We start from the raw sequence: 121896 nt of genomic DNA, 5'->3' as shown, positions 1-121896 counted from the left end.
GCATGTCTTTTCGTGATGGGGAGAGTCCTGCCAATCGACTGCCATCGGAAAAAGGGGCTTCCATTTCCTCACGATTTTCGCAAAAAATCATGATGGTTACATCATTAAAATTGCCAAAAATCGGCCTCATTTTCGACGTCGAGATTCTGATGCAGTTTGATTCTCTGGATCCCCACGATCCTGGGAGAGTTGGTCCTGCAGCGATGTGGCCCTATTTGTCTGAAATATAGCCTTCCGAAGTATTGTATTCGTGAGAATACTGGATTTCTGCACGCTATATCTCTGCTATCCGGCAGCCGATCGGAGCGTGGCAAGTCTTTTCGTGATGGGGAGAGTCCTGCCAATCGACTGCCATCGGAAAAAGGGACTTCCATTTCCTCACGATTTTCGCAAAAAATCATGATGGTTACATCATTAAAATTGCCAAAAATCGGCCTCATTTTCGACGTCGAGATTCTGATGCAGTTTGATTCTCTGGATCCCCACGATCCTGGGAGAGTTGGTCCTGCAGCGATGTGGCCCTATTTGTCTGAAATATAGCCTTCCGAAGTATTGTATTCGTGAGAATACTGGATTTCTGCACGCTATATCTCTGCTATCCGGCAGCCGATCGGAGCGTGGCAAGTCTTTTCGTGATGGGGAGAGTCCTGCCAATCGACTGCCATCGGAAAAAGGGACTTCCATTTCCTCACGATTTTCGCAAAAAATCATGATGGTTACATCATTAAAATTGCCAAAAATCGGCCTCATTTTCGACGTCGAGATTCTGATGCAGTTTGATTCTCTGGATCCCCACGATCCTGGGAGAGTTGGTCCTGCAGCGATGTGGCCCTATTTGTCTGAAATATAGCCATCCGAAGTATTGTATTCGTGAGAATACTGGGTTTTCTGCACGCTATATCTCTGCTATCCGGCAGCCGATCGGAGCGCGGCATGTCTTTTCGTGATGGGGAGAGTCCTGCCAATCGACTGCCATCGGAAAAAGGGACTTCCATTTCCTCACGATTTTCGCAAAAAATCATGATGGTTACATCATTAAAATTGCCAAAAATCGGCCTCATTTTCGACGTCGAGATTCTGATGCAGTTTGATTCTCTGGATCCCCACGATCCTGGGAGAGTTGGTCCTGCAGCTATGTGGCCCTATTTGTCTGAAATATAGCCATCCGAAGTATTGTATTCGTGAGAATACTGGGTTTTCTGCACGCTATATCTCTGCTATCCGGCAGCCGATCGGAGCGTGGCAAGTCTTTTCGTGATGGGGAGAGTCCTGCCAATCGACTGCCATCGGAAAAAGGGACTTCCATTTCCTCACGATTTTCGCAAAAAATCATGATGGTTACGTCATTAAAATTGCCAAAAATCGGCCTCATTTCCGACGTCGAGATTCTGATGCAGTTTGATTCTCTGGATCCCCACGATCCTGGGAGAGTTGGTCCTGCAGCGATGTGGCCCTATTTGTCTGAAATATAGCCTTCCGAAGTATTGTATTCGTGAGAATACTGGATTTCTGCACGCTATATCTCTGCTATCCGGCAGCCGATCGGAGCGTGGCAAGTCTTTTCGTGATGGGGAGAGTCCTGCCAATCGACTGCCATCGGAAAAAGGGACTTCCATTTCCTCACGATTTTCGCAAAAAATCATGATGGTTACATCATTAAAATTGCCAAAAATCGGCCTCATTTTCGACGTCGAGATTCTGATGCAGTTTGATTCTCTGGATCCCCACGATCCTGGGAGAGTTGGTCCTGCAGCGATGTGGCCCTATTTGTCTGAAATATAGCCTTCCGAAGTATTGTATTCGTGAGAATACTGGATTTCTGCACGCTATATCTCTGCTATCCGGCAGCCGATCGGAGCGTGGCAAGTCTTTTCGTGATGGGGAGAGTCCTGCCAATCGACTGCCATCGGAAAAAGGGACTTCCATTTCCTCACGATTTTCGCAAAAAATCATGATGGTTACATCATTAAAATTGCCAAAAATCGGCCTCATTTTCGACGTCGAGATTCTGATGCAGTTTGATTCTCTGGATCCCCACGATCCTGGGAGAGTTGGTCCTGCAGCGATGTGGCCCTATTTGTCTGAAATATAGCCATCCGAAGTATTGTATTCGTGAGAATACTGGGTTTTCTGCACGCTATATCTCTGCTATCCGGCAGCCGATCGGAGCGCGGCATGTCTTTTCGTGATGGGGAGAGTCCTGCCAATCGACTGCCATCGGAAAAAGGGACTTCCATTTCCTCACGATTTTCGCAAAAAATCATGATGGTTACATCATTAAAATTGCCAAAAATCGGCCTCATTTTCGACGTCGAGATTCTGATGCAGTTTGATTCTCTGGATCCCCACGATCCTGGGAGAGTTGGTCCTGCAGCGATGTGGCCCTATTTGTCTGAAATATAGCCATCCGAAGTATTGTATTCGTGAGAATACTGGGTTTTCTGCACGCTATATCTCTGCTATCCGGCAGCCGATCGGAGCGCGGCATGTCTTTTCGTGATGGGGAGAGTCCTGCCAATCGACTGCCATCGGAAAAAGGGACTTCCATTTCCTCACGATTTTCGCAAAAAATCATGATGGTTACATCATTAAAATTGCCAAAAATCGGCCTCATTTCCGACGTCGAGATTTTAATGCAGTTCGACAGTCTGGATCCCCACGATCCTGGGAGAGTTGGTCCTGCAGCGATGTGGCCCTATTTGTCTGAAATATAGCCATCCGAAGTATTGTATTCGTGAGAATACTGGGTTTTCTGCACGCTATATCTCTGCTATCCGGCATCCGATCGGAGCGTGGCAAGTCTTTTCGTGATGGGGAGAGTCCTGCCAATCGACTGCCATCGGAAAAAGGGACTTCCATTTCCTCACGATTTTCGCAAAAAATCATGATGGTTACATCATTAAAATTGCCAAAAATCGGCCTCATTTTCGACGTCGAGATTCTGATGCAGTTTGATTCTCTGGATCCCCACGATCCTGGGAGAGTTGGTCCTGCAGCTATGTGGCCCTATTTGTCTGAAATATAGCCATCCGAAGTATTGTATTCGTGAGAATACTGGGTTTTCTGCACGCTATATCTCTGCTATCCGGCAGCCGATCGGAGCGTGGCAAGTCTTTTCGTGATGGGGAGAGTCCTGCCAATCGACTGCCATCGGAAAAAGGGACTTCCATTTCCTCACGATTTTCGCAAAAAATCATGATGGTTACGTCATTAAAATTGCCAAAAATCGGCCTCATTTCCGACGTCGAGATTTTAATGCAGTTCGACAGTCTGGATCCCCACGATCCTGGGAGAGTTGGTCCTGCAGCGATGTGGCCCTATTTGTCTGAAATATAGCCATCCGAAGTATTGTATTCGTGAGAATACTGGGTTTCTGCACGCTATATCTCTGCTATCCGGCAGCCGATCGGAGCGTGGCAAGTCTTTTCGTGATGGGGAGAGTCCTGCCAATCGACTGCCATCGGAAAAAGGGACTTCCATTTCCTCACGATTTTCGCAAAAAATCATGATGGTTACATCATTAAAATTGCCAAAAATCGGCCTCATTTTCGACGTCGAGATTCTGATGCAGTTTGATTCTCTGGATCCCCACGATCCTGGGAGAGTTGGTCCTGCAGCGATGTGGCCCTATTTGTCTGAAATATAGCCTTCCGAAGTATTGTATTCGTGAGAATACTGGATTTCTGCACGCTATATCTCTGCTATCCGGCAGCCGATCGGAGCGTGGCAAGTCTTTTCGTGATGGGGAGAGTCCTGCCAATCGACTGCCATCGGAAAAAGGGACTTCCATTTCCTCACGATTTTCGCAAAAAATCATGATGGTTACATCATTAAAATTGCCAAAAATCGGCCTCATTTTCGACGTCGAGATTCTGATGCAGTTTGATTCTCTGGATCCCCACGATCCTGGGAGAGTTGGTCCTGCAGCGATGTGGCCCTATTTGTCTGAAATATAGCCTTCCGAAGTATTGTATTCGTGAGAATACTGGATTTCTGCACGCTATATCTCTGCTATCCGGCAGCCGATCGGAGCGTGGCAAGTCTTTTCGTGATGGGGAGAGTCCTGCCAATCGACTGCCATCGGAAAAAGGGACTTCCATTTCCTCACGATTTTCGCAAAAAATCATGATGGTTACATCATTAAAATTGCCAAAAATCGGCCTCATTTTCGACGTCGAGATTCTGATGCAGTTTGATTCTCTGGATCCCCACGATCCTGGGAGAGTTGGTCCTGCAGCGATGTGGCCCTATTTGTCTGAAATATAGCCATCCGAAGTATTGTATTCGTGAGAATACTGGGTTTTCTGCACGCTATATCTCTGCTATCCGGCAGCCGATCGGAGCGCGGCATGTCTTTTCGTGATGGGGAGAGTCCTGCCAATCGACTGCCATCGGAAAAAGGGACTTCCATTTCCTCACGATTTTCGCAAAAAATCATGATGGTTACATCATTAAAATTGCCAAAAATCGGCCTCATTTCCGACGTCGAGATTCTGATGCAGTTTGATTCTCTGGATCCCCACGATCCTGGGAGAGTTGGTCCTGCAGCGATGTGGCCCTATTTGTCTGAAATATAGCCATCCGAAGTATTGTATTCGTGAGAATACTGGGTTTTCTGCACGCTATATCTCTGCTATCCGGCATCCGATCGGAGCGTGGCAAGTCTTTTCGTGATGGGGAGAGTCCTGCCAATCGACTGCCATCGGAAAAAGGGACTTCCATTTCCTCACGATTTTCGCAAAAAATCATGATGGTTACATCATTAAAATTGCCAAAAATCGGCCTCATTTTCGACGTCGAGATTCTGATGCAGTTTGATTCTCTGGATCCCCACGATCCTGGGAGAGTTGGTCCTGCAGCGATGTGGCCCTATTTGTCTGAAATATAGCCATCCGAAGTATTGTATTCGTGAGAATACTGGGTTTTCTGCACGCTATATCTCTGCTATCCGGCATCCGATCGGAGCGTGGCAAGTCTTTTCGTGATGGGGAGAGTCCTGCCAATCGACTGCCATCGGAAAAAGGGACTTCCATTTCCTCACGATTTTCGCAAAAAATCATGATGGTTACATCATTAAAATTGCCAAAAATCGGCCTCATTTCCGACGTCGAGATTTTAATGCAGTTCGACAGTCTGGATCCCCACGATCCTGGGAGAGTTGGTCCTGCAGCGATATGGCCCTATTTGTCTGAAATATAGCCATCCGAAGTATTGTATTCGTGAGAATACTGGGTTTTCTGCACGCTATATCTCTGCTATCCGGCATCCGATCGGAGCGTGGCAAGTCTTTTCGTGATGGGGAGAGTCCTGCCAATCGACTGCCATCGGAAAAAGGGACTTCCATTTCCTCACGATTTTCGCAAAAAATCATGATGGTTACATCATTAAAATTGCCAAAAATCGGCCTCATTTTCGACGTCGAGATTTTAATGCAGTTCGACAGTCTGGATCCCCACGATCCTGGGAGAGTTGGTCCTGCAGCGATGTGGCCCTATTTGTCTGAAATATAGCCATCCGAAGTATTGTATTCGTGAGAATACTGGGTTTTCTGCACGCTATATCTCTGCTATCCGGCAGCCGATCGGAGCGCGGCATGTCTTTTCGTGATGGGGAGAGTCCTGCCAATCGACTGCCATCGGAAAAAGGGACTTCCATTTCCTCACGATTTTCGCAAAAAATCATGATGGTTACATCATTAAAATTGCCAAAAATCGGCCTCATTTTCGACGTCGAGATTCTGATGCAGTTTGATTCTCTGGATCCCCACGATCCTGGGAGAGTTGGTCCTGCAGCGATGTGGCCCTATTTGTCTGAAATATAGCCATCCGAAGTATTGTATTCGTGAGAATACTGGGTTTTCTGCACGCTATATCTCTGCTATCCGGCAGCCGATCGGAGCGCGGCATGTCTTTTCGTGATGGGGAGAGTCCTGCCAATCGACTGCCATCGGAAAAAGGGACTTCCATTTCCTCACGATTTTCGCAAAAAATCATGATGGTTACATCACTAAAATTGCCAAAAATCGGCCTCATTTTCGACGTCGAGATTTTAATGCAGTTCGACAGTCTGGATCCCCACGATCCTGGGAGAGTTGGTCCTGCAGCGATATGGCCCTATTTGTCTGAAATATAGCCATCCGAAGTATTGTATTCGTGAGAATACTGGGTTTTCTGCACGCTATATCTCTGCTATCCGGCAGCCGATCGGAGCGCGGCATGTCTTTTCGTGATGGGGAGAGTCCTGCCAATCGACTGCCATCGGAAAAAGGGACTTCCATTTCCTCACGATTTTCGCAAAAAATCATGATGGTTGTTACATCATTAAAATTGCCAAAAATCGGCCTCATTTTCGACGTCGAGATTCTGATGCAGTTTGATTCTCTGGATCCCCACGATCCTGGGAGAGTTGGTCCTGCAGCGATGTGGCCCTATTTGTCTGAAATATAGCCATCCGAAGTATTGTATTCGTGAGAATACTGGGTTTTCTGCACGCTATATCTCTGCTATCCGGCAGCCGATCGGAGCGTGGCAAGTCTTTTCGTGATGGGGAGAGTCCTGCCAATCGACTGCCATCGGAAAAAGGGACTTCCATTTCCTCACGATTTTCGCAAAAAATCATGATGGTTACATCATTAAAATTGCCAAAAATCGGCCTCATTTCCGACGTCGAGATTTTAATGCAGTTCGACAGTCTGGATCCCCACGATCCTGGGAGAGTTGGTCCTGCAGCGATATGGCCCTATTTGTCTGAAATATAGCCATCCGAAGTATTGTATTCGTGAGAATACTGGGTTTTCTGCACGCTATATCTCTGCTATCCGGCAGCCGATCGGAGCGCGGCATGTCTTTTCGTGATGGGGAGAGTCCTGCCAATCGACTGCCATCGGAAAAAGGGACTTCCATTTCCTCACGATTTTCGCAAAAAATCATGATGGTTGTTACATCATTAAAATTGCCAAAAATCGGCCTCATTTTCGACGTCGAGATTCTGATGCAGTTTGATTCTCTGGATCCCCACGATCCTGGGAGAGTTGGTCCTGCAGCGATGTGGCCCTATTTGTCTGAAATATAGCCTTCCGAAGTATTGTATTCGTGAGAATACTGGATTTCTGCACGCTATATCTCTGCTATCCGGCAGCCGATCGGAGCGTGGCAAGTCTTTTCGTGATGGGGAGAGTCCTGCCAATCGACTGCCATCGGAAAAAGGGACTTCCATTTCCTCACGATTTTCGCAAAAAATCATGATGGTTGTTACATCATTAAAATTGCCAAAAATCGGCCTCATTTTCGACGTCGAGATTCTGATGCAGTTTGATTCTCTGGATCCCCACGATCCTGGGAGAGTTGGTCCTGCAGCGATGTGGCCCTATTTGTCTGAAATATAGCCATCCGAAGTATTGTATTCGTGAGAATACTGGGTTTTCTGCACGCTATATCTCTGCTATCCGGCAGCCGATCGGAGCGCGGCATGTCTTTTCGTGATGGGGAGAGTCCTGCCAATCGACTGCCATCGGAAAAAGGGACTTTCATTTCCTCACGATTTTCGCAAAAAATCATGATGGTTACATCATTAAAATTGCCAAAAATCGGCCTCATTTCCGACGTCGAGATTCTGATGCAGTTTGATTCTCTGGATCCCCACGATCCTGGGAGAGTTGGTCCTGCAGCGATGTGGCCCTATTTGTCTGAAATATAGCCATCCGAAGTATTGTATTCGTGAGAATACTGGGTTTTCTGCACGCTATATCTCTGCTATCCGGCAGCCGATCGGAGCGCGGCATGTCTTTTCGTGATGGGGAGAGTCCTGCCAATCGACTGCCATCGGAAAAAGGGACTTCCATTTCCTCACGATTTTCGCAAAAAATCATGATGGTTACATCATTAAAATTGCCAAAAATCGGCCTCATTTTCGACGTCGAGATTCTGATGCAGTTTGATTCTCTGGATCCCCACGATCCTGGGAGAGTTGGTCCTGCAGCGATGTGGCCCTATTTGTCTGAAATATAGCCTTCCGAAGTATTGTATTCGTGAGAATACTGGGTTTTCTGCACGCTATATCTCTGCTATCCGGCAGCCGATCGGAGCGCGGCATGTCTTTTCGTGATGGGGAGAGTCCTGCCAATCGACTGCCATCGGAAAAAGGGACTTTCATTTCCTCACGATTTTCGCAAAAAATCATGATGGTTACATCATTAAAATTGCCAAAAATCGGCCTCATTTTCGACGTCGAGATAATGCAGTTCGACAGTCAGGATTCTCACGATCCTGGGAGACTTGGTCCTGCATCGATCTGCCCTTATTTGTCTGAAATATAGCCTTCCGAAGATTTGCATATCATTAAAATACTGTTACTTTATTTAACCCTTCCTTTCATTTTAGCAGATCGCGCACTCCGGTGGATAGGAATACCTTTCGCGTTCCCGTGGTCACCGATTTGCCCACCATTGTTTACCAGGGGCATCACCCTTTTAGTCTTCCGGTCTTAAGAGCGAGTGTGCGCTCGATGACGGCTATCCACTCCTGGCGCCTCACCGGCTGACATCGTGAACATCCGCTGGCTCCTGCGTACGGGGACAAGATTGCTGTCCCCCATTCCCGAGGCGTACTCGAGTCAGACAGAATCGTATCCCAGCAGGACAGAAACGCTCCTCTGCAAGATCCGAACCCAACAAGCCATCGTCATCCTTCAACCTGGCCATCGACAACAAGGACTTTGACTATGGCAATCAAGGGAAGGCTACGCGGGCTACTAGACTCTGGATAAATATCGTTGTTGTTATGTTTAAGGATATATACGTCCATTCATTTAGATAGTAGATACAAATTTGTTGCACTTGTATATTTATTTATACTAAGCTAAGTTATGATGAATAAAACTATTGAAAAATCATCCTTGTTGTATTCTGTTTTGGGAAAAATATAGCGGGGAATATTGGGAAAAAATAGCAGAGAAAATGTAATATTTTTGATTCTCTAAAATGTCCTTGATCCTTGATAAGGACTCTATCAAATCAGGGACATTTTTTGGATCATAAGAAGCTATCGCACGTCCCGATCGGTCCAAAAACAACGGAGAAAACAATAAAAGTTGGTGCTGACGATTGTTGTACAACAACAACCCTCAACTTGCGACCGCTCAAATGGCCGAAAACGAGAATTTCAGATCTGGGATACCAGGCGAACAGAAATCAGCAGAAGGTCGCTGGTTTTTTAAATTTTTTACAAATTTTTTTGTTCTTCCGTTTTTAAACTCCCCAAAAGTATGCAACACATTTTTGTAAAGAAAAAACCAGCGACCTTCTGCTGATTTCTGTTCGCCTGGTATCCCAGATCTGAAATTCTCGTTCTTGGGAATTTGAGCGGTCGCAACTTGAGAGTTGTTGTTGTAAAACAAACTTTTGTTGACAACAACAAGTTTTGTTTTTTCTCCGTTATTTGAGGCCAGATTGGGACGTGCGACAGCTTCCTGGGTTCGGAATTACATCCTTGATCTGTAGGAAAACTTATCATGGACCAAGGATCAAGGATATTTTCTCCAGATCTATATATCTTCTTTTATGCCTTATGTGTGGCGCTATCGAGGCGAGCCATGACCCCACGTGATCGGAAAAATGTCCTTGATCCTTCGGTAAGGAATCCAACAACCCCACCATACATATTTAGTTTTCGCGATAATTTGTGGGCCGATCTGGGCGTGCGAAAGCTTCCTATGATCAAAAAAATGTCCCTGATTTGATAGAGTCCTTATCCAGGATCAAGGACATTTTAGAGAATCAAAAATATTAAATTTTCTCTGCTATTTTTTCCCTAAATTCCCCGCTTTATTTGCCCCAAATCAGGATACAGCAAGGATGATTTTTCAATAGTTTTATTCATCATAACTTAGCTTAGTATAAATAAATATACAAGTGCAACAAATTTGTATCTACTATCTAAATGAATGGACGTATATATCCTTAAACATAACAACAACGATATTTATCTAGAGTCTAGTAGCCCGCGTAGCCTTCCCTTGATTGCCATAGTCAAAGTCCTTGTTGTCGATGGCCAGGTTGAAGGATGACGATGGCTTGTTGGGTTCGGATCTTGCAGAGGAGCGTTTCTGTCCTGCTGGGATACGATTCTGTCTGACTCGAGTACGCCTCGGGAATGGGGGACAGCAATCTTGTCCCCGTACGCAGGAGCCAGCGGATGTTCACGATGTCAGCCGGTGAGGCGCCAGGAGTGGATAGCCGTCATCGAGCGCACACTCGCTCTTAAGACCGGAAGACTAAAAGGGTGATGCCCCTGGTAAACAATGGTGGGCAAATCGGTGACCACGGGAACGCGAAAGGTATTCCTATCCACCGGAGGGCGCGATCTGCTAAAATGAAAGGAAGGGTTAAATAAAGTAACAGTATTTTAATGATATGCAAATCTTCGGAAGGCTATATTTCAGACAAATAAGGGCAGATCGATGCAGGACCAAGTCTCCCAGGATCGTGAGAATCCTGACTGTCGAACTGCATTAAAATCTCGACGTCGAAAATGAGGCCGATTTTTGGCAATTTTAATGATGTAACCATCATGATTTTTTGCGAAAATCGTGAGGAAATGGAAGTCCCTTTTTCCGACGGCAGTCGATTGGCAGGACTCTCCCCATCACGAAAAGACATGCCGCGCTCCGATCGGCTGCCGGATAGCAGAGATATAGCGTGCAGAAAACCCAGTATTCTCACGAATACAATACTTCGGATGGCTATATTTCAGACAAATAGGGCCACATCGCTGCAGGACCAACTCTCCCAGGATCGTGGGGATCCAGAGAATCAAACTGCATCAGAATCTCGACGTCGAAAATGAGGCCGATTTTTGGCAATGTTAATGATGTAACCATCATGATTTTTTGCGAAAATCGTGAGGAAATGGAAGTCCCTTTTTCCGATGGCAGTCGATTGGCAGGACTCTCCCCATCACGAAAAGACATGCCGCGCTCCGATCGGCTGCCGGATAGCAGAGATATAGCGTGCAGAAAACCCAGTATTCTCACGAATACAATACTTCGGATGGCTATATTTCAGACAAATAGGGCCACATCGCTGCAGGACCAACTCTCCCAGGATCGTGGGGATCCAGAGAATCAAACTGCATCAGAATCTCGACGTCGAAAATGAGGCCGATTTTTGGCAATTTTAATGATGTAACCATCATGATTTTTTGCGAAAATCGTGAGGAAATGGAAGTCCCTTTTTCCGACGGCAGTCGATTGGCAGGACTCTCCCGATCACGAAAAGACATGCCGCGCTCCGATCGGCTGCCGGATAGCAGAGATATAGCGTGCAGAAAACCCAGTATTCTCACGAATACAATACTTCGGATGGCTATATTTCAGACAAATAGGGCCACATCGCTGCAGGACCAACTCTCCCAGGATCGTGGGGATCCAGAGAATCAAACTGCATCAGAATCTCGACGTCGAAAATGAGGCCGATTTTTGGCAATTTTAATGATGTAACCATCATGATTTTTTGCGAAAATCGTGAGGAAATGGAAGTCCCTTTTTCCGATGGCAGTCGATTGGCAGGACTCTCCCCATCACGAAAAGACATGCCGCGCTCCGATCGGCTGCCGGATAGCAGAGATATAGCGTGCAGAAAACCCAGTATTCTCACGAATACAATACTTCGGATGGCTATATTTCAGACAAATAGGGCCACATCGCTGCAGGACCAACTCTCCCAGGATCGTGGGGATCCAGAGAATCAAACTGCATCAGAATCTCGACGTCGAAAATGAGGCCGATTTTTGGCAATTTTAATGATGTAACCATCATGATTTTTTGCGAAAATCGTGAGGAAATGAAAGTCCCTTTTTCCGATGGCAGTCGATTGGCAGGACTCTCCCCATCACGAAAAGACATGCCGCGCTCCGATCGGCTGCCGGATAGCAGAGATATAGCGTGCAGAAAACCCAGTATTCTCACGAATACAATACTTCGGATGGCTATATTTCAGACAAATAGGGCCACATCGATGCAGGACCAACTCTCCCAGGATCGTGGGGATCCAGACTGTCGTGAGGAAATGGAAAGCCCCATTTTCCGATGGCAGTCGATTGGCAGGACTCTCCCCATCACGAAAAGACATGCCGCGCTCCGATCGGCTGCCGGATAGCAGAGATATAGCGTGCAGAAAACCCAGTATTCTCACGAATACAATACTTCGGATGGCTATATTTCAGACAAATAGGGCCACATCGCTGCAGGACCAACTCTCCCAGGATCGTGGGGATCCAGAGAATCAAACTGCATCAGAATCTCGACGTCGAAAATGAGGCCGATTTTTGGCAATTTTAATGATGTAACCATCATGATTTTTTGCGAAAATCGTGAGGAAATGAAAGTCCCTTTTTCCGATGGCAGTCGATTGGCAGGACTCTCCCCATCACGAAAAGACATGCCGCGCTCCGATCGGCTGCCGGATAGCAGAGATATAGCGTGCAGAAAACCCAGTATTCTCACGAATACAATACTTCGGATGGCTATATTTCAGACAAATAGGGCCACATCGATGCAGGACCAACTCTCCCAGGATCGTGGGGATCCAGACTGTCGTGAGGAAATGGAAAGCCCCATTTTCCGATGGCAGTCGATTGGCAGGACTCTCCCCATCACGAAAAGACATGCCGCGCTCCGATCGGCTGCCGGATAGCAGAGATATAGCGTGCAGAAAACCCAGTATTCTCACGAATACAATACTTCGGATGGCTATATTTCAGACAAATAGGGCCACATCGCTGCAGGACCAACTCTCCCAGGATCGTGGGGATCCAGAGAATCAAACTGCATCAGAATCTCGACGTCGAAAATGAGGCCGATTTTTGGCAATTTTAATGATGTAACCATCATGATTTTTTGCGAAAATCGTGAGGAAATGGAAGTCCCTTTTTCCGATGGCAGTCGATTGGCAGGACTCTCCCCATCACGAAAAGACATGCCGCGCTCCGATCGGCTGCCGGATAGCAGAGATATAGCGTGCAGAATACCCAGTATTCTCACGAATACAATACTTCGGATGGCTATATTTCAGACAAATAAGGGCAGATCGATGCAGGACCAAGTCTCCCAGGATCGTGAGAATCCTGACTGTCGAACTGCATTAAAATCTCGACGTCGAAAATGAGGCCGATTTTTGGCAATTTTAATGATGTAACCATCATGATTTTTTGCGAAAATCGTGAGGAAATGAAAGTCCCTTTTTCCGATGGCAGTCGATTGGCAGGACTCTCCCCATCACGAAAAGACATGCCGCGCTCCGATCGGCTGCCGGATAGCAGAGATATAGCGTGCAGAAAACCCAGTATTCTCACGAATACAATACTTCGGATGGCTATATTTCAGACAAATAGGGCCACATCGATGCAGGACCAACTCTCCCAGGATCGTGGGGATCCAGACTGTCGTGAGGAAATGGAAAGCCCCATTTTCCGATGGCAGTCGATTGGCAGGACTCTCCCCATCACGAAAAGACATGCCGCGCTCCGATCGGCTGCCGGATAGCAGAGATATAGCGTGCAGAAAACCCAGTATTCTCACGAATACAATACTTCGGATGGCTATATTTCAGACAAATAGGGCCACATCGCTGCAGGACCAACTCTCCCAGGATCGTGGGGATCCAGAGAATCAAACTGCATCAGAATCTCGACGTCGAAAATGAGGCCGATTTTTGGCAATTTTAATGATGTAACCATCATGATTTTTTGCGAAAATCGTGAGGAAATGGAAGTCCCTTTTTCCGATGGCAGTCGATTGGCAGGACTCTCCCCATCACGAAAAGACATGCCGCGCTCCGATCGGCTGCCGGATAGCAGAGATATAGCGTGCAGAATACCCAGTATTCTCACGAATACAATACTTCGGATGGCTATATTTCAGACAAATAGGGCCACATCGCTGCAGGACCAACTCTCCCAGGATCGTGGGGATCCAGAGAATCAAACTGCATCAGAATCTCGACGTCGAAAATGAGGCCGATTTTTGGCAATTTTAATGATGTAACCATCATGATTTTTTGCGAAAATCGTGAGGAAATGAAAGTCCCTTTTTCCGATGGCAGTCGATTGGCAGGACTCTCCCCATCACGAAAAGACATGCCGCGCTCCGATCGGCTGCCGGATAGCAGAGATATAGCGTGCAGAATACCCAGTATTCTCACGAATACAATACTTCGGATGGCTATATTTCAGACAAATAGGGCCACATCGCTGCAGGACCAACTCTCCCAGGATCGTGGGGATCCAGAGAATCAAACTGCATCAGAATCTCGACGTCGAAAATGAGGCCGATTTTTGGCAATTTTAATGATGTAACCATCATGATTTTTTGCGAAAATCGTGAGGAAATGGAAGCCCCTTTTTCCGATGGCAGTCGATTGGCAGGACTCTCCCGATCACGAAAAGACATGCCGCGCTCCGATCGGCTGCCGGATAGCAGAGATATAGCGTGCAGAAATCCAGTATTCTCACGAATACAATACTTCGGAAGGCTATATTTCAGACAAATAGGGCCACATCGCTGCAGGACCAACTCTCCCAGGATCGTGGGGATCCAGAGAATCAAACTGCATCAGAATCTCGACGTCGAAAATGAGGCCGATTTTTGGCAATTTTAATGATGTAACCATCATGATTTTTTGCGAAAATCGTGAGGAAATGGAAGTCCCTTTTTCCGACGGCAGTCGATTGGCAGGACTCTCCCGATCACGAAAAGACATGCCGCGCTCCGATCGGCTGCCGGATAGCAGAGATATAGCGTGCAGAAAAACCAGTATTCTTGGGCCAGATCGCTGCAGGACCAAGTCTCCCAGAGAATCAAACGGCATCAAAATGTCGACTTTGAAAATGAGGCCCTAAACTACGGAAAAATCTATGATTGAAAAATCAAATCTCTACACTGGGATATTCTCAATAGCGGAACTTCCTTGCATAGCTTTATTTTATTAAATAAATTAGATACTCAGGGTTTTATCTTATCATTTCACTGGTTTATTTTTAAGGCTTCTTTAAAGGCGACAGCCCGACAGAATTTATGTTAACCATATGCTTGTTCTTGATCTGCAGGCTGTAGCTTGGATCCCTTATGACCAGTGTCTTGGAGCAGTGTTCAGATTCGGACATATGAAACTTTTAGGTGGTCACCGTCCTGATGATCAGATTGGATGAATGGGAAAATGGAATTCCAGATAATTCTGTGTTTCTGTGGACACTTACCTGCCGGATAGGTTGCAGGAGACCACGGTGAGAGTGAGAATGGCATGAGAACGGGACAAGGTCTCGCTCATTGCAGTGGCAGGCACTGGTCGACCGGCAGAGCCACACGTTGGATGATCGGCAACCTCACGAGCTGAATTGACCTCTAATTCGATGAGGCCGAGCATCACAATGTGCTTCAGTGTCTCGCGTATATCCTCTGGGGCCTTGTCGCGCTTGTTCGGCGGGAAAAGATCAGAAAACTGTTCCTGGGGCAGCTCCACAATGGAGCAGGTCCCGATGAACTTGCACTCCTCCTCCAGTTCGGCAGAACATCATTGACGGTCGTCCGAACCCTTGGTGTGCTTTTCCGAGCACAGTCTGGTCATTCGCCAGGAGGGTCATCTAATAGCCATCGGAGAGCACCTTGTGTTTTCCCAGGACACAGATTTGCTTCAAAGAGATTTTGTTGGGTGGCGTTTCGGTTAATGGAAATGGGCAAGGGGGCAACCGCGTTATACCTACGATACCAACACCCCAACAAAAGTGCAACTAGAAAATGCCTCTTTCCGGCGAAGAGCTGACAAACTTTCACAATTAAATTTGGTTTGATAAACTTGTTGGAAAATTTTAAAATAAAACAAACGATGTTATCCGGATGAAGTGCCAAAAAGTTATGAGACCTGCTGCCCAAATCCTGCATATAACTAAGCTAAAATAAAACTGAAAGCAAGCCTACTAAGATTCTAAAGTTTCCGTTTTTCTGTTGCATGAAATTGCGTCACAATTTCTAGAGCCACTGACTATGTCTTTAGCCTTTTTAAGCTGTGGCACCTTTGATGATTTGATGATAAGGAAAGTCCCAGATAGCCGATAGCAGAGATATAGCGTGCAGAAAAACCAGTATTCTAACGAAATGCTAAATCCAAATTTTCGGAAGGCTATATCTCTGACAAATAGCAATCCCGAGCAATCAGCCAAGAGAACATTACGAAAACCGTTAAACATTTGAAGACAGACGGTAGAATCATCCAAGGTCGGTGAGCTGAACATCAAGTAGGATGAGATTAGGGAATTCAATCTGATTTCGGCCATGGAGAAAATCAGCTTCCTGCCAGTCGAGAACTTCACTGATATCAACAGTAAAATAAACAAAACAATTTCTGAACAACTGTTTTAAAATTTGCTTAAAAAGCTAGTTACTGTTGGGAATTAACTTATTTCAACATATTTTCATAATATTTAATGACACTTTTAGTGGAACTTATGGAAATCGAATGAATGGACCGGTAAGATAATGAAAAATGTTTTTTCGCTTAAGATAACAAATGTATGCCGCACTTGGAGCGCACGATGCAATGGGGCACATTTATGTGGCAATGGGGGTGGGAGTGGCCTCTGGCTCGGCTGGCGGTGCCTTCTCTCCGTTGCCGTTCTTGGCAGCTGGCAGATCTTTGACTCCTGTTGAGCCGAAACCGGCCTCCCCACGTTCGGTGTCTTCCAGCTTGTCGACCATTACCAGTTCTGGGTAGAAGATGCGCTCGCAAATGAACTGAGCAATGCGATCTCCAACCTTCACCTCGAAGTCCGTATCAGAGTGGTTGAAGAGAACGACACCCAGGTTGCCGCGGTAGTCTTCGTCCACCACGCCGGCGCCCACATCAATGAAATTCTTCACGGCCAGGCCAGAGCGAGGAGCGACGCGACCATAGGAGCCCTCCGGAACTTGAACCTGCAGGTCGGTCTTAACAATGGCCTTACCACGGGCCGGAACTACCACATCGTAAGCACTGCGAAGATCAACGCCGGCTGCCTTTGCAGAGCCGCGGACCGGCTCCAAGGCGTGCTCCGTCAGTTTGGCGAATCGCAGGACACATTTGTCGATCTTCATCTTCTTAGCAGCTGGAGTGTCGTCGGTTATGGGTGAAGACATCTACAGTGGTTACAGTTTAATTAGAAATACACAGTTTTCTGCACAAATTGAGGTTGCAAAATTTTGGCGGCGAATAAGCGTCTACTGTGTGACCGCGCAGCCATTGATAAAATATACCGGCTGACAATTAGAAATGTACCAAAATATACCGTAAATATACTGACGAATTTTCGGTATTTTTGGTATTTTAAAAAATCAAGGATATAAAACCATCGATATGAAACCATCGGTATTAAGCGAGCAGCTGTCGCGACTTATCGAAGCATTGTCATCTCAATTGGATTTGTGGGAGATTTTCCCGTGGACGTTTCCAGTTGTGGCCCACTATTCCGCGCTGCTTCAGCCCCCAGACCACCCCGGAGCAACAATCCGACCACAGAGAAGACCCACACTGGCTACCGGCAACACCATCTTTCTAAAGCCAGCTGAGCAGTCAATGTGGCCGGCGCTTCCCTGGCCAAATTTAAAGTTAAAATATTGATTAATAACAATAAATACATTTGATAGATAAACGTAGGCATAGCTATGGACTTCACCGGATTTGAAGTGCGCAAGGTAAGGCAAATATTGATAATCCCCGCTACATCGTGGTTTAACTCTCAATCTGGTGCAGTGCCCACCGACAGCCATGTACATTCCCAATTTCATTACTTCGGAGGAGGAGCAGAGGATTCTCAGCCATATTGAGCGGACGCCAAAGCCGCGCTGGACGCAGCTGCTTAATCGGCGCCTGGTCAACTATGGCGGTGTTCCGCATCCAAATGGAATGATTGCCGAGGAGATACCCGAATGGCTGCAGAGCTATGTGGACAAGGTGAATAATCTTGGTGTGTTCGAGTCGCAGAATGCCAATCACGTGCTGGTCAACGAGTATTTGCCCGGGCAGGGCATCCTTCCTCACACAGATGGACCACTCTTCTATCCCATCATATCCACAATTTCCTGCGGCGCCCACACCGTTCTGGAGTTCGCCAAGCGTGAGGGGACGACAGCAGAGGAAGGTGATGCCTCTGTCGGTGACGGTGACGGTGATAGTGGTCAGGCGGGTCGGGTAGTTCTCTTCAAGCTATTGCTGGAGCCGCGAAGTCTTCTCATTTTGAAGGACACTCTGTACAGTGATTACTTGCACTCCATTGCGGAGACCAAAGAGGATGTACTCTGTGATCGCATTTGCAACTATGATTTGTGTGAGACCACCTACAAGATGGGGGACCATTTGGTGCGACGCGCCCCCCGCATCTCTCTAACCATACGCAACGTGCCCAAGACCAGCAAAATGAAGCTGAAGTTCTGCTAGACTGACCCGAAGCACTCGAACCACGCACTCGTAAACGTAAATGTTGTTGCTGTTGATTAAATGTTAACTAAATGCACGAAGAAACCAGCCCACTGATGTCAGCCACCAAATAAGCCAACCCAACAGCAATACACCCGGGATATATGGCGACTATGATAATCTGCAAAAAGAATCTTCCGCTAGTTGTTTAAGCACCCACACGCGCACCTGAGCAATCAATGTTTGCCCACACAAAAGTGCTTTATTTTATCATTAATATTATGTATAGATGATATATATATATAAATGTTTGTATTATGTGTTTGTGGAGCAATAAGTTCAGCCGTACTGAGAGACAGGTTCCAGACCCAAGTTCCTTAACCCTGCTGGATGTTCAGCCTGTCTGCATCTGGCCTTATAGATTTAGTTTCGCGAGCAATTTTTAAGAGCAATCCACGGCTGAGAGCTATGAATTGTGTATTGTTAAATGGAGAACGATGCGCTCTGTACTGTGCTCTGTATGCGCATCGGTGTACTCCATACAAATCCTGTGTGTATTTTTGTAACCGTTTTTCACCATGCACCGAAAAATGATATGGATCAATTCCAAAAAGTGTTGCAAATAAAAGTTATTGTCGATTGTTACCACACGCGTGTGTCCTTCTACCGCTTTTCACTAACGCCCTGTTAGGCGTCAGCCTCCTGCCACTCCAGACGAAACTCCCGCTCGAATACCAGGCGGTCGTATAGACGCACTTCGCTGATCCTTGCCGAGATGTCCAGCCGCAGCTCGCTCACCGCCAGATGAAAGTTCTGACGCACGGTCCGTTGCTTGTCCGGCGTCAGCTGATTGAGGGGCTTCCTAAAGATGCTGATAATGCGCTGGAGGTGATACTCCACGCTGGCGCAGCGCCCAATGCAGACCCAGAGGTTCTCCGGGTCATGTATGTTGCCCGGGAAGCGGGTGCGTTGATCAAACGGAGCCTTGCCCGACAGCAGAGCCCTCACCTCGGCCACAATCTCCTGGTGTGTCTTCAGGTCTCTTGTGCTCAGGCTCGTGAACTCGTATTTGTCGCAAAAGTACATAAGTTCAGAGATGGCCACCCAGGGCTGCGAGGAGAGCGTTGTATGGTGGTTCGACCAGTTGGAGTACCCTGCTGGCGTCGGGGATTTGGTGGCAGTGGCCGCAGCGGCTGCAGTGCCCGTGGCAGGGGGAGGGGTCTTCGTTGGGCTTTCCAGTTTGGGTGGCATGGCTTTGGCCGCGTCCAGGCCATTTGTGGTTTTCTTTTGTATGCTCTGCAGCTGCTCCATTTCCTTCTCGTGCTCGCGGGCCCTGAGGTAGGCCTCCTTCTTCATTTGCAGCTCCTGCAGTTTGGTTAGCTTCGGCGGCGAAGAAGATCTTGTGAATATGCTGGCCGGCGATTTGGTTGCCGGTGCCGGAACACCACCTATACTCAAAGCGGACTCATTCTCTGTGTAGATCACATGCCCGTTTGTGTCCAGCGATGCACTGCGCCCATACTTGGCCCGATACCGCTCCAGGGTGTCCAGTGAGAAACTGAGCTCCTTCTTAATGGCTTTCTGCATAGTTTTTCCTCCCGATTCGGCTTTATGTAATCACCTTGAAACGTTCAATGCGTTCAATTGCACGCGTTCCTCTCGAAAATTTACAAGCGAATGCAAGCGAAATCGGGGAAAATTCTTTGCTCTTCTTCGGCTCTCTTTATTTTTATCTTTTATCAATAGGCGGCAGGCAGCCATGTGTACTTTATTTTGGTCTCTGCCAATACATTTTATTTTGATTCGCATACACATACATACATATGGATCAGGAGCACAAATCTTGAATAGAATACACACACACACACAAATGCCCTACTAATAACTAATTAATCACTTAAAGTTCTAGAACCTCCTTCTTTTTTGATACCTTTTTGTAGCTTCAGGCGACGTGTTTTAATCTGCAACCGCTTGACTGGAAAGCGAGGATCGAGTGTCCACAATTCTTGTTCCTCTTTCTCGAAGCTGGGACGACAAGCAGGGACCGGAGTCATCTCCGGCGAAAGATCTAGCTCGGACTTGGTATTTGTGTAGTCCGCATGGAACTGTGAGTAGGTTACAATGTATAGTTTTGAAACTTTAAACAATTTGTATGCTTTTCTCTTACCCACGCCTCACTTTCGAATCTAGAAATTATTCAAGAGGTCCAGGCGGCTACATGAGAGCGTTTTCAGTACAAGGTATACAGATTTGATTTCTTTTTATTATACTCGTATTGTAATGGCACACATTGTTTTTTGTGGATTTCGTATTAAGTACAAACTTATTGAATTCGTTGAATACATATTTATTTATTTATTAATTTTATCATTATATAGTTTCTTTTTTTTGTAGAGTGCCTGATCATCTTTTAAAAAAAATGCGTAAAGTACTTTTAATACTTTTAATTTGTTGTCTGCCAGCTCAACAGGCAGGTCGACCGATCTCTCACATTGATTGTGGTAAATAAATATCTCCTTAAAACATACGTAATAGAAAAATGTACAAAATTACATGCATCTTCAAAACAAAGACGGATACACGACGGATACACGACGAATGACTAACTAGAAAACGTTTTTACAACTACAATTGGGGGTTAGCAGAAGGCACAAGTTATACACAGAGTGATGAGGGTTAGTGGAAAAGGTCTTTAGGAGGAGGCTTTAAGTAGATTAAGATTAGGTGTGTTGCAAATGTACAATAAGGATGGAGTCATCTCTCTCGCTTTCCATTCAGACGCAGTACGATGAGGGAACCTCGAAGATGATACTGCCAGCGGAATGACGGAAATTTGGGTTCTCCACATGGGCCACTCCCTCGACTACAATGTTGCGTGGCTTGTCGCCCAGGCGGCAGGCAATATTACTGCTGACATTCACGCGGAGTTCCGTGCCAGTTAAGCTGTAATAAATTTGCACATTTAGATATAAATGATGGGCACTCTGTGATGGAATACATACTCATGATACTTCTTGCAAACTATGCCCACCAGCTCACCAATACGGTCTTCCTTCAGAGTTGAAGTCTCGCCCTGGAGGGAAAAGACCAAATCGTTGTTCTTTGGTGAGTGGAAGACGATGAGCTGGTCCCGTCCTGGCGTAACACTGATCGACGTCAACTGTTCAGACACAAGTTCAGAAGTTCAAATTGGATAACGATAAACTTTGGATGGCCAATACTCACTTCACGGATAGCAATGGAGCGTTGGAGATCACGGAACTTCTTTTTAATGCCATCCAGCTTGTAAATGTTGGAGTCCGTGACGATGAAGGCACGGTCCGCCTGCTTGTTGTGTCGGTTGAACTTCTTCACAAAGCCGGAGAAGAGCACCTGGCGGAAGGAGTCGCCTCCGCCGTGGTTCTTCATGTTGCGCACATTGGTGGTGTACGAATCGTAGCCGCTGTTGTCCTGCGAGTTGGACAGATAGTCGCCCAGCCATCTCCGTTGCTGGCCCCAGTAGGGTCGTCTGCCCGCCAAGGCGGTGGCGGCGACGATCTGTAGCCGCAGCTGGGGCCATTCACTGCGGGGATACTTGCGTAGGATCATGTAAGCACGCCAAAAATCGAAGATACGATGCAGTTTTGATTCCGCCTTGCGGCCGGCTAACGGCGGATGGGGCCATTGAACGCTCTTGCCATAGTCCCGCATCTGCTTGGCGTTGCGGAAGCGATTGGCCAGCTCCTGGACGTAGCTGCGCAGCTTGTAGGTCTTGTAGGCCCTCATTATGGCCATGGCTGCCTTCATCTTCTTGTAGTTCCGCCTGGCAATCCAGCCACGCACCTGCTTCTGCAGCAGCGTCACAATGTGCGGTATCATATCGTTCCTCTGCTGTTCCAGGGCAAACAGCGTCTTGGGCGAGCGTATGAAGATCTTGGTGTGGCCGTATTTGACGTCCTGGGCGAAGCCCTTCTCCTCGATCAGAACTCGAACGCCATCACGGTCGCTACCGGCCCTGAAATTGGGCCACGTGTACTGGGAGATCATCTTATAGCGCAGCAGGAACTTATCGTAGCGCTGGCGATGCACAAAGCCGGCGCGACGCACGCGAACGTTCTCGAGGAGACCCAAGTAGCGCACTTGATGCTGGATTCGCTCCTCGTCGAAGACTGTCGAGCTCTTAATGTCATTGGGCTTGACGCAGCGGACATAGAAGGGTTCCTTCTTTAGCAATGTAACCACCAGATCGGCCATGGACCGCTGGAAGAGTGTTCCCGCGGTGAGGGGGCGCTTTGTGGTCTTCTTGATGTCCTGCGCTCCCTCGGGCCACATCTCGCTGAGGTTCGAGTCCTTGGAGTTGTGCAGCAGACGCTTGAAGTCCTGGTACAGTGTGTCCTTGTTCTTTTCGATGAATCCATTGATGTTGTAGATCACATCACCCGCGTAATGGGTGATGCGGAAGTCCTCGCGATGCTTCAGCTCCTTGTCCGTGGGCTTCAGCTGTCGGCTGGTGTAGTGCGGATGCTTGCTCAGGTTCTTGTCCATGGCCCCTAGCAGGGTGTCGTCGGTCACATTGCCCACGCTCAGACAGGCCTCGTCCATGATGGCGATAATGCCCTTGTGCGGTTGCTCGACCAGATCGCAAATGATCTGAAAAGTAATGGATATCTCTTTAGTTTAAGGGTTTCTTTGAGGTTTACCGGGCGTACCTTGTTGTTGAAGTAGTCAATATTTGTCCACTCGATGCCCTCGCGCTGGTACTCCTCCTGCTCCTGCTTCAGCACCAGTTCTGAAAGAGAATACATGGTTTAATCAGCATGAATCAAGGATAGAAAGCTTTCCACACTCACCAATGAACAGCTGCTGCAGCTTCTCGTTGCAGTAGTTAATGCAGAACTGCTCGAAACTGTTCGAGTCGAAGATCTCAAAGCCATAGATATCCAGGACGCCAATGACAGAGTTGTGCCGCGCCTGGGTCTTGCTGCCGCGGAAGAGAATCGCCCGATTGATGCGCGAAATGATCCAAGTGAAGAGGCGATCATAGATGGCCTTGGCCAAAGCATCCTTTCCGTACTCTGCCTGTGTGGCATTGTGATCCTTCTGCATGACATTGCCACCGGCGGCAATGACGCGCTTGGTCAACGCAGTCGACAGCTCCGATTCGGTGACCTGGAGCAGCTTGGCCGTGGACTGCAGATGCTGCTTGTTGCTGATCACCAGCTCATCCTCAATGGCTGTGGAAGTACCGAGAAAAGTCAATGCAAATTCATCCAACTACAACTCTCTTTGAACTCACTTTGGAACTCCACATTTCCCAAGTGAAGAACTGCGGCCACTGTGCGCCAGATGGTGTGCACCTCATCCGCTGAGAAGCCCAGGGTCTTGAAGGCATTGCAGGTGCCCTTGTAGTCGGACTTCTCCGTCAGTATATCCATGCTGCCTTGGTTCAAATAGTGATATTTGCCCGTCTCCTTCTGCAGCTCGTATTGACGCAGCTCATTGTCGTTGGCTCCACGCAAAAGCTGTAATGGAAACCAAACCAAATTGGGGGCATTAGTTCAGCCAGTCCACTATGCGTAGAGCACAAATTATTCAGTTCCATGCCTGTGACCATATCTATATCGCAAGTATTTAGCACAGCTGACAATTAGTAGACGTGCTATCCATTATTAAATTTCCGTTTGCCAATTTATGTTGTGGTATCCCAAAGAATATCTGTGCTCAGATAGTACTTTACAAAACTTGACTCACTTAAACATAACTTTGGCACTCGTTACTCGTCGCCATCTCAGTGTCTCACGGATAACTGGGAAACTCCAGGAACTATCTTTAGCTCTTCAGTCATAAATATCTCCAGCCGAAAACACACACAGTTTATGATCGATGCAGACTAAGTGCTACATTTAATACAGTATTTACTTTGTTGACTCAGATTGATTAAGAATTAGCACTTGATTGTGGTGTTAATTGAGCAATTGATCAATTTGCAATTAAATAATCTAGCTGGATACTGGCAATCGCATAGCTCTATCAATCAACACCTCTACAGATTAAATGGATCTGAACAATGGGAGTGCATTATACTCGTAAATCCGTTTATTGGAGGTGCGTCTGTTTTTCTTGCTTTGTGGATAAGTCTGGGGGTATGACTATGTTATCATTTCGATGATATCATCAATCCGCGTATGCCAAGCCAAAGACCAGGGACAGTTGGGCAATTGAACTAAATTACCAGCTGTCAGTATGTGTAATTGAATTAATAGTCTGCTCTTTAATCTTGTTCGTAAGAGAGATAATTAGTCGAGGAATATGTTTTTCGCATAGAACAGCGCTCAAAATTTACTTCAGCGGGCATTCCACAAGTTTGATACACATGCATATATTTTTTCATGGCCATGGGGGCTTATCAAGGGCGAAATTACCCCGAAATATATATGACAAAATGTTTTGTTTTTTTATAATTGTGATATCAGTTTCAGTGTCTGTATCACAACTTACTCATCAAACGGAAATGAGTTTGAAAAATAGAGAATGTATATATGTGGGCTAGAGAATGGTATGGATTTTCCATAAAGCTGTCTCAAATTGCTTTCGCATTCAAGTTAAATGTCCATAAATGTCTAACACACCCTAGCACACATCAACTGCCTGCCCATCCGAGGAGAATAGAATACAATGTTCCAACAACCTGACAGCACCCACCCCGAGCACAGCAATTGACGCCCCATCGCCCTGCCTTTCGTCACCTTGCGGCAGGCGGCACTCGGCACGCGTCACGCTGACTCACTTGAGTAAATATTGCCCACCCACATCGCCCTGACCACCAGCTCTCCTCTCGGGAGGGAGAGGTGGAGTGTGGAGTGTGGAGAGTGGATACTACTCACCTGATAGAAACTGTGGAAGTTCCGCTCGCCGGGCTGTTGCTGCACCACACGCGACTTCTCCAGCAGGTAGTTGGTGATGATGCCACCCACCGGATCCGCCTTGTAGTCGAACTCAATGTCCATGTATTTGCCAAATCGACTCGAGTTGTCGTTGCGGTTCGTCTTCGCATTGCCGAAGGTCTCCAATATCGAATTGCTCTGGATGAGCACGTTCTTGACCCTGCAACGGAATGGGGAATGTGGAAGGAGCATATTAAAAAATGGCATGGAATCATTAAAAACGCCATTAAATCGTAGGAGAATGCTCTTTTAAATGCCTCTTAAAACGATTCTTTCGTTCCCAGTCCCGCCCGAGTAGTAATTTGGTAATGGCACTCGCCCTAATCCCCTCTAAATGTCGTTTTAAATTTCACTTGTGCCACTAAAAATTGGCAATTTCGTTGGTTATTACTATTATGTTGGGCTTGGCTGGCCCGTTGCGGTGGTCTTTTGTCTTTGGGCTTTATGGAGCACCTTAAACAACACCCAAGTGATAAAAGTCGCTCAGACAGAGTGGTTGACTGGTTCGGGCAATTAGTGGTGCAATTAATTCGGTAACTTAAGCTTAAGTCTGTCAATGATGTCATCGGAGGGTCCCGGGTCCCGGGTCACGCGATGACTCTCTTCAATCACGTGTGTGTGCTGTTTATCTGGGGAATGTTGCCAATACCGCCCGGGCTTTGCTTAATTAGAAATTGCCCGGCCTTCATGCACTCCCCAATGAAAATTCCACTTGCAATTTGCATGCAATACAATGGAGAAATAGAGATAGTGTTCCTTTTGAGTTTGTATTCAGATAGGTGGTCTACGTCCATGGGTTCCCACTGTCTCTAGTTCGCAGTATTGTGATGGCTCTGAGGGCGCATTCTCACAGCAAGTCTGAGGTTCGAGTGGAGTAAATTGAAAGACTGCTACAATTTATGGTGTACTCTTTGAAAACTCTCCTTGGGAATTCATGAACTAGTTCTTGAATATGAAAATACGAGTATTTTAGATATAATACCTCTTTACGGTAAGATCAAATGGTGTTCTCTCTCTACTCATCTATTTTGTGGTGATCTCCAATAGAGTATTCCTTGTTGGATCTCTCAGTTCCTTACTCACCTTTCGATTTCATTCTGTCCCTGGGTATTGGTCACCGCCGCTATGTACTTCATGATGATCTTCGAGGCCTCCGTCTTGCCCGCACCCGACTCGCCGGAGATCAGTATGCAGGTGTCCTGGTGGCGCTGCTTGAGCACCCTGTAGGCGGCGTCCGCGATGGCGAACACATGGGGAGCATTCTCGAACAGCTCGCGGCCCTTGTACTTGCGAATGGTCTCCGGCCCGTAGATGTTCATCTGTCTGTAGGGATTCATCGAAACGCACACCTCCCCGATGTATGTGTAGATGGAACCAACCTGGAATCTGAAGAGAGACAGAGAGATCGATAGGTTGCTCATTAGTTAATGCAATGTTTGGAAATACATTTCATTTATGAAATAGACTTGGTATTAGCTTAAATAAATGGCTAGACAGTGGATGTGGGAGCTGCCACCCGTGGTTGGCGCCTGTGGATTCCGATTCGAATACGGTTCTCCCAACAGCCGTGGAGATTTGGGTCTCTCCGGTAATCTCATGGGGTGCGCCGGATAATCAAATTGATTGCAGTCGATGATGTGGATGTGGATCAAATTTTGATCATTTCTTTTCGCCTTTTGATTGACTGAAATGGGCGCACGGCTGTGTGGGTGGGTGTGGGTGCATTTATTTTGTATGCAGTTTGTAAGGCGCCAAAAGATTGAGTCTACAGCTCTGTTGTGTTGATCAGATGATGAACTGAATGCTCGCTAAGTGGGTCAATTTGGAGGGGATGGGGTTGGATGGGAGAGTTTGGAGAATGGGCATAGAGTGCCCGTTCGATCTGTCGAAATGTTTCGGAATGCACTAGTTCTGTTTTTAGAATAGTATTGTCATGGAAAACCAATATAAGCCGCAAAATACAAAGAATAAAGAAATAGTAATGTATAGAAATTTCCTAAAGGGAATCGAGGCAGTATTCAAAGGCCTTTCAAATCTATAGGAATGGGAATAAACCAAGAGAAATTCGAATGAAATCTTAATGAGCTGTGGAAAAGTCATCGTTAGCTGTATAAACCTGAACATAATCTACTCAGGCACTTTATATTCAGAAACTAACCTTATCTTTTAAAAAGGTTTTTCAGAAATCCTGATCAAAGCTAAGCAAACCAATTGAACTAAGATAGTGCCCTCATATTCATGTAGTTACTAACTCACAAGTACTACAATCCTACTACATAATCCAACCAATTATCAGAAAACACTGTAAAGATAGTGCTGAAGTCTAGGGAAAATGTAGTACTCAGTCCTACAGATCAATAACTATTGTAATCTTATCAAAACACTAGGAATTGTACGGAAGATAGGCAACTTTCAAATGAACTTAAACATTAATCTTGAAGGAGAGCCTGTTCAAACAACGCAAAGCAAATATTTCCATTGAAGTCGAAGAATTCACAGCTGATAATCAAAAGTGGGGCAGGAAAGAAATAACTTAGCATAGATTAGATATTGCTTTAATGTGAACCAAGACAGGGGCAACACAGTACCATTATTCAATCAGTGAAAATGTTGCCTCAGTAAAACATGTAATTAGCAATTAGGAAACCCCTGGAGCCCTGCAGTTAGATGCAAATTGTGTGCCAAAACTACACCCCGAGGCAAGGCAACTGCCCAGTGGGGTCTTGGCTAATACTGGCCCAAAAATAATGGTTTCTCTATGGCGATTACCCCAGAAGAGCCGCATAACCGTTGGTCTGTGCAACAGGTATTACAAAACCACAAAGCCCCGCCCCGCTCCACCAAGCCCACAAAAAGAAGCAGACAAAGAAACGGAGAAATTGATAAAAAAAACAAAACCAAGCCAGCAAAACAGCCAACAGTTTTGTTAGCCCAAAAGAAAACTAGAAAAATTATTAAGACAATACACACTTAATACGCGGCGCATTTGTTTGTATTTATGTTTTTGTTTCTGTTTTTGTTTTTGCTTTTGCTTTTGCTTTTCGGATGTGTTTGGCCCGCTGGATGGGCCCAGAAGTCGGGCAACACATGTTTTTACTTAAGTTTTCACTGTTTATTTATAGACGGGGGCTGGCTTTTCAGCTTTCTGTTTCGTTTTCTATATCTGTGTCTGTCTGTCTGTTGGTCTGTCCGCTGTCTGTCGGCCGCTCTTTCTGTTACTGTTGCCACCTCGCCACGAACATTTGGGTCAGAAATGTGACAGGCGACAAACGGCAAAATGCCCTGCGGGCGGGATACCGATAATAATAGCGCTGAACTAGTGAACTCCAGGCAGCAGGCCCGAGAAAGCGTTTAGTGCGCTTGTTAACTTTTGAGAACACCCCAAGGGGGTCACCCCCATCATCATCATCAACGCCAGCATTACATACGAGTGGGTCTCAGGTCTCAGCAGGGAAAAGGGCAAGCAGCAAGCCTCTTAGCTTACAAAAAATACTCTCCATTGGCAGTCGTGTGTGATTTCTATGATTTCCCATTGACTCTTTTGGTGGCGAGTACAAGTATGTTCTGTCTCACATTGACACCTTGTCTGTCAGGTGTGTGTGTGTGTGATGGGGGAGTGATGGGGCAATGTGTGGGTGTGGGTGTGAGGAACGCCCACGTGGCACATGATTGACATACAGTCAAAAATTTTTAGGTGGCCTGCATGACTTTCCACTTGCCTTCTGCGTAGGCGGGCCCCAGCCCAATGAGGCATTAGAAATTATTTCGAGAGTAATTGTTACGAGTATGAGCTGGACTCTGTACAGTCACTGTTGACCAGGTTGGTTTGAAACATTGAGAGATTTAATGAGATCATTGTACAGGTAGTTGAGCGCTGGACAAGGTTTTGGAATTCCTTAAGGAATGATTGAAGGAAAGTGTTAGGGAGCGGCAGCGGACTGTCCTATGCTCATAAGATAGGGGTCCTGCCGAGGCCTTTATTATAAGGCCTCACCATAAGCAACGTTTAAGCATCCCTTAGTTCATCAACATTCAAATAAATTTGTATAATTTAAAATCTAGGAACAGTAATCGTTTGTCATAATACCGACTAATAAGCACTTTTATCGGCTGCTTATGTGGATGGATCTTTATAACAAAAACTACATTGATTCTGGAATCAAATGTATATAAATTGCTTCCATTTAGGGCTGATCAGTATAAGGAATTACAGCTAAATAGACCCCCCTTTTAGTGGGATAAAGTCTGACTCATGGCATAAGTTCCCCCAAAACGCGAGCCTCATAGCAATTCTCCTTTAATGCTGCTCTTAATCGGCTTAGCTCTTTCGTTTTATCCATATGGCAGAAGTTGCTTTCCAGAAATATTCCTATGCATAATACATATACATTATTTCTGTTCTTCTTGGGGCTTTCCCCCCCTGCTGCTGCTGCTGCTTCTGCTTTGAGCCCAAACATAATCATACATAAAATACTCGTACATTGTTTTATAATTCCCGTCCCTTCGCATATTTTCATTCTTCCACGCACTTCATAAACTTGAAAACCCGACTTGACTGGGTGTTTATTCATTATAACGATTGTCGCTGGGCTTTCAGTCGAGGCGGTCGTTCATTCTTTGGCCAACAAATGACGTAATCAAGATAAAAGACCGCGAAAATACACACAAACAACGGAATCAACAGAATTCCCAGATGCCCCACAACAAAATGTAACACATTCAGCAACAATTTGTTATTCCAATATGTCTTTATTTCCCCCCTCCGTGTGTTCACACCCTCTTTTCACACTATTACGCGTATCCAGTATTATTAGCGATTTGTGAGTCATCTTTCCTGATGTTGGGAGACCTTCAATATCGCTTGAATTATTTACATTTATCAATGAACAATTTGCTGGCTTCGAATACCCAGTACTAACACGTTTAAGGCGAGTGAGTGAGTCAGCCCCGTCTCTAGTCTATTAGTCGTACGGGTTTCTCAAATGCATTTTGCATGTTGTCATTAAATATTTGCAACGCATTTTCTATAGTACTCCTCCAGCCGTGAATCATCGAGTTCTGATCTGCCAAAGAAATACTAGCTACGGACCAGGCCAGAAATCCCAGAAGGCCACATACCGTTGAAAATCGATAAGTTAACATTGCACTTTTCGCATTCGTGGGGAAAAGTTTTCTGCTTTTGGGCTGACGTCATGGGTTTGGTCAACAAACTTGGCCATTAGTGGGTCAATGTTTTTATTTCGCTTTTATTTAGGGGTGGTCTTCTGTTATCCTATCTAATTGAATTTGAGCGATTTATTGATGATTTTGATGGCAGAATGAAATGCAAGAGACCTCGATTGGAGTATATAAATGTTTGATAGGAAGGTGATTGGATATTGGAGAACACTGAAGGGTAGGTAGCAGCCATTGCTATGAGGGTGTTCTCTGAGTAAGTTAAGAGATTCGTGGTGGGAGAGTGTAAGTTCCATTGAGAAAATATTGAAGGGTAAACAGCTGGGAACCATCTTGATGAATATTTTGGGGAAATACAAATTTTTCATCACACTTTTATATCCCATTTGATAGAATGTACAATTTATGTACAAAATTGTGTCCTACTCTAACAGAAAGCTTTAAAGGGGGAAAAAAATATACAAAAATTAAGTCATATAAGTAGACGGAAAGAAAGTTCATCCATGTGTAGATAGGTCAAAACCCCACGCTAATTTCTTGATCGGCTGCCAATAATCGCATTTATGGGAAACAGACGTGGGCCAGAAAGCTGTTCTATCTCAGGCTTCTAGCCATCGCATCCGTCAGAAGACGGAAGACACATCTGTACATCTGCGTAGCATCTCAGGGAGAACAAAGGCGGGAATAGAATTTTCAACAGAGATTTTCCCGCAAGACTTTCCATTTTCATATATGTACGTCATGTTCTGGCTTCTGGCTTCTGGCTCTTCGTTTGTGTTTTTCTCCTCAATTTGCGCAATGTACAATTGCAGCTTGCGATGCTTTCAAATTAACTTCAATTTACACCCGAAAGGAAAACGCAGACGCAAATCAATTAACAGGAGCGGAACGAACGGACGGGGTCTAGGCAGAGGAGTCGGGCCATGGGCGCTAGAACTTGATAAAGAATTGTGTAAACGAAATGCAGATGCTTCTGTAAGGGTCGCTCCTCTCCATCTTCTATCCTCCATCCTCCGAACGATCCCAGTAAAAGTTATTGCAATGCGAATGACAAACATTGCCTGGGCTCTGGATAAACAAACACAGCGATAGAGAGGCGTCGTCTAGACGGGTTCTCAGGTCGTTCCGTGCGTGTCTGCCACAGCCTCCGCCTCTGCTTTTCCTCTGCTTTCCCTGCCCAGATCTACAGTTTATGCGGTTTTTCTCTCCCATTAACGATTTGCACATTACGGAATAGAGATCTACGTGGCAATCAAATCGAACCGGTGCCGGTCGGTGCCGTTATGTAAATGATTTGATTTCCGTTTCGGTATCAGAACTGCTTATCACACCAGCAATTGACTCGTTTGATAGCCGCTTATCAGTGCAGTCCGAGAGGGAGCTAGGCGGCGGCAACGTGCGGGGAGGGGGGATCTAGATTCTGGAAATGTTTACCGCGAGGCAGATGAAAGACTCCACTACACTGCACTCCACTCCACTCCATTCCCTTTGAACTGCCTTCAACTGCACAGACAATGCCGTTGAAGTTTCCCCCACTTTGATTTCACTTCCACTGCTGTACAAATAAACAGAGAATCGAGAGAATCGAGGGAATCGCTGATTGCAATCGGAAATCGGAAAAGCCGTCTTGAAGTATTGAATAGCTTTCTGCTCCAAGAAAAACTATAATACTGCCAGTACAAATAAGCAGTGCCAATTGTTTACCTTTACGTAGAAATGGAATTTATAATAAATTCCCATCAAAAAGTGAACAAATAAACATTTTTTATATCCAATTTTGGGGTATTGACTGTGTGTGTGTGTTTTGAGGGGGAAACACAATCCCCTAGAAGGTCTTCAAGTTACCAGCAATTGCATAACCGAAAGCTGGCCGCTTATCACCTTGGCGATAAGCCCCACACTGCCCATGTCCAATCCCGAACGTGGGCCAGTCAATAATAGCCAAGAGACCAGCCAAGGTTTCATTTTCTACGACTATTTCTGGCGCTTCGAACAGAGTACGAGTACGAGTACGAGTACTAATATGCATGCAATCTTATCGGCTAACAAATAAATAAATAAATATACTAAACGGTGCCTCTAAGGAATGCTATGCCACACCAAGGTGTACCACCATATGTACCCACATAGGAGTATTATAAAAACAAATTGGGATTTTTTCTTCTGTGATAAATACTATCAATTCTGGCTGAGCGATAAGATTCGCCCAAGCCCTGCCAGAGAGCTCTCAAGAGCTGCCTTTTGAACACTTTATTCCAGTAGAGTGACACCAACATTTGAGCGCCATAAAAGACTCATAAATTAGTGTTTTATTTCTTTGGGGTCTCGGAGTCTCTGTTTGCCCACAAAACCCCTCTCCGATTGGCACTCAAACAACACAAGATTTTTGTTTTCAGTGCACTTTTATTGTCGTCTGGGGAATACTAAAATCGAAGCCTTGACAAGTCCAAAAATTAAGTAGAATAAAATAAAATAATTGAAAACATATAGGAGGCGCGACGAAAAAAGCATTCAAAATGAAATTGAAATGCAGTTTGCTGTTTGCATTGAGAGTCGGGGACGGGGACGTCACTTTAATGATTCATTCGATGCCTGGCCTGAATCTGTATCTGTATCTCTATCTGTAAATGTACATGTTTCCTCACTTGATAAGACAATGGGCAGACAATCTATGAAGTGTGTAAATAGTGTAGGGCTCTCGGTGCAGAAGCACTTGAAGATCACAAGAACTGAGGATGGAGAACTAGAATTGATTTGTGGGTGGAAATAAATCTATTTCAGGAGTGCTTTTTATGGACCTAGCTCTTTCGTTGTCAACAAGTTAAAAGACCAGAAATCTCTGGTAAATTTATAAACTAAAAGATCGGGAGAGGAACGAACCCGAACCCCTTCTCAAGTCAATGCATTATCGTCATCGGGATTTATAAAGTTCAGGAACCCCCCTTTAATTGAGTGTTCCTAAGAGATCTGCCTGGCCTGCCCACATATTTGTATTTTTGGCTCGTTAAAAATGTACACTGATCACCTCGTAAATAGCATTTTCCTCGTTGTCATGCAAATCATTTAATAAAACCCCGAAATAATATCATAGATTCATAGCCGTAATAAATGTTTTTCTTTTTCCCAGGAACGAAAAGTTCAACGGCAGTTCATGGGAAATCCATGAGCGAGCACAAGCCGTAAACAGAAGCCCCGAAAATGATCTACAGGTCCATAGACGGAGAATATAGGCCAAATAAATGCGTAAACAAAACAAAACCAGACAATGAAAACTAAACTTATCAGCCGAGGTACTTGTACTTGAGTGTACTTACGAATGAGAGCAGCTGAGGGGTCAAAGGGCAATCAATCAGGGATTTTATGGGACTCTTTTAGGGCCTCCCGTGAGGAGGACACTTGACTGAATGGCAGTCATAAAAGAACTCCTTGGGCCGCGACTCCGAACTCGGCTATGAACTTGGCCAGATCAAACAATCCCCTCAGTTCGGAAAAGAGGAAGCTTTTTCTTAGGTTTTCTGGTAACTCAAACAAGTTTTCTTCAGAGCACACATTCTTTGTTGCTTTTTTTGTGGGTGAGTCTTGGCCAAACTGACGCCATCAACCGGTTTGTATTTTTGGCTACGCCATGGCATTTTTTTCCTGCCTTTTTCTGTTATTTGTTGACTCCGCGACTCGAGAGTATCTGCAAGATACACAGAGAGCGAGTGACTCAGAGCCAGAGCTACGATCCAAAGCAAAAGCGAGAGCCTTTTAATAAAAATATTTTTTATTTTGAAAATAAAATATGCTGCTATCGGGGATGTTTTTGGGGTGCCAAAAGAAATAAAGCAGAAAAGAGAAGAGTCCGTCTCTGTGCCAAGTCCCCAAGCCAACACATGATGTCATTGCCAACAAACTACTACAGAAAACCCAAGAAAAAAATGCACGAAAGAAACAATTCGACGAGTCGAAGTTTGAATACTCTATGCAGTTCGAAGAGCATTGAAGTGGATCAATTTTTGGCTGATGTCTAGGTTGATTCGCCTAGTTCATTGGTTCATAGATACTGATGCTCTCTTCTGTGGATACCAAACGTTTGCACAAGTCTATAACATCCTCTGCTCGCGCAAAGAGTATCTTCATCCAAAAGTAAACCAAATAAAATGCAGTTATTTCCCATTCGGCCAACGGAATGAAAGTGAGTTTTGTTTTACTGAATTTAATTGCATTTTCTTCACGTTTTCGCTATTTTTTTCAATTACTTGTTTCGATTTTCTTTATGGAGCTTTTGGCTCGTTTTTGACCCTCAATTTGGTTGGGGTTTTCCTCGACTTCGGACTCTGCTCCACGGGTATCGCATTGTATCACTTCTTCCGGGTTTCCTGATAAATATTTATTAATGCACAGCAAATTGATGCGTGTTGTGTTATGTCTTTCGATTATGATACCATGTTATGAGAGAAGAAAATCGTGATTATGCAATTAATCCAATTTCGAGCAAAACAATTTCTGTTGTTGTTTGCGATGCTTCGATAAGCGGTCTTATGATCCACATAATTGGGTTAACATCTTTCGGAGAGTAATCTGCTGTTAATTATAGTTTTCATTTCGGTTGTGCAATCGAAACAGTTCCAGTGAGCCATCCATCCATCCATCAATCATTTGGGAATGATCTCAGTGATTCAATATCATCCAGTCATCGTTTCATTCAATAACAGTCAGTGCTGCCACAGCTGCCTATGCAATTAATTTCCTTTTTCTATGCCGATTCCATCTGACAGCTCCTCCACTCAAGGCGAGCATTTGGCTTTTTTGGCTTATCAATTTCGGCGATTCGTAATTGTGATATATCGTCGTCTGAGTGTGTGCTTAGTAATTAAATATATATGTATACTCTATAGTACGATGGATGAATCACTGCCCAAATACTGGGATTTCGGATGGAAGCCCAGCCATTCGTAATGGAGTGATGAAGAACTCATTATCATATGAGTTAATGTAGAAGTCAAAGCGAAACAACATAAATATTTCCACAATTTTGTAGACCCATTGCTAATCAGAAAGATAAATATGTGGACTCGACAATGTAGCGAGAACTTCCACGATAGTGATCGTTTTTACATGAAACTTAGCGAGGCATGCAATGCAACGACCCGTGGCAGTCCGGGGAGACGCGAAGAGACACCCCACACACACACACACACAGAGACAGACAGACACTTTTCAAAGGAGGCACATGCAACAAGTTGTTGACACACGCCGCATGAAATGACATACTAGTCCGTGTACTGCTGTGTGTACTGCTGTGTGTGGGCTGTGGAGGTAAAGGAACTACACATAATGGGCCCTGCACTGACAGTAACTACCAAAACATACTAACTGGAACCAACCACAGTGCTGGCCACACAAATATTGACACTCGGAATGGCAGGCCGCAGGTGGGATGGGGCTGGGGTAGGGATTGGTGGATAGCAGATACACATGTATCTATAAAACGTGATTGTTTCTATGTGCATAGTTTATTGGATTACAATTTTATTGAATCTAATTGTAGTTTATTGTTTCATTTGTTTGATTTGTTGTAATTTTATAGATTGTCGACAACGAAGTCAACTTTGGTTGCACTTAGATCCGTAGTTACTTCCATTCTGGTGCGATTGTTTCGAAAAGAGTATTGGATGAGTTTCGGTGTGTGTTTCTTAAGCATAACTTGATTTTGCTTGGATTTTTGTACTATAAAATCTTTATAGATGCTCACGGAATGCGATTTCAATCATTTGACATCTACTATGCATATTATATCGTTTCGTTTCCACCTTGACAGCGTGAGTAAGCCCAAAAACAGGTAAAATTTAAATAGAATTTAGATAGTATAAGGAAGTGCTCTTTTATTTATATCGAAATGAAATGATTCCCCTTCCAAGATGTTCCTCATCTACCAAGTATCTTCCACCATTTCCATTTCCGTCTTAAATTGTATAAATGGCCCGCTAATGAATGTGTAAAAACGAAAGTCATTCCGTCAACACTCCAGTCACTCACTCACAAAAAAAGAGTAAAGTTAAACACTCTAAATGAGCATGCAAATGGGTCCATTGAGCGCGCTCTCAAGTAGAACCAAGCCGACACATTGGGCCACAAGCCTGAGCCCAAGCCACGCACGGGGATCAGACCGAGCCGGCAGCAGGCAGCCGGCAGAGTTTAATTGAAAAGCCGATAAAAGAAATCAAGTTTAATCGAGTTGGAAAAGCCAAGAACCGCAACCGGTTGGGAGCCCGCCCGTGCCCCCGCCAGTGGCAGTGGCAGTGGCAATGGAGCAAAACAGAAGCCTTGAACTAGACCAAGAGAACAAACCAAGTGGAAGCGGGGAGGGCGAGGAGTGGAATATAAATGGAATAAATATGGGTTTGCTGACTTACCGCTTACGCAAGTTGTCCATGAACTTCTCCATGGACACATGATCCAGTAGGACAAAGTCCTGTACGCCCACTTCTCGTTGCATTGCCATATTTGCTTCTCCTTCTACTTCTTACTCTTCCTTTTCCTTTTCCTTGTTTTGTTTTCTTTTGCCCGGTGAGAGCGGGAGAGCGAGTTACGTTACCAATTGCCTGCCGGCTGCAAGGGCACAGACTCAGGTAAATATACAGTAAGAGTCAGATGGGATGGTTGCTCGCAGAAGAAGATCAAGAAAATTGAATATTTCGGGGTAAGAATCAGCGTTCACTTCTTCTTTTGTTTTGCTTGATGGTTCGTCTCTCTCCCTTCTCCCTTCTCTCTCTCTCTCTCTTTTCTCTCGCCTCGTGTGTTGCCTTGTGTTTCGCGTCTCGTTCTGAATTTTAATTATACAAAATATATATATTTTTTCGTTTTATGTTTTATGGGACTTCGTTTCTGTTTCTGGTTCTGCTGATTCCGTCGTTTAAGTTTTGCTGTGACAACACTCAATTAATAAAGAATATTTTTGGCTCGATCCAGCACTACCAATTGGAATGGAATGGATCAGTTACGGATTGACATCTGATTTAACACACTAAAATGCCGCAAATTTCGCGTCGCTGTCCGGAATAAACATTTATAATAACGATGATGTTGGCTCGGCGCGGGAGACCTCTTTGGCGGCGATATTGCAGAACCCGCGAGCTAATAAATAAATATATATATGTATGTGTATTTGCCAGCTGGTTTCGGTTTTAGCGCTGGCGAAAAGCACGACACGGCACAGACGACAGACGACTGACGACGAAAGACGAACAGCACAACAAATGGGAAACAAGCGCGCCAATCAACCTGCCTCGGCGAGAATTTAAAATGTGGGCTGTTTGATAGGTAATATCAATATGGGATTTGTTTGTCGATATATCAACGGAACTAATTTTCTGAAGTTAGACTCCACATTACTTCGTTGTTTACTTGTCCGCGGGCCCGATGAAACTGTAAAATGGGGAAGCAAGCCCGTGGCTTTCAAATGTCCGATACAATTCGGGCTCGATACAATCTATCGCACTTTTATATCGATACACTAAAAATTTATGTCGCATATTCGAACTTGGTGCCGTGTGTTAGAAGAGTACAACTAGTGAAGGCTTGAGTTTTGATTTGGCGCGTTGCTTTCGAATCCCGTGCCTATTATAAGACTTTTTTAAGAATTTAAGAATTTAACCAAAGAAATAAGCGTGGCAATGAGGCTTAGTCGTGACGTAATCATTTTTATTGTTTTGTTGCCTTAATTATGATGTTCATGCCTCTTCTACTTGATGTTCCCCTTCTTAACGGCTTTCCTTTTGTGCTGCAGTCCACTCCAATCGTTTGATCCGCACACAACATTTACGAACAGTAGGTTTGGATTGTTGTTCTGCTTTAGCTTTCTCCTGTGCCGCCTTACTTCTTGTCATCATCACTATGGTAGATGGTGTCTCACTTTTACTACCTTTAGGTTTTACCTTTGGCTTATCCTCCGTTGATATTTTACGCTTCCTAGATCCTGCCACACTAGTAGTCTTTTCCTTCCCTACAGCGATTTCTTTTTCAGTTGCATCTTTCGGATCCTTTTCGATTGTTTTTGAGTATGTTAATTGTGCGCGTGGTTCATTTGGAACGTACTGATCCTCTGTTTCGAGTTCGATGTCCTGTTTCTTTCTTGTCGATGTCCTGTCCTGTTTCTTTCTATGTCCGGCTGGCTGGACTCTGGGGGACTCGTCTGAAAAGCGTCGTGGATATGTTCCTCTTGTAGTACTTGGAGGTGACAGCGATCCGGAGTTGCGGCTACGCAAGACTTCGGGTAATTTCGGCAAACGCCAGGATTTGTTGCTGTGTGGAAAGACGGATTCTATTCGGGAAACCTTAGCATTATGGTATTCGTCCATAATAATGCAAGGTTCAACGAACTTAATTTGAGGCTTGTTTGGATCATCGGGCGGTTGTGGAGGGCCTTTAGCCATTTCACTCAGCATCTCCATGATATCATATTTAAGAGTATCCAGAGCTGTTATTAAATAGGGAATGAATCAAATTTTTCTGATCTTAACTGTGCAAAGATCTTCTTATCTCACCTTCTGCGTCTTTGGAAGGGGAAGCTTTGGGTTCTGTATCATTATTTTCAACTGTAATGTTCTCTTCATTTTCTTGAGTGTTCTTTGCTTGCTTGCTCCTCGGGGGTAATCCCTGCGTGGCTGTCATATCTGGATTGCCTTCATTGTTGCTGAGATCTTCAGTACATTCAGCAGTGTACAACCACTTTTGATTCGGTGAAGGAAATGGCTGAGTGGCTATGAAATCCTGAGGGCTCTTACTAGAACTGGGCTGTTCAGAAGAGTTGAGTTCAATTGGAAACAACTGAGTGGCAATGAAATTCTGATTATCGTCCTCCTCTTCGAGGTGAGTTGCTGTTGGCGTTTCCATGTGGTCCATAAACTGCGTTAAATCGTTGCTTTCCATGTCGGTTGCACCGATATCTAAGTGGATAAATCTAAATGACAATACATATATGAATAGGTTCTACATACCCAGTACATCTCCAACATCTAAAATCATAGATAAATCAAAGTCGTCTAATTCATTCTCATCGAAATAATTGAGTTGCATTTCAGAGACGAAGTCGCTGTCAATTGTTGTGTCTACGGATGTGTCCATGCCGGATTCGTCGATTCCGCTGCTATCATGGTGCTGAATAGGTTCCATCACTTGCACTTCGGCCTCCACATTACCGAAGCGCAACTTCACCTTTCCATCGATAGCATCCTTTTGGCTGATATCCGCGTTGCTCTTCTCCAAGCCATTCACGAATACTTTTCCCTGCAGAGCACTCACGCGAAGGACGCCCGCTAGATAGACTGTTGCCACAGCATGATACAGCTCCATGGACTGGGGCACACAAGTTTAAAGCAACGAAACGTTTGCATATTTGGGGTAGAGCTATACATTTGGCTGTACTTACTTCATCGTCAACACAGAACTCATATGACTTCTTGCGCCCAATGCGGTAGACATTACCGAGCTTCAGCAGGACGGCCGGCTCCCCGTTGAAGCTTATACTCACAGTTGCCATCCCGAATTTGCAAATTTCTCACAATTTTTTAAAAATTTTCTTTGATTGTTTCGAATCAGACCTGAGTCTATACTTTAATTAAAGTCAGAACGTACTGAAGTACAACTATTGTGCCCAGCAGAAGAAAACTACTCTGACAGTATGGTCGTAGGCCACTAGACTTAGTATTTTATTTACTATTTAGTGTGCCCAAGTATGTACTCGCCGAAAACCAAATTTTCTTTACTTTAGGTTAGGTTCAGGCGGTAGCCTGGGGGAGTGATGAAACCCTCCCAAGCTCACTTGGACCTGTAGAAGGTCCGTTGTGGTGCCGCATGGGCGTGTGCCCCTTCCCAGTGCCTAAAAACCGTGGAGAAACAGGCTGTTGCACATTAAGGGCAGTCCCATCCGGAGGCTTGGATGAATCTGGACAAGGTCCCCGGTTTGATTTCGGCCAGGTCCGAAATGTCTGGGAGGAAAGCAGCCCCGAGAAAACGAAGACGACGATTTCCAAGGGCCGGGCAGTGGCAGAAGAAGTGGGGGACCGATTCCTCCTCTTCCTCGTCGCGACAACTCCTGCAGAAGTCGTTATGAGGGATTGACACTCTAGAGGCATGAGTGCCAATCTGCCAGTGTCCCGTAATGGCTCGAGTAACTGCAGAGCACTGTGCTCTGCTGAGCCTATACAGCTCGGCTTTCTTTACTTTAAAAAGACTTTTTTTTTTCAAATATTCTTAATAGAATAATGCTGAAGCTATATGTAAATATTCAAAAGCATTTAATAACGCATTTTATTGCAAAATGCATCAGACTTTAAACCATTCTGACACTCCAAGGAATAGAAAAAGGTTAAGAACGAGAGTTCAGTGGGGCTCCATCTTTACCAGATGCCTGCTTTGATTGTGGATCAGGATATATAGCTTTAGCAACATTTTGTCCGCCTCCTCAATGGACATGGCATACACATAGACCCTCCCATGGTCATGCAACTGTGCCACCACGCCCGGTAAATCGCTGCTCACATAATACACGTACTCCGATCCGACATTATCGCGACTCGTCTGGGCGGACAGCACAAAACATTCGGCGAACAGCTTCAGTTTGATTTGAAAGCCAAAATGAGCGCTGGAACGCATGCGCAGGTACAGCAGATTGTGGGCTGGCTCCGCCTTGAAGTGGGAGACATGCAGTAGGGGAGACAGGAGTTTATTCTGGACTTCTATCAGATCTTTCTTGTCGTCGCGACAGCCGTTTATGATGGTCACAGTGCCATTCGGCCAGAGCCACGATATCCGACTGTGCTCCGAGTTTCGGTTGTGGTTCTCGAACTTTTGCAGGACATTTATGGCATTGTCGTACTCGACTCTTGAGAGTTTCTTGGCCGCCGACTTGAGATGGATCGGCTGGTTCAAGTGCAACGTACAGAACGTTTTCGAATACTTCAACTCGATCCGCAGGGTCAGCGTTTCCAAATTCTTGATATTTTTTTTGGCCATTATCTTCACTTTGAGCAACGGCCGGGAGCGGACTGTCGGCAGTTTTGTGTCCAGCTTGCGGCACAGATTTGGACTCGAGCTCTTACCAAATCTCTGGACCCATTTGCTGCGCAATCTTTTGGCCTGCGGGTCGCGATACTCGCACGCGGTCTCCTCACAAATATCCTCGAAAACGTCCAGCATCGAGCGGTAGCTCCGTTGCCAGGCGTTTTCTTGCAAGGTCGATGGATGACCGATGCCAGGCAGGCGCTGATTCTGCTGATCCTTTTCGATTTCATCCTCGAAATCAATATCAACAGGTTTTCGGTCTTTCCAGAGAAGGGACTTGTACTGGGAGGTAAGGATTTGGCTAGTCTGAAGGATCCATTGTTGGCACTCGGCCTTATCCTGTGGCTTGGGCTGCACATTGCCAATGCATATGGGTTCCCGCTCCTCTGCCACGCGCAAGTACTCCTTATTGGGAACTGGAACCGGAACTGACTCTTCTTGCTGTAGGTGCGGAAGGTCCTCAGGCATAGCCACTTCTATGCATAGGTCTGAAATCAATGGCTGCGATTTTTGTGGGATCTCATCCTGCAGGGCAATGGATGTTCTTGGAATGTCATTTAGCAGGGCCAGTGATGTCGATTTCCCAGGCATGTAATCCTGCAGGGAAATGTCTTGTTCCACTTCAAGCGGCACGTCTATATCGGACGCCGCGATGTGGTATTCCATATCTTCTGAAATTTCTGGATCCTGGTCAGCGGGCGCTGTGTCATTGTGCTGCAAAGTGTCATTCACAGGACGAGGATTTTCCGTTGGAGTGAACATGTTAAGGATCTCGTCGATCTCCGTAGTGTCGTTAATTTTCTGGCTTTTGAATCTGAGCGACTTAAGAAGTTTTATCGAACGCAAGCCGCGGGATACCTTAGGGATGATCCGATGTAGCAAAGGACTCTGACTCTCACTCTGGCTCGGTTTCATGGCTCGTTTTTGCTCCTCTTGGAAGAGAAAGTTGACAGCCAGAGCATTTTCATGTGCGCATGGCTCCAGTCTGGACCTTTTCGATGTCCTCGGTGTGGGTGGTGGTGTGGGTGGATTATCATAGCGCCATTTTGGGCAAGGGGATGTGGGACAGGGCATTCTGCAGTTGAAGGGCCAAGTGTTTGGATCCAGCAGACCAGCCTCAAAGTCCTTTTCCATCTGACTGAGTTCCTCAGACGTTGGGATACGACAAAACAGAGATCCGGGCGGCTCTTGTGGATCTGCTGCTGGGATCTCTGGGACAGCTGCTGGTTCTTCTTGGTTTCCGGCGACTGCTTCTGGGATCTCTGGGTTTCCTGTAGCTGCTTCAGGCATTTGAGGGGCCTCTGAGATAGGGCTTACACATGGTAAAGGACAATATTCATCCAACAGCATCTGCAGATATTCCAGCTCTGGCTCCAGCATGGGTGCGATGACCTTCGGTTTCGGGATGTACCTTCGAAAGCCGGCAGGCAACTTGAGCGAAGATTGAAAGCCTCTTTTCTTGAGCTCTCTGCCCCAAGCAAATGAGTCAAAGATCTCAGCGACCCTGACGACCCCGGCCTTCTTGTTGGCCACAAACTTGGCCATGAAATTGACTTCGGGCGTGGAGATGGTGGGTGGCATGGGACCATGGCGTCTGTTCCAGATCGGAGTGGTGATTATTGGATAAGGGCTTGACGAATCCTCTATACGAGGTTTCTCTTTGGCCTGAAATGTGCTGGGAAAAAAGGAAGAAAGCAGCTTTGAGATTTTTCCAAATACAAGTTTTTCAAACGGTCTAGTATGCCTTCGCACGAAACGTCAAATATCTAATGTAACAAATGTTTCTTTTGTTAGACAAATTATCTTTCACTGCATGTCGGATGCAAAAAATTAGTTCTAGGTAATTTGTGAATCAAAGAGGTTTTTAAAGGAGCGGTTTTTAAATCTAATCGATGGCCACTATAGATCATAGAATTCTGTTACCTGGCCAGCTTTTCCTCTGCATCATTTTCTTGGTTCTTCTGCAGACTTGTATTCTGTTTGTTGACGTAGTTAAAGTAGAAATGGTCCTGAGATTCGTTAAAGCGTTCCTCCCTGAAGTCTCTAAAACAATGCACTCTTGATTTGGCCGAAAAGCACGTTATATTTATGTCCATTACCTTTCTGAGGCCCATTCTGTGTGCGTGTTCTGGTCGCAATTATTGAACATTTTTCTGTTAATTTTTGTTCAGGGCTTTGATTTGCCAAACATTTATTTTTTCCAATTGTTTTTTTTTTGACGCAATGCCCGATTAAAGTGTTGTACAACTCCTCGAATTTGGTATTTTGAAATTAACAATGTTGTGCAACATCGAAAAACCTTGAGGCAACAAGCACTATTTGCTGCAGTAGAGAATGAAATTAATACTTGTACTCCACAGATGCCACAGTCCAGGCTGTCCTTAAAGATCCTTGTAGGTGCGACAGTTGCAGTATCCGCTCCTGACTTATGCAGTCCTAAAGCTTTTCTTAAAGTCGTTGTGGGGCCTAAATCCGGAACTTTCCTTATCATCAAAAGCATAGGCAGTGGCTCTGGAAATCGTGACGCAATTTCAAGCAACAGAAAAACGGAAACTCTAGAATCTTAGTAGGCTTGCTTTCAGTTGTATTTTAGCTTAGTTATATGCATGATTTGGGCAGTCAGGTCTCATAACTCTTTGGCACCTTATCCGGATAACATCGTTTGTTTTATTTAAAAATTTTCCAACAAAATTATCAAACCAAATTTAATTGTGAAAGTTTGTCAGCTCTTCGCCGGAAAGAGGCATTTTATAGTTGCACTTTTGTTCGGGTATTGGTATCGTAGGTATAACGCGGTTGCCGCCTTGCCCATTTCCATTAACCGAAACGCCACCCAACAAAATCTCTTTGAAGCAAATCTGTGTCCTGGGAAAACACAAGGTGCTCTTCGATGGCTATTAGATGACCCTCCTGGCGAATGACCAGACTGTGCTCGGAAAAACACCAAGGGTTCGGACGACCGTCAATGATGTTCTGCCGAACTGGAGGAGGAGTGCAAGTTCATCGGGACCTGCTCCATTGTGGAGCTGCCCCAGGAGCAGTTTTCTGATCTTTTCCCGCCGAACAAGTGCGACAAGGCCCCAGAGGATATACGCGAGACACTGAAGCACATTGTGATGCTCGGCCTCATCGAATTAGAGGTCAATTCAGCTCGTGAGGTTGCCGATCATCCAACGTGTGGCTCTGCCGGTCGACCAGTGCCTGCCACTGCAATGAGCGAGACCTTGTCCCGTTCTGATGCCATTCTCACTTTCACCGTGGTCTCCAGCAACCTAATCGGCAGGTAAGTGTCCACAGAAACACCGAATTATCTGGAATTCCATCATCCCATTCATCCAATCTGATCCTCATGAAGGCGGTGACCACCTAAAAGTTTCAAATGTCCGAATCTGAACACTGCTCCAAGACACTGGTCATAAGGGATCCAAGCTAAAGCCTGCAGATCAAGAACAAGCCTATGGTTAACATAAATTCTGTCGGGCTGTCGCCTTTAAAGAAGCCTTAAAAATAAACCAGTGAAATGATAAGATAAAACCCTGAGTATCTAATTTATTTAATAAAATAAAGCTATGCAAGGAAGTTCCGCTATTGAGAATATCCCAGTGTAGAGATTTGATTTTTCAATCATAGATTTTTCCGTAGTTTAGGGCCTCATTTTCAAAGTCGACATTTTGATGCCGTTTGATTCTCTGGGAGACTTGGTCCTGCACGATCTGGCCCTATTTGTCTGAGATATAGCCTTCTGAAGATTTGGATTTAGCATTTCGTTAGAATACTGGGTTTTCTGCACGCTATATCTCTGCTATCCGGCAGCCGATCGGAGCGCGGCATGTCTTTTCGTGATCGGGAGAGTCCTGCCAATCGACTGCCATCGGAAAAAGGGACTTCCATTTCCTCACGATTTTCGCAAAAAATCATGATGGTTACATCATTAAAATTGCCAAAAATCGGCCTCATTTTCACAGTCGAGATTTTAATGCAGTTCGACAGTCTGGATTCTCACGATCCTGGGATAGTTGGTCCTTCACCGATCTGGTCCCTTCTATCTGAGATATAGCCTTTCCAAGATTTACATATCATTAAAATACTGTTACTTTATTTAACCCTTCCTTTCATTTTAGCAGATCGCGCCCTCCGGTGGATAGGAATACCTTTCGCGTTCCCGTGGTCACCGATTTGCCCACCATTGTTTACCATGCCATCATCCTTTAAGTCTTTCGGTTCATACGAGCGAGTGTGCGTTCGATGACATCTATCTTTTCCAGCCGCCTCACCGGCTGACATCGTGAACTCCCGCAGGCTCCTGCACACGGGGACATTATTCATGTCCCCTCGGACTTTGACTATGGCAATCAAGGGTAGGCTACGCGGACTACTAGACTATAGATAGATATCGTTGTTGTTATGTTTAAGGATATACGCGTCCATATATCGAGATAGTAGACACAAATTTGTTGCACTTGTATATTTATTTATACTAAGCCAAGTTATGATGAATAAAACTATTGAATCATCATCCTTGCTGTATCCTGTTTTGGGGAAAATATAGCGGGGAATGTAGGGTCTGATCACTTGGGGCTGGAGAGAAAAGGAGTTATTCTGCCTTTACAGTAATATTGAAATAGAAACGAAGGTCAAATGTCTGCACCATAACCCATATTCCCACGAAAAACATTCCGATTTAACACTGGCATATTATAAATTTAGTTTGAATCTGTGAAAAAACGATTCGTGTCGATAGAAAAAAGAAAATACATGTAAAAGTGCAACTGATGTTTGTGGACTTATCCCCAGCCGGAGGTCTTCTTGGACAGCACCACCTTCTGCATGTGCTCGTCGGCGGTGTGGGTGGTGTGGGTGCCTCCGGCATGACGCGGCACACACTTGACCATGGGGGCTCCGGCAGTGCCCTTGTTCCAGGCACTGGCACAGTGGGGGAACTCGTCCTTGCGGTAATAGCCCATGATGCCTGATTTGCGGATCTGGCCCAGCTCGTACGTGACCAGCGGTCCCAGGCCAGTGGAGCCCTTTGCCGCCGGCAAGGAGGGAATCTTGGAGCGCTCAACGGAGCGCATCACACAGGGGGTGTCGCAGGAGATGCACGACAGGTTCTGCAGGACCTTCACCCGCCCGGCAGCGGCGGCGCAGTCGTCGTTGGTCATCTCCATGTACTTCTGCAGGGCCTCGGCGATCATGGCCACCCGCTTCTCGATCAGCTCGCGGAAGTCCTTGAGGCCCAGCTCGAGGGCATCGATGCCCAGGGTCATGCGCAGATTGTCGATGATCTGCAGGACGTTCTTCTCGTTCAGGCTGATGATGTGGCGCACCTCGCAGAACTGCTTCTCCAGCCGCGCCTTGTACTCCTCCAGCTGTTCCAGCGACACCTTCGTGGCCAACTGATCGAAGTCCACCTTCTCGGCTAGAAGGAGCTCCACCTCAGTCTTGTCGATCTTCACTTCGTCCAAGTGCGTGACGGACTTCTTAAGCAGCGCGATCTGGGTCATGTTTGCGTTGATCTGGATTTGCATGTTCTGGGTGGCCTCCCGGTTGGTGGCCATGTACAGCTTGATCTCCCGCACTGTTTCCTGCAGCTCCTGCATGGAGCTCATCAGTTGCTGGGCATCCTGCTTAAGCAGAGCGGCGGCCAGCTCGTTAGTCTTGTTGGTGAGGGCGCAGAACTGCGATTTGAGCTCCAACAGCTCGCTGAGCATGCGATCGGGGGAGTAGCAGAGGTGCTGCTGTAGATCCAGGGTCTCTTCCTCCTCGGGCTTCTCCACCTCCGTGGGCGCAGAGGAGGATCCCTCCTCTTCATCCTCCATCTCCTCCTCCATGGCCTCCATCTCTTCGATCACAGCCTCGCCGCTCGACCAGCTGATGGACACCTCGTCGTCGGCGGCGCGCATCAGGACCCTCAGCTGTCGGGCAATGTGACGGAGCAGCTTGAACCGGTCCGGATTCGGCTTGCGGTCGATCAGCAGATGGGTCACATTGTTCAGCTGCTCCATGGTCAGCTTCATCTGCCCCGTCATTGCTTTCACGAATGTCTCCATCTCCATCACGGCCTGCTCCTTTTGCATCTCCACCTTGGACATGCGCTTCTCCAGGCGGGTCATGTTGCCCAACAGGGATCCTTCGAGGCGCTGCGAGCCGCGACCCCGTTGGGAGGTGCGCGACGATACGGTTGAGATAAGGGCGGGTTCCTCTTGCTCTGCATTCTTCGCCTCAGGCTCCTCTGCCTTTAAGGCTGGCTCTGGTTCTGGTTCCGCCTCGGGCTGTGGTTCTGGCTCGGCTTCAGCCTCGGGTACGGGTTCGGGTGCGGTCACTAGATCTTCTTCCGGTGCAGCAGGCTCTGGCTCTGGCTCTGGCTCTGGCTCGGCTTCTATCTCGGGAGCTGCTGGTTGTGGTTCCGGCTCCGGTTCTGGTTCTGGCTCTGGCTCGGGGGCTGCTGCTTCTTCTGCTGGAGCTGGAGCGGACGGTTCCTCCTCAGCTGGCGGTGGTGGAGCATCTTCGGCTGGGGCCTCCGCGGGGGCCTCCTCGGTATCGGCACCACCCACCAGCCGATACCTAGAGGCCGGCTTGCCCATAGTCACTAAAGGAAGACAAGACACAAGACAGTAGATTAGGATCCTTCTCTGGGAATCTGCAACTGATCGACAGGCGAATACTCACTCAAGCTGCTCTGCATGCGTATGTTGGAGGCCAAGTATTCGTCCTGCTCAACAATCTCATCCAGACAATCCAGTTTCTGGGCAAAATTCGACAGGAGCACGTGCAAGGCATAGAAGTTAACATGGCCCGATTCCGGCGTCCCGATGGCCACATCTATCAGATCCTTGTACGTAAATGGCATCTTAAAACGATATTTGGTCACAAGTCAATAAAATTTTTCCTGAAGTAATAAGAAACGAGTATTTGTCACTTTCCAAAAAATCTAGAAAAATATAGGAACTGAACTGAACGGGATCTACGAATATAATGAAATATTTACTTTCCCCAGCCACGATGTTTGGAGGCCAGGCAAAATGATCGAAAAATCAGAGCACTCTGGATATACTGATTCTCTGGATACTGATTTATAGAACAGTTGTGCCTGCATTTGGACTAGATTAGACTAAATTTCCATTATTGATATTTTGGAATTATTGTGGTTAAAGGACTTTCTTTCCATGAATATTGAGTTGATTAGGAACAGGGTTCGTCTTTATTCACACAATTTAGTACATTGTGTGTATATATGTATATAAATATGTACTACCATTAACCAGCTCCGACTAAGGTTATATGCAAATACATACATATGTATGATGAAAGGATTTGATCTTGGCAATCAATGCTTTTTGCTTCAGAAGAAATAGAAATAACATAGAACCAGATATAGATTCATTTCAACGTAATTTGGGTTGGCATTGAGAAATGTTGATCAAACGATTGAAACCTTTGCTGAAATTGAACTTTTCCCTCTAACAATTCCCTCCGCACCACACCAAACTATTTCTCCACGTATTTTCCTTCGTAGCTGGGGCCCACTGTACTCACGCCAAAGGCAAAACACACGCACACCAAAGGTACGGTACGGCACGGTACCGGTAGCTTTTAGTCACGCCGAAACATGCGTTTTGTAAAAGCTTTCGCCGCCCCCAGAGCTTTCGTGCAGCGCCCAAGACATTTGGCAGGCAGGTCGTAACGTTAACAATTGTTATCATTCCGGCTGAAACGCTTGTTGCTTCCACGTCTCTCTCTCACACTCTCTCTCCGCCTCCGTCTCGGTCGATACGCGTCGCGCCAGTTACCGCTAGAGCCGGACCGAATCGGCGCCATTATTCGACCAGTTTGTCCCGAAATTCAAAAGCAAATGGCGGGTCAAAAAGTTCAAGATTGAAATCAGAATTTGAATGGAAATGCCATTACATCAGTGACGTGAAGAAGCCAGAGATTTGCATTGAAATTGTGAAAGATGGTTGGCTGTGAAAGAGGAAGCGGAAATGAATTGAAAATCTAATTATGTTTGCATTGAATGAAATGCAGCCAAAAAAAGATGAAAGAAAATAGCAAAAGTAATTCCCCCAGCGAAGAGGAAACCCGCTGAAAGGAAAATACAGAATACAAATGTAAACAAAAGTGCATATAATACACGGAATTAACGAGTGGAGTGTCTCAATGAATGTGTAAACCGTCAAACGGAAATTTAAATAAATCGTAATTATTAGATAATAATTGCTTTGTACAGCGGAAACTACCAGTACGAATGCGAGTGCGAGTGCGAGTACTGAGTATTTCCCTCACTTTAAAAATAGCTTCAGTATTTGTGTGTGTTTGTGATTAATAAAAATTCGATGTGCGAATTGTTTACAATTGAAAAGAAACGAAACAAATAGCATATCCATACGTAAGTGTTGGATCAACGCAAACAAAACCTTGAAAGCTTTCAACCATCACCATCATCGGGAAAAGTCAACAATTAATAGTGGATTTCATAGAGCTAAGTGGGTCCATCATCCATCATCCATCGGCAGCAGAATGGAAAGCCAGATGGTAAGTCCAAAGATGAGCTACGGTCTGATCTGACAATCTTATAGCAGTAGTACGTACCGTACTACAACTGCCATGGCAGCCATGTGTCCCGTCCCTCCCAATATGCACTGCCTGATTAGATAGCAGACTCGAGTTGAAGAAATACTCTCGTGAGTAAGGTAAATGCTCTGGAATTTCTCGGAATTCCCAAATAATTTCTCATGTTCGGTGCATTATTTTTTATCGTTGAGTGAATTACTGCTCTGATTGATGATCGCTTCAATTGGAGCCACGCACTGCGCAATTGATATGCCCATTTGACACTGATCACTGATCAATCTAGATGGGCGACGATGGTAGATGCGACTGATTCAAGTTCAGGTTGCCCAGCCCAGCCCAGCCGTTCCCCAAGAACTGATGAGACATCGCCCTCATACATTCCCCTTTCACTTTCGTTTTTGGGCCTGGGAAATTTCAATTTTTTTATTAGATTGGGCTTTGATCGCTACAGTTACGGTTATGGTTATGGTTATATTTTTTGTTCACATTTTTTTCCTATTCGGCAGCGGTGATAAGCAATGTGTCGCCAGTTGTTCAATAGTATTGAGTGTTTGTTCGTGTGCGATTGTGTTCCTATATACTACACGCAAACACCCACCTCCCGCATATACATATATAGTACATAGCATTTTGTCAGTTTAGTTACTCCGCTAATTATCGAACTAAAAATTATCGCACTCTCTCGTCGTGTGCCCTCGCCCCCACCGACTCGCCTCTCCCACCTCTCGGGACACTTGGTTTTATTACAGCTCAAAAGCATGTTATTTATTGTTGAGAGCATGGTCAACAAAGGCAGCCAGAAATAAGAATAGCAATATATATGTTACTACTCGTATAGTCAGCACATGATTAAGTAGCAGCGTTTAATCAACTTAGAAACGCGCCACAATTGATATATAATTGCCTCCGAGCGACCCAAACAAATGGCCAGAAAACATGGACAGAATCGCAGCAACGCTCTCAAAGAACTGCCAAAAGTTCTGTTTTAATTATTTTTGCTTAATTACTTGCATACCCCAACATACTAGGACACTCATTGTCCCCCGAAAAGCGGGAGCTAGTCGTGCAATTAATTTTGATTTCTGTGTGGCTAAAAGTTGAGCACCCGCACAAAATCCTGTGGTTTGGGCAGACACAAAGTGGACGCTGTATTGTAAATGCACAACAGTATAAATATTGTCCTCGTTAGATTCATTAAATATTTGTGGAAAGAGAATGCAGTCCCCAAGTCCCTGAGTTTATACAAGTTCCTAACCGGTTACCAAAACACAAAAAGACTTTAAATTAGAATTTCGCACCAATCTACACATCGCTCTACAAATGAATTCCTCTGATTGATTTCATCTTTCTGTAGCTTCCACTTCGTTACCCCTTTACATTTTCCCGATGCTTCAATTCCATTCCCATTTTTGGCATCATTTTTTCCGTTTGTGGAACACTTCCCATGAAATGTCTGCCAAACCAAGCTCCAAATTCGCACAGATGTTTGCTAGACGTCATAGTTTGGGTTCTCTTTGTCTTTTTTCCGTTTATATTGCTTTCTTTTTATTGTAGTTTTTATTTACTATCTAACAAATACAGCTAAATGGTTCTATATACTGGCGCAAACTGCCAGTATGGTGGCAGAGGGGCGGCAGTAGTCGTGGTTCTCGTATCTCATCAATTATTTCACGAATAGTCACTGCTCGGCCGCGGGCGCGGACTCGGGCCACAGAAATTGGAAAAGCTTTAAAAGTCAACCGCATACGAGCAAATCAAAAAAAAAACTCAGGGACAATCACACACATGGATACGCGAACACCAAGAAAAAAAACCCCACTATTAACACATGGACATCGAAAATCAAACGGTTTAACGATTTGACGAGAATATTTTCCAGATTTTGCGTGCAATTGTTGACCAAAAAAGCGATGCCAAAAAAAATGTAAAAATAAATCTCATGCCTCTCGATAGCGGTATCAATTTCAGGCATTTAACAGATTTTATGGATAAATTATCCATGGCTGCCAGAAGGGTTAAATGATATTAAATCAACGTAAATGACATTCGATGTAAACTGCCGGCTGACATCAGAGTGCGGCAATCAACACAAATACTCGAAGTATTGGAGAAAAAAAATCTGAAAAATCCTTTCAATGCGGAAGAACTCTTAAACGGAAACACATTTGATCGAATTATTATCAAATACTTGCAGCTTTAATTAGCATTAAAAAGCCGTTATAAGTAGAGTATAAATATTTACTAAATTAATTGATTATTGGAGATTATTTGCCCCGCCCCACAAAGGATGAAAATCTGTTGCATCTACAATATTGCAGATTCGAGAAAACTAAAAACGCACAATCATAGAGAGTGACCATATCTATCCGGTTGCGGAATCTGGATCAGATCGCATAATTTCTATAGTCAAAAGCAGTGCAGTGGCTACGCAGCGTCCGACGTCAAGCAGACGGGGGAATCCCCTTAAAGCATTACAAATAATTTCAAGTTTTTCATCGCAGCAGCAGGCTGGAAAATTTTAATTTACTTATTCGACTTGGAATAGTTACTTTTTCTTTTTCATACTTGTTTTCAATATGTCGAAATTTAATCAAAATTTGCCAATAGAAATAAACGAAAAATTGCCAGAAAACATAGACAAAAATTTGCCAAAAACTATAGAAGAAACTTTACCAGAAACCTTAAACGAACCAAAGTCAATATTTGGATTAACTCAAATCGAATCTTTACATGAAATAACTACCAAAAGTACCACCGATAAGGAATTAAAAAATTTGGATCCACAAATCGAGAAACTTGTGATCCAAAGCTTAGAGGAACTTCAATCAATCACGCAATCCGATGCCACAAATCAGGATGAACTCAGGATGAGCTTCATTATTCCAAAGGTCATGTCACAGCTGCAGAGCACGAATATCCTCGCCGAGAGGCTACAGGCAATGAGAACCGAACTAGAGTCGTGTAAGCTGCATATGCACGACATGAGTAAGGATATAGGCGATGTATTTATGGATTTGCATACTATTTTCAAAACGCTGGAAAGTAAAGATAAAAAAAACATTTTGAGCAAGAAAGATCGGGATAGATTGGCGAAATGTGCCCACAAGGCGGAGACCCTGCAAGAGCTCAGCAAACACTTTCTTATCAATGATCCGCGAGAGTTGAGTGCCATGTTCAAGGCTCCCAAAGTAGAACCAAAGGTGAGACAATATATGCCATAATTTTCGACATAACTTAACCAACGTTTCGGCCATTAGTAGATCGATCAATGACTGAAAGGGAAAGTAGGCTGTGATGCGACAAATCATTCTCTCAATCTCTTAAAAAAAAGGAAACCGTAGAGACTATTGAAAGCAGTCCAGATCCAGAGGCAGAAAATGGAAAGTGGAGGGAATCGGCGGACGGCCTGCAGCAGCAGTATTCAACCTAACGAATAGTCTTTAATCTTCAGCAGTAAACTACATTTTTAGCTGTTTTTGTGCTGAACTTCGTTGCTGGTTTCTGGTAGCACCTAGTTCGAAGAACTTGCCCTTTTTGTACAGGGTACTCTGTGAAGTACAAGAATATATTGTTTTTGAATATAAAACGCCTCAAGAAGTGAAATTTTGAGGTATACGTTTTACGAGATACGAGGTATACGAGATCTAACAGAAGTGCGGATACCAAATATGGTCACTCTAGCCTTAATAGTCTCTGAGAATAGAGTTGCGGTGTCCGCAGCAACTCACAACGTTCCCCCTCGTTTTGTCTGTGAATGCAAGCCTTTTATTCAGAATAAACTTGGCACTGACCTGTACATTGAACACTCCAAAGTGTGTGCCCCCATAGGACTTTATTGGTATACTACTGCGATTCAGCGGAATTTACCCCAGATGTGTATTTTTGTATTTTTCGTCTATAGCTCATAGTACTCTGGGCGATTCATCGCTGGTGTAAAGTTCAGCTCGAGCACTTCGAGCTGTTTGGTTTATTGGTCAAGTCTCTTATCATCGAAAGTCTACACCGAAATAAAATACTAAACAATGGAGGGCCAGAAATAGTAATTTCTTTATATAACATCATACATATATATCTACCATCAATAAATGCTAAATTTATCACTTTCACATGATCGAAGCAGCATTTCACATTCACATTCGGGCCCCCACAGCCATAATGTTTTCCATTCGACGACCAGGAAAGGTTGGGTTGTGTGTTCGTTTTCACATTGAAACAGAAACAGCAAACCAAAACCCAAAACCAAAACAATTTGTTCAAGTTGGCGTAAAATGGAAAACAAATTGAACTTATCAATAAATCGAGTGCTGGCGCGATAACGATGTATTCCGATTAGAGAAGTGCTGAAAGTGACGCGGCCAAAAATCGTATCGAATCGGATCGAAAAAAAACCCCGACAAAAAGAAATAAAGTTCTATACAGACTCGTACTCGTACTCGTATTCGTATCAAATATCAAATAAGTTGGCGGCATTGAGTACTCATATGTATTGGGGCCCCTCACAGGACAGCCCGCGATAAGGGCTTAAAGTCGTTGCTCTTGGTAGCGGTATGTCTTTTTTTTTTGCTTTGATACCTGGTTAATATTTTAGACAAGGGTATGTTAGAATTAAACAAAGGCAGGATATCCATTTAACTTTATTTCAGCTTGGTCTAGATCTTATGATAATTGCCCTTTTTAAATAGAATAAAGGGTATTTCAGGGTCAGAACAGCACTGCTTCCAAAGTATTCTATTTATGATTATATTTGGTGATTTTACTTTTGTTTGCTGGCTGACAACCGCGTACCTGCAGGGCAAAACGTATGGAAAATTATCAATTGATTAAAACACAAGCATTTAATTTATGACTATCCATCGTCTTGGTCTGGGTCTGCGGTCCCCCGACACAGCTTAGGCTGTCAGCCCAGCCAGACATCGGCAATCCTCGGGCCACAGCACAGCACACAGCCGGCCCCCATTCGAAGCTATCAATAAGCTGTATTTAATGCGTATAATATCTGAAAAGTCTGTGCTCTCTCAACTTCCTCAGCAGTTTTATTGATTGCAATGTTCTTTGGACTTATCACACGACTTTTAAACGAACTTTATTCGGTTTTATGCTTCACCCCCACACCCCCACCCCCATACATTATCTGTGGTGGGGGCTGGGGAGGGGTGCGGCTTGTCACAGGCAGCTGATGAAGTGCGTCACCTTATTGGCAATGTGACAAGCGCAGTTAAAAAGCGGGTAACCGTCTGGATATCATGGAAAATAATTACTTTTAAACGACGTCATTGAAGGCTGTCAATTTTATGCACCCTAGTACATGATATATTCAATTATCTAGTGAAAAAATCGATTCTGCTGGACATAAGACAAGTCATTGCCGATTTTGTGTGGTTTTTTTAAGGGTGTTAAGTGGGGGCTGGCGATGGGGGCCCTATTGTTTGTGTGGAAGTTAACTTTGCAGTGGGTGTGTACACTGGCCCAGAGCTTGGGCTTCGAATGTGTCATTTGTGTAATAAATTATGTGCGCTAAGCCACCAGCCATTGGCTTTTTATCTATCGAAACGAAAGCTACTAGAAATGTTTCCTATCGCAAACTAAACTTAAAGACCACCCCCCATACGCCCCATGAGTGGCAAACAAATCGGGAGTAAGTAAACCTACTAAAAGCTCTTTTCAGTGTTTGTTTTTGTCACGTCACCCTGTGTCATAACAGTGTCACCCTAACCGTATGTGCTTGAAACTCATAACAGTGTTACTCTATTCCACTTGCCATGTGCCGCGTAGTTACTTTACTTTATAACTTTACCATACTGCGCAGATACTACTACTACTACTACTACTACTATTACTACTAGTACAAGTACAACATTCTAGTATAGATTGACCTAGGTCAGGGTGTGCTAGCAACAGAAACAGAGAGAGACTTTTGCCATGTATCAACGTCACAGTTGAAAGGCACCCACTCCACACACACGAAGTTTTCTCTAACAGCGTCAGTTCCGCTGTCAAATGATTCACGAACTTTAGATAGTAGCCCCAGGAACTTAACACACTCGTACTGGTGGAGTAGTGATATGTGCATATCATACAATAAAAGCCGAAACAGCTTTGTGGCACCGCCCACCCAGACAATCGCTTTTTGATGGAAGTGCTCACAAGCCAAGAAGCATCTACGTAAGACGTTGCTGTTTTAGATGAAATATTTCGTACTTGTAAATGTTTACCAACAGATTTAGATACCAGAAGAGATATAGCGGGCTGGCAGCGATACCCGTGCCAGAGGCTGTATAAATGGAGGGTCGGAAGCTATTTCACAAGTCATTTTGGAACTACCACCGAATCAAGACGCGACAGTATAGAGCATGGAAAAAGGATACCAGAGTTTAAGATTTTCCCGAAAGAGTTTCAAAAAGTAACTTAGCAGACGTCGGTCTGACGTAGTGTGGAAACCAAACTGTGATATCCCGAGACAACAAAGGACAACCTGTAGAATAGTTAGAAAAAATACTAGAAGCTAGGCTATACAACTATACAAAAATCTGTTGGAATCTCAAGAGGCAACAAAGATGTTTTTCAACATATTCCAAACGGGCATTTTCGAGAGGCAGTTTCGTCGCCAGCTGCTTGTCACATTGAGTGGTATGTGTGTGTTTTGCGATGAGTGATAAGAGGAAAGATTTACGGAAACACCTAAAGAATGGAAAGTTTTGTGAGAGTTCAGAGACCAGACCTGGATATGGAATGTTCAATTTCCCTAAACTTTGAGTAGAAGTGAAGGATTTAATGAAGCCTTTGCACAGCATGGAATCGTTTGCGGATAGCGTCGTCAACTCAAAGGGCTTCCCCCCACTGACGGCCCCCGAACAGGATATGAGTCGTACAAAGCCCCAACGCAACAAAGTTTGACGGGTCAAAATTCAATTTTGTGCCTATGCAAATGAGCTACTTGAGCTGTTGACTTAGGAATCCGCTCCCCCCCTCGAAGGGGGGTTGGGAGGGGCCTTTCACTCATATGGAGGAGAGCATTATCCGGATGATGTAATTTGTTGATCTACTTGTAGCCACGCTGATAACCTTCTGCCATGGCATTGCCCTGGGCTGGCTGTCACCAATGCTGCCACAGCTGCTCTCCGAGAAGGATACGCCCCTGGACTTCTTTATCGACGTGGGCCAGGCCTCATGGCTGGGAGCTGCCATCAGCCTGGGAGGCATTAGCGGGAACTTTTCCTTCTCGTACCTGATGAATCGCTTCGGGCGCAAGGTGTCGCTCTATGCTTTGGCCCTGCCCAACACGGTGCGTGTTTCCTTTTGGCGATTCGATAACCCTAACCCATTAAGAGACAACTTAAGGTGTCAATGTCATGTCTCTCCCTTGTCACAGTGCATATGGTTCTTGTTCTACTTCGCCCAGAGCATCGAGTGGCTGTATGTGGCGCGTGTGTGCGCGGGTCTAACCGGCGGTGGGATGTTCGTGGTGCTGCCCATATTCATTGGCGAAATAGCCGACAACAGGTGAGTCCCCGTCATCGGAGCCACACTTCGATGTAGAGCACAGAGAGGAGATGACAGACAAAGTATCTGTTCTGTCCAGGCTCCGTATCGATTCATCCATCAAGTGGAATTGTTGTTCATCGGTTCGTTCTGTTCCTCTGACAGCATTCGTGGGCGGCTCTGCTCGTTTTTCACCCTGACCATGAATACGGGCATTATGGTGGGCTTTATTGTCGCCTCCCACATCCCCTATCACGTCATTCCCTGTGCCGTTGTGGGCCTGCCCGTGCTCTATTTGTTCCTGGCCACTCGCTTCCCGGAGACACCGCAGCAGCTGCTCGTCTGGTCACGCGAGGAGGAGGCCCAACGCGCCCTGAAGTTCTACCGCCATTGCGATGGTCCGCAGGTGACGAAGCAACAGGAGCGCGATTACCAGAAGCAGTTTGACGAAATGCGCCTGGCCATCCAGCAGCGGAGCAAGGACGCCGGCTCCGTGGGCCTCACCGTGTCTGATTTCTGTAAGTTTAAACGTAAATAATTGTTTTTCCCCGGTGAGTGGCTGATTAATTTGGCTTCTCATCCCTCCTCGGTTCCTGCTCGCAGGCAATAAGCGCGCCTTGAAGGCCATTGCCACGGGCCTGATGCTGATGATAGCCCAGATCTTCTCGGGCACCTTCGCCTTCATCAACTACATGTCCAACATCTTCGATGCGGTGCACACCCAGCTGGACCCCAACACCAACACGATCATCATTGGCGCCGTGCAGATCGTGGGCACCCTGGCCAGCATGTATCTGGTGGATCGCTATGGTCGGAAGATACTCCTGGTGGTGTCCTGTGCGGGCAGTGGGCTGGGCGCCGCCGGCCTCGGTCTGTACGCCTTCTATGCGGAGGAGACGGAGGTCGATCTATCGGCCTACGCTTCCTGGCTGCCCGTCACCCTGATGGCTCTCATCATTTTCATCGCCAATGTGGGCGTCGTCTCGGTGACGATGGTGGTGCTGGTGGAGCTGCTGCCGCAGAAGATCCGGGCGGTGGCCACCAGCATTTGCCTGGGCTGCCTCAGCTTCTTTGCCTTCACCTCTCTGAAGACCTTCCCGCTGATGATGTTCCACTTTGGCCTGGCGGCCACCATGTGGTTCAGCGCCTCTGTCTCTGCTCTGTGTCTCTTCTATGTGGTGGTGTGTGTGGAGGAGACCAAGGGCAGGTCCATATATGATTAGGAATACATAAAGCTGGGGGGAAACCCTCTGACTAAGCTAGGCTAGTGCCTTCCTCGACCTTGGCGAATAATAAAGTTCATGGAGTTCTCTAGTTGCCAGGTTATTGTTTTTTCACTCTGTCAGTGGGGGCTGGGCTGGGCTGGGCGTTAAACCAAAACAAAGTACTCCCAGAGCTGGAGCTCGTAGTGTTCGTACAACCCATAAAAACGGGGCGCTGACATGGCTTGATTTATGACCCGGCTACCTCAGTGGCTTTCCCCTGGCACGGCGCCTGATACTGCCTGTGCCACTGCCACACTGCTGCTGCTAATGTCATGTCAACAATTAGCTCTGTTGGTATTATCATTTATAAGCGCGTACATTAATCCCACACCCACGTCGGCTGTGTACTCGGTAAGTGGCTGGCAACGCGTCAGACACGTGCAAAACGCTTTCAATCTAGAGGGGCGGGAATGGGCTTCTCTTCTTCTGTCTGGGAATATTTCAACTGAAAATGGCTGTGCAAGAGACGGTACTTTGAATTCTTAACATAAATTAAATAAAAGCCTTTACTGCTGAATCATACTGACTGTGATTGCAAATATGCGATTGTGATTGGGCATATTTGTACTTATTATTTATGGTTCCCATTTGCAGCCCATTGTGCGGCTTTTGACACATCATTATGTAAAGAAAGCTCCTGCTGCTGTTTCTGTTGCTTCTCTGCTACCATTAGTTGTATTATTTATTTATTTGTGGACATTAACGAATACAATCGATAAACAATACGAGAGTATGTGTGGCAGGTACCAGGTGTCCTGTAATCGAAGCCCTTTATCTGCGGGATTTTCTATACACTTTGTATAATCGCTTGGGCACCGAGATTTGACTTTCTTATCGATTTGTGGGTTTTCTGCAAATTGTTTACCTATTTTAATTAACTATAAATGTACACCAACTACGCTTGGCTACACGCCTAATCTGATGAACAACTGTTGTGAAAGCCAGAATGTAATATCCACTCTTTGGAAATTTGGCTTTGGTTCGATTTTCCGATTCCGGGGAGGCCAGCTGACGCAGTGACCACTGGACGGACACAGCCACCGCAAATAATAAAGTTTTGGTGAAACATTTTCCATTTTCAATGGAAATTCAGGGCGGTTGCAGTTCTCTGGTATCCATAGCAAACAGTATTATGCCACATTCGAATGCTTCATTTTCAAAATCAACATTATCTGCCCTCACTCAGAATAAAATAATTTGAAGAGGCGTCTCCACTCAGACTTGACCACTTTAAATTTAAAGCCCCACACTCAGAAGCACTCGCCTTCGCTTAGGCAAATTGCCAATGTACATGGGAGCGGGTCTTGTCAACACAATAGCGATGATGATGGGTGCCGTAATGATCAGGAAAATGATAATAATAATGGCGAATGATAAGAGGGAGCTGCTTGTGCCGCGAAAACACTTTAAAAGGAGCTAGAGATGGACGTGTGTGCTTCGTGATCATATATTTTCATAAACATTACAATATGTAAGTGAAAAGATTGGTATTGGTATCAATTTATAAATTGTAACTATTCACTTCATAGCACTTTTTTTCTTTGGGTGTGCCTTTGATGCCTTTGTGCCAAAATGCCCTATATGCCTGGCCCGTGGCCATCTCCAACAGAAATATGTATGCACTGGTTAATGTGCAATCAGCTGTAAAAAGTGTTTGCCTCCGCTGTTTTGTCAACAACTGTTGTAACTTCGAGTGCAGTCGAACTATCTAAGCTCTTATTTTGCAGCTCTTCTCTAATGAATTTGCTTAAAGTCCTACCACAAACAGAAATGTTTCTTATTTGAGTACGAGTTTGTGCATTTAATATGGAGTAGAATGGCTATTAGGCTAAAGGAATACTATTAATAAGTCCCTTGGAATTTCAATTAAAGGTAACATGAAATATGTATATGTACATATGTACATATGTGGTCAATGTGCTTGACCTCTCTCCCTCGACATAAAACCAAAGCGCTCATGTGGGAAAGGGACAAATGCCCCTCAATCGCTGTCATTCGATACCGCTGAAACCACGCGGCGGCGTATGCGGAATATTTGTAAAGCTCAAAACAGACCCGTCAAAGGAGAAGGCAATTTAACGCAAATGCCCACTAATTAATTGCCCAGAAATTTGATAATTAGTGTTTACATTCCAATCCCTCACTTAAACTCAATGGCCAGTGCCTTCCGCCGTGTGCTCTCGCTTTGAATTTGTTTGCATTCGTGTTTGATTACATATTTTGTGCGCACATTTAGGCATTACAATGTCGTAATTGGAACGTTAAGCGCTTCTACAGGGTGTTATACGTATGAGGGGGGCATGGCACGCAAACCCGCATATGGCAAATGCCATTTAAGCATTCCGCTTCGACTCAATGTGCCACGAAAGTCTAGTCTCCTTAGAATTTACTTCCGAGGAGCAAAGTTGTTTTCGCTACTTGTTTTGCGAACGATTCATAAAACGGCAGCTATATGATATATTGCTGAAAACAGGTCCGTCTATCTATCTTTTATGTGCCCAGATACTTAGCATCAATATGTACTGAGAGAATTCTTATCACAAATATTGAAGCTCCTTTGAACCATTAGGCCATGCAGGGAAAGGTTTTTATCGGATAATTTATCGGACAAATATTATTTGTTGCTGTGCGAATCTGACCAATTTTGTAATGCCCTCAAGAAGGACACCTTTACCTTTGCTCACTCACACGGCTTACAAAGGTCCTGACAATAGGATAAAATGAAGGACATTACAACAGGCATGAAAGCGTTAAAGATCAACAACCGGAGGATATAATATGTATGCATAATTGAGTGGATAATTAACATAAACATACCCGTTAAACTCACATCTTGCATCAACGGAAAATGGGCTTGAGGTTTGAGGGAACGCAGTCCCACAGGCAGCTAGTCGCCATCGCCCGGAACACGGCTGCCTGTTGTTGCAGCAATAACAGGTTTAATCACGTGGCAGAAACCTAGAGAAGTAATTCGGAGCAGGTGGCTTTACCGCGTGACAGACAGAACACACGGCCACCCGTCACATCCATCACATGCATGCCACAGACAGTCAGGAGTCGGGTTGCACTTTTGCGTTGCGCAAGGAATGCGGAATGCGTCTTCAGAACCCTACAACGTCTACGCGACACATTTTCGTCTCCTGTTCGTGCACATCTTCTACTTTCACTTCTGCCTCTGCACATGTAGAGCAATCGAAGTGTGTGCTAGAACTTCCAGAGTCTAAAATATTTACAATGCAATTCACAATGCAATGAGTTTGGGTTTCCGTTCATTGCTAAGTTTTACTGGTATACACGTACGTGTAACCAATTGAAAGTACCATACCGTACAATTTCAGGAAAAGGGTTTGGGGCGACTCACACGCTAATAGTTCTCCAGCAAAACATGCAGAAACTAGTTAAAGTTAATTAAAACGTATTAAAATCTAAACTATCTCTATTTTTCGGCAAGGGCCCGTCTCTTATGGAAGCCCCTAAGCAATTGCCCCGTCTACCCCCATGCAATCATCGAAAAATACATTCAATTCGACTGAAAATTGATGCCTGAACCGAATTCATATGGGATTCCTTTTATTGCTTTTGCTTTGCAGTGAACACAACAAACAACACCCACAACATAAACAGCTATGAGCAGACCAGATGCTCAAAATGCTGTTCACACACACAATTGGCATTAGCTTCATACTCCAGCAATGGCTGGTGCTGGTGCTGATATGTTGTGCAACTACCAGTGCCACGGACTTGGGGGTCAATTTTAGCACTACAACTGCCTCGAACATAGGGCGCAACAGTAGCACTGCCACTGCCACCGCAATGGCAACGACTTCGGGGATCCCAAGGCCAGATGCCAGCCAGAAAGCATCAGATGTGAGATCAGCAGAGCCAGGAACCAGGATACGCATCAACGTAAGTAAAACTCTATTATTTACCAGCCATAAGTTGCAATTTTTATATGTTTTTGCGTGCACTCTTCTTGTTTGATGAACAGCCAATGACCGATGGGGAAATCACGGAACTGAGTACCAACGTCACTTTGTACATGGAGAAGATACCGCGCATACAGGTGCGATGGCAGGACAACCTGCCCGAAGGTGAGTTAATCCCTTGATCCGGATGATATTCCAGCCCTGCAATTCCGCGCTGTCTTTTGCAGGCACTTCCTACAATGTCCTTGTCAGTGCCGTGAACAACACACGCTGTCCGGATGCCCCCTGCAGCGAGTACGGCATCAAGGAGAAGCCATCGAGCTATGTCTACCTGCCGCTCAACCCCAATCTTAATGTGGAGTCGGTCGACTGCAACTACATGTTCGGCTGTCAGTATAAGGTCACCGTGGAGACCTCTAATGCCCTGGTCCGGAGATCCACTCGCATCTTTATTCCACGTGCGTCTGACACACCAATTGATTTTAGTGAGGAGCTATGTAATTTTTGTTCTTTTATCCCGTAGAATGCGTGTCCGGAAAGTGCTCCTGTCAGCTGGCGCCAACGCCACCCAAGGTCCTGACTGCTGCCAAAATGCTGACCAACGACACCATTAGCATCAGTTTTTCAATCCAGGCCAGTGAGCAGTTGCGTAAGGAGCAGGCCAGTCACCTGCACGAGACGCTTCGTCTCTACAAAATGCAATTAAAGTGAGTAGCGGTGACTTGGCATGGCAACGGTTGTGTGTCCTTCGCCTGTTTATCAATTGCACGCTTAACAGGAACTGTTATGTTAATTAGTTTTCGCTCTATTGGATAGGAGAGAGACTATTAATTAGATTATGTTGAGCTACTGAGCTTTTCCAGACGCGGGGGGTCCGTTAAAGGTTTTGTCGGATTGAATATCTATTCTAAGAGCATATTCAAGAAGCGAGTGATAGGTCCGTGCTCTAATGAAAGCGAGAGCACGACAGATCGATTGCGGAAGTAAGAAAAATGATGTAAATATATAAAGGTGGTCCACTCGCTCTCTTTCGGGTCGTACTTTACGCTCAGCTTTAATGAGAGCTCTTTAACGCCATGTTCGATGAGAGAGAGAAAAGAACGAAGTTTGCTGTTGTGCTGAGCAAAATAAGACCCGAATAGAGAGCGCGTTGCGGGAGTGGACCACTTTTATATAGTTGCATCATGTGCTGCCTTAAGCTGCTTTGCCGTGGGGGAGCATATACATAGTATATGTAGATTACAAAGCAGGCATCTTTAAAATGGATAGTGTCTGGCTCTAGAATTAAATTCAAGAGCATACAAATAACTCTTATTCTAAAGAGAAAGTTAGGAGTCACTCGATATGGTAATTGTAAGAGTGCAACTAATTCTCGACTCTCAGCACGTCTGCATTCTCGTCCTGTCCCTCCAGCACCAGCATCACCAGTTAGTTCAAAAGTTCCTTCAATTTCCATGATTGCATGGGCACCCTGCAGCAGCTTGCTAATTTGGCCAAGAAAGCTGAGTTTACTCATCCAAGAGCTTTGCAAGTAGTTTGAAGAGCTTAACTACTGCAAATGATGTTACTATTCAAAGGCTAGTGGAGAGGAGGATACTCGTACCCTAAATATGCATGCATTTTTTCGTTGCAGAATAAACGAAGAAATGAATCCTTCATTGCCCTGGGGAGGAGTACTAAAAAATCTTCTGATTCGAGCCTATAATCTGAGCGAGCTGAACTTCAAGCCCACACCGAAGGGCTTCGAGGGTAACATGAGGCTGCCGCTTGGCACACAGCTGAAGGAAAAGGCCTCCCTAAATCTGCAGGCCGTCATCATGGATACGTCTGGCTGTGAAGGGCCTCGCAGTGTAACCAAGGTACCAGGTAGGAGTAGTCCACGGTACCAAAATGCTAACATGAAACAAAACAACGTTATTTGATTTTACAGTGCCAGCCAATCCCATAGTGCTCTCGGACGAGGATAATGTGGTAAGCAGACACAAGCGAGGGACGAGACTCGAAAAAGGAAATATTGTGAAATGCGTTTGTCCATTGTTGTACTCGTAGAGCAACTCCATTATCATTATGAGCGCTATGCTTATTGCTGTTATCCTGGCCGGCCTCTACCTGCTGATGGTGCGCCGCCGACGGGCCCGGACCAAGGCCAAGCTGCACAAGGAGGAGATCTCTATGAAAACCTTCGATACCTCCGCTATCGAGTAAGTGATAAGATTTTGAGTCCTGATCGATTCCCCAGCTAATTCCCATGCCTATTCCCCACTCCGAATCCATTCTAGAATGGAGGACAACATCAACTACGTGGACAAGTATGTGGAGGTGAGAACTAGAACCATTCCCTTCCGTTTTGTTAAGCTTCTTACCGCTAACGTTCCATTCCGTTATCCACTCCCATTCAGCAGTCGCAGGCCCAGGGTCTGGCCGACATATTCGAGGTGCCACACTCGGCCATCCACATGGGACGCATGCTGGGAGAGGGTGCATTCGGACGCGTTCACGAGGCGACGGCTATCAACCTGCGACGCATGCGGGGCACAACCATTGTGGCTGTGAAGCAGCTGAAACGTGAGTGTTTGCCGTCACTATTTGCAGCATTAAGAGCCATGGGTTAAGCTCTCGTGAATCTCTTCCATATAGCGAATCCCACTGCCGACGAGGTGGCCGAATTTCTGGCCGAAATTGAAATGCTCAAGGGTGTTGGCACACATCACAATGTGGTCTGCTTTCTGGGCTGCTCCACAATCAAGGCGCCCTACCTCATGATTATGGAGTATGTGGGACGGGGCAATTTGGTAACTATAGAAATCCATTCAATTAACTGCTCTGTCCTTAAATTGTACGAGTACTCCCAAAATGCTTCCTCAGCTGAGCTATTTGCGAACGGTGCGGCAGGAGGCAGGTAAACTGAAGCTCCGCAATGCCAATTACACCAGCTGCAAGCCCATCATGGCCAGAACGGTTAGTGGTGGCACCTCCACCTCTGCAGGGGGTCTGCCCAAGTCTAACCAGAGCGTCAACTATATCGAATTGAAGGCATCCAGCCAAAGCATAGAGCTCCAATGCTCCGAGGACTCCTCCACTGGTCCTCCGAATAGTCTGGGACCGGCTCGAGGCCGGGAGACCATTCCCTCGTTCGCCGAAAGTAAGTTAAAGATATAAAGGCAATTAGTGGTCCAGGAGACAGGAGTTAGCTCATTGTTCTTTTGTGCATTTTAAGCCACCTATACCATTGTGGAGGACGAGGAGCCCTTTGAGTACATCCTCGACAACAGAGAGTTGCACAACTTTGCCTTGCAGATAGCAAACGGCATGCGATTCCTCGAGGAGCAAGAGATTACGCATCGGTAAGAGTGGGCGGGGGAGGATAGAGGATTACGACTAAGCTAGGCTCGGGCTTAATTATTTTTAACTTTACAGAGACCTGGCTGCTCGCAATGTGCTAATTGACAATAACAAGACCTTGAAAATTTCCGATTTCGGCCTATCCAGGCATGGCATCTACACAAACACAAAGACGCGAAAGGTGAGTCTGAGTTCCCCCAGAAGTTCAGTATTTTCCAGGAAACTCTCACACCATTATACGGATTTGACTCTCCCCCTAGCTGCCCCTGCGCTGGCTCTCCATCGAGGCCATTCGGGACAATGTCTACTCGAGCAAGAGCGACATCTGGGCGTACGGGGTGGTGCTGTGGGAGATTGGCACGCTGGGCGCCTCGCCGTATCCGACGATAAGCAACAGCGAGCTGATACCCTTCCTGCTGGCAGGAAACCGCCTGCAGCGGCCGGACATCTGCACACCGCAGGTGTACACCATCATGCTGCAGTGCTGGCTGGAGGAGCCCGAGGAGCGGCCCACATTCGATGCCCTGTACAGGGTGTTGAGCCCAAAGACCACGTATGTGGACATTAACAGTCTGAGTGATGATTACGTATTTCCGCCGATTAAAGAGAATAGGGATTAGAATAGTCTTAAGTCCTTGCTAGTTAGTGTTAAGTCAGTTTTATCGTATACTCGTACATACCTCTTAAATTAATTGTGAATTAGAAACGCTTTTCTTATAAATGGTATTTTATAATAGTTATAAACACCTCTGGCTTCTCTTCTTGTGCCAAAAAAGTGGCGAAAACAAATTCTAGGAATAAGAAAACTTCGCACGCAATTTTCCAACTGCCTCCGCATAGTTTTTAACTCGAAGAACTTCTGTAAATAGTTAGATTAGCTAATTAGTTAATTATTATAATTATATAATAATATATAATATAATTATAATTAATTAAAGTATACAAATCTAATTTCGATGTGCTGTGAGTTTTCAACAAAAGGAGATACATTTAGATACAATCCCAAAATCATTGTACAATTTAATCAATAGTCTTTCCTTTACTTTGTGTTCATGCATAGTTTCCAAAGTATTATTAAACAAAAAGAAAAAACAAGAAAATTATAAAATGAATTTCTCTTACTTCGAATGTAAAATCGCCTTTTCTCAGTGTCTGATGCCATAGATTTCATTCCATTCGGCAAATCGTTGGCAATCCTCCGGCGAAACACTCTTGGAAATCACTTTCAGAGCCTTTTTAAAGTCGTCCATGGTTACGGCAGGCAACTGCAAATTATAAAAGTTCAATCTGTAAGAGTTGTTGCAAGCCCCAGACAGAAGTATTACCTGATGCGGCTGTATAACCTCCATCTGGGAGTTGGTAAGCGAACGCAGCGGAGCCATTGATGCATAACGACACAGGCTATCTACATCCGCCCCTGAGTAGCCATCAGTGAGCTCCGCCAGCTCATTGATTTCGGGCGAACTAAGACTGTGCTTCACTTGGGCGAGTATCTTTTCGATGATTTGTTGACGTGCCTCCTTTGTGGGCAGTGGGACATACAAGCGGCGCACAAAGCGTCGACGCACTGCCTCATCGAGCTCCTGTGGCCGATTAGTGGCTCCTATAACCAGAATCTGATGCTCATCGTTGGTGGCAGCACCATCCAAATGTATCAGGAACTCATTTTTCAGGCGCAACGTGCTCTCGTTCTCGTTGCCAGACCGCTTCGATAGAAGTGAGTCAACCTCATCGATAAAGATAATCTGGGAAGTGCAGTAAAGGTATTGGCATCGCCTAGAGGCTTTATCATCCATTAACTTACGGATGGCTGATGGGCAACAGCCACAGCAAACAAAGTCTTCACCAGCTTCTCGGCCTCGCCTACCCACTTGGAAGTAAGGGTGGAGGGATTGATGCTGAAGAACTTTGCCTTGGCCTGAGAGGCAATACTTTTGGCTATCAATGTCTTGCCGGTCCCGGGCGGACCAAACAACAGAACACCTCGTGGGGGACAGCGCACGCCAGTGAACAAATCGGGACGCCGCAGCGGCAGAATAATGGCTTCCAGGAATGTTGATTTGGCAGATTCCAAGCCGGCAATATCTTCCCAGGCTACAATTTAATTGAATATATCAATATTTGTGTACATATAATAGTGCGCATACGAAATACACTTACCCACATTCTTGAAGTTGTGCATGCTCTCCCCCATTATTTGCTCAACCATTTGAGCGTCAAGATGCGACAGCGAAGCCGGTATGTTGCCCGCACTGGAACTGCTGGGAGATTGGAATTAATACAATACGTTTTGCAATGCGAAATGTGTTCTCACCCCTTGCTGCGGTTGTCATTTTGGCCCTGCCCTTGCAATGTGGGCGGCACATAATTTGAATGAACCGTACGCCGTCCTCCGAGAGTCTTTTTCCTGTAATTCATGATATCGGATGGAGCGCTTACACCCTGTGGATTCTTTTTCTGCTTGGATTTCAACAGAAATGAAGGTTTGACCAATTTTTCATTGATAGCACGCACATACATATGTACATACCTTTAAATCATCCAGCGATTGCTGTTCGCGGGCAGTACGAAAGCCAAACCAATTCGGATCGGACTCCTCAGCGGAAGCGGAAGCCGAAACGGTGCTGCAACTACGTGTATTATTCAAATGCACCCCCTTATTTGGATTGGTGGCTGTTTCCGCAGATACCAGTCGTCCTGTTGCTGGGAAATGTGCGACTGAATTACGGGAGGCATTCTCATTAGTTCCACTAGGAGCTAGTAGCTTGTGCAAATCCCTCAAAGCCATTTCATTGTGCTGGCAGCTCTCATATGTGCCCCGGCAAGCAGGCTCAAATACGCTGGACGAGGGCATTCTAAACACCAGTGATTGCCTGGAACCGCATCGCCGACTCCCCTTTATTATCTGCTGGCATCTCTCGACGCGCTGCTTAACGATTTCCTCAGAACTCCTGCCTGTTTCCAGTTTATCAAAATGCTCTTTGGTTACAGCATTATGGATCGCATCATTTAAGTGTCTGCAATTTGTTAAAATGTTAATGCAAGGCCGTTTTTGTTTACAATAAATGAGAATCTACCGCGTGGCTTGGGCCAGCAATATTCTTTGTGTGCGCCAGGCATTTTGTTTGCTCCTGGCAGTGGGTTCTTCTGCCTGCCAAATGGCTTCGTTGGCTGCATATATCTCGCCCCATTGTTCGGGTGCCTTGGCCATTGTATTTTTACAGTTTAAACAATATTAAGACTACGATAAACAAAAACTCCCGGCAAAAGTCAGCTGTTTATCGTGTCATAGCAGTCACCTTTGGTATGGCTACGATCGCAGCTATCGTCATCGATAAGCCCATATCGATATAGTATCGCGTATATTGGCGGGTTTGACCGTTTAAAATTTGAAATGGAGTTTCTTTGTTTAAATATATGTATGATAGGCCTGAAGACTTTTATTAAAATGCATTTTAACTAACATATCGCAATTAGTTTTAGTTGAAAGGAAAATTGCACTCATGCACTTGCATGTTCTTCAATCGTTTATAGTTGCCTCTCAATTGCCTCTGCAATTGCTTTTAATTGACTCCGAAGAATTATTCGCATTTCAATTAACCAACTTATTGTTTGATGTCGCTGTGAGCTACCCTAGCACAGAAGCCGACATCCGGACATTCATCAGCAGCAGCAACAGAGGTAGCCAACCAGGGCAGACAGTAGACAGTCCTCACATCTTATCATCTTGTGGACTCACGTTGGGCAAATATATATCTGCATAGATATTGCTCATTTTAGCTGCCAACTCAACTATACATAAACAAGTGGGAAACACTACTCTGGTCTGGTCACGGTCCTCCGTTGGGTTCAATTGGATAACGCTGCGGGCGACTCTTTTCGGGGAGCCTCTTATCTGCTTCCACGGTAAGATAACAGCCATTGGCCCCGTAGCCATAAATACCCGCACAGCATCCATTCACCGACTCTCAGTGTGTAGCTTCAGTGCAGCGCGTTGCAGGAATATTTAGTGCGGAAAAATCAACTCTGATCGGAACAGGAGCAACATCATGTGCCTACCCACGAAAGTCAGTGGCCGGGCCATTCAGAGCGTTGCCACAGCCATTGGTGAGTGCCCCCGAACACTACCCTGATGCACAATATCACCCACTTACCCCCAGTTCTCCTCCCCCTCACTTAGGCAACCTGCTCTGCTTTAACTTTGGGATTATGTTTGGCATAACACCGGCCCACATGGCCCTCTACGAGTCGGAGACTCGAACGCCGCTAAACAAGGTGACGGATCCAGCAGGCACCGCCTGGCTGACAGGATACCTCTTCCTCAGCGCTGCTATCGGAGCTCTGGTTTCAGGAGTGTTGGCCCTGCGCATCGGACCCAAGTCGGTGCTGCTCTGGTCGGGCCTGCTGCAAATTGTGAGTCCAATTCATTGACGGGTTCATGAATTGCCTAGTTACAGTAACGACTTTCACGCTGACTTTCACCAGTTCGGATGGTTCTGCATTCACTTTGGCTTCGACATTGTGCACATTTACGCATCGCGGATGTTCACGGGTGTTGCCGCTGGAGCCGCCTTCGTCGTCCTGCCCATATTCATTAACGAGATATCCGAGACGCGCGAGAAGGCGGCACGACTCACCTTCACCATCGAACTGTGGCGCACCATGGGCATCCTGCTGGGCTTTGTCCTGAGCTACTACGTGCCCTACGACCTGGTCAACATAGTCGGCTGTGCTGTGTCCTTTGTGTTCACCATGAGCTTCCCGTTTGTGCAGGAGAGTCCGCACTTCTATATGCGCAACGAGAACGTGGCCTGCCTGGAGAAGTCGCTCCGCTGGTACCGCGGCATCCGCGACATCGACGATCGGGAGAAGCCCGAATACCTTAGCGAACTGGCTGAGTTCAAGGCCGAGATGAAGAGCCTGGGCAAGAACATTGGCTCAGCGCCCATGCCCCAGAGCTACATTGTTCGTCTGATCTTTGTCAGCCTGCTGCTTACCGTCTGCGCCAAGCTCAGCGGCGTCTTTGTGGAGCTCAACTATGCCGCCGACTTCCTGGGACGCACTGGCTACTCCACGGAGACGAACTACGTTATCCTGGCCACAGCCCAGTGCGTGGGCGCACTCCTGGCCCGTCTCGTCGGTCCTCGTCTGCCGCGCAAGGTCTGCTTTGACCCCTAAGACCTTTAGCGCAGCAATGCTCACGATTTCTTTTTGATTGGTTGATTTTTGCAGCTTCTGCTTTGCCTCTCATCGCTAATGTCTGCTGCCGCGGTCATTGCGCTGGCCCTGTTCAAGCAGTTTGGTAAAGACTGGATGTTGGGTGCGTGTTGTGAGCGTTACCTGCCCATTTTCCTGTTGGCCATCCAGCTATTGTTTGTCAGCTTCGGCCTGTACCCACTGGCGGCGGTTGTCAGCAGTGAAGTGTTGCCCACAAAGGTAGGTCCTGCCGTAAAGGCACACACTCCAGAAAGCCTAAACATCTCGTATCCTTCGCACAGCTTCATGATGTGCTCTACTCGCTGGCCTCTGCGTTCTCCTGGCTGCTGCTTTTCGGCATGATTGAGGTACGTTCAATTCTGGTAGCCGCAGCAACGTTGCCACATGCATACGACTACAAATTGATTTTGGTCAATATTTCTTGCAGGCATTCAATGCGGTCAAGACGTCGATTGCTCCTGGCCTGGTCCTGTACCTGTGGGTCTTTGCCGGTGCCTCCATATTTGTGGGCTTAATATCGTTGCCCCTGCTCCCGGAAACACGCAACCGACGGGCATCCGCCGTGCAACGTGAGCTCGGCTATGTGGACGATGGGGGAGTGGCCAAGGGCTCGGCTATAACCAATGGCCACATTGCCACACACATTTGAGGCATGCACCTGCTAGCTCACATACCAACGATAGTATTAATATAATAAATGTAGATTAGTTTCGATTTAACGAAGGACAGTAACATATGCAACGAATTCTCTTATTGCATACCGACATGAAATACCTTCTAAGTTCTTACTCATCCGCTCAGAAATGATTCTGGTAAAGGGGGGGCGGGAACCTCGTCTTATCTGTACTCCACTCTGTGGTACTCTTTCCCTTCTCCGAAGATCATATAAATCTTATCTCGCACGGGGTGGGTTCTGCCCAGAAATTACCCAAGATAAAAGTCGCTGGAATTGCTTTTTAATTAATGATTAGCCAAAAAAACGTCTAGAACGTTGTTAGTATTACGAAATGTTGGGACACGCGTTTCATATCTTTCAAACTGCTTCAAATCTACACTGAAAAAAGTTTCAAAGACAAATTGAAGTTTAATCAGAAACACTAGAGACAGAATATCTTTACGATTGGCCATCATATTTGGCTTTCCTTTTCTTTCGAGGCGCATGCTCTTAGCACGCCTTGTGGCCCCCATATCATCCTCATGATCACACAACCAGCTCCGGCACGAGTACTTTCGCTTGGCGAACAAACAGAGACAAGACCCTAAGCTGGCCAAAGAGTAATCCAAATTTACGCCTTTAATGGGGAATAATTCGGACGGACGTCTGTTTGCCGCGGGTATCTGTATCTGGGGACAGTGGCAAATATTTGCGCATTATTAGTATGTAATTTACAATCGCAATGCCTAATCTTTCTCTCTCTCTCTCTCCTGCTCGCTCTCTTTGTTGCCCCTCTCTCTCTCTCTCATTACAGCTGCTGTTTCGAACGGCTATCAAATCAGGGAAATGGGCAATAATTCAAAAGCATTGGGCACTGCAATTATAATTGTAAATAATCCCTCGGGGGTTAGCAACAACAAATATGCATTCACACCCTGAGGCAGTAATATATTAGTTTTCGTTTAGTTGATAGTTCTGCCCGTTCTCTTACGAGTTCTCTATGAGCATAATGAGGTGCGGTGATAACGCCGTACCATATACGAGCAGTAGTTCCCCTAATCTACAGAGTTTGCGCTCCCTGTCGCGCATTCTCTTTACAACTTGGCTCCCTCGCTGGCTCTCTGGCGGTTTCGTGTTCATTTACGATCTAATGCAATGTATAAATATTATCTTCCAGCCACTGGTTTCGCTTAGTTAAGCGTGAAAACTTAGTGGCAAACAACGCCCATCGAGCATTCGAGGATTCGCTGTCGTCGGGCAATGCATTTTAGATGAATATACATACTGTATACACTAGTTTAATCAGTGGAAAAATCACATTAACATCATGAGTTCTTCGGGTAGTACTAAATATCAGTACCTGGCTGCCATAAGTGGTTAGTAAACCTCAAGTGAGAGTGCTGCAAAGATGTGTATTATAGTGGATATTCTACTAAAACAAGTTTAAAATCGGAATACTTAAGATATCCATTCAATATAGCATACGTTTGGGGGAAAATCAGGGTATTAAATATCTATCTTACCCTTCTCCGCAGTAAACATTGTGTCCATATCGTATGGAGCATTTTGTGGCTGGCCCTCGGCCAGTTTTCTGGAACTGGGCGGCGAGGATAGTCCCCTGGAAACGGGACCATTAAGCACTCAGGATCAGGGCTGGGTGGCATCCACCATTTGCATAGGCGGTCTTTTCGGAGGCATTCTGTTTGCCTGGCTGGCGGAGAAAATCGGCCGGCGGTGGTCCCTCCTATGGATGGCGCTGCCAAATCTGGTATGAACCATGAACCTGCGTCGCATCGATTAGTTGAAACTAAAGTTCCATATTGTACGTAGATTGGCTGGATTATAATACCATTTGCCAGCACTCCAACGCACTTGATTATTGCTCGATTCATTGGCGGCGTAGCGGGAGGCGGCTGCTTTTCGGTGATACCCATTTATATAGCAGAGCTGGCATCGGACAGGTGAGATTTCTTCGTTGATAATGTGTGCCATTGATTGATTCCTTTTGTTGCTTAGTGTTCGAGGTGTTTTGGGCACATTCCTGGTGCTGACATGCAATGGTGGAGTTGTCCTGGCGTTCGTTTTGGGCTACTACTTTGACTATGCCACAGTGTCGTGGATTGTCTCTACCTTATCCTTTTTGTTTGTGGGCTGCTTCTGGTTTATGCCGGACACACCGGAGTACCTGGCCAAGCACAATCGAGTGGAGGAGGCTAAGCTATCTCTGCGCTACTATCGAAATATTCAGTACAGTCCCGCCAAGGAACTCAGTGAAGATCTCAAACTGGAGCTGGAAAAACTGAAGCCCACAGAAAAGACAGATCTCGATGGGAATGACAATGATGGCGATGAACATGCCGTAACCTGTGCTGACTTTGGTGAGTAATTCAGAGAAAAATACGCTGCCATTGAGGTGCTAAAGAGCTCCCTTCTTGTTTCCAGCTGATGTCAAGACGAGAAAGGCCTTCTTCATTGGTCTGGGCCTCGTGATGTTCAATCAGTTGTGCGGCTGCTTCGCGATGGTCAACTACACGGCTGTGATTTTCGAGCAGGCCGGCGCCAGTCTGGCACCCACTGTGTCGGCCATTATTGTCGGCTCGATTCAGTTGCTCGGTTGCTACGCGTCCACGGTTCTGGTGGAGCGAGCGGGTCGCAAGATCCTGCTGCTCGTGTCCGCCGTGGGCATTGGTCTGGGTCAGAGCGCCATGGGCAGCTATAGCTATCTCAAGGTCTTGGGCTACGACGTCAGCTCCTTCGGTTGGGTGCCCGTGGCTGGCTTCTCGTTTATGCTGCTCCTGGCCGCCAGCGGTCTGCTGACGTTACCCTTTCTGGTCATAGCGGAGATCCTGCCGCCCAAAGTACGCAGCACAGCGAATATGATACTCATGTCAGTGCTTTGGGTGATTGCCACAGCCGCAATCAAGGTGGGTCCGAGTCAACCCTCCTGGTGGCATTATAACTCTGCTATAATTCTTTATCTTTTCCCGCAGTTGATGCCCCTGTTCACAGAATCACTGGGTATGCATGGGACCGTCTTTATGTTCGCCAGCATGTCCTTCAGCGCAGCTCTGTTCATAGCCATATTTGTTCCCGAAACCAAGGGCAAGACGACGGAAGCCATCTTGGCCAACCTCTAGTATTACAACTAATTTTAAATGATTTGTTAATGTTTTTATTAAAATCTCAAAACGCCTGAATTCGCCATTTATTGCATATTGATGGGAAAGCACAGCTGCCATCATTGTCTTCAAGTGTTGAAGCCTTAATCTTTCACAGCTTTCGCCCACACATCTGTGGAATATATTTTTGATTAGATAAGAACACGTGCGATAAGGACCAACCACATGGCGAATAATTGTCTCTGGGCAATAAAGAAATCTTTTGGGATGATAAAGATGCTCTTTATAGCCAGTTATACGGGTACTTGACTGTACGAGTCGTTTTTCTTATCGCCCATCAGCAAACGAGACGATTCCTCATTCATGAGTTTCATTATTTTACCTCAACATCTGCAGCGCAGATATTTACAAAACTTCATCAATTAAAGAGAACTGTAAGACCTTTCACAGGACTTTGCAACCCAAAGTGTAAGGTTTTCACCATTTGTATTGTTTCTTCCACTTTGATATTTTGTTGTCTTATTTGTGGACGTGAGTTCTTTAGTGGCATTAGTTCTCCACAAAATTAGCTACTCATCATTAAAATGTTCCAAAAAATCAATCCCTTTTACCCCATACGAAATTGAGCCTAAGGCTATAACAAGTCGTATAAAAAGTTTTTTGATGTAAATTTTTCGACAAAATACCGGAAACCCGACTAAATTTTTTTCCGGATTTTTGTAACAAATTGTGTGCACAATTTCGTTCTCGGAAAAACTGTCAAAATTTAATAATAAACCATTTTGTGAGGTCCTAAGGCCATTTACTGAACTTTCAGAGGAAAAATTACTAATTTCTGTGGGTGAATGGGACCTTTATTTGTAGGTTTATGTAAATAAAAGCTACCATATATATAAAAGACTTGCACTCTGCTTTAATCCTGTAAAGCACAAGTTTATCTCACATTTTTAGAAAAGCTCAAAAAGGTAAATGCTTACACTTACATCAGAAATACGGCAGATATGCATTCAATATTAAATGTAGCCTACTAATAGGAGACACAGTTAAGGGAAATACTATTCACAGGTAATAAAATTGTGTAAGGAAGTTCTCAGTCCGAGGTACAGTTTTTCGGTCTGTCCAGGGCCCGGTCCCTGCCCACAGCAAAATTTGTGTGTGAGGACCTAAGGGAGGACTTGCTCCTGACCCTATTCCCAATCTATCTCCCCAGAGCTCCGCAGAGACCCTTGTTGGTTCAAGGTATCCTACTGCGGTTGGTGCTCGCTGAATTGGCATCGTAGCCAATGAATGAGGTCTCTTATAGGTCTCTTATAGTCTTTGAGATCTAGGCACTTTTCAAGACGGACGGACAGACTGTACTTTTTATATGGGTACGGAACCGTTTCCTCCTGGATGTTACAGTTACACACATCCACTTCCACCACAAAACTAATATACACGAGAAAGGCTCCAATTTCCTGAGGGAGTGACGCGTTGTTGTTCTTGCCGAGGGATGGGGGTTTATTTTCTTGTAGGTTTTTTTTCTTTGAAATGTGGTTCTTTTCCTTACTATACATGACTTATACTTTAACAGACTAGAAGGTTGGTGATATCGACTATATGGCAAAAGCAGACAAATCAAATCATTTCTTTGGCACTACAGGAGGAAGGGGCCTTGTTTTGGTTGGGGAACATTGTTTCTTTTGCAGAAAGAGAGATAGCCAAGGGTTTTCCCATAACTGGTGTAAGTATTCTTGTAGGAAATGATTTGTATTTTCAATCGAGATTATTTTCCGATAGTCGTATTCGACTTGCCTGTGTCGGGTCTTGGTTATGATTTGCACTGGTTTCATCCTTCTATTGATGTGGGCCCAACTCTCAAGTGCCCTCTAGCTCCCAGACAATCATTGGCCGCGTTCACCAGCACAACTTGCTCAGCCTCAGTAATGGATTTCATACAATAGTGCCGATGATTAGAGATTTCCATGAATACGTTCAAGCTTTAAATGCTTTCGAGCGAAACGTATATGTATTAATACTATATAGAATTCTGATTAGAAGGAGAAAAATCGTTGCGGAGGTTAAAGTACACTCCGAGAGAGAAGGAATACTGAGGATAAAGTACGCTCCGATAGAAAAGGGATACGAAGGATAGAACAGGAAGGTGATCGCCAGAGCTGTTGGCGAATCCCTCTACCACAGTAGTCAATACATACCCCTTGACTGTCCGGGGACGAACTAGTTCCGATGGCTCTGCCGGAGCTGCTTTTATACACAAAAATCAGCTGTTGTGCCCTTCCGCGTTCATAGCACGTTTTTCTCGATCAGCTGTCAACCAGCTCTAAGATACATATCTTCTTTAAAGGGTTAGTAAGAACTGCAATTCTGTTTTTATCTTGTGAAATGTCTCCCACTCGCAAGCTTAAGATTTATTATTCGCTTGGCAACAGAGCTGTCATACATGAGATTTTGCTGTTTACCGGATCCCATAAAAAGGCGGACTGGCATTTAAGATGAGACACTACCAGAAAACATTCAGACTGAACGAAATGACAAGAGTATTTCAGAATTCTCTACTGCAGGCCAAAACGCGTTATCAACTGTTGGCTACAGTGATCGGTGAGTGCAGGAATCAAATCCTTTGAAAGATTCGTTAATGGACTTTGTGTAAAGTGAACATCATTACCTTTGGACATGGCGTTGGTGTGGGTTGGCTGTCGCCGACTTTAACGAGGATCCAAGCCCCCGATTCACCCCTCGACTTTGCAGTCAACATCGACGAGATATCCTGGCTGGGTTCAATGATCGGACTTGGAAACTTAGCTGGAAATCTGGCCATTGCCTTTCTTTTGGAACGGACGGGGAGAAAGTTTTGCATTTATCTTCTGGCCGGACCATATGCAGTGCGTATCATCATGGTTGTATTTTTGTTCTCTAAGGAAGACATTTGATTTTGCAGTGTCTGTGGATTCTCGTATACTGCGCCTCCAACGTGGGCTATCTCTATACAGCGCGATTCCTGTGCGGGTTCACTGGAGGCGCATTGTATATAGTAGTTCCCATTTTCATCAGTGAAGTCGCCGATCCCAGGTTAGTTGATAAACTAAGTCATGCAAATAAATCCTTCTTTTTTATATATTTGACTACTCCAAAGCATTCGAGGAGCTCTAAGTTCCGTGATGATGATGTATTTCAACTTTGGAGTATTGGCTGGCTATACAATGAGCACGTACCTGCCATATCATGTCGTACCCATCGTGGGTATTATGCTGCCGATTGCCTATTTTTTCGCAAGTCTTATGCTCCCTGAAACGGCGCCATATCTCCTGAAGCGGAGCCAATTGAATGCAGCTGAGAAATCCTTCAGATATTATACAAATCAACAGGGAGGAGTAACGTCCAAGGCACAATTTGAAGATCTTCGATCAGCGGTCCTTCTTCAGCAGTCGCAGTCCACATCTCATCTGAGTTATAAAGACTTGAGTAAGTGATCATTTTATTAGAGTAAAACGTATTTCACTAATGTGTTTCTTCTAGTTACCAAGCCTGCCCTCAAGGCGTTTGGTGCCGCTGCTGTCCTGTGCGCGGGACTTGAGCTCAGTAACGTTTATAGCTTCATCAACTACATGTCTGATATTTTCACCTCATCTGGATCGCTGCTGGACGTCAACACCTGTACGATCATCATCGGAGTAGTGCAAATTATTGGAGTCTATACCTCTACAATATTCGTGGACATCGTTGGACGACGGTTCCTTATGCTGATCTCTACCCTAGGCGTGGGCATAGGATGCATCGCCTTTGGGTGCTTTACCTACTTTGCAGAGCACTACGATCTCAGCCAGTTTAATTGGCTTCCACTGGCCCTAATGATTCTCATAATTTACTTTGCCAACATTGGGATAAATTCGCTATTTTGCCTTGTGATGGTGGAACTCTTTCCATCGAAGGTAAGAAGGGAGAGTTCCGAAGAGTCTCATCAGTGAACTGACGATCCTCTTTTCAGATACGCTCTTTGGCTACCTCGATGTCATTGATATGGATGAGTCTCTTGATCTTTTGCACTTTGAAGTTGTTTCCTTATTTGATGCACAACTGGGGCATATCGATTACCATGTGGTTCTCAGCCACTTGGAGCCTGCTGACTTTTATTTATTTCTTGCTGTTCTTGCCGGAAACTAAGGGAAAATCCATGATTGAAGATTAAAATTTGAGCCGGAATAACTTGGTGCTTTATTTTTGACTAACTATTCAGAGAGTAGAGGTGTACATTAGGTATATTCATGCAGATCTCCCAGAAGAGCATTCACCTATATTTTTTATAACATAGCTTCTATCAGAAGCTAATGTACATATATCCACAATGAATGGAGTATCACATATCTCGTTGCCGACGCACTCGTCTAAAGCGTTCTCTCTTACTCTTATATCATCAATTAGTTTATTTTTTTAAGTGGGATAGTTATAAAGAATCACAGTTTTAGTTTCCTATTTGAGCAATGTCTTCCAAACCTTATTCGCTCGCGCCATTGTTTACGATCTGTTGACATAATATTATAAGCATTATCATCTAGACGGTTCTAAAGCTGAGATAAGTGTTCTCTAAAGGAACAGTGTCCAACACACTTTGGGGAATTAAATAAATGTATTTAGTAATGTAAATATTAGCTATAATATAACTAATAGCGAAATAGAGTAACGAATTAAGAGTAAAGAGTAACGAGACCTGACACCTGAATATTTATACAAATAAAATTAGTACCTAGAATTATTCCCAAGTAGAATTATTAAATAAACTAGTTTTATTTGTAAATAGAGGCTTATACGTTTGCCTGGTGGACAGATGACCTTGCAATACTCTGTTTTAAGGTATTGAAAGGATAGCCTACTTATAGGAGACCAAAACCATTTCCTTGTTGAAGTATTCTCTTACTTTTACTGCCATAGACAAGCCTCTTTTTTTGAGATACGACAAGAGTTTTCGTTTCGTGAAATCGCAATTCATTGTTTGACTTGTGAAATGCCTGTCGTATGGCCACACGGCCGGCATTTAATCTATTTGTTTGGTGACAGAACTCCGAGTATTTGTTCTCAAATACGATGCTCTCATCTGATACCAGACGAACCGAAAACAAAATCCAAATTCACAGATTTAGGCACCACCAGATGTAAGCGTACGTCTTCTATAAACTCGAATACAACGGACTATAAAGTTTACTGTCGAAATATTCCGTGAGCTTTTGCTTTTTGTGGAATATCATAAGTACGCCGTTCGGCATTTGCGTATAGATACTCTCGAGTGGAAGACATTTCGACTGCAAAAATGACAAACATCTGCCAGAATTCCCTACTGCAGCCCAAGACACGGTTTCAGCTGTTGGCCACAGTGATCGGTAAGAGTCAGGAAGAGATCTCGGTTTGGAAACCATGAATTGTAATCATTTTGGTGGACAGTGAACATCATTATGTTTGGTCATGGCGTTGGTGTGGGTTGGCTGTCGCCCACTTTAACGAAGATCCAAACACCCGATTCGCCCCTGGACTTTGCAGTGAACATCGACGAGATATCCTGGCTGGGTTCAATGCTCGGTCTGGGCAGCTTGTGCGGTAATCTGACGATGGCTCTGTTGCTGGAACGAGCTGGGAGAAAGTTTTGCATTTATCTAATTGCCGGACCTAATGTGGTTCGTAAACTATTTTTGAAGAGTTGTTGGTTCCATTAGCAGAAGAATCTGTTGCCTTTACAGTGTCTGTGGATTCTCATCTACTGCGCCTCGAATGTGGGATATCTGTATGCAGCGCGATTCCTGTGTGGATTTACTGGAGGCGCTGGTTATGTAGTAATTCCCATTTTCATCAGTGAAGTGGCCGATTCCAGGTGCGTAGATACCACACACGTTATTTCGATCGCAATAAAACAGTATCTTTTAGCATTCGAGGTGCCCTGAGCTCTATGCTGATGTTATCTGTCAATCTGGGAATACTGGCTGGCTATATATTGAGCACATATCTGGCATACCACATCGTTCCCTATTTGGGAATATTGTTGCCCATTTCGTACTTTTTGGCCAATTTTTTGCTACCCGAAACACCACCATATCTTCTCAAAAGGAGCCAACTGAGTGCAGCCGAGCAATCGTTCAGATACTATAGAAATCAACAAACAGGAGAAACGTCTAAGGCACAATTTGAAGAGCTGCGAACAGCCATACTGGCCCAGCAGGTCCAGAACAAAACATCCTTGAGTTACAGGGATTTGAGTGAGCTAACATTTATACGATTTCTTATAGCAAATGTAATCTTACCTTCCATTAGCTACCAGGCCCGCTCTGAAGGCTTTCGGTGCAGCGGCTGTCCTGTGCATGGGATACCAGTTCAGTGGCGTCTTCAGTTTCATCAACTACATGTCTGATATATTCGCCTCATCTGGATCGGTGCTGGACGTCAACACCTGTACGATCATCATCGGAGTAGTGCAAATATTCGGAGTCTATACTTCGACTATATTCGTGGACATCGTTGGACGACGGCTGCTCATGCTGATGTCTACCCTCGGCGTGGGCATAGTATGCATCGCCTTTGGCTGCTTCACCCACTTCGCGCAGATCTACGATCTCAGCGAGTTCAACTGGCTGCCACTGGCATTGATGATTCTCATTGTGTACCTGGCCAACATCGGGCTTATTGGGATCTTCTTCCTCGTGTTGGTGGAACTCTTTCCATCTAAGGTAGGAAACTCTCTTCCGAAGAGTCTCATCAGTAAAGTAACCCAAACGGTTCTCATTTCAGATACGCTCTCTGGCTACTTCCATATCGGTGATATTCCTGAGTATCCTGGTCTTCTGTACCTTGAAGTTATTTCCCCTGTTCCTTCACTTTTGGGGCATATCGATTACGATGTGGTTCTCGGCCATTTCGGCATTGCTTACTTTTGTTTATTTTTTGTTGTTCTTGTCCGAAACCAAGGGAAAATCTATGATTGAAGATTAAAACTTTATCTAAGTGTTTTTTGTGTTCATCTGTCAGACAGAGACGTTTACAGAGACTAAGAGCTGTAGTAAATGGCTTCGAGTTTATCTGTAGATAAGCGGGCAGCGCGGATTTAATGGGGAAGATCAGGTATTAAGTGAGGCTCTCATTCAGTCCGGCAATGGTAACGCAGCCATGACGTTTAATTTGCGGTTGGCTCCGCTCTTTGACGATCCCAGTTGTCTCCTGAGTGCCAGGAATCGATATCAGTTTCTGGTTACCCTGCTGGGTAAGAATTCATCGGCTCGGCCTGAGGATCCAGTATTCCAATATTCCGTTCCGCAGTGAACATTGCCACCTTCTCGCATGGCCTGGGCGTGGGCTGGATGTCCCCGGTGATGAGGGATCTGCAAACCTCACAGTCTCCTCTCGACTTTGCCGTACTTGTGCAGGAGATATCATGGATTGGCTCGCTCGTGGGCATTGGCAGTGTCATGGGCAACCTTCTGGCGGGCACTCTACAAGATCGCATCGGTCGGAAGATGGTCATGTTCGGCATTGCCATTCCCTACTCGGTAAGAAGGACGATCCAGAATTATTTCACCATGTAGATGGGGGATCTCTGATACTTCCAGATCTTCTGGTGTCTGATCTACTTCGTGCAAAGTGTGGAGTACCTGTATGTGGGTCGTCTGATGGCCGGAATGACTGGCGGCGCCTGCTACGTTGTTCTGCCCACATTCATTAGCGAGATTGCGGATACCCAGTGAGTCTTTCAAGCGGACTACACCATCAATGCCTTCTCAATATAATCTCCCACAGCATTCGCGGGCGTCTGGGGTCCATGATTTTGCTGTCCGTCAATACGGGCGTTCTCACGGGCTACATCGTATCCACGACAGTTAGCTACTTCACGGCGCCCCCGTTTATTATTGCCCTTCCGGTCTGTTACTTCATCTGCAATTTCCTGTTCCCGGAAACCCCGCATCATCTCATACGTAAGGGGAAATTCGCGGCAGCCGAGAAATCCTTCAGGTTCTATAAGAACATCAAAAGCGAGGACATCAAGGCTGTCAGGGAGTTTGAGGAACTAAAGTCTGCCTTGACCAAGGCGCAAGCTGAAAGCGATATGTCCTTCAACTACAGGGATTTCAGTGAGTAGCAGCTCCATATCCCAGTGAAACCCAGGACTTGCAACTTTTCCCATTGTGTAGTCACCAGGCCCGCTTTCAAGGCCTATGCCTCGGCGCTGACTCTACTCATTTGCAACCAGTTCAGCGGCAGTTTCTGCATCACCACCTATTTGTCGGACATTTTCGCCGCCTCGCACACCACCCTGGACGTGGGCATGTGCACCATCGTGATTGGCGTACTGCAAATCGTGGGCAACTATGTGACCACTTTGCTGTGCGACAAGTACGGACGCAGGATCCTGATGCTGATCTCCACATCGGGTGCGGCTGTCTGTTTGGCCACCTTTGGGTGCTTCACCTTCTTTGCCAGCAGAAACGATCTATCGGTGGTGGGTTGGCTGCCCCTCGTCATCCTCTCCTTCTATGTGTTTCTCTGTAACATTGGAATGGTGGGGTGCCTGTTTGTGGTGCTCGTTGAGCTGTTTCCAGCAAAGGTAGGTCTTGGGATCATCATCCAAATGCCAAGTATTTCAAGTATGTATTGAATCTTTTTCAGATTCGATCGGCGTGCGTATCCACCTTTGTGGTCATCCTCAGCTCCACAGTTTTTCTGACACTCAAGATCTTCCCGATCTGTGTGGCCGTCTGGGGGATTTCCGTGACCATGTGGTGCTGCAGTGTGATTACGTTCTCCTGCTTTCTCTACTTTAGCTTCTATTTGGAGGAGACCAGAGGCAAATCGCTACTGGAGGCTTAGGTGATTTACTGCAAAGATAACTAGAACTTATCAAAAAGACATCGCACCCGTGCGATTAGCCTAAGCCCAGAATTTATCTTTATATGGCCATAGGATACCCGGCCAGATACAGATACTTAAGTTGATTGTTCCCTTCGAACGACATTTCAGTGAACAAAGACACCTTGACAATGCGACAGCAACGAGCAAAAGGCTAATAAAGAACTAGGAATTACATCAAAAAACCCGAACCTCTAGTTACTTTTTTCCACTTACCAAAATGCTTGGCAGACTCTTTGCACGGCCCAATTGCCTGTTGAATCGCCGCAATCGATACCAATTACTGACCACTCTGATAAGTGAGTATTTTCCCGGACACTTGACGGCTGCAATATCGATCATTCCAGATCCTGGTTAACCATTTCCGCAGTCAATTTGATATCTGTTTCGCATGGCATTGGCATTGGCTGGCTGTCGCCCACACTGCGGAAGCTCCAGTCGAACTCCCCCATTGGCTTTGAGGTGAAATCCGAGTTCGAAATCTCCTGGGTGGGCTCCATGCTGGGCATGGGCTCAGTGACTGGCAATATACTGATTGGAACGCACCTCGGGCGCTTGGGCAGCAAACGATGCCTGCTGTTCTTGGCCATTCCGCATTCGGTAAAATTCATGCAACAAAAACACAGAATACTCTCGGAGATGGTGCCTCATTGTGTCGTGTGCGTGTGTTCTTTTAGTGCTTGTGGTTCCTGGTCTACTTTGCCCAGAGCGTGGAGTACCTCTATGTGGGCAGGCTATTGGCTGGCATCACGGGCGGCGGCATGTACATTGTTCATCCCATTTTCCTCAGTGAAATCTCAGACGCAAAGTAAGTAGCCGATGATTTATTGTCACAGCCAAGGGCTTTTGCAATGACAAAGATAAGCCTAAGGCTGCAATGTCACGGCACAAGGAACTAATCGAAAATTAATCACTTACAGCATCCGTGGAACCTTCTCGGCGATGGTCATGCTATCGGTGAATGTCGGCGTGCTGGGGGGCTACATTGTGGGCACTCATCTGGCCTATTACGACATACCCTGGATGGTGTTGGTTCTTCCGCTGTGCTACTTCATTTCCGTCCTGCTGTTCATACGAGAGTCGCCCATGCATCTGATACGCATCGGGAAATATGCGGCAGCCGAAAGATCCTTCCGTTACTACAAGAACATCAAGGATGGGGACAACATTAATGATCAGAACCGTTCCATGGAGGAGTTCGAGCACATGAAGATTGCCCTGACCAAAGGCGATGATAAGAAAGACGTCGTCACATTCAAGGACTTTGGTAGGTTCAACATTTTGAGGGGATCTCTTAACAACTATGAATCGTTTCAGTATCGCGTCCTGCACTCAGGGCATATGGTCCGGCCCTTGTTCTGCTGATTGCCAACCAGTTCAGCGGTCTCTTCACCATGGTCAACTATATGTCCGATATATTTTCGAAATCGGGCAGCACCATGGATCCGGACACCTCCACAATCATTATCGGAGCGGTACAGATCATGGGCAGTTATGTTACCACCCTGCTCTGCGATATCTGTGGCCGCAAGCTGCTCATGCTCGTGTCCACCGCCGGCGTTGCCATCAGCCTAATATCCTTTGGGTTTTTCACAAAGTACGCCCAGTCGTACGACCTGAGCGAATGGAGCTGGGTGCCGCTGGTCCTCATGTCGATGGACATCTTTCTGGGCAACATTGGTCTCGTGGGCTGCTTCTTTGTCTGCCTCGTCGAAATCTTTCCCCTTAAGGTAGGGAATATCTCTGCTAAAATGTTTTTTTGTTTAAATTGTTTTGTTTTTCCAGATACGTGCCAAAGCTGCTTCGATAGCAATTGTTGTTTGCAGCAGTTTTGTCTTTCTAATGCTGAATATTTTCCCACTTTGCATGCGACATTGGGGCATATCGGCCACCATGTGGTCGTGTGGTGGCGTCTCGGCGTTTAGTTTTATTTTCTTTGCATATTTCCTGAAAGAAACCAAGGGCAAGTCAATGCTAGAAGACTGAGGAACAAATATGGAAAGCATTCAAAGTGTAAACCGACTCAAAGACAGCTGAATGTTAAATAAATATATTACCTATTCCTTTAGTTTTTGTATTTCTTTTGAAATAATACCTATGCGTGTATACCCGCACAGCACATTCTGGAACAGCACCAATAGCTGTGTCAATATGGCTTATTTTTCAATGTCCCTATTTTTTTTTTGCATCTGAGACCTTAAGACCTTTCACATTTTTCCGCTGCACGCGGAATATACATAAGTCGAAAAGCTGCTTCAAGCGATGGTTTTAAGGCAGGGTTCGGCAGGGCCCTATCTTATGTGCATAGGGAAGTGCACAGCGGCTCTGCGTAATCGGCACCAATACAAGAACACTTTTTGTTCCGTTTTGTTTGCTGTCGTGTGTGTTCGTGTCGACCTCTAGAAAAATAAAAACAAAATGAAAAAAATCAGTGAGGGTCTTGCTATAGGTCCTGCATTTCCAACAGAAGTTTGACATCAGATTGAAGACTATTTTTGGTGACTGCTGAACGTCCATTGTGGCCGAAACGGAAATTAATTTCAGTCTGGGAAACACCTTCGCCGATGTTGATTCGGATTTTTCACTCTGTGGGCAGCCAGAACAAAAAAATAATAAAAATAAAATAAACAAATTTATAAATATTTTTCTTACATCCACTTCAGTGAAATAAAATATAACACCGACGGATATGAGGGCCGCCGTATCCTTTCTTTTAACACCCATCAACGTCAAGGATGTAAAGAATTAAATCCAGTTACAACTGGCTGGAAGGGGTCTCCTCAGGACCGAGACACCTCGGAGACACCTGCGCATCTGACACACACAATGTACATACCAACACCTACTGCCCCGTATGACATGGCCGAGCTGCGAGCTGAAGGCCCTAGCATCTAAAGCTCGTTGAACTATTATAAAGATGTAAATTGTCAACTATTTTTAATTTGTTGAAATAAAAAGATTAATAAATATAATACACATTTGTTTTTCGCAAATCGAAGCCCTCGACAGTGCCGTAATTATTGTAGTGAAAATATTGTTTGACGGGATTTCTGCTTACATTTGCATGTACAGTATGTGTATATTTAAATAAATTTAATTACATATAATTAGTTAATATAAACAAAATACAATTTATACCATAATTTCATACAATTGGTTGATTATGCGATTAGGTTGTTTTTTTTTTGCTGTTGCTTTTTCATTTTTCCATTTCTAATATGTGCCTCCGACACATTCAATTTTGCTTGGCAGCATTCAATTTAAAACTAATTAAAAAACTAGCAGACTAAATCACAGTGTTTTTTCCCAAGCGAAAAAAAATTTGCAAAAATTCTACAAAATTACTAGCGGTTTTTTTCATATTAAATTAACAATTTATATAAATTTACATATACTCGTATGTGTGTGTGTGTTTTTTTTTGTGGAAAATTGGCCTGACATACGGTGGCGTGGGGCGGGGGGTTACTTTAAAACGTGCATTAAAACATACTCTTTCCACTCATCTCTCTCTCTTGATTCTGCAGCAAAAAACATAGCGAATAATAATTTAAACGGCTAACAATTAAAATGCATAAAACAAAACAAAGATTTCCGTTTACAGATCTCGACCTCTCCCGCGGCCAACACTTCTCCTAGATATCCTAGACACTACAATGATAATAGTAATAGTAATAGTTGGGGCTAATAATAATAGTAGGTAATAATAAATGGTGTGTGTGTGTGTGTGGCTTGAAAAGTAAACTGAATCACAAAATTGGCGCACTTTAGCAAAAATTTGTTCCGAGTTAAATGGTCTAGCATTTGACGTATGTATCACTGGTATAGTCCTCGTTCCTCGTGCTCTCGGATAGATATGTATACGTTTTTGGGGAAAGTCCTTCGTGTGGATATCACGTCTTTTTGGGGCATCGCAAGTAGCGCAGCACCGCGTAGCCCAGGCAGCGGAACACCAGAAAGAACATCATTAGGATGAGCGTGTTCAGCCAGAGCGGTGATGTCGAATTTTGTGCTTTGAGTATTTCCTCATATGGAATGAATTCGGTTGTCTGCTGTTTGCATATCTCATAGCTACTAGGCGAGCCGCACCTGCAGGAATCAGAGGTCAGACTCACAGATCAAAGAGTAGCTAAGTCAAAAGCTCACCTAACAGCCGGACCCTCGCGAAACTCCAGTATCTGCATATTCTGATAGGCGTAGTGGATCATGGACGTGTAGCGTATCCAGCTCAGGCCCTCCGGAATGCGTGACGACAGATAGCCGCCAAAGAGCTGGGTGGCCAGCGTGTATAGGGCACTGAGCGTGATGCTCACGTTCATGTCCATGCAGCAGGCTCCTATAAAGAAGCCCACGCTCTGCGCCACAATGGTATTGATGAGCAGGAAGATGAGCATCAGGAAGAACAGTTTTAGGCTGTAAAGTGGTGTCTGAGATTAGCTGCTATAAAATAGGTAAATGTAAAACACTTGCCTTGTGCAGCCCAGCATGGGATAGCTTATCATGAGGTAGACAGTGGGCAGCGTGACCACCAGGGGCAGTTCGGCACACATCTTGGCCAGATAATAGGCGGACAGGCGGTAGGCGCCCGAACGACGCTCCTTGCTAATGACCTCACGCTCAGAGGGGACTGTCCGAAAATAGAAAAGGATTAAACATGCAAAAGACATTCACAGCATCACACCACAACTCACATGAATTAAGAGCACCGAACAGAGCAAAGAGCATCCAATAGGTCTGCGAGAAGAACATCCAGCCTTGCAGGTCGTGCAGGAACTCCTCGGTGCGGGGCAGCTGGAACCAAATGGCGCCTGCCATCAGAGCCAGACCGATTGTCTGGAACCAATTGAGCTTGGAGAGCATACGGGGCTTGGCCTCCTTGAAGTTGCGGCTAGACAGGACACAGAACTGAGTGTGAAAGCTTGTGGGATACGACAGCCAGTCCTCATCCCCGGTATGGCTCGGTCCGCCGCTGCCGGCACTGTACGAGTGGCAGTCACTGGAGGCACAGGAACTGAAGTTTGACTGCGAGTCGGCACCGCACCAGACCAAGTGTTGGGCTGCCTCTTCGTCCTCCTCCACCTGGCAGCCACTGCTTGTGTGATGTAGGTTTTCGTACTGGTGATGGTGATGATGATGGTGATGGTGGGGCTGGTGGAGATGGTGATGCGTGCTGTGGTGATGCTGGTTGTAGTAGTTGTTGATTATGTCGTCGATTAGGATGCTGTCCGTCTGCTTCTTGACCTTGGACTCTCCACACGGATGGTGGCTGCTGGTGATGCAATTGCGGTTCAAATAGTTGCCATGAGATTCCTTGGCGGCTACGAACAGCTTCTCGCGAATATCCGGATGGGACTTCAATTGCTCCACTGTTGATTGATAGAATGGAACATTTGGTTAGATTTTTCTTTGCATTTGTAAAATCTTAGGCTTACTTACAGACAAAGTCAGCGGGATTGTAGTGCGGCTTGATGGTGACACCGATATCCTCAAAGTGCCTGTAAATGTTGTGCACGTCCCCAAAGTAGGCGGTGCGGCCCTGATGGAGCAGTAGCAGCTTGTCGAACATATGGAACATCTGCGACGAGGGCTGGTGCACGCTTATCACAATCGTCTTCTGCTCCAGCTGGGCGTACCTCTTGAGCACCTTCATCAGCGAAATGGCCGAGTGGCTGTCCAGCCCAGAGGTGGGCTCCTAGGGAGAAGGAGAAGCGTTCAGTTACAGAACGATAGACAGATTTGCAGAGTACTTACATCTAAGAGCATAAGCAAAGGATTCGTCAGCAGCTCGCAGGCTATGTTGGCCCGCTTCTTTTCGCCCCCGGAAAGACCCCGATTGAGATAGTCCCCGAAGCGTGTCTGCTGACAGCAGCCCAACTCCAGGGCCTCAAGTATGTGATCCACTTGTCGCATCTTCTCCGCCCGCGGCATGGACTCGGGCAGACGCAGCAGCGCTGTGTAGACCACCGTCTCTCTGAGCGTTAGCTGCGGGAAAAAGATCTCCTCCTGCAGGACATAGCCGATCCGGCGGCGCCACTTCTTCGAGAGCGGCTCCCGGTTGAGGAAGACGCTGCCGCTGTCAATGTGCCGCTGTCCGCTGAGGCAGTCCAGAAGCGTGGTCTTGCCGCTGCCCGAGGGCCCCATCACGGCTAGCACCTCGCAGGGACTGCAACGATAGGGAGAAAGGGGGGGAGCGAGAGAGCCAAAGAGGAGAAGCATGCGAGCATGAGAGATTATGGTTAGTTTATTGGTTCACTGGTTCACTGGGGCTCTGGATCTTGTTCTGGTTTTTATACCCTTGCTGGATGGACTATACTTTGAGTTCCTGCAGATGTTTGGCACACGCCACACGGAAATAATCATCTCAAACGGATAGTGAGCGAGAAAAAAAAACCGAAATTTTCGGATCCAACACAGTAAAAATGACGACAACTGTTCGAGGCTCGAGCATTTTGGTGGAATTTAAAAGCTAAGACGCAGATTCTAACTGACCAAACACAGCAAATAGCGAGTCCCACCGAATGGATTCGATTTCCTGTTTATGCAGGACTCTAATAAACATAAACTCTCTGTACATAAACACGTAATTGTGGTAATCATTAATAGATATCGCGATCTAGGAGGTCCGTCTGTAAAAAGTCTTCCTCTGAATATCACATCATCTTATAGGTTCCCTAGAAATATCTATATTCTAATGATTTCTAATGAACATAAGTTCCAAATTGTATCAAACACCAAATGACTTTTGCCCCATCCATTGGTATCCCTTCCATCTTCTTCCCGTTCGTGCAAGGGTATACAAACTTCGGCTTAGCCGGTAGTTAGCTTTTCCAGTTTATTGTAGAGTGTGCGTTTACTTGATGGCTCGCTCTTGTTTCTGTTACCTGACAAATCCACTCACATCGGAAAGTATTTTGCGTTCGTTGTGCAAGACATTCAGATTCTGAAAGGTTAGCTGTAGCGTGGGTGGGGTTGCTGGCTGATGTGGTGGCTGCTGTTGTGGCGCCCCGGCTGTTGGGGCAATCGGTGTCGGGCCACTCAGGAAAGGATACGCCAAAGATGCTGGCGTGCCACTGAAACGGAAATCCAAGAAAATTGTCAAGTTATTGAGGTGGAGAATAATATAAATACAAAGGATATGTTTCCATCATAAACAGATTTGTGTGACAACAATTATCTTATCCTTATCGTTCAATTGCCGTATTTTGGGAACTTTTCCGCAAGAATAAAAATCTTTTGTGCGTGTCCGTACAAAAGTCAACGTACCCTGCCCCGGCAGACAGGCAAAAGTAAAATCAATGCAACAAAAATTACCCCCTCCCCCCTTTCGGAGAAGTGGATGGCAGCACAATACACTGTCTCGGCTCAGGTCCCCAGTGCCCCTCCTCCACCCCTCCGCTAACAGCAAGAACCAAGCCAGAGTCTCACTGTCAACTGTTATCGGAAATATCATATGTGTGGCGGTCGCATTATCACTCTCCCTCGCACACACACGCACACGCACCAACACTCGGAGGCGCGTAAAGAGAGCGTGATCTTAGAGTGGGAGTGGGAGTGGGAGTGGGAAGCGGGAGCGGGAGCTGTGCGTGCTCTCTGATTGTACCCTGCACAGTGTAAACGAGAAAAACAAAGGCATATTTCTATCGTTCAAATTTATGTGACAGCGAAGAGGAAATGTTTCCTATGAGAGGACTATTTGCTGTTGCATTACAATTTGCATACGGATAAGACAATTTTGAACATTTGTGTCCACATATGGTAGGCCTATATCTACCGATATAGGGACTTGATTTGTATAGTTTGCACCCTTTCCACTTTGCGTGCTTCCACATCCGATTAGAGGGTATATTCTGGTCGATACGTTGACCATTCGATCTTTCTTGTTTCCCTTTTGCCCTGACTCTCGGTCAATGATTCGACTTCACTCCTACTACACACACACACAAGCACACACGCACACACGATGGTACGGACTGCGAGGGAGACGCAGCAGCGCGGCCGAGCTGCGGCGGCAGAGTCAATAGCCTCTGCGGACGGGCGGGGACTTGCATGGTGCGCCAGTTCTCTCTTCTTTTCTCTTGCCAGCCTGCCAGCCTGCCTGCCAGCTACTGCTGCTGCTGCTGTTTCTGTTGTTTCGGTTGTTTGTGTACCCATCAAATTTATTTAAATATTTTCTTTGGCTGGAAAGCACTCCGAGTAGCCAGAGAGAGACTATAGATAACACCGTTATAGTTATAACATCTATTTCTGGATTCGAAATCCCATCCGAAACAGCAGCCGCACAGCAGAATCCGCAGTAGCAGAAGGCAGCATCATCAAAATTATTCCAAAAACAAATTTAATTTACAAATTATGCAGATATGTAAATTTTGTGATTGACTCCTCCGTCGCGTCGGGCGGTAGGCGCCGAAAGTAAATAGAGAGCCGCGTCGGGTGCATTGAACCGCACTGTGCGTGAGTGCGAGGGAGAGCCGGTTACAGCAGCAGCAACAACAGCGCCAGCGACAGCGACAGCGCCAGAGAATGAGAATAAGAATGAGAAAGAGACGTCATGCCCAAGTGGGGGTCAATGCAGTCAGCGTCGTCGGGAGAGAGAAAATGACAACAACGCCAAACAAAGCCAATGCGCACACACACACACACACACACACACACAGTTACGCACACAGGCGGCATGCAAAGTATGCGAGGAATACGTTTTATTATACCCTGCACGCGTACAGGGCACAAGGGTATACTTTTCATCTGTCATCCGGAGGCTGGAGGGAGCAGTTCCGGCCAATATCCTTATCCAATATCTACAGTTCCAACCAGGAAACCAGTACGATTGAATAATAAATACATCACCGATAGGAAAGAAAAAGTGGACAGGTTAAGTTTTTGATTATGTTGACGGCATTTCAAATAAATTTCACCTTGATAGACGGTTTCTCTTGTCTATATTCAAATTGGACCTTATCGATCATAGCGCCCCGACACGACATCTTCACTAGTGGGTATCCTTAAAGTCTGAATGGCGACTGTAAGGTTCTTTCTTGATTTTATTTTATTTTTCCTGTCCCTGTTGCTGCCGGCAGCTGCCTGTCTCACTGTCCGGCTGCCAATGTCCGGGTTCGATAGGTAGCCGGGAAAGAATTTATTAGAAATTTCTCCAGACGGCTAGCATAAAGAACTATGCAAAAGATGAGAATAAATGCAAGGGAAATGCCACCAGCTTCAATAGCGTTCTGTGAATTTAAAATTCACTAAAATAGGGAAAAAATATTATAAAATATGAAAAAATAATCTCTAAAATAGTACTAGATATGGAAATATGCAACAAGCATTTCAAATGATTGATTTTTAGATCATTAATATTTATATTTCATGTGAAATATTTACATAAATATTTTGAAAGATATATTGAACATTTTTCGATGGCAAAATTTATTCAACACAATCAAAATAGCCCAAAAATTTGTTTTGATTTTTGGTTAATTTTGACTGCCATTTTTGTTGCTGTTCATAGAGTTTTCTAGTCGTATTTTGTTTTGTTTCGCGATGTCCAAAGTTGAATACTTTCGCTCGTGGACCGGACGCCTGACGTAGATGCAAAACAAAAAGAAATCTAAGCATCAAACTAACTTTCCAAAGTCTAATGGAAAATGTCTTCAAAATTTCGAATGTATGCCCAAAGCCCAGGACCGCAAAAAAGATTTCCCTCGGGCACTTTCCATCCTCCGCTTTTCTGGGAAAAATATTTGAACTTTAGCTGGGTCAAAGCGTTCTGCTTTCCCACACTCTGGTTTTCAATACGATTCTTACTCATACTCGTACCGACTAGTATGCCCCATTGTTCCAAGCTTGACCCATTTCGGTAATGGCCCTCACATGGCACAAATCCCCCAATTGAATGTGAATACTATATTTCGCAAAGAACAACGAATTTTTGTACCTCAGCTGGCGGAACACGTGACATCACTGGGGGGGTCATTTCACATGAACTCTTCGGCACATTCGTGGCTTTTGTGTGGGGGAGAAACTGTTTTCAGTAAAGCATGTTGTGTCTTCTCTGGGAAAAGCATTTTAATTTCTTTGGTTTCTTTTCCTCCCACAATTTGACTTTCTTTTAATTTGGAAACGACATTTGAGGCGCACCCAAAACGCTGGATTGTGTGCCAAAGAGCACGTAGGCATGGTCTCATCGTAAGATTGTCCTAAATAGTGGAGGCCCCTGGGAGATTTGTGTAAAAGAAAGAATTCTACTTGGGTGTTTTGTTAAAGAGCCCTGAGCTGCCTCTTCCTCTTTCGTATTTCTTCGACAAGAACACGCGATGACCCCCCCTCCCCCTCCTACCACAAAAGTTTTCGGCCAGCATCCGAATTTACGTAATTAGCGTACTCTGACCGAATGATCTCCACTTTTTGGGGCCAAGAACCCTTGCTGACCAAGTAACCGGCTATCCACTTAACCCAACTATGATGCCATTTCTCCTCTTTTTTTCTCGACTCTTGATTAAGGCCAACAACCACAACAACAATCAAATCGGAGAAGAAACTAACTTTGAATTAAGTTTTTTTGTTTTTTTTTGGGTTTGTTGTTGTTGCCGGCTGGGGTTTCTTTTGGGGGAACGCTTCGTGGAGGAACTGGAACTGGCTTCTTGAATACGCGAAAAGGTTATTGACTTTTACAACAAGCAAAACAGACGCCAAAAAAAAAAATAATATAATTCACACACACTGCGCGAGTGGGACAGGGACGGGCAGAGAGCGAGTGTGTGGAGCGAGGGAGGGGGAGAAAGAGTGTGAAAGAGAAAGGTAGATGGCTATGGGATAAGGAAAGAAACAACGCAAAAATTACGTGAAAGTTTGGCATTGCATACAGAGAGAGAGAGACCCTGTGCCCCCACCGTGTGTGTGTGTATGTGTGTGTTTTTGTGATTATTATACCCTTGAAGTGGGTATTATCACACTGGGAAGGCATTTAAGCAGGAAGTATTTCCAACCGAAACCTCAAGAACTTCTACCTTTATATGTATGATTTTTTTCTTGAATTATTTTTCTGCAAGAGTATCTAAAGCTTCGGTTGCCGTTTGTCTGTGGTTCGTGTGGCACGCAATCAAAAGAAACATTTTTGAAATTCTTATCTCGTCTGTTTTTGTTTCGTATTAAATATTTCTGCTCTGCGGCAGCCGTTGTTGTGGAATTCATTGACCGATATTAAACAAGTTGCCAAATAAAACAGATGATCGTATGTACAAATGTATGTTTATAACGTGTGTCTGCTTATATCGTATATGGGGGATATCGTAAGGGCCGGGCCTGAAGAGTTCATTGACGCTGCTGGTGCTGCTGCTGGTGCCCCTGGCCCCGCCCTACCGACGACGCCAGCGCCGCCTGTCCCTCCTCAGAGCCGTGTTGTTCTTCAAGAAATTCGCATTCAAATTTCAATATAAATAGAAGATGAATAGAAAACAAAATCATTTAAAAGAATTGGGTCACGAAATTTGTGCAATTTATTTGATGTTCTGTTTTTAATTAATTTTTTGTTGCTTTTGTTTGAACTTCCTCCTAAAACGTTTGTCAACAAATTCCTGCTGCCCTGATGCTCCCGTTGTCGCGTCATTGTTTCGGCACCCTGTACTCAGGGTCTACAGGGGTATGTTGGGTCCCAAGTGTGTACCCTCGGTTGGGTCAAGTTTTAGTCTTAGATTTAATGATGGCTTAAACTAAATATTGCTACCAGAATAAAGCCAATCGGTATTCTTTTAGCAACTTTTTTGTAACCAGTTCTGCCATCACTTTCCTCTCACTCGCGAAATTACATGCAATTAGAGGGTATCCTGTGCTCGTAACCTGTTATTTTTGTTTTTGTTTTCTAGCTATGACCACGCTCAATTGACTTTTTTGCTTTTTATTTGCGTGCTTTGTTTTTGCTTTTCTTTCTCTCTGGCTCCTCTCTCCATCCCCTTTCCCTGCCGATCCACTGCTTCTTTTCCTACAGTTGTTGTTGTTGTTGCTGTGCGGCTGCCTGCTCCTTCTTCTTCTTCTTCTTATCTTTCTCTTGCGTTTCGTGTGTGCGACGGTGCGCCTCTGCCTCTGCTGCTTCGCCTTCTTTTTTTTTGGCGTGTTACTGACCCAATTCTTTGGCAGCATTTTTTTCGTTGTTTTTGGAGTCTTCTTTGGCTGGGTTTTATTCGTGATTTTTTTTTGTGTTTTTTGGTCATTTCTTTTTGATTTGTTATTTATTGCTGCCTTAATTTGTTGCCTGCTGCTGAAGGAGTGGCGGGGAGGGAGAACTATTCAAATTTGCTTGTCATTTTTTGCTGATACCCTTGAAGAGGGTATTAGGACTTGGATTTTATATGATTTCTATAAATATCTATCATTTTTCGAACTATGGGGAGACGCTGGAATTAGTAATTTAGATATGTTCCAGAGATATGTTTAGATATGTTCCATCGAGGATACTGAGAGCTATTACCGGGGCACCATGGTACAAACGGAATCAAAATATTCATAAAGATCTAAGTGTAGGATCTGTTAGCCAAACACGACTTCGGCGAAGAGACCTCCCCACCCAGAAATAATAGTAAGGATCGTACTCCAAAAATTAATTGTAATTAATTAAATAAATATATTAGATTACAATTTGTCTACTTGTCGTTAGTCTCCAGAAAAGATTCAGCACAAGCTGTATAATAAATATTTTTAAATGTTGGAGAAATATAATATAATATAATGCTTCAACAGGGTATCAAACTATTCGGCCTCCACATCTATTCAAAATTCTTGTTATTTATTTGTGGTTTTTTTTGTCGTTGTGAATGTTTGACAAATGTGCCAAGGCTTTTGAGCATAGAACCTCGTCGGGTTTTGGACTCTCTTTCGATCTTGGACTGGAAGCGCGAGGCTTGGCTTGGAAATGCAGGTCAGGCTGTGGGGATAGCGGGCAAGGTGGTGACGGGGGGCAGTTAACTAACTGGCACCAAAACAACATGTCGTATACGTAATTTATGCATGCATATCAAGCATATTTATATCATGTGTCCGAAGGCGACCAGTTCTCTCTCTCTCTCTCTGTCTCTCTCTCTCTCTCTTCCCATCTCTGTGCACTGCCTTGTGTGTGGGTGTTTCTCTCCATCCTCTGCCAAAAGGCCAAATTGAATTGGAAAGGCGGCAGCAAGAGGCAGGAGGCGAGAGCGCCAAGAGCCAAGATGTCGATAGAAAGCAGAACTTCAACTGAACCAAAACTACTTTCAGAGTTGACCAACTTTGGTTATGGTCAAGTCCAGGCAAGGCTAAGACTATGGACTAGTGTGGTATCCTGTAACTGTAGTTGACTTCAAAAGGACATTCGATTGGTTTCTTGGGCAAAGAACTCCCAAAAGTATGCTAACTTCTCGTTGATCGAATGTTTTGAAGAATTTTTAGATGATTTCAAGAATGGTTTGGGCTTTCAAATGGCTCTGAGTGCATTAATTATGTTTTATTATAAGCCTTTAAAAAATAGTTTCAATCTGCCCAATAGATGGGATTGTAAGCTATCTATAGTTATCGTTTCACTGCACTTTCTCGATCATTTATCTATGCTCAACGATGTTAATGTTCTTAATACGATAGAAAGTGAAGCGATTATATTGTTTCGAATTTCGCTCAAGCTTCCCCTTTGACCAATTGATCTGGTCTTCCCCCTCATAGCTGCTTACCATTTCCTCTGATGGCTAAGGCCTTAATCCACCGACCCTTAAAGTTCAAAAGGCACTTTCTGCATAACCCTTGAAACTGGCTTTGAAAAGCCATACCCCCAGTCAGCCATCAAATGCAAAGCCGAAGCTCTATGGCTCTTCGTACGAGCACGCCCGAAAACGTACGCCCAATATGCCAATGGCCAACAACCTTAAACGGCCTTCCCCATCGACCTGGGGGCTGGGGTCTGGGGGCTGGGGGTTGGGGCCTGGCATTACATAACTTTACTTGCGGCGTACTCGTAATTGAAATGTGGGGTCAAAACCATTCCGAAGCGGCCAACAAGAGAGAAAGAAATAACCACAACAAAAAGGCAGCAGCAACAAGTAGTACGAAAGACGAGAGACACAACGACGAACCGACGAGAAACGACGAAGCCAAGTCGAGTCAAGTGGCACTTGTTGCTTTGCGGCAGTGGCACAGCCCGATGCCACTTTGGGGGCAGGAAGCAAATATCGCGCATACGCCCGGGTGTTGTGTTGTGTCTTGGGTCTTGTGTGTGGTGTGTTGTGTGTTGTGTGTGTGCCCGAGTGGTTCAAGTTGCAATAAAGATTCAAAACGCAGATGAAATTGTTGTTTTGTGTCGTGACTTTTCATGAGATGAGAGACAGAAAGAGACAAAGATATATTGCAAATGAAACAAGAAAGCGCTTTCTTCTTTCGGCATGGGCCTGGGCCACAGCTCCACAGCCGCAGCCCCCACCGTATTTACGAGTGGATACTTATAGCTTCGACTGCGGTTTCACGAACTTTCACGTCATTGTGTGGTAATTAGTTGAGCTGGGAATTATGCTTCCTAGTTAGCAATTGATTGGCATCCATCTGGGGCGTCGTCTCCACTTCATGCCACTCCGTGGCACTCCATGGATGGGGATAATGGAGAGGATGGGGAGGGGTTGTTGGCTCCCATACTGGTGTATAATTTAGCATATTAATTGACACAGTTTCTAGTGTTTTCCTTTTTGTCTTTTGCTCTTACGCACTTTCTCTCAATGCTTCAAGAAACTTTATGAACTATGTAAAAATTATAAAAATGCTGTTGAAATTGCATTGCCAGAGGAAAAAAAAAACACAGAGGAAAAAGGAAAAATAACACAAGAAAGCAAAAAGCCGGCAAAGTGAAAGAAAATACTAAATGCAATTTATTGGCTGAAAGTGTCACTGCAATTGGGTCAACGCAATCAGTTGAGAATGCCAATACCCCCAACAACCTGGCTCTAGGCTTTGTGTCTCTGTGCCTCTGCGTCTCTGTCTGGCCTGGCCTGGTCTCCGTTGGCCTGGCCAGTCATTGCATCACCTCATCTAACAGTTAAATATCCCCAGATATGGACACACTATATATACCCATATACCCAGTACTAAAACAAAAGAGATACAAAACAAAAAATATGTGTGAATTAGTTGTGCAAATATTGAATATGCAGTTGAGTGCACCTCTTTTGTTTTTGTTTTTGTTTTTTGCTTTTGTTGTTGCTGAAACGGAAATCAACAGCTGAAACGCCAGGGCTGGTGGATGGAACAATGCCCATTCATGACTGCCTAAAAGATTAAGGAATTCAATTTGAGTTTATTGTGGAGAAAACGCATTGTTTGGAAATCACTAGGCATAGCGATATATTTATTAAATAACCATTTAATATTCATTTTACTGAAACACAGAGAAGGCAAAGCTGGAGATGGTATTGGGCGATACAGGGATGGAACACTGGGAAGGCGCTGAAGAGGAAATAGCAGAACGATAGAACTGGAGATTAACAGCGAATGAAGGAATAAAGTTCCATTCCAAAAACTCAGAGAAAACCTCGAGTCGAGCATCAATGAGCATCATTAACAGGGGCTCCCTTTTGCAGCATTCGCTTGTGGGTTAGAATCGAGCATCAATGAGGCCACCCCTGATTTAATATAATTTAATCAACAATTATTAAATTTAAATATAATATTTAAAGTTTAGATAATGAAGAGTATGGATTGATAAAAGAACATTGTTCTCATCCATGTTATTAAAGCCTTCAGTAAATATTTATCGATTGATGATAGAAGACAGGCGGATAAAATATACAATTGGATGTGTGTATCGTAAAAAGAATTGCAGGCCAAGAGCGATTGTTGAGAACCCAGGAGCTCAAGAGATTGACAGGCGATGATCCCTCTCCGTGTTTCTGTGACTCTGTGCTGGAAGCACCTCCAGTGGCAACCCACACCAAACACAACACAGGGGAAGGGGAGCCACGGGAAAGGGGGGGGCAAGACAGAAAAGAAAACCAAGTGAAACTTGGGGGAAAAAGTCGACACAAAAATGTCTTTGAGTGCGGAAAATGAGGCAGCAAAATGTCATAAACAATGCAACCGGCGAAAGGCGGAGAAAAGTCTAAAGTTTTTGCAACTACGTGCACAGACACACACACACACTCACACACATACATGCATGCACTCGTATGCATGTATCTTTGGGATGTATCTTCCCTGCCCCCAAAAATACAATCTTTTTTGGTACATTTCTGGCGTGGCCTTGCAGCTGTCAAAAACGTATCTTCCTCCCAGACACCCGGAGCTCATTTGGCATCTGACAGATGCGGACAGCCCATGCGGGGAGAGTTGAGCCAATTTTCACTGCCAGATGAAACAATTATCTGATCATTGAACTTTGCTTTGGTTGACATTCGTCTAGCTTTTTGCATTGTATTTTTTTTTTTTTTTTTTTTGGGAGAAACTTTCATTTAGAATTGCTCGGCTTTTGTTCAAAATTGTATTCAAATTGGTTTGTTTTATGGGTATTTAGGTCATGTGTGTACAGGCCGTTTCAGCATTGTAAGGCAGATTTATCAAGTATGGTTATCGAAAGCGATCTTTCGGAACATCAAAGTAGTTATTAAAAAGGGCTATTTATCGATATCTTTCCTATTTAGATCGATAGTCGATTATTGTTACCGAGTAACGTTAAGAACTCTATTACTATCACACGCGAATAATTTCACAACTTTAGAATCTAAAACACTAAGCTTCTTACTCGTAGTTTTTCACAGTCATCTGTGCTAATCCATGATTTTAGTCGGACAACAGCAACTATCTTATCGCTCTGAAACGCACTGTATCTATGGGAGTAAACGAGTATATTTCGAGGCGATTATTTGCCAACCTCCCCATAAAACTATATAATTATAGGGGTTTCGTTTTTTAGACGTTGCTCCGACTGTGTGTGTGTGTGTGTGTTTGGGCGTGTTTTATTACGTTCCAAATATGATTTTAATAAGTGTTATTAAGTTCGTTGAGCTTGTTTCGTTCCCCTTTCTCATGAACGGTAAATAGCCGAATTGCAGGGTAATAATCCCTTCACCCCCTCCACATCAACCGATGTGTAATTTTTGGGCGTAGTTGTGAAAATTATATGGTACTTGAAATGCTTGAAAATGTGGGAAAGTTCATCAGAAAATTGGCTTAAATTTGTTAGTATTTCGCGGAAGTTAATAATGGGTTTCATTACGATATTTTGTGGCGGTATATTCAGTGGAATTTGCATTTCCAACATCTAAGTGCACTTCTAGAGGTTGCCTAATTGGTGTTGGGTTTTCCAATACCATTTTAGAGGTTTAACTATATTTTATTAGAGGAACATAGAATCCTAACCTATATTTTGAGTTGCACTGGGCGTTTTTATACTGCTTTTAGATCAAAGAATATTTGTTACTTGCACACATTTTACATATGTACATTGTACCTACATACATATGTACGTTTGTATGTATTTGTTCGCGGTTGCCTGGAGTTGATTCGATTTGCATGTAAGAAGTACCCCAGTCGTCGTCTGCTGGCAATAAAAATCCATGAATATTTGCCAGGAGTAGTCATTGCTTCTACTCCACCCCCAAGGAATCGAAGAAGCTATCCGAAGGAAAGCACAAAAGAGTGGGTGGAAAGGAGCGTGTAAGAACCAGGGAAACGCGTGAACAATGAAATAGAAATAGATGGAAACGAAATGAAATGAAATGCAGCAGCAGCAGCAGCACAAAAACTAAAAACGAACACGAATTGCAATTCAACGCGAAGGAAGGAAAGAATAAGGAAAGACAAACAAACAAACAGGCAAATGTACTACAAAATCAATGTATGCCAAAGAGAAGGTGAGGGTCTATTCTATTGAATCTGTGGGTTTACATTTGCATGTATGACACAAGCAGAGCTAACGAGAGCAAGTGGGTGTGGGTGGAATGTAAAGCGGGGACTGCCTCACACTCTGCTCAATATACCTTGCAGGCAAATATACAAATGACGCTGCGGAGAGCAAGCAGGCAGAGACGTGACGAGAAACGCACCAACACACGAAACAAGTGAGGGAAGAGGAAGAACAACGTGCGAATGGCGCTCAAAACGGCGCAGCAGCAGAGACGTGACGCAGCCAGGCAGAGGAGGAGACGGAGACGCCGGCTTGCCGGCCATTGAACTTGCGAAGTGGAGCTCAGAATTGGCGAAAGTGAAGACCCAATGCCGCAAGCGGAACGGAGACGGACGGCATCACACCACTCCCCTCATTCCACACTGCCCACTAGCAAAACAGAGAGAGACAGAGAGAGAGAGAGAGAGAGAGAGCAAGAGCGGGAGAGATAAAGCACGATCTTCGCATCGTTTCGTTGCTGCTGCTGCTGCTGCCGCTGCTGCCCCTGATGACGCAGTAGTCGAAAGACAACAACAATAACCATAAAAACACAAAACTGATGATGAAGCAGAAACAACAAAAAAGGCGATTAGAAGAAGTTGCTGGATGGAGCAGGGAGCAACAGAAAGAGAGTCGCGTCTCTGCCACACTGACTGACTAACTGACTAACTGACTCTTGGACTCCATGGCCTCTTCTTACTCTTCTCTCTCTCTCACCCCTTGTACCATGATCATTAAGTTGATTATCATTGTTCTTGTTCTTGTTCTTTTCCTTTTTTTAGTGTACACTGCAAAAGGCGGTATTACGATTGTGATCAGAGGTGTGTACCGTACCACTTACTAGTAATAGTACTACTGCTTATATAGATGATGCCTAGGAACCTGTACTTTAATGCTTTTCTTTATAGTTCTTCCAAAGTTTGATCATTTATCATCTATGGCTTTGCTGTAAGGGTATTCAAACCTTCGACCTGCAATGCCTTTCTTCCTTCATCTTGTTCTTTGTTGTTGTTAATGCATTCGCTTCTTGGAAGAACACCCGAAAATAACCAAAAGAAAGATACAATACAAACGACTTAAAAGCGAAAGAACCCAAGAACAACAACAGCACAACATTCTTGATGGCATCACAAACACATTAGTAAGAGAAGAGGAAAGAGAAGAGAGATACAAGAAGCAGGCAGGCAATCGACACACAAACATTTTGGTAAGAAGAGTAAAAGAGACGCAAGAAGAAGAGAGGGCAATTTGTTTGAAATGTAGGTCTATAGGTTTCACGAAATCCTCTATATGGGGGCCACCAACAGCAACAACAACAGCATTGCACGGCATGGCATGGCAACAGAGCGAGAACAGATGGAGAGAAAGACGAAGCGGATGAGTGCCTTTTTTTTGCTTTCCTTTCCTTCCATTATTTTGGCCATTTCTGATCTACCATTCCGCTGCTAAGCACGCGATTGCACTGAGTGAAATGATAATGATTGCATTTCTGATGATCTTCTTTGGGTCATTTCAGGTTTTTTCAGAATTTACCAAAAAAAAAAAATGTATTAAAAAATGTTCTTTGAGTGCCTGAAAACCACTGCCATTGAGATCCCCTGATGAGTTATCTCTTGGCTTGTATTGTTCCTCCATCACTTTGGTGCACTTTGACTGTTTGTCAGTTCTTGGCTCTCAACTTTTGGTTATTAGTCGCCTATTATTATTATTCTTTGGATTGTTGTCGGATGTAGTTATTGTTGTTGATCTTAATGTTGTTTCCCCAAGACTGATATATGTATGTATGTATTTACTGTGCAAATGAGTGTTTGAGTGGCACTGAATGCAGTTCTTTGAATACCCAGTATTCATGGTGCTCAAAGGGTACAAAATATATTTTTGTGGATGGTGGTAGCCATAATATGGTATTTAGCATCCAGGAGGATAGAAAGATAAGTAAATATACATATATCTCAAGATTTTTTTTATCTGAAGATTAAATCATCATTAGAATTAAAATAATATTGTATGGATATTTATTCTTTTTTCTATGGAATTTAGTCCTATAAATACTGGAATTATTTATAAAAATATGCATTACGATGCATCCTTCCTTATATCTACCCTAAAATGCATTTACACATCGGATATCTTATAGTCTTGGACTCTACCCCATATCATTCTGACTTGTTTACTTCTTACAATATTTTCGTTGTTTCTTTTTTGTTTTTTTGCATTTGTTTATTTGCCTTTGTATTGGTGCCACAACAAACGCTGTCCAATTGGCCGACAAAACAAAACGACCAAAAAAAAAAAAATGCAACTCATAAACTTTGGGATTTGATGTTGAAGCGCCTTAAAAGCAAATCTCTGGCCACAGTTTGTTTCCATTTGGCTTATGTTTTTTGTGTTTCTTTTTTTTATTTATTTATTCTGGCCTAATGTCATTACACAAAAACGAATCCAGCCGAGGCAACGGAGCGCAAAAAAAAATGTGTACCACAGCAATTTGTTTTATGGCCCGGCGTCTGGCTAAATGCATTTTGGTAAGTATTTTATTGCTTTGGCGGATTTTTATTTGCGATTTTCATATGATTGGTCAATGCTGGTCAGCGGCAGCCGGCCCAAAAGGATAGTTAGACGAAACGTTTTATGTGCGTGTTGTGCAACATTTTGTGTCGGTCGCCGAGGCCTGGGTCTCGCTTGCCGGACAATTAATACAAATCTGGGGGCGCCAATTAGGCCAGACGGTTTTTTTTTATGGCCGAAGGGGGGTGGGGGGCAGTGTGCCTGAGGTGGAGGTGCCCTGAAAAATAATGAACTTCCTAGAGCATCAGTGGCTCTGGGGCAACTAGCGCCAAAGAAAACATCAGTTTCTAAGGATTTTTAATTAAAAATCAACACAAATTTCTGAATAATGGCTTCTTGAATGCAGGGGCAGAAATTGCTTGAACGAACTAATTTGCTTGAAGTTTTTACAGGTTAAAGGTACAGAAAAGAGCGCTATTTTCACAATTGTTTGAGACTTTATTTGGAGAAGGAATATTTGTGTTCTACCGATCCGGCATGACGACATCTTTTGGACTATTTGTTCTGCCAATTCGATGCAGTAGAATTATACTTATGCATATGAAATTTTGCACATGGCATCCTTGAAACTTTACATGAAATAATATTCAGAAATTTTAAATAGTTTATGACTGAGACTGCAGCTAATGAGCCATGACTTTCCGGCTGGCATTTCACCTCTCGGAGACCGAGAAGCCAGCTGCAAATTCACACTACATTATTTCCAGTATCGATTCCAACTATTTATCATTTGTTATTTGATTATTTTACATTATTTATGGGTGCTCCATGAACGTTTGAGGGTCTTTGATTGTGTGTCGTATTTTGTTATAACATTTAATCAAGTATGCTGCTGCTGCTTGCCAACATATCTTGATAATTGTCCCGTTTATAGCCACCTCATAGTGAAATGCAATTTAATTTATGCGATTATTACCTCAAAGGTATTTAACGGGTGGTTTGACTGAAGGGCTGCACGAAAAGCGTTTAAAATATTTATTTTAAGCGGATTAAGCAGCCCAGCAGTGGAAAGCAGTGGACAAACAGGGCTAAATGGTGGCATCTCTCATGATTAATATATTTTCCGGCAGGTGAAAATCAACCCAGAACGAATCAATTCCGTTTAATTAATTAACTGAAATTATCAATGAAAATTTATGAAATATATATGCATCTGGTGTCTGTCTGACCATATAATACCACTTTACGCTCATTAGGACCAAAGAGTGTTTCTTCACGGCGACACAGGGCCAGGTCTCATTAGGTTGTGGCAGATTTGAGGCGTGCTCTCTGACCTAAGCACGTCTGTAGCTTTCTATCATTGATCTGTCGTCTAAGAACTGTCACATAACTGACAAAGCAATGTACACTATTTTGAATAACTTTTGAGGATATTGTAGGCACCGAACATACTCTAAAAGAGTCGTTTGACGCATACCTTCTACTTTCTATAGCTTTTTGGGTTAGTTTTCACATCCTCTAGGTCCTTCCTCTAGGTCTATTTCATGTGCAATTGTCCAAAGTCGTAAAAAAACAATCAAATGTAATGGGATTTCTTCAGGGTTCTAGTGCTCACATTCCAGGCTTTCCAAAAAAAGTATCATTTGTTCCATTTGGAACAATGAAAATGTCCCAAAATGAGCTTTGAAAGTGGTGACGTGTGGCATACAGCTGTAAGTGGCGGCAGTGCTGTGACACCGATGACAAACCACATTTATATAAATATTTATTCCTATTTGCAGATCTACGCGTTGAAGGCCAGACAGCTACAGGTAATGAAAACTGCAGTTGGCTCGCACGTATACGTATTTACGTATACGCCATGTGGTGCAGCCGTAAAATGAATAGTCGAAAAGCCAAACAAAAGATAGAACCGTAAAGCCTCAAGAGAGACATGAAGAAAAGCTCTCGACAATAAGATACCCGGTAGTCATTGCCGAAGGCCGTATTAAAACCCACTCTTAAATGATCAGCCACTCTGGGAGAGGTACATCGAGAGTTTCTTACGAAAATCCACCCTTAAGTATGAGAGAGTGACAGAGAAAGCCCATCCGTAGATGCTCAGTCACTCTGGGAGAGGTAGAGTGAAAGTGAGTTACGAAAACCCACCCTTAAGTGTGAGAGAGTGACAGAGAAAGCCCATCCGTAGATGCTCAGCCACTCTGGGAGAGGTGGAGTGAGAGGGGAGCTCTGGAAATTTGTTCTGCCTTATTCTTAACCCTGTAATTATCTATCTACAATGATTTCTGTTGTATAAATAGATAGTAGCACTACTAATAGATCACCCAAGAATATATATGGAGGTCGATAGCCTTTCATTCTGTCTGCCTCTTGCCTAGACTTGCACGAGTTCAATATACCCCGTGCACACTCTGTGGAGGAGGTACCGGGTATACAAAACTAATCAAATGTGGAATAATAACGAGGCAGATGATGATGATGATGACTGGCACGACGCACGGGTTCAAGAACGTTCATTCGGCATGAACTTGCAAAGGCCGTAAAGTCCGTGCAATAGAAGTGAATGCACTCGACCAGAAGCAGCAGCGGCAGCGGCAGCAGCAGCGAAACGGCAGCAATTTCGAGCTGATTCCTGGCGCTGCAACCGCAATTTAAACTAATAACTTGCAACAACAACAACAACAACAGCCACCATCAGTAGCGACAGCAGCAACAAGCAACCAGCAATCCGCAACAATGGCAATGACAATAATTTATTTTTGAATTAATTTTTATTCGTTTTGCTAAACAAGCACACATGTGTACATGTGTACATCTGTACATGTGCCTACTTGTGCCATCAGCTGCAACAATAGAGATACTCGTATTTGCATGCACATTCGCGCATATGCACTTTTCAACCACAGACTCTCGGCTCCGTGCCACACAGTGGTTCCGAGTGCTGCGACCAAGAGAAAGGCAGAACTCGGCTTGGCAAGCATTTGGACTAATTAATTTTTTGAGTATTTATTTGGAAAGTCATTAAACCAATTAAATCCCATAGCTTTAGGGGAGGTTTTTCGAACGAGTTCTGTGCTAGTTTTGAGCTCAGTTTAGCGCCATATCTGCAGTGCCCTAGAAACGCCATTTCCCATTCCGCTAAACTGAGCTCAAAACTAGCACAGAATTTAATGGGAAACCTATAAAATCTGTATATATATGTAAGTTCGTGAAATCGATTCGGGATCATTTTGAAACAGTCTAAGTGAGTACATTTATGTATAGCCCTGTATAGCCCTCAAAATTACCATAAATAAATTTTTTCCAGTCATTTTTTGGAATATTTTTTTTTTGTATTATTTTTTAAGAAGTGCCCACTTTAACCCACATTTGCGAAAATCGGAGAAATGTTTCAACTCAAGACATTATTCTCCATCGAGGAAAGATTCAGTGGAGTTTTCCTCATTTCTGGCAGGGACAGGTATTTATACAATTTTTAGAGGTTTAAGTATATAGGAATTCTGTATAATATTCCATACTTCCAGGATCCGAATAGTTTAAATACAATTTGTGGTACAATTTTGAAAAAGTCTCATAAAAACGGGCTAAAACTTTACGTTGCACACTGGAACTTTTTTCTATGATTTATTAAACCATTTATTTTTATTTTTTGAATTTATTTTCCTATTCTTTGATTAAATTTCATGTCTCACACCACTTTTCGTGGCATCTGGTAGCACTGTGCAGGGTGCCGGCGTTGGCGCTGCAGTTGGTCTTCGGTTTCCAGTGACTGTGACTGTGACAGTGACAGTTGTCAAAGAGCGACGCCGACGTTGGCCTCCATTGCAGTTCGCTGCATGCCCCCCCCAACCACCCCCTCCGCTGTGCAGTCCCAGTCTCTCTGTCTCTCTCTCTCTCGCTCCGCCGCTCTCTTTATCTGTTCCACTCCCATTGCCATGTCCCACCGCCGAGTCGCTCGTCGTCAGTCATCAACGCCCGCGCACACGTGTCTCTCTGGTTCCCTCTCCCCGCCACCCTGTTCTATCCAGCCATCTCTCTCCCTCTCTCTTTCTCCGTGCTATTGGTGACTCTTTCGCTCGCAGTGTTATTGACACTGCCAGGCCTAACGGTAGATAAAACCCAAACGAGGCAGGCAGACAGCGCCGTTCCCGGGAACCGATCCGATCCGAGCCGTAGAGAACACAGACCGTCTCCGTCTCTATTTAATTTTCTATTCTAGATTAAATTATAATAAATTGCAATTTTTCTCTCCTTTTATTTAGTCTATGTGTGTGTGTGTGTGTGTGTGTGTGTGTGTGTGTGTGTGTGTGCGTGTGTGTTTTTGTGTTTTTTCCGCATTTCGTTGTGCAATCCGTTTTCCTGTTTCGGTTCGGGGACTGGCAATTTGTTCTGTCATCTGTCGACGGGGTTTTCCACATCCACATCCAGAACTCCGGGTGCCGGAATGGATCTAGGCGCCCACACACACACACACACACACACACAGAGGAGAGGTCTCTAGTACAACATCTAGATACTTTACAAGGGAAGAGAAAACCGCATCTCAGCATCAGACAGACAGACAGACACATTCAATGTGTTTTAAAGTTTGTTTGCTCTTAATCTCAATCTCATTTTCAATCGCAATCCCAAAAGTGCATTCAACTTGCGGTCGGGCGGGGGGAAATACGAAAACAAAACAAAGACTCTAATAGAACTTACAAATATTTGGGGTATTCCTGTATCACTCGAAGTTTGCTCTAGATTGGATTACATGATTTGGAGCCGATCAGCCGAGTGCAGCTGTTCTATGGGAATCTATTCATTTATAGTGAAAGTTTTGCCCTGCACTACAGAATAGAGGTATGCACATATTTCGCAATGAATGATAGATCTTTTACAGTACTTTTGATTCATTTGCCACAGAGAGAAAATGCGAGCAAACAAAATATAGTAAAGTAAAATATTTCCATTTACACTGGAATGTTACAATCATCACTTTTCATTGGAAATTATCTCACCAGCTGAACAAATACAAACAGCTGATTTTTTTTTAAGCAGTAAAATATTTTCTCACTTGATTTTCAAGCACAAGAGTATTCCTTCGATACCCTTTCTATTTTTGTCAGATTTTATTGGTATGGTGTTTATTTGAGGTTTTAATAACGAATGTATCCTATCGCTTATGGGAAATTTATCCTCCCTAGAGAGGATTCCATTCCCTTTGCTTGCCGGCAAAAAAAGAATTAAACAAAAAAATATACCTATAGATAGAAATAAATACATAACAATAGGTACGAAAATATGTATATTTAGGAGCTCCACAAAAACATTGCCATACTGCCAGAAATGTAAGGATTTAGTAGGAATTTTGACCACATCCCTGACCATTTGGCTTATTTCGAACAAAGGTAAACAAATATATGACTAAATAATCCCCCGAAATGGCACGGCACTCACTCGAACGAGATACACAAACTTTAATCCTTTGGAATTTGGGCTTTAACTTTGAAATGCTTTTATAGTTGAAACAATTTATAAAACATTTTCTATATGAATTTACATTGCTACATGAATGCTACACGAATTACACAAATGATTTTTAAATGATTTCTCAAATGTGGCTAGCCACACACCTCCAACCACAACCCCCCTCCTTTCTCTCTCTTGGAAAATAAATTCAAAAAGCTGTGGGAATGTGGTAGAACTATATTCAGAGAGAGAGAGAGAGAGAAAATTCATGGAAAAACTTTCTTTTTCCTGTGCAAGTTCTCAGAATCGAAATCCAATTGCAGGCAAAGGATTTGATTGAATCTAGGAAACATGAAACAAAATGAAATACATTTGGTTGTAAAGGTAAGAGAGAATTCGCGTTAAAGACCGAAAGGCAAAGAGGGAGAAGGAAATAGTATCCCTGCCAAAGGGAGGAATGGTCATTGCTGTTTTATACCACAAACATTTCATTTTATATCTGCTTTCTCATAACTTTTCACAAACCAAACACCTGGCAGCAGCCAAGCTTTCAGTCAACAGAAGCGACCGCGAGGGATACAATATTCCGCATACTCGTGTGTTATCCTCATCTTTCTCATGGCACAAAACCCACACACAAAAACATGCAAACAAAAGCCATTCACATGCAAATAGAAATCAAAATAGAAATATAATAAAAAAAAACAGCTAACAATAGACGATTCGCCGCCTGAAGGGTCTGTCCATCCTGACATTTTTCTAGGAATAAGAGCTTTGTGCAGCTGCACCCCTTTCGGTGGTTGGTGGCTTACCTGACACCGTATTTAACACAAAAACTATTCTTCTATGAGCCGTCCTCCATCCTTTTGGGGTCCCTGCCCCTGCCTGCCCCCCAGATCTATCTACGTTCTAGCCCACCATCTATTCGGCACATCTAGCCGTGTCTGAAACCCAAAACCCGATCCCAAAAAAGCCCGAATATCGTTTGCCAAAACCTCTGGATCTGTTCTGCCTCTCTCTCTGCGTCTCTGTCGCTCTTTTGCTGCGATTTGTGATCCAAGTTGATACAAAACTTGACCTACATATCCCACAACCGGTTCATCAGCGGCACGAAGGAACACACACAAATTTACGAGCATGCATTGGGGGGAAGGGGCGGGGAGGGGGGTTTCTAATAAATTCGATCCTGACTTTAATTGGCTCTTATTTAGAAGAAAGAGAAACGAAAGTATACCCTTTAAAGAGTCTGCCAGGTAAAGATATGTTCTTCAAAGGAATTTGATTTTTCTGTGCAGCTCTGCCTAGAACCTTGGCTATCCTCTTGTATCCTGCGTTGTGGTGTAAAACTTTCGAGATTCTCTTCACTCTACTTGTCAAGCACACAATTTAATTTAATTTATGTTGGAAAATCCCTTTTAGCGCAACAGCCAGACCTCCTGCAGAGCTTCCCCTGCGACGCCGAGGAAATAACTCATTAAGTGAGTTTATTGGAAATTCATTGCATATTTCTTTGCTTAAGGAAAACCCTTGGGTGAGTATCCTTCATAAACAGTGCATCAATATGTATGCTTTGAGGTAAGAACATATTTATTTTGTTTATTTCAAGGTCTGAAATTTGATTTTCTGCATTGCATTGAAATGTATCTTTTAATTCGTGCAGTCTCTGGGAAAAACCACAGCAAGAAAATTAACAGAGAAACCCTCAAGCGGGGTGACCTTTCTCTTGGCATTTCCATTACATAATTGAACACACACCCAACCGCCTTTCTCCCACAACATCTCCGGCTCATTGGCTACGAATACGGCGCATTGTTTGGACAGCCTCCTCCCTCTTCCTCTTCTGCCTCAGGCTGCAATTCGCTGGAGATTTTGTGTGGGCCGCCCACTGTCTGTGGTCTATGGTGGTCTATGTGTGTGTGGGGTCGGAGTCTGGGTCGTCTCAGGGTTTGCTCTACTCCACTTCCGATAGAGTTTCCAATAAAAAAAAAAAAAACGAAACAAACTGACGCTGCTAGAAGCCAAAGTAAAATAAATAGAAAATCCCTAGCCCGAGGCACACAAATGGTTTGTTTGTGTTCCCCTTCCTTCCCTTGAGGCCCTCTCCTCCTCTCAGCAAAAAAAAGAGTTCAACAAACTTTAATCGCGCATTAAACGCTCGAGGAATTTGATCCCCAAGCCAATTGTTTGGAAGAGAGAGAATCCACACACACAGAGAGAATTCTCAGGCACTCGGCGGCAGCAACAACAAAATTTTGAATGGAGTTCTCCTTGGGATTCGGATTCGGATTCGAACGCGGTTCTTCTTCTGGTGTTTACCGCCAGCCAAGTATTTCCAAGTTCTATAAACAAATTTGGAGTTTTTTGTTTTGTTTTTTTTTGAGAGTATTTCATCCACAGATGGTTTTCTCTAAAAATGAATTTAATGCTCGACAGATGGGCAGCGTTATAATAGAAAACAATATTCAAGCAAAGAGATGAAAGAGGACTCTGAGGACGACGAAAGCTGAGACGAATCTCAATAGATAAATCTTAGAAATCTTAGCTGAGAAAAGTGAACCCCATAGAACGCTTTAAAAGGGTTTTTTTTATTTTTTTTTAAATTTACGTCTTATCTTACTTTTGGATTGAAGAATGAAAAATACAGAGATTTCTGTATAATTTCTAGAAATTTTATTTTAAGTGTTATCAGAGAAAATTATAGAAAATATCTTTATATTATAAATCTTCCTCCTGGCAATCCATTATGGAATCCAACTGTCTCTTGTAAGGTCTTTTAGTTCCTCAACTAATTTTCATAATATTTGAAATAGGAAAAACACCCACATTTGCTCAAAACTTTATTCAATAAATAACTCTCCTTTTGATACATTTCCTTATACATCTTTTAATGTACTATTCTCAGAACAAATCGAACATCCCGAGTGGGAAAACATTCAGCAAAGTTCTCTCCAAAGAACTAATAACACTCGAAAGAAAAACCTTCAAGAGCTCTCCAGTAAATACCCCCACGACAACTCCAGATTCACTTACAAAAGTCTATTTCCCCATTTGAAGTGCAATCAAGTCCGTGTGGAAATTCATTGCACAATTGTTGTTGGGGTCGGTGTGTTGCCCTTTTAGATGTGGGGCCTGGCCTCAAATTAAAGTGTGGCTATAATGCAAATACTTGGTGGAAAATCAAGAGATAATATAGGTATAATCATTGCCATTTGGCCATTTGGCCAGCCGATTCTGTTGCAATTCTGTGAGACAAGAGATCTATCTGGGCCTCTGAGATTTCAATTATTTATTTTAATTCGTTTGTCACTCGGACGCGGACACGGCGGACAGGGGACAGGGGGACACGGACAGGGGCCGGAGCGAGCGACGACTGACTCCATCAGAGAGGGACTTTAGTGGCTTTAACTTCGCACAAGTCAATTACGAGCAGAGAGATCCGAGAGATCTGCTGGGTGGTTTTGGCGAATTAAGTGAATTAAATTACAATGAGAACATTGTTGGGTCGCTGCTGGCAGCCTCATTATCTGCATTTAACATAAATTTTTCAATTATTATGCGATTCAAAGTGCACTCAATGTCGCACTCGCGGCTGTCCCTCTGTCTCTCTGTCTGTCGTTTACATCTTGCACTCAGTGTGCTTCATGGTACTTCAGGAATTCCAAATTAAAGTTCTTTATTTTTTCCATACAGGGTACACAAGTGGGGCATGCGAGTGTTTCTTTTTTACAACAGAATAAAGGAAGTATTTTTCAAGAATATAGTATGCAATATATTCTTGATAAATTGATCAGTTTATGGGCTAAAGGAAGTGTTTTCGAGTCAATTACGAGATTGTTTCTGGGATTTCCTGCAGTTAGGGGAACCTTTAAAAGATTCAAGAATATAAGGTTTTTCTTTGTTTTAAAGATCATTGAACCCCGATCATAAAACCAGATCAGGAATACCCTTCGTTCTTCGTCGATCGATGGCTCTTCTTTTAGGTGCTTAAATATTTGTGATAGTTTTCTCTTCCCCTCTCCCCCTCGAAGCTCCATCCTAGGGTATCCCTTAGTCGCTACTATCGAATTCTAGAATTCTCATTTATTTCTTTCTCGAAGTCGCAAGAGCAATTTAAATGCATTTTATTTGCTGCTTCTTTTGCGTCTGGTTTGCCTTTATCTCGTGGCACGTTTTAATTTCGCTTTTGCTGCTCTTGTTGCACGTTGCACGTTGTACGTTGCAGTTGCAGTTGCTCTTGTGATTATTACAGTTTATTTGCTGTTGGCTGTTGGCAGTTGCCTGTTGCTCTTTTTCTGTGCCGTCTGTTGTCGCAATTTTGCCTGAAAATTGGTTCAGATCTGACCCAGTTTTTTCGGTTGCAGCGGCTGCAGCAGAAGAGAGCAGAACTGATGCTCGATTTGGCAGCTGCAGTCGACAGGGGGAAAAAAAACCACAACCAAACACAACCACTGTGCATGCAACAACATGTTGCACGAAGGAACATGGAAGGAATAATCTCTCAGCTGAAATTTACTTCCATCCGAAATGAGGCTCATCATGTAATGAATGGGGCTGATTTGTTCGAATCACTTCAATTAATGAACAAATCAAATCATTCACTCGGTTCGAGTATCTCCTCGTGAATACCCAGTGGGCCATTTAATTTAAATGATTGAATATTTTGTGGAACAGCTTTCTTTGCATCAAAATTAATGCTTTGATGATTTCAAGCGATTTTTTCTCTTAGAATTGAGAGAGAGAGAGAGGATTATGAGAGAGTAAAAAGGACAAATCATTTTATCCGATAAATTAAACAATTTTTCTATAAATTGGCATATTTCGATAAGCGTAATTGTATTCCAATATTTTGTAGAATTTTTAAGAAAATATGCCCGAAAAGGATCAAAACCACCAAAAATGATATACAAGGGGATCTTAGAGTCCCCCTCCCAGGGAGTGATACATATTTTGCATATAATGCGTTTTATTCCAATCATTTTCGAAAATATGCAAAAGATTTAACCATTTCCTACTACGCATCGGTTCGTTTTCTTCACCGTAAGTTCATATAATATGTTTTCATCCACAGAAACATCTAATTTTAATCGAATCCCATTCGATATAATCATTTTCCATAATTGCAGGGAATGGACATTTTTTATTATTGTTTGTTACATTTGTTCAATGTTAAATAAATGTATGAATGAATGAATGAATCTGCAAACTGTAGCTGAGTATTTGGATATTGGTTGTTCGCTATTCAAACGCCGCACTACGTGAATGGAATAATCATTGGCCTGTGGCATTTACTACAAAGTTTCTCCAGTTTATTTATGAATCATTCATTGATGGACAAACACTGAATAAATCGAATACCAAAACCAAAAGCTCTCTTTTGAGCTGGGATTTATATGAATTAAAAACGATTTAGGCCCATTTGTGCTACAATTTCTGCAGCATTTCAAGTTTCAAATACAATAAATGTGTAGAGGAATTACAAGCACAACTTGGCCCTATAGTTTGCAGTGAAAATTGCTACGAAAATTGATTTTATTTACGGAATAAATCTTGAATGAGTCTGATTTGTGTGTTTTTTCTTATGGAAAAATCTTCCACCAAACCAGAAAAACAACAAAATTCAGGAAATAAATTGAGAGATAATATTCATTTAAATATTTGTAGGATTTAAAAATATCTGTAGCTGGAAATGTTTTGAAACAGCTTGTGGACTCAATAATGCAGGATACCAGCCGCCAGGCACACAGATTCAGATATTCACGTGTCTGTGTCCATGAATAATCCCCTTGCCACCATTAAGTGCAACAAGGCATGCGGCCGGCATGAGGCAAGAGAGGAGCAACAGCAGCAGCAGACGCAACAAAAATGCAACAGGCAGAGCCTATCCAAAAACCTGCTCCTTGCTCAGAACTGAGTTCTGTTTTTCGCTTTTTTTCCCCCTGTGGCATGCAAAATTGTGTGTGTGTGTTTTCTTTTCTTGGATACCCTTTGCGAAAGAGAGCAATATGAGATACAATATACACACCTATTTAAATCAATTAACTGCACTTCATTTGCGATTTAATCTGTCGGAAAATATATCACGAATGCCCTCGTAGAAACAGAGACCATGCCCTAGGATCATTTGGGAATTTCTGAGATGAAAACTAAGGCCAGATATCAAAATGTGGCCATGAAAAGGAAATCTAACATTGGATGCACTCTTTACCGGAATGGATATATTTTCGTTTCATATTTTATTCTACTAAGAACTTTATACTTATGAAAACCAACCTTTGGCAAATTTTTCTTTTGTTAAAAATTTCTCCTGCCAAATACAAAAAAATAAAAAATAAAAGTTGATAATATTATATACACTTTTTACTTAATTTTTAAATATATAGATTATTCTGTGTAATTTTTTGTAGGGTAGAATACTATTTCATATATATTTTATATTAAATTAATATTTATTTCAGTATATTTTATTTAGTAATAATATTTATCCTTTTCTTCAAATATTTTTAATATTTTGTATTGGGTTTAAGATTTTATATTTTTCAATGACCTATGGTGTACCTGCCAACCCCCGGCTCACTCGCTTCGCTCAACGACCCCAAACTTTTGTGTATAATAAAGAGAAAGAACATCCTATATACAGGGTATCTGCAAATTCGACTTTTAAATGCATTTTCCTTGCTTTTCTTCAAGTCTTTTTTGCATGCATTTTTTCTGTTATTCTGGAGTTTTTTTTCGATCTTTTGTTGTGTTTGACTTTCGAGTAAGTGTGTGTGCGTGTGTGTGTGTGTGTTCTTTATGTATCCGTGCAAAATGTAACCCAAATTTTAAGGTGAAATTGCATTTTTGGCCTGCATCATTTTTTGAGCTGCATCATAAGGTAGGTAGGGGATGCCTTGCCATGCGATGCGATGCGATGCAAAGGATGCGAGCTCCAACAATTAAGCAGATGCTGCAGCCTGCAGGTTTTTTTCCCCCCTCTCCCTCGCTCTCTCTCTCTCTCCCTGTCTGTCGCTTAGCCTGGAAAGCCGAATGATACCCTAGTTAATCTCCGGCCTGAAAGGCAGAGTTGGAGAACGGGTTTGTAGGCCGATGGGTAATCAATTAGGGCAGCAGCAGCATACGGGTACGTGGATGGGACAGGAGTTGCCGCTGCCATTTCCGTTGGGTGTCAACCGCAAATTAACCGATCAGCAGTTTTATGGAATAACTTTAAGGCCTACTAAACTTTAACTAAGTTTTAATTGAGCATCACCCTTGGTCTTTGGGACTTCAAGAAGTACTCGTATATTCAAGCAAACATTTAGTAGAATATTTAGTAATTTAACAGAAAAAAAGAGCAAAACAGAGTCTAAGAGGCCACTAAAGAATTAAGGGACCATATAGAGGGTAGGTGGAAAATTCTAAGTACGAGGATGTGCTCCAAGCCTACAACCTTTTTTTTTGTCTTGTGCAAAACTAATACAAAATTTAAATAATTTTCGACTAGCCCATAATTGGGCACAGGCCCCAAATTTCCCATAAGCCAAAGGACACATTCAGTCGCCAAGAGTGGCCAATTATTGTGTCATAAAATCCCAAAAATATTTGGGATATTTTATTTGACTATATTCTAATAGAATCTGTAAATGCTTTGCTTATAAAATCCTGCTTTAAATGAAATCAATTATTAACCAATTTGAAATCAATTAAAGCGACTTTTAGCTGGCGGTAAGCTGCTAATAATTACAATTGTAATTATTTCAACTAAGGATTACCACAGCTTAAGCAGCGCATTAAATGGCATTAAATGGCATTAAGAGAGCATTACATGAGCATTAAATGTAGTTTTATGCCATGAGAATACTTAAAGCTTCAATGGAGCGCCCATCCCTTTGATTGCCAACACTTTCCCCGCCACAAGAAATAATAATATACTGCATATATGGTCGTATATGGATGTGGTAGGCACTCGTGGCGAGCATGTCTTGCAACTCGAAATTGGGTCACTGGTTGATTGTAAAAACTCACCTTTTGGCATCGACTAAAATGCTTTTGCCCATATTGGCCAGGCCATTGGATGACGTTAGATTATCCGTACTTGGTATTGTCGTTTGTGATGTGTGCGTAAATTCTGAGGATGTTGAGCTGGAAGATGATGTAGAAGCCGATGACGACGACGACGAAGACGTTGTTTTTTCTGCTATATCTTTTGCTGTTGCTGCTGCTAGATCTGTTGCAACTTTGGATGTTGTGGATGTGGCGGCTGGTGGCGCTGCTGTTGTTGTTGGTTCTATTTCGATTTGGAGCCGACAATCGGCTACGATTTTGGCCAGATTCCGTCGACTGGCACTCACCAACGGTACCTGCTCCGTTGTCTCGTTGTCATTGTCCGATGATCCCATATCGACTGTCTCAACACTTTCCACAATCATCAAATTCATTGGCATTTTTTCGTAATTAGTGGCTGATGTTGCCGCCGCTGCTGCCGGTGGCGTTGGTGTGGCTGCTGTTGCTGTTGCTGCTTCACACTTTGCCTTCTTCTTGGCTTTCAATTCTTCGGGTTCCTTTGGAATTTTTGAAATTTTTCCCGTCTTGCGGATGGTCAGCGATCGAGACAGTGTCAGTGGCAGTGCCAGAGGCAGGGGCAGGGATAGAGGAGCAACTGCAACTGTTTCCTGTTTATCTGCTGGTGTTGCTGCTGCCTCTGTTGCTGTTGCTGTTGCGGCTTTTAATGACTCTTCTACAACTTGTTCAGCTGCTCCTGCTGCTGTTGCTGCTGCTGCTGCTGCTGCTGGCGATGCCGTCGAGTTTATTACCAACGAAGTTGCCGCAGTGGCTGCTGCTACTCCTGTTGTTGTTGTAGTTATAATTGCCGGCTGTTGTTGCTGGTGTTGCAGATGTTGCTGCTGCTGCTGCTGCTGCTTTTGTTGCTGCTGCTGTTGCAGATTTTGTTGCTGTTCCTGCTGCTGCTGTGTTGCCACTGCTGCGGCTCCACCTTCTGGTATAATTGTTGCAAAAATTTGTTCGCCAAATATGAAAAGATCCTTGGAAATAATCATTATCACCTTTTTGTGAACGTTTTTTGGCTGCGTTTTTTTTTTGCTGCTTGCGGCTGCTGCCACACTTTATATATATACTATATATATATGTATCTCTGGTTGAAATGTAAATCTGGTTTATATATACAACGTTTTGGGTGCCCTGAAACACGTTTCCTTTATTTCAATGCATTAAACATATTTTGTTGGCTGTTTTTCTCTTTTTTTGTTTTGTTGGGGATTTCTTTAAAATTTCATAATTCCTCCCGTCATTGTCTGGTTTTCGTTTTTTCCCTTTTTTTTACTTTTATTTTTTGTGGAATTTATGGCAGGCTGCAATGAAAAAATAATGGATGAGGATATAATTAATACGGTTTCGTGTTGGTGGGTTTTAAAGAGATAAATGAAAGTTTAAAACAAGCAAAAAATGTTTGTATTAAAACTCTGTATCAGCAAAGAGTTTGCTTATTTACTATTATTGTAATATTTTATTAAAATTCCCATTCAAATATTTTGATTTTTGAATGCATAAATTTAAAAGTATTTGCGTTTTTTGTATTTATTAACTTGATTGCTTTTAGTTAGTATTTATGGTATGTATATTTCCATTTTCCTTGAATATATTTGTATTTTCTCAGCTCAGAATTTACGAGTTTTTTACAAAATTATACAGCTAGAATTTTAAATTTTCACTTGTCAAATAATTTTACTTATCAATTTTATGTAAAATATAGTTTTAAAACCCATTTTCAATGAATTGTTTGCTTTGATTTAAATTCTTGACTAAATATAAGTCCTTTGGAAATACTAAAAATTTATGATTTAGCACTGAAAACAAAATTTAAGTTGTCAATTGAAATGAATATTGAAGGTATATATTTTATTTTAACATATAGATGTATTCATATGTACGAGTATGAGGAAGTTTTTGAGGATTTCCTGAATACAGATTTCATTTGCAAAAAGCTAGAATACAATTTCAAATAAATGTACTCTTAAAAAATTTTGTATGGTTTGCAGTTTCATTTTTTTCTAAGATCAAAAAAACTTCGATTGGGACGAAATATATTTCAAAAAATCACTTTTGCTAAAAAATATTTGAAGCAATGTATACTTTTGTTTTACAAGAACAAATATGTTGAAATACACTTCTTTTAGCCCTTCTATTTTAGCATACAAATTGCAGTTCTTTAAATCCAGAAAGTATATTTCACTAAAACTTATAATAGGAGAATAGTCCCATGTAAAATGACTCTTCTACATTTATTGTTCAATATTTCGCGATTTCGATTGCGCTTAGAAAAACTTTGAAAACTTAGACACTGGGAAACTGTTTTATTTGGCGGCGCGCCGTCTGGGCGTCTGAGCGTCGATTCCGCTTCTCCTTTTCGCTTTTCGCTTTTTTTGTTTGCAATATTTCAACTTCAAATTGTTTTATGCACTTGAAGCGAAACAGAGAGAGGGAGGAGAGCACAGAGCCCAGGGCCCAGAGTGCCGGAGAGATAGAAAGAGAGAGCAGAAAACATGAAAATGCATCTTGTTGCTTCTCGCACATATGTATTTTTTGTAATTTTATATGACTTTTGTTTCGTTTTGTTGTATTCTTTGGCGATTTGTCAATTAGCCCGCGCGAAACAAAGCGCCAGAGCAAAACGTCAGTTTGATCGGTTGTTTTCGTATGTGTTGTAGATATTTGTGTATACAAAATAAATATAAAACAAGAAGAACGCACCCCAGAAACAACGAACGATGGAGAACGTATGATTAAAATATTTTTTGATGATATTAAAAATTGTCAGCACATTATTTCACACACTTTTTGTACGATTCATGTAAACATTTTCACACGGCATTTGAGTTTTTCCTTTTATTGATAATTATATATATATTTTTTTAAAGGAACACTTGGCGCGGGGAAGAGCACGCAGAGGCCGGCCGAAGAGAAATTTTTGTAAAAATATTGTTGCTTTTGGCTGGAACGAAGAGAGAGACGCACGCACGCGACGAACGAACAAACGAACGAACGGGGGAGAAGGAACGGAACGGAACGAAGGAAGAATAGCGACGTACGACAGAAAACAAAACGCAGAACAACAAAATTGTGCTTTTTTCAGGCAACAACGCGAATTCGGCGCGCTTTCAGCATTGAAAAAAACATCCAACGGCGGCGCCCGATTTCGATCTGATCGCAGGGACCGTTAAACGCTCGCCAGTTGCTGCCGCTGCTGCTGTGACTGACGGTTGCTGTTGCTGCTCTGCTGCCGGCGTCGACGCTGAAGAGCGAAGCGAAGCTCCCATGAATGACATTCATTCTCTCGCACGCGCGCTCTCTCTTCATTGTCGGGCTGCTTTGCACGTGCGTGTGGCGCTTACTCTCACTCAAGGTGTATTGGGAAAAGGGTGCGACACTCGCAGAGAAAGCTCTCAGGAAAGTTGGATGTTTCATATCATAGCACTGTAGAAGCCACTGTCTCCACTGACATTACAAATTCAGGAAAATAAAGATATTAAAGTCTATTGCTGTTTCTGATTATCTTTCGTAGCAATCAGAGCACTCACACAGAGGGAGAGCGAGTGGACTACAAGCAGTGCCTCACCCTGTATAAATACACCTTGCTCTCACTCCAGAAACCGATCTCTCTATTTTGTTCTCTCTCCCTCTCTCTCTCTCTCTCTATCAGCATTACATTCCAGTTGAGAGAATTTCTTTTACATTGTATTACAAGCGCTGTTAATGCCAATGTAATCGCTTTACAGTCGCACACCCCGATAATGCTCTTGATAAAACATTGTCAAAGTCAATAAAAGTTGTTGCTTTTGTTGCAGCTGTTGTTCGGCGATAGATTGATCGGCGAATTCGACTTGGTGATAGAAATTAAAGGTCTTGATTGGAAACCCAGAAGTCATACAACACGTTTTTGGGCAGAGCTCGACAGCTTTTCGAAAGATGTTTTGATGTTTAGCTCGAGGTTGTCACTAAAATATGTTTAGTTGGTTTTGGTTTTTGGAAGTCAACTGAT

The 121896-nt window shown here is 44.2% G+C and overlaps 18 protein-coding genes and 1 long non-coding RNA gene across 31 annotated transcripts; 11 read left to right on the top strand and 8 right to left on the bottom strand.

The window, feature by feature from the left end:
* Positions 1-16439: 16439 nt before the first annotated feature.
* Positions 16440-17271, bottom strand: dUTPase (Deoxyuridine triphosphatase). The gene has a single exon (XM_001356741.4). It carries the CDS (start codon positions 17158-17160, stop codon positions 16597-16599), a length of 564 nt encoding a protein of 187 aa, XP_001356777.3. The 5' UTR covers positions 17161-17271; the 3' UTR covers positions 16440-16596.
* A 132-nt stretch (positions 17272-17403) lies between these two features.
* Positions 17404-19081, top strand: LOC4817269 (alpha-ketoglutarate-dependent dioxygenase alkB homolog 6). The gene is made up of 2 exons (XM_001356740.4): positions 17404-17715; positions 17774-19081. The coding sequence occupies exons 1-2, from the start codon at positions 17686-17688 to the stop codon at positions 18455-18457; spliced, it is 714 nt and encodes a 237-aa protein (XP_001356776.2). The 5' UTR covers positions 17404-17685; the 3' UTR covers positions 18458-19081.
* LOC4816957 (uncharacterized) lies at positions 18638-20123 on the bottom strand. Its single transcript, XM_001356739.4, has one exon. The coding sequence runs from the start codon at positions 20021-20023 to the stop codon at positions 19124-19126; it is 900 nt and encodes a 299-aa protein (XP_001356775.2). The 5' UTR covers positions 20024-20123; the 3' UTR covers positions 18638-19123.
* A 742-nt stretch (positions 20124-20865) lies between these two features.
* Positions 20866-37944, bottom strand: Myo31DF (Unconventional myosin ID). 2 transcript variants are annotated; one of them, XM_033379442.1, is made up of 10 exons: positions 37912-37928; positions 36933-37442; positions 26443-26745; positions 25300-25519; positions 23712-23937; positions 23266-23649; positions 23125-23204; positions 21662-23065; positions 21439-21596; positions 20866-21379 (listed from the first exon to the last, which is right to left on the bottom strand). In XM_033379442.1, exons 2-10 carry the CDS (start codon positions 37019-37021, stop codon positions 21211-21213), a joined length of 3033 nt encoding a protein of 1010 aa, XP_033235333.1. In that variant the 5' UTR covers positions 37022-37442; positions 37912-37928; the 3' UTR covers positions 20866-21210. The 2 variants fall into 2 exon arrangements, with proteins under 2 accessions (XP_033235333.1, XP_033235332.1); XM_033379441.1 differs by having other exon boundaries at positions 36933-37944.
* Positions 37309-40173, bottom strand: LOC6903021 (uncharacterized). Its single transcript, XM_002132707.3, has 4 exons — positions 39947-40173; positions 39516-39873; positions 39063-39464; positions 37309-38995 (listed from the first exon to the last, which is right to left on the bottom strand). The coding sequence occupies exons 1-4, from the start codon at positions 40055-40057 to the stop codon at positions 38280-38282; spliced, it is 1587 nt and encodes a 528-aa protein (XP_002132743.2). The 5' UTR covers positions 40058-40173; the 3' UTR covers positions 37309-38279.
* A 624-nt stretch (positions 40174-40797) lies between these two features.
* Positions 40798-43912, bottom strand: ms(3)76Ba (male sterile (3) 76Ba). 2 transcript variants are annotated; one of them, XM_002132706.3, is made up of 3 exons: positions 43680-43912; positions 43504-43623; positions 40798-43255 (listed from the first exon to the last, which is right to left on the bottom strand). In XM_002132706.3, exons 1-3 carry the CDS (start codon positions 43727-43729, stop codon positions 40900-40902), a joined length of 2526 nt encoding a protein of 841 aa, XP_002132742.3. In that variant the 5' UTR covers positions 43730-43912; the 3' UTR covers positions 40798-40899. The 2 variants fall into 2 exon arrangements, with proteins under 2 accessions (XP_002132742.3, XP_015036185.2); XM_015180699.2 differs by having other exon boundaries at positions 43504-43912.
* Positions 43913-46260: 2348 nt separating this feature from the next.
* On the bottom strand, positions 46261-48554 carry nis (no individualized sperm). Its single transcript, XM_033381122.1, has 2 exons — positions 48250-48554; positions 46261-48169 (listed from the first exon to the last, which is right to left on the bottom strand). Exons 1-2 carry the CDS (start codon positions 48428-48430, stop codon positions 46365-46367), a joined length of 1986 nt encoding a protein of 661 aa, XP_033237013.1. The 5' UTR covers positions 48431-48554; the 3' UTR covers positions 46261-46364.
* A 419-nt stretch (positions 48555-48973) lies between these two features.
* Positions 48974-66844, top strand: LOC4817169 (vascular endothelial growth factor receptor 3). Of its 2 annotated transcripts, none has more exons than XM_015180695.2 (15): positions 48974-50112; positions 62486-62801; positions 62884-62986; positions 63049-63279; positions 63345-63528; positions 64455-64687; positions 64752-64792; positions 64871-65022; positions 65101-65140; positions 65224-65386; positions 65459-65613; positions 65687-65963; positions 66039-66165; positions 66239-66344; positions 66424-66844. In XM_015180695.2, the coding sequence occupies exons 2-15, from the start codon at positions 62535-62537 to the stop codon at positions 66781-66783; spliced, it is 2439 nt and encodes an 812-aa protein (XP_015036181.2). In that variant the 5' UTR covers positions 48974-50112; positions 62486-62534; the 3' UTR covers positions 66784-66844. The 2 variants fall into 2 exon arrangements, with proteins under 2 accessions (XP_015036181.2, XP_001356773.4); XM_001356737.4 differs by having other exon boundaries at positions 48975-50112; positions 65221-65386.
* LOC6903018 (uncharacterized) lies at positions 52681-53737 on the top strand. Of its 2 annotated transcripts, none has more exons than XM_002132704.3 (2): positions 52681-53351; positions 53412-53737. In XM_002132704.3, exons 1-2 carry the CDS (start codon positions 52728-52730, stop codon positions 53421-53423), a joined length of 636 nt encoding a protein of 211 aa, XP_002132740.3. In that variant the 5' UTR covers positions 52681-52727; the 3' UTR covers positions 53424-53737. The 2 variants fall into 2 exon arrangements, with proteins under 2 accessions (XP_002132740.3, XP_015036182.2); XM_015180696.2 differs by having other exon boundaries at positions 52683-53351; positions 53409-53473.
* LOC4817401 (facilitated trehalose transporter Tret1) lies at positions 56448-58944 on the top strand. Its single transcript, XM_001356734.3, has 5 exons — positions 56448-56778; positions 57201-57433; positions 57521-57651; positions 57796-58148; positions 58234-58944. The coding sequence occupies exons 1-5, from the start codon at positions 56706-56708 to the stop codon at positions 58851-58853; spliced, it is 1410 nt and encodes a 469-aa protein (XP_001356770.2). The 5' UTR covers positions 56448-56705; the 3' UTR covers positions 58854-58944.
* A 55-nt stretch (positions 66845-66899) lies between the features above and the next one.
* On the bottom strand, positions 66900-69473 carry Fign (Fidgetin). 5 transcript variants are annotated; one of them, XM_015180694.2, is made up of 8 exons: positions 69241-69473; positions 68694-69180; positions 68478-68623; positions 68324-68424; positions 67968-68257; positions 67489-67908; positions 67303-67428; positions 66900-67022 (listed from the first exon to the last, which is right to left on the bottom strand). In XM_015180694.2, exons 1-7 carry the CDS (start codon positions 69372-69374, stop codon positions 67309-67311), a joined length of 1698 nt encoding a protein of 565 aa, XP_015036180.2. In that variant the 5' UTR covers positions 69375-69473; the 3' UTR covers positions 66900-67022; positions 67303-67308. The 5 variants fall into 5 exon arrangements, with proteins under 5 accessions (XP_015036180.2, XP_015036175.2, XP_033237014.1 ...); XM_015180689.2 differs by having other exon boundaries at positions 66913-67022; positions 67286-67428; XM_033381123.1 differs by lacking the exon at positions 66900-67022 and having other exon boundaries at positions 67183-67428.
* Positions 69474-69815: 342 nt separating this feature from the next.
* On the top strand, positions 69816-72168 carry LOC4817381 (facilitated trehalose transporter Tret1). Of its 3 annotated transcripts, none has more exons than XM_001356735.4 (7): positions 69816-70069; positions 70143-70270; positions 70344-70576; positions 70649-71323; positions 71396-71599; positions 71662-71727; positions 71808-72168. In XM_001356735.4, exons 2-7 carry the CDS (start codon positions 70213-70215, stop codon positions 72027-72029), a joined length of 1458 nt encoding a protein of 485 aa, XP_001356771.1. In that variant the 5' UTR covers positions 69816-70069; positions 70143-70212; the 3' UTR covers positions 72030-72168. The 3 variants fall into 3 exon arrangements, with proteins under 3 accessions (XP_001356771.1, XP_015036173.1, XP_033237018.1); XM_015180687.2 differs by having other exon boundaries at positions 70136-70270; XM_033381127.1 differs by lacking the exon at positions 69816-70069 and having other exon boundaries at positions 70160-70270; positions 70324-70576.
* Positions 72169-73213: 1045 nt separating this feature from the next.
* Positions 73214-75232, top strand: LOC6903017 (facilitated trehalose transporter Tret1). The gene is made up of 6 exons (XM_002132703.3): positions 73214-73411; positions 73571-73803; positions 73866-73996; positions 74052-74413; positions 74478-74959; positions 75026-75232. The coding sequence occupies exons 1-6, from the start codon at positions 73363-73365 to the stop codon at positions 75170-75172; spliced, it is 1404 nt and encodes a 467-aa protein (XP_002132739.2). The 5' UTR covers positions 73214-73362; the 3' UTR covers positions 75173-75232.
* Positions 75233-77366: 2134 nt separating this feature from the next.
* LOC26533486 (facilitated trehalose transporter Tret1-like) lies at positions 77367-79446 on the top strand. Of its 2 annotated transcripts, XM_015180685.2 has the most exons (7): positions 77367-77499; positions 77584-77752; positions 77807-78036; positions 78093-78223; positions 78288-78616; positions 78671-79083; positions 79140-79446. In XM_015180685.2, the coding sequence occupies exons 2-7, from the start codon at positions 77647-77649 to the stop codon at positions 79338-79340; spliced, it is 1410 nt and encodes a 469-aa protein (XP_015036171.2). In that variant the 5' UTR covers positions 77367-77499; positions 77584-77646; the 3' UTR covers positions 79341-79446. The 2 variants fall into 2 exon arrangements, with proteins under 2 accessions (XP_015036171.2, XP_015036172.2); XM_015180686.2 differs by having other exon boundaries at positions 77367-77752.
* Positions 79447-80382: 936 nt separating this feature from the next.
* LOC6903016 (facilitated trehalose transporter Tret1-like) lies at positions 80383-82139 on the top strand. Its single transcript, XM_033381129.1, has 6 exons — positions 80383-80526; positions 80588-80817; positions 80881-81011; positions 81065-81393; positions 81449-81861; positions 81923-82139. Exons 1-6 carry the CDS (start codon positions 80457-80459, stop codon positions 82121-82123), a joined length of 1374 nt encoding a protein of 457 aa, XP_033237020.1. The 5' UTR covers positions 80383-80456; the 3' UTR covers positions 82124-82139.
* A 115-nt stretch (positions 82140-82254) lies between these two features.
* Positions 82255-84211, top strand: LOC4816900 (facilitated trehalose transporter Tret1). Its single transcript, XM_001356733.4, has 6 exons — positions 82255-82391; positions 82448-82677; positions 82738-82868; positions 82925-83256; positions 83317-83729; positions 83792-84211. The coding sequence occupies exons 1-6, from the start codon at positions 82298-82300 to the stop codon at positions 83990-83992; spliced, it is 1401 nt and encodes a 466-aa protein (XP_001356769.2). The 5' UTR covers positions 82255-82297; the 3' UTR covers positions 83993-84211.
* On the top strand, positions 84204-86099 carry LOC4816775 (facilitated trehalose transporter Tret1). Its single transcript, XM_001356732.4, has 6 exons — positions 84204-84330; positions 84402-84631; positions 84709-84839; positions 84952-85298; positions 85349-85761; positions 85817-86099. The coding sequence occupies exons 1-6, from the start codon at positions 84252-84254 to the stop codon at positions 86015-86017; spliced, it is 1401 nt and encodes a 466-aa protein (XP_001356768.2). The 5' UTR covers positions 84204-84251; the 3' UTR covers positions 86018-86099.
* Positions 86100-87065: 966 nt separating this feature from the next.
* On the bottom strand, positions 87066-121139 carry E23 (Early gene at 23). 2 transcript variants are annotated; one of them, XM_001356731.4, is made up of 9 exons: positions 120609-121139; positions 117867-119209; positions 90910-91098; positions 89780-90191; positions 89465-89720; positions 88720-89394; positions 88499-88655; positions 88175-88441; positions 87066-88117 (listed from the first exon to the last, which is right to left on the bottom strand). In XM_001356731.4, the coding sequence occupies exons 2-9, from the start codon at positions 118895-118897 to the stop codon at positions 87922-87924; spliced, it is 3183 nt and encodes a 1060-aa protein (XP_001356767.4). In that variant the 5' UTR covers positions 118898-119209; positions 120609-121139; the 3' UTR covers positions 87066-87921. The 2 variants fall into 2 exon arrangements, with proteins under 2 accessions (XP_001356767.4, XP_015036168.2); XM_015180682.2 differs by lacking the exons at positions 117867-119209; positions 120609-121139 and having other exon boundaries at positions 87069-88117; positions 90927-91091.
* Positions 105146-107630, top strand: LOC117184150 (uncharacterized). Its single transcript, XR_004469388.1, has 3 exons — positions 105146-105394; positions 105457-106123; positions 106193-107630. It is a non-coding gene; the product is annotated as an uncharacterized lncRNA (long non-coding RNA).
* Positions 121140-121896: the final 757 nt, after the last annotated feature.

The sequence above is a fragment of the Drosophila pseudoobscura genome, chromosome 4, assembly GCF_009870125.1.
Source record: "Drosophila pseudoobscura strain MV-25-SWS-2005 chromosome 4, UCI_Dpse_MV25, whole genome shotgun sequence".
Classification (NCBI taxonomy): Eukaryota; Metazoa; Arthropoda; class Insecta; order Diptera; family Drosophilidae; genus Drosophila; species Drosophila pseudoobscura.
Note: the sequence above shows the minus strand (reverse complement) of the source record. Positions and strands in the feature narration are given on the sequence as shown.

What these genes read in the sequence shown, in the direction of transcription:
- dUTPase (XM_001356741.4), bottom strand. Translation starts at nt 17,160, where the DNA reads ATGTCTTCACCCATAACCGACGACACTCCAGCTGCTAAGAAGATGAAG.
- LOC4817269 (XM_001356740.4), top strand. Translation starts at nt 17,686, where the DNA reads ATGGACTTCACCGGATTTGAAGTGCGCAAG. An exon ending in CCGGATTTGAAGTGCGCAAG is followed by an intron (nt 17,716 to 17,773) that starts GTAAGGCAAATA and finishes AATCTGGTGCAG; the next exon opens with TGCCCACCGACAGCCATGTA.
- LOC4816957 (XM_001356739.4), bottom strand. Translation starts at nt 20,023, where the DNA reads ATGCAGAAAGCCATTAAGAAGGAGCTCAGTTTCTCACTGGACACCCTG.
- Myo31DF (XM_033379441.1), bottom strand. Translation starts at nt 37,021, where the DNA reads ATGGCAATGCAACGAGAAGTGGGCGTACAGGACTTTGTCCTACTGGAT. An exon ending in ATGGACAACTTGCGTAAGCG is followed by an intron (nt 26,746 to 36,932) that starts GTAAGTCAGCAA and finishes GTCTCTCTTCAG; the next exon opens with ATTCCAGGTTGGTTCCATCT. An exon ending in GGACAGAATGAAATCGAAAG is followed by an intron (nt 25,520 to 26,442) that starts GTGAGTAAGGAA and finishes ATTCCGTTGCAG; the next exon opens with GGTCAAGAACGTGCTCATCC.
- LOC6903021 (XM_002132707.3), bottom strand. Translation starts at nt 40,057, where the DNA reads ATGGCAACTGTGAGTATAAGCTTCAACGGGGAGCCGGCCGTCCTGCTG. An exon ending in AGATGTTGGAGATGTACTGG is followed by an intron (nt 39,465 to 39,515) that starts GTATGTAGAACC and finishes TTATCCACTTAG; the next exon opens with ATATCGGTGCAACCGACATG. An exon ending in CCCTTCCAAAGACGCAGAAG is followed by an intron (nt 38,996 to 39,062) that starts GTGAGATAAGAA and finishes ATTTAATAACAG; the next exon opens with CTCTGGATACTCTTAAATAT.
- nis (XM_033381122.1), bottom strand. Translation starts at nt 48,430, where the DNA reads ATGCCATTTACGTACAAGGATCTGATAGATGTGGCCATCGGGACGCCG. An exon ending in ACGCATGCAGAGCAGCTTGA is followed by an intron (nt 48,170 to 48,249) that starts GTGAGTATTCGC and finishes GTCTTCCTTTAG; the next exon opens with TGACTATGGGCAAGCCGGCC.
- LOC6903018 (XM_002132704.3), top strand. Translation starts at nt 52,728, where the DNA reads ATGTCGAAATTTAATCAAAATTTGCCAATAGAAATAAACGAAAAATTG.
- LOC4817401 (XM_001356734.3), top strand. Translation starts at nt 56,706, where the DNA reads ATGTTTTTCAACATATTCCAAACGGGCATTTTCGAGAGGCAGTTTCGT. An exon ending in GCTGCTTGTCACATTGAGTG is followed by an intron (nt 56,779 to 57,200) that starts GTATGTGTGTGT and finishes ATCTACTTGTAG; the next exon opens with CCACGCTGATAACCTTCTGC. An exon ending in CTTTGGCCCTGCCCAACACG is followed by an intron (nt 57,434 to 57,520) that starts GTGCGTGTTTCC and finishes CCCTTGTCACAG; the next exon opens with TGCATATGGTTCTTGTTCTA.
- LOC4817169 (XM_001356737.4), top strand. Translation starts at nt 62,535, where the DNA reads ATGCTCAAAATGCTGTTCACACACACAATTGGCATTAGCTTCATACTC. An exon ending in TTCGATACCTCCGCTATCGA is followed by an intron (nt 65,023 to 65,100) that starts GTAAGTGATAAG and finishes AATCCATTCTAG; the next exon opens with AATGGAGGACAACATCAACT. An exon ending in GAGCAAGAGATTACGCATCG is followed by an intron (nt 66,166 to 66,238) that starts GTAAGAGTGGGC and finishes TTAACTTTACAG; the next exon opens with AGACCTGGCTGCTCGCAATG.
- Fign (XM_015180694.2), bottom strand. Translation starts at nt 69,374, where the DNA reads ATGGCCAAGGCACCCGAACAATGGGGCGAGATATATGCAGCCAACGAA. An exon ending in TTGCTGGCCCAAGCCACGCG is followed by an intron (nt 69,181 to 69,240) that starts GTAGATTCTCAT and finishes AACAAATTGCAG; the next exon opens with ACACTTAAATGATGCGATCC. An exon ending in GCACAACTTCAAGAATGTGG is followed by an intron (nt 68,258 to 68,323) that starts GTAAGTGTATTT and finishes ATTAAATTGTAG; the next exon opens with CCTGGGAAGATATTGCCGGC.
- LOC4817381 (XM_001356735.4), top strand. Translation starts at nt 70,213, where the DNA reads ATGTGCCTACCCACGAAAGTCAGTGGCCGGGCCATTCAGAGCGTTGCC. An exon ending in GAGCGTTGCCACAGCCATTG is followed by an intron (nt 70,271 to 70,343) that starts GTGAGTGCCCCC and finishes CCCCTCACTTAG; the next exon opens with GCAACCTGCTCTGCTTTAAC. An exon ending in GTGAAGTGTTGCCCACAAAG is followed by an intron (nt 71,600 to 71,661) that starts GTAGGTCCTGCC and finishes TCCTTCGCACAG; the next exon opens with CTTCATGATGTGCTCTACTC.
- LOC6903017 (XM_002132703.3), top strand. Translation starts at nt 73,363, where the DNA reads ATGAGTTCTTCGGGTAGTACTAAATATCAGTACCTGGCTGCCATAAGT. An exon ending in CGTAACCTGTGCTGACTTTG is followed by an intron (nt 74,414 to 74,477) that starts GTGAGTAATTCA and finishes TCTTGTTTCCAG; the next exon opens with CTGATGTCAAGACGAGAAAG. An exon ending in TTGCCACAGCCGCAATCAAG is followed by an intron (nt 74,960 to 75,025) that starts GTGGGTCCGAGT and finishes CTTTTCCCGCAG; the next exon opens with TTGATGCCCCTGTTCACAGA.
- LOC26533486 (XM_015180685.2), top strand. Translation starts at nt 77,647, where the DNA reads ATGAGACACTACCAGAAAACATTCAGACTGAACGAAATGACAAGAGTA. An exon ending in TTCTGGCCGGACCATATGCA is followed by an intron (nt 78,037 to 78,092) that starts GTGCGTATCATC and finishes TTGATTTTGCAG; the next exon opens with TGTCTGTGGATTCTCGTATA. An exon ending in TCTGAGTTATAAAGACTTGA is followed by an intron (nt 78,617 to 78,670) that starts GTAAGTGATCAT and finishes TGTTTCTTCTAG; the next exon opens with TTACCAAGCCTGCCCTCAAG.
- LOC6903016 (XM_033381129.1), top strand. Translation starts at nt 80,457, where the DNA reads ATGACAAACATCTGCCAGAATTCCCTACTGCAGCCCAAGACACGGTTT. An exon ending in CTTGAGTTACAGGGATTTGA is followed by an intron (nt 81,394 to 81,448) that starts GTGAGCTAACAT and finishes ACCTTCCATTAG; the next exon opens with CTACCAGGCCCGCTCTGAAG. An exon ending in TGGAACTCTTTCCATCTAAG is followed by an intron (nt 81,862 to 81,922) that starts GTAGGAAACTCT and finishes TTCTCATTTCAG; the next exon opens with ATACGCTCTCTGGCTACTTC.
- LOC4816900 (XM_001356733.4), top strand. Translation starts at nt 82,298, where the DNA reads ATGACGTTTAATTTGCGGTTGGCTCCGCTCTTTGACGATCCCAGTTGT. An exon ending in CTTCAACTACAGGGATTTCA is followed by an intron (nt 83,257 to 83,316) that starts GTGAGTAGCAGC and finishes CCCATTGTGTAG; the next exon opens with TCACCAGGCCCGCTTTCAAG. An exon ending in TTGAGCTGTTTCCAGCAAAG is followed by an intron (nt 83,730 to 83,791) that starts GTAGGTCTTGGG and finishes AATCTTTTTCAG; the next exon opens with ATTCGATCGGCGTGCGTATC.
- LOC4816775 (XM_001356732.4), top strand. Translation starts at nt 84,252, where the DNA reads ATGCTTGGCAGACTCTTTGCACGGCCCAATTGCCTGTTGAATCGCCGC. An exon ending in ATTACTGACCACTCTGATAA is followed by an intron (nt 84,331 to 84,401) that starts GTGAGTATTTTC and finishes CCATTTCCGCAG; the next exon opens with TCAATTTGATATCTGTTTCG. An exon ending in AGTGAAATCTCAGACGCAAA is followed by an intron (nt 84,840 to 84,951) that starts GTAAGTAGCCGA and finishes AATCACTTACAG; the next exon opens with CATCCGTGGAACCTTCTCGG.
- E23 (XM_001356731.4), bottom strand. Translation starts at nt 118,897, where the DNA reads ATGATTATTTCCAAGGATCTTTTCATATTTGGCGAACAAATTTTTGCA. An exon ending in ATTTTAGTCGATGCCAAAAG is followed by an intron (nt 91,099 to 117,866) that starts GTGAGTTTTTAC and finishes TTTCCGTTTCAG; the next exon opens with TGGCACGCCAGCATCTTTGG. An exon ending in GATGTGAGTGGATTTGTCAG is followed by an intron (nt 90,192 to 90,909) that starts GTAACAGAAACA and finishes CTATCGTTGCAG; the next exon opens with TCCCTGCGAGGTGCTAGCCG.